The sequence below is a fragment of the Elephas maximus genome, chromosome 17, assembly GCF_024166365.1.
Source record: "Elephas maximus indicus isolate mEleMax1 chromosome 17, mEleMax1 primary haplotype, whole genome shotgun sequence".
Classification (NCBI taxonomy): domain Eukaryota; kingdom Metazoa; phylum Chordata; class Mammalia; order Proboscidea; family Elephantidae; genus Elephas; species Elephas maximus.
The window spans coordinates 33316216-33460394 of record NC_064835.1 but is presented as its reverse complement, the minus strand read 5'-3'; the positions used below and the strand labels follow the sequence as shown (position 1 = coordinate 33460394).

Here is a 144179-nt window from a genome sequence, read left to right as displayed (position 1 = left end):
AGAAAACGATGAGCTCAGGAAAAAACCGGCCTGTCAGCAAAGATGAGATTAAGAGTGGTGGCCTTCTGACTCAAGCCTATTATCTCAGTTAGCTTCAAGAGATCACACAAGCTTGACGAGGAAGCAAAGAAACAGATCAAGGTTGAGAATTGTGCTTGAGAAAGAAATTTAGATAGTTATTGGCACGTGGAACTGACTGAAAGCAAATAGAGCAGAATCCAGTGAATTTTCAAATCTACTGTACTACTCTACTGGACTGCCATGTGAGCATGGTGACACCTGAAAACGCCAAGCAGTATAGCCTGGTTGTGGGCAGACGTGAGCCTTCATAAGTGTGAAAAAGAAGCTAGGAGAGCAGTAGTGGCAATGGGATGGCAGCTGCTCTGGGCCATTTGGCTGGCCACCGAATCCCAGCTAGCTGCTGAAGTACACATAAGAGCTGTACAGAAAGTTACAGGCGGAAAAAGATGTGTGGCAGATGTATGTGGCCATAAATGACTCATTGAGCAGCTGCATTCACAAATAGGATGAGCAACTAGAAACACTCACCTGCTTGGTAAAGATGGAGGATTCAAGGGCTAAGGGAACAATCCCCTGGCCTTTGCTCAAAGCCCTCCAACAATGGGACCTGGGATAGTTTGAGGGGCTAAGCAGATCCTTGGCACTAAGAACACCCTGTAACACCCAGTGCAAAGCAAGAGGTAAAACAGCAAAAAAAAAGGAGGAAAAAGGATAGCTTCAGGATAACTTACGTTGAGCAGGCTTGAAAAGAATTTAGAGGACTTCTCTGGAATCCTCTGATAACTGCCCCCACCAAGACAACCGAGCACAATATAGTCGCAGCTGCAATAGTAAACAGAAAGCTAAAATAGGATGGGCCATCTCACTGGCCAACCCAGGATTTTCCCCACAGATGCCTCACTCCCATTCACCATTTCCTCCTCTTCTGGCTAGCTCCTCAATTGTCCAAGCATGGACCAGTACCTTGAAATTTACCCACCCCCCCCCCAAAAATGGAGGGTGCCTAGAGACTGAAGAAAGAGGTAGGTAACTCCAGGGTGTCAGCAAAGGAGTTTATTAGGGATACTTCCAGATGAGGCGAGTCCTGGGCTGCCGCAGGATCATCCCACAGTGGGAGGGCAGAGGTTTTATAAAGACGGTGGATAATAGTGGCTATATGCCAGGCACTGGGCAGAACTTATGCTTGCACTTGGTATGGTGGAGGCATGGGTTGACAAATGACTGAGGGCTCTGCCAACTTTGCCCAGATCCTCTTTCAGAAATAATTAAGACTGAAGATTAAGCCTAGGTCCCTCTATCACCAGGGAGGACCAAAGACTTTATGGTACAACTAAAGTTAATTCAGTGATACTCTAGGATGTGGACAAGGAATAACCCTGTAGTTGTGTGCCGTTGAGTCTATTCTGATTCATAGCCACCCTGTATAATAGAGTAGAACTGCTCCATAGGGTTTCCTAGGCTATAATCTTTATGGTAACTGTCTTCCAGAATTTCTTGACATAGACAAATGAGCATTTCCAGCACTGATTCTGTTTTTGAAGCATCTCAGTTGGTATTTGGTCAATTCCTGGAGGCTTGTTTTTCGCTTGTGCACAGGTCTTATGTGTGTGGTCCTAGTCTGGTAATTATTCTATGTGGCTTTCCTCCAGGCTGAGATTCAGGGACCTACTTCTAGGGGCTCTGCCATCTCTTGGTATCTCTCTGAACCCTCTACATCTAGTTGACAGATGAGGGATGGAGGACGCAGTAGAGGAGACATGTGGGAGGTCTCAGTAGGCCAGGCTGAGAAGTGGGATACCTCATTTCAGCCTAGAGTGGCTAGAACTTAGTTGGATTCCATATCTAATTGCAAGGAAACCAGGGAGAATGTAGTCTTCCCAGGAAGAAGAGGAAATGGGTTTGTAGAGCATCTAGCCAGTGCCTATCATTGGTTCTTGATCTCATATGTAACCTCCTGAAATGAAGGTAACAACCAATTCTTTTTTGGTAGTGACTCTGTGTAGTCCTTCCATGTTCTTTTGATGCTTCCTGCTTTGTTCAATTTTGGATCCATAGAATCCTTCAATATTGCAATTCAAGGCTTGAATTTTTTCTTCAGTTCTTTCAGCTTAATAAATGCCAAGTGTGTTTGTCCCTTTCGATTTTTTAACTCCAGGTTTTCATACTTTATACTATAATACTTTACTTTGTCTCCTCTAGCAGCCTTGTGAAATCTATTGGAACACAGCTAACTGGCCAACCAGTTGGAAGAGATATGTATACTTGTTCATTCCAAAGAAAGGTGATCTAATGAAGTGTGAAAATTATCTAACAGTATCATTAATATCACATGAAGTAAAATAATTCAAAAATTATTGCAACAGTATGTCGACAAGAAATTCAACTTGAATTCAGAACAGGACACAGAAAGAGGGATATCATGGCTGTCATATTGATCTTGGCTTAAAACATAGAATACCAGAAGGATGATTACCTGTGTTTTGTTGACTACCCAAAGACATTTGACTGTGTGGATCATAACAAATTATGGATAATATTCTAAGAATGGGAATTCCAGAACACTTAATTGTGTTCATGTGGAATCTTTATAGACCAAGAGGCAGTTGTTTGAACAGAACAAGGAGTTTAAATTCAGAAAAGATGTGTGTCAAGTCTATATCCTTTCACCATACTTATTCAATCTGTACGCTGAGCAAATAATCCGAGAAGCTGGACTATATGGAGAAGAAAGTGGCATCAAGACTGGAGGAAGACTCATTAACAACCTGCGGTATGCAGATGACACAATCTTGCTTGCGGAAAGTGAAGAGGACTTGAAGCACTTACTGATGAAGGCTGAAGATCAAGAACTACAGCCTTCAGTATGGATTACACCTCAACATAAAAAAATTCTAAAAACCGGACCAATAAATATCATGATAAATGGAGACTAGATTGAAGTTGTCAAGAATTTCATTTTACTTTGGTCCACAATGAATGCCCATGGAAGCAGCAGTCAAGAAATCAAACAACTCATTGCACTGGGTAAATCTGCTGCAAAAGACTTCTTTAATGTGTTAAAAAACAAAGATGTCACTTTGAGGGCTAACGTGCACCTGACCCAAGCCACGGTGTTTTCAACCACTTCATATGTTTGCGAAAGCTGGACAATGAATAAGGAGGACTGAAGAAGAATTGATGCCTTTGAATTACGGTGTTGATGAAGAATATTGAATATACTAAAGACTGCCAGAAGAATGAGCAAATCTGTCTTAGAAGTACAGCCAGAATGTTCCTTGGAAGCAAGGATGACAAGACTCTGTCTCACCTACTTTGAGCATGTTATAAGAGACCAGACTCTGGAGAAGAACATCATGCTTTGTAGAGGGTCAGCAAAGCAGAGGAAGATCTTCAGTGACATGGATTGACACAGTGGCTGTAAGAATGGGCTCAAACATAGCAAGTACTGTGAGGATGCTGCAGTACGGAGCAATGTTTCATTCTGTTATACATAAAGTCGCTATGAGTTGGAATCAACTCGATGGCACCTAACGACAACAACAATCTTTACACACCTCCGGGTCTTTTCTCCCTCCGAGCTGCTAGTAAGTGAGTTCAGGAGCCACAGAGAACAATGGAGAAGGGGGTTCCTCTCAAAGCAGATTAAGATCTAATTAATAATCTTCCCCCCCCACCACCTTTCAGCATGATTTTACAATTCTCATAGACCAGTGATTGCTGTGTCTCCTACTCTTCCCTTTGTAAATAGGATAATCTACTGAATCTTCCCATTCACTACTCCATCATAGACTATTAGGTATATGTGGATGTTGGCGGGATAAAGACAGGCATATAAGGTGTATTTTTAGTTAATTTCCAGCCCACAAGAACCTCTACTGGATCTTACACAGAGGTCTGTGCAATGCTCAGAAACCCTGAATTTTGAGCTGGATGCAATGAATGAGTCAGACTTTACTGTTTTCCTTGAGGAGGGGAGAGTCTATTCTATGTGTGGGAAGAATTAAACAATGTTTGGTGATTATAAGGGCAGTCCATGAGAGAGACTGGCTAGATACTGAAAGAACAGATTTCCACTAAATCCTGGGCACACAGCTAGACCACATTTCACAGCCTTCCTTGTAACTAGGTTTGGCCTTATGAATGAGTTCTAGCCAATAGAATACAGTTAGAATTGATGTATACCACTTCCACACCTGATTCATTAAGCATGAGATCCTCCTCTGCTTCCCCTCTACTTGTGTCTGCTGCTGAACCAGAGGATAGAGGAGAAACTCTGCAGGTGTAGGGAATGTGGAAGCAGTGTACCAGAAGGAAGGGTCCCTGAGCCTTCAGTCCAAGGAGAGTTGTAACAATGGCACAGCCAAGGACCCTCCCTTTGAACTGTCGTGTTAAGCAAGAAATAAACTTTTATTTATAATACCCATTGCTGTTGAGTCAATTCCAACTCATGGTAACTCCACGTGTTACAGAGTAGAACTACTCCATAGGGTTTTCTTGGCTGTTATCTTTATGGGAGCAGATCTCCAGGCCTTTCTTCTGTGGTGCCACTGGATGGATTTAAACTGCCAACTTTTAGGTTAGTATCAAGCACAAACCATTTGTGCCACCCAGGAACAATTTATTTATAATAAAGCTACTGAAATTTAGGGGTGGGTTGTACAAGTTGACCTACCCCACCTAATATACTTCGGTTGTACCAGCATCCATTTCCCTTCCACCCACAAAGCCGAGTTCTGCTCTCTAGAGTCACACAGACACATCCAAATCCTCTTTCATATGGTAGCTCTCAGACATTTGTCGTCATGCCCTCCCACCCACTGCCTTTCCTTTTACAAACTGAATACCCAAAATATATTTATTGCTTTTTAAATTCCTCATGCTTTATGTCTGCCTTCCCACTATGAATATGGGGAAAATAGATTCCTCAGAGCTAGCTAGAATTTTTCAAAATGAGTCCATGAAAATTTTGGTTAAATACAACCTCTCCTTGAAAGATCACTTTCTGATTTTACCCTTTCTATTTCCATTTGGGAAAAGATCCATCGGTTGATTGATAGCCTCACAGCAAAACTGAAGCAAAACAATTCATTGTCTGAGCACAACAGCATACTACTTTGGACAAGCAGAATTATGCTAACCCTCCAATATGAGTGTAGAAGCTTGAGCTGAGTCTTTTGTAAATACATCAGATCAACCAACCAATACATATAGTTCTTAGGTTACTCAGTGCTCTAAATCATGAAAATATGGTATATAAAGGTAAAGAGCAAAGCCTTTGGTGTCAGGAAGATCAGAGTGCTAGATATCTTTCAAAATCTCTTCTCCACTTCCTCCATTTTGCATTAATAATAACCAACATAAGGCTGATGCCCACTTCTCCATCTCTGACACGAGTTGTGCATATGACATTTTCCCTATCTTTGACCCTAGCCACCCAGATTTAGGTCTTTACAAAAGCTGGGTTTTTGCAAGTTAGGACTCTGTCTGTCTAATACCTGCCAAATCAGCAAACATCAGACCTGCTGGCTCTCACTGCCCCAGTGGGGTTGATATTTGCTAGAATAACTCACAGGACACACAGAAAAGGCTATACTCACAATAACCTTTTAAATATAACCACAGAAGTATTTATACAAAGAAATGGACAGGCAAGATCTGCAAGGAGTTTTCAGCACGGAGCTTCATGTCCCTTGAGACATGCTGGTCCTCCCAGGGGCATCATCAGTGTGGAAGCTCCAAGGTCTGAGGTCCTTCATAATAGTCACTGGGGCCTCAATGTATATGTATGACTGGGGTCTTAATGCATAGTCATGGCCAATGTAATCAATGAATATGCATGATTGATTCCATCATTTCCCCCTACCCTCTTGAGGTTATTTGTTGTATGTAATCTTTGGGCTTCTACCTCATCTGAGCATGTTTAAATGTTGCGTAGCTGTTTTAGAAAAACAAAGACACCTCGACTACTGGCAAATTCTAAGGGTTATTTTCAGGAACCATAGAAAAAAGACCAAATCAAGTTCTTTGTCCCCCACACATAGGAATAGAGTATTACTTGGACATATAGCCTCTCAAACAATGACAAATAGTGACAATCATTGACCACAGTTCCAAGATTCCTTTGCAGCTAGATATGGTCATATGACTACATTTCTACAAATCAAATCTAAGTGGAAATAATGTGCACTACTTCTTTGTTGTTTGCATAAAAGGAGTTGTTTGCCTTCTACTTCTTTCCCTCCCCTGCCCCGGGGCCATATACAATTTGAACCCTGGATTTGTGCACTGTGGTGAGTCTGGTCACACTTTTTGCCATCCCCCAGGGAATAACAAAGCAACAACATCGAAAGAGCTAATTCCCAAAAAGACTTCTTGGATCTCAAATGCCATATTAATCTTATTCACTTACTTACCTCTGGACTATTATGTGTGAGAGAAACATTTGTTTATTTTAAAGTTTTAAAATTAAAACAATCGAAAAACTTTGACTCCAGGATATAGGTTAGACAAGAGAGACACTAGAAGCAGAAAAACACTAGAAAGCTATTGAAATGAGAGCTCATGAGTGCCTAAAACAGAGCAGAGGCCCTGAGAATGAGAAGCAGACTAAGACTGAAAACAACTGAAATATTCATTAAAAAGAAAATGGATAAAAAGATATTAGTATATTAACACACACTGCAGTGAAAATAATAGAATTAATTTATGATAGAATTAAGCACTATAACATGTTTAAATCTTGAAAAGATTGAGTGAAAAGGTAAGTCCCAGGAGATTACATAAGCATGATAACATTTTAGTGAAGCTCAAATAAAGAAAAATCAAATAATATATTACTTAGGTATGTATACTCACGCATTTTTTGAAGAAAGAGAGAGATAATAAACATAAGGCTCAGGATAGTTATCTATGGAAGGGGCCTAGGGAGGAGTAAGAGAATTTGGGGTGGGCAGGAATAAAGAGTAGATGCAATTCACTGATAATGCTTGACTTCTTAGGCTAGGGGGTGATTTCATGGGTGTTTATTATGCTTTATAATCTATATAAATGTTACATTATATTTTATTTTTTGGACCTCAAACACACAGTTTGCTTAGAAATAATACTTAGTAAAGAACTATCATCATTGGTCTATGCAATTAATTTCTTAAATAGGAAAATGAAGTCTGGTGCCAGGGTATAGGTGGAGTTTTAAAGAGAGATACTGGAGGTAAGTCAACCATTAAGAAGGACATTAATAATCCAAGTAAGAGACTATGAGTGCCTAAAACAGAAGAAAGGCCCTGGGAGTGAAAAAATGGATGGGTCTGTGAGACATACAAGAGGCAGGACTGGAAAGACTTGTAGAAAGTGTTCATACTTGGTAATCAGAGTCACAATAGTAAATGCTGAGATATATGATGTGGTTGTTGAATGATTAACATACTGCTGCATTTAAATTAATAACACAACTAAAATATATTTTAATATTTAAGCATACTTCTAAATAGTCGATACGTAAAAGAAAAATCAAAACTGAAAACATAAAATATTTAAAACTAAATGATAAAGAAAGCAGCATATTTCATAACTTATAAGATGCTGGTAAAGCAGTACTTAGAGGGAAATTCATAACCTAACATGCATATATTTAAGTAAAAGATATGCTAAATGCTAATTATTCAAAATATGCCAGTAAAAAGCTGGAAGTAGTACAAAGGAATGAACACACACATAAGACCGGAAAGGGAAAATAAGAGAAGAAAGAGTATAATATAGACAAGAGCAGAAATCAATGAAATAGAAATGAAAAGAAAAAGTAAACAATATCAGGACTTGAAGAGTAAAAATATAGATAAAATATGTACATTTTTTAAATTTTAGGACAATACTGTAGAAACTTTAAACCATCAAATTAAAAATCTGAGCTACAAAGGATAATTTCCCAGAAAAAAATATAATTTTTAAAAGCAGATTCAAAAAAAGACAGACAAAATCAATCAACACATAATCATTAAAAAATTTTATTCAATAGATAAAATTTATGAACAAAAATATTCCACCATGTTCACAAGACTTTACAGTTATTTTCTTATAAATACCTGTAAAACAAATTATCTTACATAAAAAATTCTAAAGAGGAGAACAAGTAGAAAAAAGACAACTTATTTACAAGGCTAATATAACCTTGATTCCAAACAATAATAATAATTCAAAAAGATATAGAGGCTCATTTCACTTATGAAGTAGATGCAAAATCCTAAATAAAATACTCTCAAATTGAATCCATCATTGTATATGTAAAAAAATACATCATGTACAAGTGGTTTAACTCTCTAGGATTCAAGTAGGGTTTAATATTTTAAAATCTACTAATACAGTTCATCACATTAACAAATGTAAAAAAGGATATGATCATCTCTATGAAAGAATCATCCGATAAAACCCAACATCTATACATGATTACAAAGAAAAATAAACTCTTAGCATATAGAGATAGAACCAAAACTTTTTAAACTGTTAAAGGGTATGTCTTAGTCATCTAGTGCTGCTACAACAGAAATACCACAAGTGGATGGCTTTAACAAAGACAAATTTATTTTCTTACAGTCTAGTAGGCTAGAAGTCCAAATTCAGGTCGTCAGCTCCAGGGGAAGGCTTCCTCTTACTTTCAGCTCTTGAGGAAGGTCTTTCTCGTCAATCTTCCCCTGGACTAGGAGTTTCTCCACACAGGAACCCTGGGTCTAAAGGACTTGCTCTGCTCCTGGTGCTTCTTTCTTGGTGGTGCGAGGTCCCCCTATCTCTCTGCTCACTTCTTTCTTTAGATCTCCAGAGATTGCCTCAAGACACAATCCTTATAGATTGAGACCTGCCTCACTAATACAACTGCTGCCCATCCTCCCTCATTAACATCACAGAAGCAGGATTTACAACATATAGGAAAATCACACAATATCAGGAACCATGGCCCAGCCAAATTGATACACACATTTTGGGGGGTACATAATTCAATCCATGACATTCCACCCTTTGGCCCCCCAAAAATGACATCCTTGCAACATGCAAAACTTATTCACCCCATCATATCATAGCAAAAGCCTTAACTCCAAGTCCAAAATCCAAAAATTCTTCATCTATGAAATCTAGAATACAAGTTATCTGCTTCCAAAGGTACAATGGCAGAACAGGCACAAACTAGACATTTCCATTACTAATGGGAGAAGCTGGAGGAAAAGAAAGGATAACAGGCAACAAGAAAGTTAGCAGAACATATTACATTAGCCCTCAAGGCTTTGAAAATAATCCTCTGTTCTCTGAGGCAATTTACACAATGGCCCTGCCCTCTAGACTCTGGGTATTGGCCACACTCTCCAGATTCTGAGTGGAGGCCCCTTGGCCCGGGGCTTCAGCTCTGCCATCTAAGCCCACTGGGACAGCAACTCTGCTCCCTTGGCTTTAGGCACACCATTCTCCTAGTCTGAGTGGTAACTCCACCCTTAGAAACACCAGAGGCCATGGCTCTACACTTTGAAACCCCAGACGTCATGGCCATACCTTTTGAGACTGAGGCAGCTCAGTTTCTTGTGTTCCTTGTCTCTTCAGCTTCTGCTTCCTGGTTTCTTGGCCTCTCGGCTCTTCAGGCCTGATCCTTGCATTTGCCCTGCTGGGGAAAGTGTTCTGAAGCTCTGTAGCTCCACTGATAAGTGGCTGGAGACACCTTCCTCTGCCAGGAAGCCTCCTGCACACAGGCACTCAGCTCTCTCGTTCCGTGGGTTGGCTCTGCTCTCCTGGTTCTGCTGCTGCTGGTTCTCTGTCACTGCTGCCTCTCCAGATTCTCTGCTGCTGCTGGCCTTCTGCTGCTGGTTCTCACCATCTGCCCCTTCTCCGGTGTTAACAGTTTTCCTAACTTCTTTCTGAGTCTTCTATCCATTCACAGTTTCAAAGCTGCTTCCACATTTTAGGCATCTGTTAGAGCAGCACCCCACTCCTGATACCAAATTCTGTCTTAGTTATCTAGTGATGCTACAACAGAAATACCACAAATGGATGGCTTTAACAAAGAGAAATTTATTGTCTCACAGTTTTTTTAGTAGGCTAGTAGGAGTCCAAATTCAGGGCATCAGCTCAGGGGAATTCTTCCTCTCTCTGTTCACTCTGGAGAAAGGTCTTTCTCGTCAATCTTCCCGTGGACTAGGAGCTTCTCCACGCAGTTACCCCAGATCCAAAGGATGCACTTGGTCCCAGTGCTTCTTTCTTGGTGGTATGAAGTCCCCCTGTATCTCTGTTTGCTTCTGTCTTTTATATCTCAAGAGATTGCCTCAAGACACAATCCAATCTTGCAGATTGAGTCCTGCCTCACTAACACAACTGCTGCCTCTCCCCCTCATTAACATCACAGAGGCAGGATTTACAACATATAGGAAATCACATCACACCTGGAATCATGGCCCAGACAAATTGATACACACATTTTTGGGGGGACACAATTCAATTCATGACAGGGTATGTACCAAAAACCTACATCGAACATCATCCTTAAATGTGAAAAGTTAAAAATATTCCCTTTAAATTCAGGGATAAGGCAAGAATTCCTGCTATCACTATTTTAATACTGTATTGCTCTGAGATCCTGTCCTGTTCGATACTACAAAGTAAAAGAAAAAATGTACAAAGATTGGAAAGAGTAAGACAAATTGCCCTTGCCCATACAGGATAAAATTGTCTACCTAGAATATCTGAGAGTGGCCACAATACCCATAGCAGAACTAATGAGAGGCTTTAACAAAGTTGTTGTCTATAAAATCAACATACAAAAAATCATCAATATTCTTGCAGACCAACTATAAAATACTGGAAAATATAATTAAAAAAAAGATACTACTTGCAATATCAATAAAAATATACAAGGTACCTAGAAATAATTCGGACATTATGCACAGGACTTTTGTGGAGAAAATTATAAACATTTTTTAAAAAGAACTTAGAGAAATAGAGTAAAATGTCACATAATGAGAAGCTTCAATAACAAGACTATATTCCCCAAATTAATGTAAAAATTTAATGCAATTTCATTCAATATACCAACAGTTTTTTTACATAATTTGATTAGCTAATTCATATCTTAAAATATCCAAAACAGTTGTGTAGATGAAGAGACTGTAAAGAATTCATCTTACCAGATAGCTAGACTCACTAGAAAGTCAAATAAATAAGGAGCATGGTATCATTACCAGGATAGACAAATGATGAAGAATGGAGCCCAGGCATAGATCTAAATACATATAGAAGGTGCCATTACAAACCAGTGAGGACACATGGGTTGTTTAGTGAATCTTGCCTCTGCATGTGGTAAGGAAATAGTATCCTTACCTTATATAAGAAACAAAAGGATACTGATATTTTAAAGAAGCATTAAAACTTATAGAAGAAAATACAAAGAACTGGTAAAATACAGAATGAAAAGAGAAACCACACGCTGTAGGATTTTCAGGCATGAACCTGGCCTTTTTATTGGGGGAACCCATGTTTGTAAGTTGTTTGTTGTGAAGAAATTTATCCAAGGAATAATACGAGAACACAGCTTACTTTGTGTCAGGCACATTCATAACCACTTTATGAATCCTCATAAGAAATTATTGACTTATTTATCATTATCCCACTTTTCAGATAAAAAAAAGCTGTGTTAAGGTAATACAGCCAAAGCAAAAAACCAACCCATTGCCGTCGAGTCGATTCTGACTCATAGCGACCCTGTAGGACAGAGTAGAACTGCCCCATAGAGTTTCCAAGGAGTGCCTGATGGATTCAAACTGCTGACCTTTTGGTTAGCAGCTGTAGCTCTTAACCACTATACCACCAGAGTTTTCAAAGGTTATACAGCCAGGTGTACCAAAAATCCAGAGTCCATATTCTTAATCTCCAGACCACGCTTTTTCTATGAAGCAAATTTTTCTGTAAAGAGCAAAAGCCAGTTGTTTTTAGTCAACTCATGGTGACCCCATGTGTTTCATAGTAGAACTGCTCCATAGTGTTTTCATGGCTTTGACCTTTTGGAAGCAGATCACCAGGCCTTTCTTCTGAGGGGCCTCTGGGTAGCTTCCAATGGCCAACCTTTCTGTTAATAGCCCAGAGCTTAACAATTAGTGCCATCCAGGGACTCTGTAAATGGGCAAGATAGCATATATTTCAGACTTTGTGGGTCATGGAGTCTCTGTTGCTACTGCTGGTTCTCCTCCTCTTTCTCCTCCTCCTCTCCCCCTCCATCTCCCCTCCCCACTCCCCCTTCCCCTCCCCCTTATGCCCCCCCTTCCCTTTCTCCTTCCTCTTTTCCCTTTCTTCCCCTTCTTCTCCCAACTCCTTAAAAATATAAAACCATTCTTAGCTCATGAGCTACACAAAAACAAATTCCCAGACCTCGCCCTCCAAAGACGTTCCACCTCCCAGCTCTCTTCATGTGGACCCTTCCCACTGGGCAAATTTTTTTGCTAGCCTCCCATCGGCTTTATACGGTGACCTGGGTCGATTATTTTAACACATAGGGTCCTCTCTCTTGTTTTCCCCTCTTTCAGAATTGTTGCTCAATTTGATCTACATTTCAAATCTGCATTAAGCCTAGAAATCCCAAACCAAGCCTAGAAATATCACGCTGTAATTTAAAAAAAAAATTCACTAGGGAGGAAAATATGAAATGGCTGTCTCGCTAAATTAACAGAAAATGTAGAATTTACGATTGGAAGTGCCTCCTTTCTCCTCCTGCAGCTATGCTTTCATTTCTGTGCCTCTTTAAAAGGCTTATCCTTACCACTTTTCTCCTGGTCTGCACAAACCAGGGGAAACAACACACCAGGAAGCTTTACGAGGGCCTCAGGAAGGTGGTATCTGTAAAGCAGTTTGGCCTTTCCAGTATCTGGTTATAAGTTTCAAAAGTTCTTGTTTTACCCAATCGACTCTGAGGCTTGAGTCTCTATAGGCAAAGCTAACTGGAAGGTTGGAGATTTGCATCCACCCCGAGGTGCCTCAGAAGAAAGGTCTGGCAATCTACTTCTGAAAAATCAGCCATTGAAAACTTTATGGATCGCATTTCTACTCTGACACACATGGGGTTGCCATGTGTCAGAACTGGCTCAACGGCAACTGAGAAAACTGAAACATCCATTACAATGAACCTCTTAGTACCACCTAACATTAAAATGGAAAGAAACTACACGAGCAGAGGCGTGTAGTTTCTTTCCATTTTAATGTTAGGTGACTGGCTTCTTCACCTTAACAGATTTGAAAACTGAGGCCCAGAGAGATAAACAGTTACCTTATTGAATATGTTTCCTTAAGAGCTGTGTACAAATCAAATTTTCCCAACTCAGTAATGTTTTTCCCTTGACTTTAATTTAGAATGTTGGAGTTACCTTATGCTTTTATCTTAGTGGAAAACCCACACATGTAATGACACTTGCAGAGGCCCCACTGAATCATGGCACCCTGGTTCTATTTGGGTGTCTTTATTCCCCCTCTCTTTATTATTTCATTTGCAGTATTCTTATGGACATTAATTAGAAACAGCCGACTCTAGGAGTACAGCCACAGAGAATGCACAACACCCACCTTTGTGGCTTGTTAGTCACTTAGTATGCATGCTCTCTTCTGTATTTCCTTCCCTTCTTCAAGCCTTGCTGTTTCCAAAACAATAACTATCAGGAAATTCTGGATTTTTTCTAGCTCTCTCTCATCAGTTGGACCTCTAAGAACTACTGTCTTTTCTTCCATTCGATCTTGTTTTAACCTTTCCCTATCTTTTACCCTAGCTACTATTGCCTCCTTGCTTCTCTTCTCAAGAAACTTTACAAGTCTACTCTTTAAGCCACCGTTTCTCTTCTTGATTCAAACCCTGTGTTTCCTTTGCCTTGGCATTACTTCGTCTTCTTCAGAAAAAATAAACTTTTATCAGTGCATGCATGCCTCATTTCCTTTCTTTCCCTTCTAATTTCTCTTCCTTTCTACACAGTTCTTATATGAGCCCCATCCATTTCTTCCATGAAATTCCAATTCCTAGCTAGAGAAAAACAGACAGATGTGGGAAATGGAAGGCAGCTAAGAGATTAACTCATCCAACCCCCTCATTTCATAATGAGGAACCTGAGGCTCCAAAATAGCTCATGACATAATTTTAGGCAGGTAATTGGTGGAAGAATCAGGACCAAAATTCTGGTATGTGTCCTGACCACTGCCCTGCCCCAGAATTCTTTCTGCCCTGTCAGTGGCTAGACTTCGAAGCACAGGAGATAACCTGGGTAAGTGGTGATACTCTCCTCAGATGCTCTTCACACGCCTCTGCTCAAAATAATTTACCATCTTTCATCTTGCATTCTACCACATGTCTGTCAGTTCATCACACTGTGGTGGCTTTGTGTTGCTGTGATGCTGGAAGCTATGCCACCAGTGTTTCAAATACCAGCAGGTTCACCCATGGTGGACAGGCTTCAGCAGAACTTCCAGACTAAGACAGACTAGAAAGAAAGGCATGGCCAATGGCATCACTAGGGAGACCTGAGGGTTGTGGACCACACCAGGTGACACTGTCTGAGGGGTGACACAAAAATGGCTGTCTATGAAATTTTTGTGTAACGCTTCAGCAGAAATTTATTATTTTCTATTAAAATATTCCTACAGTTAGTTATAACAACAACAAAAAATTTTCCTAAACCCAGCTTACCTGTATCAATAGCTGTACAAGGTTATGCTATGCTAATTTACTTTTTGAACCTTGTAATGAGCTTTTTTTAATGAGCTTAGTTCAGAGCTGTCATTATTATCCAATTAGGATGATGCTTCGAATCATGTGGCTTTGTCTGTATGGATTACAAGCATGTGCTGTTGTTTTTGTTGCTGCCAGTGTTTTTATAGTGGCTGATTTTGTCAAATTTTCTGGTGTTTTAGCTACAATAATGTCATAATTATCATGGGGGAGGTGACACTATGAGTTACTGCAACCGGTAACACCAACTGTAGTGACATCACTGGGCCTGGTGATCTATTTCTGAAAATTAGTCAGTGGAAACCCTATGGGTCATAATAGAACATGGTCTGAATTGCTTGTCTTGGATATGTCATCAGAAGGGATCACTCGAGAAGGACAACATGTTTTATGAAGTGGACGGCCAACGAAGGTCATGGAGATACTTGGTGAGATGGATTGGCACAATAGCCACAATAATGGAATCAAACATACCAGCAATCATGAGGATGACCCAGGACCAGGCAGTATTTTATTCTGTTGTATGCAAGGTCACCATGAGTCAGAGCTGACTCGACAGTGGCTATCTGTGTCTATCTCATCTTACCTTACCACTGCTTTTCTCTTTAGTAAAGGGCATCATGGTCACCCTTCTTCTTTCATTTGACAAACATTTTCAGGCACCCGAATAGGTTCTTGGAAAACAAAGATGAATATGAAAAATGGATCCTGCTCTTAAAGAGTTTATAGTCTTCCAAAGCCGGCTTCAGTGGCTGTTGATTTCCTTGGGCCAGAGATAGGTCCTGCTGCACATCCTGAGCCATTCTTCTGGCCTTGGAGAAGGAATAAATTCACAACTGCGGGAAGCAGCTCCTGTCCAGACACAAACAGTCTGCAGATTTTGAATACCTTTCATCTGTGTATGGGCCTGTGTGGGCCCATTTCAGGAGAATAGGACCTTGTTGGCAGACTCCAACTGTTTCAGCTGTGCAGTGGAGAGGTGGGTTTTTGATGTCTGACACCACTTTGCCTATTAAACATGGTCCTCACCTACCCACATCAAGGGCCTAAGGACTGGTGGCTCCACCTGCGTCACCTAGCCATCCTCAACAGGGGTCTAAGGATAAGTGGTACCTCCTAGTTCTTACAACCAAAAGCACTGGGTGCCTATAGTCCAGCTGCAGAACTGACCCACCTGTGTGATCTAGGCAACAGGGATGCATTTTTCTCACAGACAGTCAAGGACACTTGTCAGCCCCCTAGCTTACTCAGAGCATGATCCCTTGCTGCAACCAGATACATATAACTATACCAATCATCCCTACCCCTCTAAGACTGTAGGACAGAGCCTGTACCACACACTTCATGACCAACTACCTGGACACCCAAGCTAAACCCATGCAAGAAAAGTGAATGGACTCCTAGGCTCAAATACCTGGTAAAAGCTCTAGCCATCTGGTGACAAGATGTTAGAGCTTCAAGGCAAAAATAATCAACCTAGCTTACTCGAGTAGCCTATTTCAGCATATCAAACCAAAACAAAGCAAGAAGCTAGGATACAGTAAGCAAACATGAAATAAACTAGTACAATAACTTATAGATGGCTCAGAAACAACAGTCAGTATCAAAGCACGTAAACTAGAAGACCATGATCGCTTAAACAAGCTCTCAAAACAAAGACTCAAGGAATCTTCCAGATGAAGATGTCCTCCTGGAAATACCAGATGGAGAACACAAAAGATTAACACACAGAACTCTTGAAGAGATCAAGAATGAGATCAGGCAAAATGCAGAACGAGCCAAGGAACACACATATAAAGCGGTTGAAGACATTAAAAAGGTTATTGAAGAACATAATGAAAAATTTAATTAGGTACAAGAATCCACAGAGAGACAGCAATCAGATATCCAGAAGACTAATAATAAAATTACAGAATTAGACAACTTGATAGAAAGTCAGAGGGGCAGAATTGAGGAAACAGAAGGCACAATTAGTGAGATTGAACATAAAACACTTGGCACCAATATATTTGAAGAAAAATCAGATAAATGAATTTTAAAAAATGAAGAACCTTAAGAATCAAGTGGGACTCTATCAAGAGAAATAACCTACAAGTCATTGGAAACCAGAACACAGAGGGATAACAGAAAACACAGAGAAAATTGTAGAAGATTTGTTGGCAGAAAATTTCCCTGATACTGTGAAAGATGAGAAGATGCCTATCCAAGATACTCATCAAACTCCACAAAAGGTAGATGTCAAAAGAAAGTCACCAAGACATATTATAACCAAGCTTCCCAAACCAAAGACAATGAAAGAATTTTAAGAGTGGCTAGGGATAAACAAGAAGTCACCTAAAAAGAAAGTCAGTAAGATTAATCTCGGACTACTCGGCAGAAACCATGCAGGCAAGAAGGGAATGGGATGACTTATGTAAAGCATTGAAGGAAAAAAATTGCCAGCCAAGAATCATATATCCAACAAAACTGTCTCTCAAATATGAAGGTGAAATTAGGACATTTCCAGATAAACAGAAATTCAGAGAACTTGTAAAAACCAAACCAAAACAACAAGAAATACTAAAAAGAGTTCTCTGATTAAAAAACCAATAATATCAGATATCAGCCCAAAACTAGAACACAGGACAGATGCCAACTCAGAGAAATCACAAAAATAAATCAAGGTAAAAAAGCGCTCAAACTGGGAAACAGCAATGTCATGAAGTAAAACATGACATTAAAACAATAAAGAGGGACTAAAAATGTAGTTTACTTGTTTTGTTTTTTAATGTAGTAATAGATCTTTCATATGGAGAGGAAGTCAAGATTATATAAAGAAATAACAGGTTTAAACTTAGAAAAACAGGGGTAAATATTAAGGTAACCACAAAGGAGACTAACAATCCTACTCATCAAAATAAAATAAGAGAAAGAAAGAAATGCTCAGCAAAAACAAAATCAACAACAACAAATAAGAGGAAAATACACTATATAAAGATAAACTACTCAGCACAAAAAATTAAGTGGGAAAAAGAAACTGTCAACAACACACATACAAAAAAAACATCAAAATGACAGCACTAAGCTCATACCTATCGATAATTACATGAATGTAAATGGACTAAATGCACCAGTAAAGAGACAGAGAGTGGCAAAATGGATTAAAAAAACATGATCCGTCTATATACTGCCTATAAGAGACACACCTTACACTTAAAGACACAAACTAAAACTCAAAGGACAGAAAAAATATATATCAAGCAAACAATCAAAAAAAGCAGGAGTGGCAATATTAATTTCTGGCAAAATAGGCTTTAAAGTTAGTCCACCATGAAGGATAAGAAAGGACACTATATAATGACTAGAGGGACAATATACAAGGAGGATATACCCATATTCAATATTTATGCACCCAATGACAGGGCTTCAAGATACATAAAACAAACTCTAACACCATTGAAAAGTGAAATAGACAGTTCCACAATGAGAGTAGGAGACTTCAACACACCGCTTTTGGTGAAAGACAGAGCATCTAGAAAGAAGCTGAATAAAGACACAGAAGATCTAAATGCCACAATCAAGCATCTTGACCTCATAGACATATACAGAACATTCCACCCAACAGCAGCCAAGTATACTTTCTTTTCTAGTACACATGGAACATTCTCTAGAATAGACCACATAGTAGGTCATAAAGCAAGCCTTAGCAGAATCCAAACATCAAAATATTACAAAGCATCTTCTCTGACCATGAGGCCATAGAAGTAGAAATCAATAACCAAAAAAGCAGGGAAAAGAAATCAAACACTTGGAAACTGAACAATATTCTGCTCAAAAACTACTTGGTTATAGATGACATTAAGGATGGAAAAAAGAAATTCATAGACTCCAATGCAAATGAAAATACTTCCTATCAGAATCTTTGCAACACAGCTAAAGCAGTGCTCAGAGGTCAATTTATATCAATAAATGCTCACATACAAAAACAAGAAAGGGCCAAAATCAAAGAATTATCCCTACAACTTGAACAAAAAGAAAGACAGCAACAAAAGAAACCCTCAGGCACCAGAAGAAAGCAAATAATAAAAATGAGAGCAGAATTAAATGAAATAGAGAAAAGAAAAACAATTGAAAGAGTTAACAAGACCAAAAGCTGGTTCTTCGAAAAAATTAACAAAATTGATAAACCATTGGCCAAACTGACAAAGGAAAAACAGGAGAGAAAGTAAATAACCCGAATAAGAAATGCGATAGGCAGTATTACAACAGACCCAACTGAAAATAAAAGAATCATATAGAACTGCTACCAAAAATTGTTCTCTAACAAATTTGAAAACCTAGAAGAAATGGACGAATTCCTAGAAACACACTACCTACCTAAACTAACACAAAGAGAGGTAGAACAACTAAATAAACCCATAACAAAAGAAGAGATTGAAAAGGTAATTTAAGAACTCCCAATTTAAAAAAAAACCCTGGCCCAGACAGCTTCACTGGAGAGTTCTACCAAACGTTAAGAGTTAACACCACTACTAATAAAGGTATTTCAGAGCATAGAAAAGGATGGAATATTCCCAAATGCATTCTGTGTAGCCAGCATATCTCTGATACCCAAATCAGGTGAAGACCCCCCCCCCAAAAAAATTACAGACCTATATCCTTCATGAACTCAGACGCAAAAATCCTCAATAAAATACTAGCCAATAGAATTCAACAACATATCAAAACAATAATTCACCATGACCAAGTGGGATTTATACCAGGTATGCAGGGATGGTTCAACATTAGAATACAATTAGTGTAATCCATCATAAAAAAAAAATTTTTTTTTCCACATATCATATAAATAAAACAAAAGACAAGAACCACATGATCTTATCAATGGATCCAGAGAAGGCATTTGACAAAGTTCAACACCAATTCATGGTAAAAACTCTCAGCAAAATAAGAATAGAAGGAAAATTCCTGAACATAATCAGGGGCATTTATATAAAGCCAACAGCGAATATCATCCTAAATGGAGAGAGCCTGAAAGCATTCCCCTTGAGAACAGGAACCAGACAAGGGTGTCCTTTATCACCACTCTTATTCAACATTGTGCTGGAGGTCCTAGCCACAGCAATTAGGCTAGATAAAGAAATAAAGGGCAACAAGATTGGTAAGGAAGAAGTAAAAGTATCTCTATTTGCAGACGACATGATCTTATGCACAGAAAACCCTGAAGAATCCTCAAGAAAACTACCAAAACTAATAGATGAGTTCAGCAGAGTAACAGGATACAAGATAAACATAAGAAGTCAGTTGGACTCCTCTACACCAACAAAAAAAAATCAAAGAGGAAATTACCAAATCAATACCATTTACAGTAGCCCCCAAGAAGATGAAATACTTAGGAATAAATCTTACCAGAGATGTAAAAGACCTATACAAAGAAAACTGCAAGACAGTACTGCAAGAAACCAAAATAAACCTACGTAAGTGGAAAAACATACCTTATCCATGGATAGGAAGACTTAACATTGCAAAAATGTCTGTTCTACCAAAAGCCATCTGTAGGTACAACGCGATTCCCATCCAAATTTCAATGACATTTTTTAATGAGATGGAGAAAAAATTCACTAACTTCATATGGAAGGGAAAGAGGTCCCAGATAAGTAAAATATTACTGAAAAAGAAGAACAAAGTGGGAGGCCTCAGTCAGTACTCAAAACAGCCTGGTACCAGTACAACAACAGATACATAGACCAATGGAACAGAAGAGAATCCAGACATAAATCCATCCACATATGAGCAGCTGATACTTGACAAAGGCCCAAAGTCAGTTAAATGGGGGAAAAGACAGTCTCTTTAACAAATGGTGCTGGCATAACTGGATATCCACCTGCAAAAAAATGAAACAAGACCCATACCTCACACCATGCACAAAAATGAACTCAAAATGGATCAAAGAAAAGACCTAAATATAAAATCTAAAATGATAAAGATAATGGAAGAAATAATAGGGACAATGCTAGAAGCACTAATACATGGCATAAACAGTATACAAAACATTACCAACAATGCAGAAGAGAAACAACTGGGAGCTCCTAAAAATCAAACACCTATGCTCACCCAGAGACTTCACCAGAAGAGTAAAAAGATTAGCTCCAGACTGTGAAAAAGTTTCTAGCTAAGACATTTCCTATCAGTGTCTGATCTCTAAAATCTATGTGACACTGCAAAAACTCAAAAACAAAAAGACAAGTAACCCAATTTAAAAAAGGGCAAAGGATATGAACACTTCACTAAAGATGACATTCAAGTAGCTAACATGATACATGAGGAAATGCTCAAGATCATTAGCCGTTAGAGAAATGCAAATCAAAACTACAGTGAGAGTCCATCTCACTGCAACAAGGCTGGCATTAATCCAAAAAACACAAAATAATAAATTTGGAGAGGTTGTGGAGACACTGGAACACTTACACACTGCTGGTGGGAATATAAATTGGTACAACCACTTTGGAAGTCAATTTGGCACTTCCTTAAAAAGCTAGAAATAGAACTACATACAATCTAGCAACCCCACTGCTTGGAATATACCCTAGAGAAATGAGTCTTTACATGAACAGATATATGCACACCCATGTTTATTGCAGCACTGTTTACAGTAGCAAAAAGATGGAAGCAACCAAGGTGCCCATCAACGGATGAATGGATAAATAAATATATTCACACAGTGGAATACTATGCATCGATAAAGAACAATGATGAATCGTGAAACATTTCATAACATGGAGGAACCTGGAAGGCATTATGCTGAGTGAAATTAGCTGCAAAAGGACAAATATTGTATGAGACCACTGTTATAAGAACCCAAGAAATAGTTTAAACAGAGAAGAAAATATTCTTTGACGGTTAAGAGTGGGGAGTGAGGGAGGGACAGGAATATTAGATAGTAGACAAGAATTATTTTAGGTAAAGTGAAAGACAACACATAATACAGGAGAGGTCAGCACAACTGGACTAAACTAGAAGCAAAGAAGTTTCGTGAATAAACTGAATGCTCGGAAGACCAGTGTAGCAGGGATGGGGGTTTGGGGACCATGGTTTCAGGGGACATCTAGGTCAATAGGCATAATAAAATCTATTAAGAAAACATTCTGCATCCCACTTTGGAGAGTAGCAACTGGGGTCTTAAATGCTAGCAAGTGGCCATCTAAGATGTATCAGTTGGTCTCAACCCACATGGAGCAAAGCGAAAGAAGAACACAAGGTAATTATGTGCCCAGGAAACAGAAAGGGCCACATAAACCAGAGACTACATCAGCCTGAGAACAGAAGAACTAGATGGTGCCTGGCTACGACGGAGGACTGCCCTGACAGGGAGCACAACAGAGAATCCCTGATGAAGCAAGAGAGCAGTGGGATGCAGATCTCAAATTATCTTAAAAAGACCAGACTTAATGGTCTGACTGAGACTAGGAGGACCCCGGAGGTCATGGTCTCCAGACCTTTCTGTTAGCCCAAGGCTGGAACTGTAAGGGGGAAGGGGAGAGCTTGCACAAAGGAAGAGACAGGGGGTAATGACATTCCTCAGTAAGATGGTCCCTACATAGTTAAACTTTAAGCCAAGGAAATGATCTTTACAGGGATCTTTGATTTGATAAAGCCTTATTTTTTTTTTTAACTTGATAAAGTCCCTAACTTGGTAATTAAACCTTAAGCCAAGGAAATAGTCTTCGTAAGGGGGTCTTGTCCTGGCTTTTAAATGTTAATAGAGACAGATCAAGAGACAAAAAGAGTATAAAACCCTAAGAAAACTACTGTGGGGGCGCTCAGATTCTTTCTCTACCTGAGTAGCCTGCTTGATGCTTCCTAGTCAAGTGTACTTTTACTACTAACCCTCTGCTTGCTAATAAACCTCTGCTCGCTTGGTACTATTTGTCTCAGTGTTTGAATTCTTTCCTACACCGAAGACAAGAACTGAGGCCATTCTCCGGTAACTCTTCAGACAGGGTTTAGAATGGAGTATAAGACAGAAAATGATACTGGTGAGGAGTGAACTTCTTGGATCAAGTAGGCACATGAGACTATGTGGGCAGTTCCTGTCTGGAGGGGAGATGAGAAGGCAGAAGGGGACAGCAGCTGGCTGAATGGACATGGGAATGCAGGGTGGAGAGGAGTATGCTGTCTCATTAGGGGAGAACAACTAGGAATATCTAAACCCAAAAACCCATTGTCGTCGAGTCGATTCCGACTCACAGCGACCCTATAGGACAGAGTAGAACTGCCCCACAGAGTTTCCAAGGAGCACCTGGTGGATTCCAACTGCCAACCTTTTGGTTAGCAGCAACAGCACTTAACCAATATGCCACCAGGAGTATATAGCAACATGTATATAAAATTTTCTATGAAAGACTGACTTGATTTGTAAACTTTCACTTAAAGCACAATAAAAATTAAAAAAAGAACAACAACAACAAAATAAAAGTTTACAGTCTTGCTGGAAGTGGGTGGAGACATGGACATGTAAACAAATAATTACAAAACCGAGTGGAGCCCAGGAAGTAGGCAAGGCAAGCCAGATATTTTAAGAACAGGAAATTGAGAAGCATCTTCTGTCTGAAATTCCATGGGGCGTTCAGGGAAATGCAAGTAGTTTAGTGTGGCTGGCTGGAGCATGGGGTTCTTGAGGCAGGAGAGATAAAAGTGTGTAAGCCTGGAAGCAGGAAGGGGAGGTCATGAAGGCCTTGTGTACCATGCATAGGAGGCTAGACATTATCTTGCAGGACATTGGGAGCCTTAAAAGGATTTAAGCTCTGGAGTTCCATGTCCAGAAATGTATATTAGAAGGATTACCATGGGTTTAGAATAAAGAATGAACTGGAAGCAAGTGAGACAGGAGACCAGGAGACAGATTAGCAGGTTACTGCAACAGTGAAAAATGATGAGGGCCTGAATCAAGGTTGATGTGAAAAACAGCAGTGGAAGATACGACAGCGCTTGGCGATTTGAATGTGGAAGCTTAATATGGCGGCAGGAGTTGAAGATAGCTACCAGGATTTGAGTGGACTGTGGTTCCCTTTACCAGAAAGCACAGAGGAGAACAGGCTCAAGGGTAAGAATGGGGAAGTTAAAAAAAAAAAAAGTCTGAAGTTTGAGATAACTATGAGTCATCAAGGTGAAGATACCCTGTTAGCAGGTTGACATAGAGTCTCTCGAGAGAATAATCTGGACTGAAGATGCTGATTTGAGAGTCTTCATGATATAGATGAGAAAACAAAAATCCTCACAACTGGACCAATGAGCAACATCATGATAAACAGAGAAAAAACTGAAGTTGTCAAGGATTTCATTTTACTTGGATCTACAATCAACACCCATGGAAGCGGGAGTCAAGAGATCAAGAGATGCATTGCACTGGGTAAATCTGCTGCAAAGGACCTCTTTAAAGTGTTGAAGAGCATAGACGTCACCTTGAAGACTAAGGTGCACCTGACTCAAGCCATATTATTTTCAATCGCATCATATGCATGTGAAAGCTGGACAATGAATAAGAAAGACAGAAGAATAATTGACGTCTTCGAACTGTGGTGTTGGCGAAGAATATTGAATATACCATGGACTGCCAAAAGAACGAACAAATCTGTCTTAGAAGTGCAACCAGAATGCTCCTTAAAGGCAAGGATGGCGAGACTGGGTCTTACATACCTTGGACATGTTGTTAGGAGGGATCAGTCCCTGGAGAAAGACATCATGCTTGGCAGAGTACAGGGTCAGCGGAAAAGAGGAAGATCCTCAGTGAGGTGGATTGACACAGTGGCTGCAACAATGAGCTCAAGCATAACAACGATTGCAAGGATGGCGCAGGACCGGGTGCAGTGTTTCGTTCTGTTGTGCATAGGGTTGCTGTGAGTCGGAACTGACTCGACGGCACCTAACAACAACATAATATAGCTGATATTCTCTATACTGTGGACAACGGGTTTATCCAGAAGACAGAGGAACGTCGATATTTAAAGTGTTGATGGAGGGAGAGGACTTAAGTAAAAGTAGCTGCTAGAGAGTTAAGAGGAGAACTAGAGAGTGTGGGGCCAGGGAGGCCACAAAGGGAGAGTTGCCACGGGTGTCACCCACTGCAGAGAGGCCAAATAAGATAAAGAATGGATTTGAGCATTTGAAAGTCACTAGGAGCAGGACTCTGACTGAGGTGTTGAGAACAGAAAACTAAATGTAGTGGGTCTTGGAGTGGATAAAAGCAGCCCTGGTGGCACAAAGGTTAAAGCTTTATGCTGCTAACCTAAAGGTCAGCACTCAAACCCACCAGCCACTCTGTGGGAGAAAGATACGGGGGTCTGTTTCCATAAAGATTCCATAAAGTGTCCCTTGGCAACACTATGGGACAGGTCTGATTTGTCCTATAAGGTTGCTATGAGTCGGAATCGACGTGAAACACAGAGTTTGGTGGAGTGGATAAGAAGTGAAGATGAAGAGACAGTGAGTCTAGACAACTCAAGAAACTCAGCCAGGGGAGAAAAAAGGACAACAGGAGGAGCATACAGGCTCCATCAACAAATACTTCTGGAAGTAAGACCAGGCTCAGGGTCCTGGAGCAATTGCCCTGAGGTCTACATTCCCCCAAATCACAGACAGGTTAACTACTGATAAAGACAGCTCTGGTCTCCTATTACCAAATCGAATGGAACATCACAAGCCTCTAAAAGGCCACTCAAACCAGGCCACTCAGTCAATCCTGACCCCACTGTACCCCCTAAAAACTTCCCAACCAATCTATGCTTAAAATTTCCATTAAAAATTTGATCTTTGCCTTCTTTTTAAAAAGCAATCACCCAGGGAACAGACAAAATGGTAGTGGTATCTTGTCTTAAGTGGTTGAATCAACGTTGATTTTCCAACTTCTCTACTTTGCTAAATGTAGTTGTATTATTTTTAAACCACATGAAAGCAAATATCCTCTAGGAGAGTTAGCAGAAGAAGCCTCTCCCATTATTACGCTTCAGTGAAAATTCATTTATCTGACCACTCTTGGGGAACCAGGTTTGGTTAAGGATAGAAGATCAGGGGATCTCGGATGTTTCTGCAGTAGAGTGACCTGGGTAAGAGATTACATTTTTTCATTTGTTTTTTTCCTCTTTGGGCAGAAAAGCTTACAAAAAAAAAAAAAACACCTTGGACACTGTGATGCTGGCTTTGAACACCCTGAAATAAATGACACTCATTACATATAGAGGATTGGATATATAATGAGCGGCCCCATTTCTCTTGAGGAAAGGGCCTCCCTGCTTCCCTTAAAAGGGTAAGAGCAACACTGGATGACTAAAACCAAAAGAAAAAAACCTATCGCCATTGAGTCACTCTGACTCATAGCGACTCTATAGAACAGAGTAGAACTGCCCCATAGGGTTTCCAAGGTGGATTCTAACTGCTGATCTTTTGTTTAGCTGCCGAATGCTTAACCACTGCTCCACCGGGGCTCCAGAATGGCTAAAGGGGCCTTATGTAGATAGGTGAGTAAAAGAAGATTGAGCAAAGGGTAGGGATTCACTTTGTCCTGAAGAGAAAAACCATCTGTGCTCCGTGGAAAAGGGAAGAGCAAAGTTTTGAGCCTCTGACGTAAGTGCCTGACTGAACATGGCCTGATGCTCCAGGACACCATTTCAGAACCCAGAGCAATAGCTGGAATATAGGACTCAGACCCATCACATGGCTCCAGGACAACTCCCAGGATGTCACTACCTGGCTACTGGTGTACTCCACTAGGTTACTGCTGGCAACAAAACATATTAACACCTCTCTTCTCCATGTAAGTCTGGTATATGACCCACCTTCTGTGCAGTGGAAATAACTAATTCTGGTTAGCTTTTGCTGCAGGAAATCACTTGTTCTGAAAAACTCTGAATACTGGTAATCTCTAGGCAATTGTACGCAAACTAATTTAGATTCAATGTAATCCCAATCAAAACTTCCAGACTGTTTTCCAAAGTGGCTGCACCATTTTACATTCCAACTAGCAGTGTTGAGGGTATGAGGTTCCAATTCTCTGCATCCTTACCAACACTTGTCATCACCTGCCATTTTGATCTTAGCCATTCCAGTGGGTATGGGGAGCCCTGGTGGCACAGTGGTTAAGAGCTCGGCTGCTAACTAAAAAGGTTGGCAGTTTGAATCCACCAGCCACTCCTTGGAAACCTTAAGGGGGGGTTCTACTCTGTCCTACAGGGTCGCTATGAGTTAGAATTGACTCGACGGCAAAAGGTTTAGTGGGTGTGAAGTTGTATCTCATTATGGTTTTGATTTACATTTCCCTGATGCATAATGATGTTTAACATCTTCTCATGGGCTTATTGACCATTAGTATATATTCTTTGGAGAAATGTCTATTAAATCCTTTTTCCATTATTAAATTGCATTGTTTGCCTTTTTATTACTGAGTTGAAAGTGTTCTTTATATATTTTAGATATATGATTTGAAAATGTTTTCTCTAATTTTGTGGGCCATCTTCTCACTTTCATTATGGTTTCCTTTGTAGCACAAGAGTTTTTAATTTTGATGAAGTCCTAATTCATGTCTTTTGTTACTTGTGTTTTAAGGTCATATCTAAGAAATTATTGCCTAATTCAAAATCATAAAGATTTATGCCTAGGGGTTTTAGAGTTTTAGCTTTTATATTAGATCTATAATCCATTTTGAGTTAACTTCTGTGTGTGGTGTGAGGTAGGTACCCAACTTCATATTTTGCATGTGGACATCCAGTTGTTCCAAGCCCATTTTTTAAACTGAGTCACTTTCTTATTACTGATATTTGAGAGTTCTTTATGTATTGTGCATACAAGTCCTTTATTAGATATATGCTTTGCAAATGTTTTTCCCAGTCTGTGCCTTTTGAACAGTGTCTTTTAAAAAGCCGAAACTTTTAATTTTGATGAAGCCCAATTTATCTAAAACTATAACTTCCAGAAGAACTTAGGTGAAAATCTTTGTGAAGATGGGTTAAAAAAAAAATCCCATTTATATAAAATTTTAGACAATACAATCTTATCTCTAGTGACAGAAGGCATATTAGTGGGTGCCTTGAGTGAGAGGACAGGGCTGAAGGGAAGTTACAAAGGAGCACGAGGAAACCTTTTGGGGTGATGTATATGCTCACTAACTTAATTATAGTAACACTGTTACAAGCATATACATATGTTAAAACTTGTCAAATTGTACTTTAAATATGCATGTTACGTATGTCAATTATAACCCAATAAAGCCGTTTAAATAATATTCATGAGATACATGCAGAGGTTGAAGGGTCAGGAGTGAGAAGGAATCATCTATATGGTAAGGTGCCAAGAGGCAGGAACAAGGTGGTTGCATTCAAAACACAGGTCAAGGAAGTTTTGCATAGGGGTAGGGACAGTTCTTCAATAACTGGGGAGGAAAAAAAGGGGAGGGAGACAGATATATGTTTGTAGGTTTGTTGTAGGAAGTTCAGGGAGTCCCATCTAATAGCTTCTATTTTTATGGAAAGTTGGAGTCAGATCATCTGCTGAGGGTGAGGTGGAGAAGGTTTGAAATAGTCAATGCAGAGGGAGTGTGGTGTATCTAGAGAAAGGAAGAAATTTCCAGGAAGTGTTGAGGTTGTGCAATATGAATTGATAGCAATACTTCCGCCCTTCCATGTGGCTTCTGCTAGCAGCAGTCAGACGCCCTTGTGCAGACTCCAGGGAAGTAGATTGTCCGGTTCACACAGGATTGGGGATTTTGCTAAGCAGTATGACAAAGCAATAAATAGGAAGGACGTTCAGGGTATGAATGGACCAGGAAATCTAAGAGTGACTAGGACTTAAATGAAGAAAGGACAAAGCTAATATTCTGTGAAAAAATAAATCAACGGAATGAAAGTTCTGATGGCATCTGAGAATAGTTGGAGGGGGAATCACTGAATTAAGAAAGGGAAGAATTAAAATTTGTGGTCATGGAGTAAAATGCTTCAACTTGTACTTTCCAAGGTCAATAAGTTTTGGATGTTAGCAAGGTTCAGGTTGTGACTGTTGAAGTAGGCTACCACATGGAAGGTGAGTTGAGGGGTGAAGTTAAGAATGTCCATAGAGATGGGTTATTGGCAGGATTGTTTCAATTTTGCAGATTGTAAACCTGGAATATCACTTAACATGATCCCTGTTCCTTTGTTTCCTAGAAATTGATATTTTGATCTAGAGGCATGTCAGGTTTAGGTTTTCTTTCTTTCTTTCTGCAAGAAACCTTCAAAGTTGGTGGTGTGTAGTTTTATTAGGAGGTATATAATGTCTCATTTCTTTTTTTGTGATGCTATTGTTAGACATTGGTGATCATGGCCCAGATCATTAATTCAGTGAAGTTCCAAATGTTGACATTTTTAATCGATCATTCCTTCTTCACTGATCATCTTCTATAAAGAGACAGAAGATATAAACTTTCCCTTATCAATTAGTTACCTAGAGGCACAGTTCATACATGAAAAATGTGTGGTGCTTTTCCCTTATTTATTAGTTTTCACAATGAGTGGTTTTCTAGCAATCTTCCAATAGTAATGAATTATTTTTTAAATTTTAAACACGCAGATTTATATGTATTTGCTGTGCTTCAACCCATTGCAATTATTATTCTTACCTACACATTCTCCCACTTCTGGTCAATGGAAGTTTCTTGAAGTTAGTTCCCATACCCCCTATGTCCTTCTACATGATCCAGCGGTGTGTAATAGCTTCACTGCTTTCTGATATGACAAGACATTCCAGGCTAATCTTATACAATCCCTGCCCAGACCGAGAATAAGCCTTTCCTCCAAGGAGCCCTGGTTTCATCTAGTGGGAAACAGAATTTAGAGACCATAATCTAGGTGCTAGGAGTTTTCATTGCTACTAGGTTAACACTGCTTCTAGGAGTTTTCAGAAGGCAGAGCTAAGCAACACTTTTTTTTTTTTTTTTAAGATAAAATACATCAGGAGTTCATACTGATCTCATTGACCTTAACTTTCATGGAAACAATATAGCCAATCTACAAATAAATTGCAAGGAGGGGGAAGAGATAGAGGCAGAATCTATAGGTAAAAAGAGATTTAGGGGACATATCAGCTCAGGCTAAGCCTTTGTCTTGGACTAAGAAACAGCTGCATGTCACTACCCCGTCTGCCAAAACCCAGTTAAGATGGCTGCTTCCTCAAGTCTAGAATGGCAATAAAAAAAAAACAAGAATCAAACTGTCTTTACCAAATCCCATCCCTTAACTTTACTGATACAAATACAATTCAGAAAGTATTGAAGATTCCAAATGCAACTGGTTTGAGGAAAATGTGAGAGATCTAACTGGATGATGGATTACAATCCTAAAACTGGCAAATGGAATTTCTCATAGAAGCAAACTTACTAAATATGGCTTAGGGAATACACTGTGAGCGTTGTGAGTTGCTGTACCGTCCACTCTGCCTCATGGTGACCTTGTGCATAGCAAAACGAAACATAGCTCGGTCCTGCACCATCTTCTCTTACCTTTGATATGTCTGAGCCCATTTTTGCAGCCAGCCACTGTGTCAATCCATCTCATGGAGGGTTTCTCTTGTTTTCACTGACCCTCTACCAAAAAGGAGGTCCTTTTCTAGCAACTGGTCCCTGCTGATGACATGACCAAAGTAAGCAAGTCAAAGTCTTGTCATCCTTACTTCTAAGAAGCATCCTGGCTGTACTTCCTCCAAGACTGATTTGTTCTTTTTTTCTGGAAGTCCAGAAAACATTCTTTGCCAATGCCACACACACAATTCAAATGCTTCAATTCTCTTTCAATCTAGGAAATAAGGACACGTAAAGCTCTACTGGGGCCCTGGTGGTGCAGTGGTTAAGAGCTCAGTTGCTAACCAAAAGGCCAGCAGTTCGAATCCACCAGCCGTTCCTTGGAAACCCTGTAGGGCACTTCTACTCTGTCTTATAGGGTCACTATGAGCCAGAATTGACTCAACAGCAACGGGTTTCATTTTTTTTTTTTTTTCATAAAATTCTACTCTAGAAATAAAGAGATTACACCTTGATCTAGAATAAAAGGACGTAGAGTGGAGACTCAGTTTTCACTTTGGCTCATTAACTCTGTAAAAAAACAAACTCGGTGCTGAGTCGATTCTGATTCATAGTGACCCTATGGGACAGAGTAGAACCGACACGTACGGTTTTCAAGGACCGGCTGGGGGGTTCGAACTGCCAACCTTTTGGTTAGCAGTCTAATGCCTAGCCACAGTGCCATCAGGGCTCCCATTAACTCCACACAGCTATAAAGTTTCCGGATAATATGAAAAGCTTCTACATTCGTATTTATATTTTCAATGGAAGGAATCTCCAGGTTCTACCGTAATTCCTATGCACATTGCTTCAGCAGCACCAATTTAATGCTGATGTGCTCCAGATAAATTTTTTCATTGTTAAACCCTGGCTGTTCTCTTGGGAGCTAAATTGTTTTCTCCAGGGTTTTGCATTTGACTTGCTATAATTGACATGTGTCAGAGGCATGATGGGTTGGAAACTACCCAAAATCCAAGCATAATTATGAAATCTTCCTTATTTGTTTCAAAGGTCAAAAGCTAGGCATTTCCCTTTACACTCTTCCATCTACCAAAAGAGTGTCAGATTGTTTTGTTGTTGTCGTTAGTTGCAGTCGAGTCCATTCCGACTCATGGAGACCCCGTGTGTACAGAGTAAAACTGCTCCACAGGGTTTTCAAGGCCGTGATCTTTTGGAAGCAGATCATCAGGATTGTCTTTGGAACTGCCTCTAGGTGAATTCAAGCTGCCAACTTTTCAGCTAGTCTAACAAGTAACAATTTGCATATGTTAAACAATATGTAAAATTTTTCAAGGTCCACATTGAGCACATATTTATAAATCTTAAAATGAATTAGGAAACATATATGAAGAAGCCAAAAATAAGGCAAATTGAACATTAGAAACTCACCTGAATTGAGCTTACAAAAACTTTCTTACTTCATTTCTGTAAATACTTTTTTTTTTTTCTTCTTTGTGCATAAAACTACTTGCCTTTGGAGTACTCTGTATTAGCTGATATTTTAAGTAGAATCTGATACTGAGTCTAAAGCTGGCTGCATTCTGGCAAGTAGGGATCTTACAGGAATCTCTATGTGCAGAAACCTTTTTTTAGAAATACATACTCAGTGAAGTCTTTGATTCCTGCGAGCACACTCTGAGGTTCAGCGTCCGTATGGGCAGAGTCGTCTCAACCGCAGAAGTAAATGTTTGCTATCCTTAGAAAGCAATACAAAAAGAACCAGGTCCGGCAGCGCTCAGGGCATTGTACAGTGAGTGATCGCTCCTTGCTGCCGGCTTAACTGCCAAACATCTGCTTTGATTGTACACCATCTGTAATTATGCTTTGATTCGTAATAACTTTTTTGTATTAAGGAATATATTTGTATTGAACATTAAATGTAGACAATAGTAAATAAAAATAAGTGGCTAAGAGACAGACAGAAGAGGAAGATGAGCTAGGGGGCCTCTGAAGAAAGGAGCTGGTGATTCTGGGTGAGCCAATGCACCCGCCTGACTTAGGCCTCAGCGGTGGTTTGTTCAGTCACCCAAAGACGGCTGAGAAAGAGCAGTATCTGCGTCCACAGCTAAACAGAGGACTTAGCACTGCAGGCAGAGTCCACCGGCACCTCTCCTGCCCCTCCCACGCCGGCATGGAAGACAAAGTGCCCCTACAACACTTACCCGCTCCACGGGGGTACGCTGTCCTGAGACTGGACTTCAGACGTGACTCCTCCCTCCTAGCTTTCTCCAGACACTAGCACCCCTTTTCAAGGTCACTAGATGATGACCACACATGCCAACACCCCCCACTTCCCCATATTCCCAGTCTCTGCAGATACAGCAGAGGCAGTGGGAGGAGGTCCTGGACTTGTTCCCAGTTCTGGTGAGTAGGAGGCTGGGCTGGAGCGTACACACTAGAGGGGCCACTGAGGTCTATTGTATGCACCGCAAACTGTGAGGGCGTGCCAGAGGGACACCCCAGTCGCACCGCTGCGTGAGCAGGAGGAAGGTGCGCTGCAGGGGCAGCTGAGGGGAGTGGGGCCTGCCTGCTCGATACTTGGCCCTGAGATCAGGCTCAGTCGACTCGGCCTCTTACAAGTGAGCACAGGTCTGAGTGGGTCCCCACGCACCAATTGTGCGATTGTGCCAGTTAACTGTTTTCAGTCTTAGGTTCCTCCCCTCTGAGAGGGAGAATGTCAGAATCGACCTCACAGGGCTGCTGAGACGATGTAAAGTCCTCAGGATGGTACCTGGCATACAGAAAGCCCTGCTGCTGTGGAGTCAGTTTCAACCCACGGCAACCCCATGCGTGTAGAGTAGAACTGTGTGCTCCACAGAAGTTTTCAAGGCTGTGACCTTTTAGAAGCAGATCACCAGGCTTTACTGCTGAGGCATCTCTGGGTGGGTTTGAACTGCCAACGATTTGTGCCAACCAGCGACACCTCCCACCCTACATAGTCTCTACCAAACAAACAAGTTGTCACTGAGTTGATTCTGACTCATGGTAACCCCATGTGTGTCAAAGTATAACAGTGCTTCAAAGGGTTTCCAGTGGTTGATTTTTATGGGAAGTAGATTGCCAGGCCTTTCTCCGGGGGCGCCTCCGGGTGGATTTGAGCCTTCAATCTTTCGGTTAGCAGTGAGTGCTTAGGCACATAATTAGAGTGCTTAAAAAGACACTGAACCAGGATTTTGAGACTTTAGGCAAAGCCATTTGTGTTTTGGGAGCCAGGTGCTTGGAAGAAGCATACCTGAAGGAGAGAAGCACACCTGAAGGAGAGAAACACAGGCAGAGCTGGGAGGGTTCAGATCAAGGAAGCTGCATGAGGACCACAAAGGGGCCAGGGATGGGCCTGACACGCCTGCAGGTCCCTGGCAGCCATTATGAGCAGGTGCACTGCCCCCCGCCCCCAGCCTGCCTAGATGGCCTGCTCTCAGGCAGCCGAGACAAAGAACTGAACTCTAGACCCCGGAATCCCACAGGAGGGGTGACATGTGTTTTGACGAACAGGGTGAATCAAAGGCCCCTCTGAGCGCCTTGTCACATTCTTCAGCTGCAGAAGAGGCAGCTCTTGGGTTTCGGTTTTTCTTGGCCTCCTTGCTGACCTGGGGCACTATTCCCTCCTCTTCTCAGCTCCCCACCTTCTTCTTAAAAAATGTTTAAAAGATTTTGTCAATGAATGACCTTATTCATAAAATGGGTGTGATGACAGTTTGCAGAGCTAAATGGGCACTTAACAGTGTGTTTAATCTGCAACAAAAATAAACAGAAGGGAAGAGGGAGTGGGAAAGAAAGGGGGGATAGCTTGCAGGTAGGAAGGGCATCTGTCACAGTGATCCACCCTCACCTGGTCCCCTCCTGGCCCCTGCAGACCTGCAGGTAGGAGCCTGAAGGGTTAGGACACAGAGCAGCCAGAGCACAGCTGGATGGCCCCAGTAGTGGGCAGGGAAGGAAGCAGGGGCAGCCACTCCATCCACTGCCCCTGGTGAGGCGAGGGGAGAACTCAAGGAAGCAAAGCAGCTGGTGCTGAGCGCCCTCCCTTCAGCATCCACACCCAGATTACAAAAGGAATTGTGGGGACCTTCCTGCCTACCCCAAACCACCCTCCACCCAGGATTTGGGTGACAATTTGGGATTAGAGGCACATTAAGGTAAATTTAGCAAATACCTGTTATTCCAGCATTAATCAACTTTCCAGGTACACAGGGGCCTCCCTCAGACATCAACCCTCTCTTAGTCGCCCAGCCTGGTGAGGACACACTTAGGGCTGTATCCTCCATGAGTAACCTCCCTTGCCCAGAGAGAATGCCACCTTACAAGCAAGTGTAACCACCACCAAACCTAGCTACAATCCCTGCTCCCAGAAACTCACATTTACTGTTTCTCCAACCAGATTTTGGTTTATCTGGGGACTATTCATTTCACTCCCCCTGCTCCCACCCCCCCACCCCCCATAGCACTAGCATGGTGCTGGGTACAGTTGACCTTGAGGAAATACGTGTTGACTCGAATTGCGGCTAACCTGCTCGTGATGGTAGCCAACCCCAAGCCCTCTGCTTTCTAAGGGCACAGGACTGCACGGGCTTCCAACCATTACTGCCCCTGGGACCTCCTCTCAGGTCACTGCCATCTTTCCCAGGTTCTCCCTCTGGCTACTGCCCATCCCTGAGTTTTAGAACCTCCCACCATTGCCCATTCTACAACACCCTAGGGTGAGTTCCTCGCCCTTCAGCACCTCCAGCACCACAGGTTAAACCAGCCGCATGAACCCACCACCAACTACCAAAGAGAATTTTGGTCGATAGTTTTTTAATTTTCTGTTTTATACAAAGGCTAACTGCATTAACAGCTCTGGGTGGTGCCAATGGTTTTTGCTGGACTACTAACCGAAAAGTTGGCAGTTCTAATCTACCCAGCAGTGCCGCAGAACGGCCTGCCGATCCACTTCTGTAAGATTACAGCCACTGAAAACCCCATGGAGCAGTTCTACTCTGAAACACATATGGCCACCAGAAGTCAAATCGACTTGACAGCAACAGTTTTTTTTGGTTAAGTAGACATTGTGTCCCTCCCAGGCTGCTGCCGCCACACTGCCTGTGATCTACTCAAGGGGAAATCTTCTTGCTGGTTTATCTTATTCAGAGCCTTGCCAATACCTTGTCCCAAAAGGAATTAGCAAAAAGTACGGCAAGCTGACCCTCAGGCACGACGGGCTTCACATATGCGCTCCCCAGTCGCCTCGTGTCCTCTTGTGGCTTCCCCTGAATGAACACAGCCAGCATGGTTTCCCTGGCTGACACGAATGTTTCAGCAGATGACAGATAGTTTGCTCTGCTTCCCTTGTTTCTGAAAAGTGCCAGCAACCCCAAGTCCTGCAACCCAGGAATGCTTCTCCATGATGGTCAAAGGCCAGGAGAGTTGCTTTATGATGTGGGGCCTTGAGGCTTGGTGACAGTGAGCTGTGCCCACTATCCCGCTGAGACCCCAAACCTGCAGACTCGCAGGAAAGGTATCCCAGGAGACCAGGAGAATCCAGATCCTCTAATCTGCTATTTACAGGCCTTCAAGTTTTTTTTTTAAGACCTCAGCTCACACAGAGGAACTAGAAACTGAAAAACAGCCTCAAGGAATTTACCTTCTAAGAGGAAACAAAAGTAATCCCTGTCCTCTTTGGAACTGTGTCAGGACCACAATGGTGGCTACAAAAGGTGCATTAAGAAGAGGGAAGAGAGATTAACATGTTCCACTGGAGAAGAGGGAGGCTAATTATACCTGCGGGAAGAGGCACCTTCAGGTTATTATGCTAAGCAAGGGTAAGGAAGGAGAGTCCAGGCAAGCAGGATAAAGGGATATTGTCTCAAGGGCATGGAGCAGCTCGGCAAAACCCTCAGGGTGAGAGTGAAAAGTTCAAAAGAGAAGAAGGCTGGTGTGCCTGGGAGAGATGAGGCATTCAGCAAGAGCAACCAAGACACTGCAGGGGGTGGTTTGAAGGAGGGACTTGAAGGGGGTGGGGGTGGGGGCGGGGGAAGGATGTTTACAGGGACAAGGAGCAGCAGGGAGCCACCCAGGGGCTTTGTGGGGCACTGGTGTGTGGTGTGCACAGAAACCCTGAGAGATAAGTTTTTGTCAAAGCACCTTTCAGCTTTAACCCCAACACCTCAATGACTCCTTTCAAATATGATGGGAGATAAGATTCAGGTAAGGAACCCTGGTGGCACAGCACTTAAGTGCTCGGCTGCTAACCAAAGGTTTGACGGTTCAAACGCACCCAGTGGCTCTGTGAGAGAAAGACCTGGTGATCTGTTCCCGTAAAGATTACAGCCAAGAAAACCCTACGAGGCAGCTCTATTCTGTCACATGAAGTCACTATGAGTCAGAATCAACTTGACGGCGCCCAACAGTAACAACAGGATTCAGCCAGAAAATTGTCAGCAACTGACTCAAGCAAGAGAGATGCTGGGGAGAAAGCCTCTTGAGGCCCAATGCAGACCAAAGAGGCCACGTGAGTGTGAAGTCCCACCTGGTTTTCTGCTGACTGGACAATCCTGGACAGGCTGAGGAGGCACTAGGCCTGCTGAGGAATGAGCTCCATGTCCTGCCACCTGTTTCCAGCCAGGCCCAGCCCAGGGGTGTGGGCAAGGCTGGGTGGAATGAAGCTGAAAGGTCTTGAGAAGGGCAGGTGAGCTCTGGAGCACCTTGGAGGGAAGAAAGAGGCACGAGGTCCCCAGGCCCCCTCTTGAAGACAGTTCAAGAATGGATCAGGCCCCAGGGAGAACTTAAGACTGACCCTATTTAATGCTGCTAGTGGTTTTTTTTTTTTTTTTTTTTAAATAAGGAACCCTCGTGACACAGTGGTTAAAGTGCTGGGCTGCTATTCTAAAGGTCAGAGGTTCGAACCCACCAGCCGCTCCATGGGAGAAAGATGTGGCAATCTGCTTCTGTAAAGATTTACAGTCTTGAAAACGCTATGTATGGGGCAGTTCTACTCTGTCCTACAGGGTCGCTATGAGTCAGAATCGACTTGACAGAAATGGGTTTGGTTTTAAGGCTTCTGTCTGATGGATCTGTTCAGACCAGTTTGAGGGCTAATGGCTCAGAGCATCAGACCTGTTTGGTAGTTGTTTGATTCAAGCTAGGTTCGAGCCTTGAGCAAACTTTTGCAGGCTGTGTATAAGCAAAGCAGAGGGCACAGTGACCCAGCACGCTAACTCGTTGTTAACAACTGGATTTGGACATTTGCTGGGAGTCTAGGACCTATTCCAGGAGCCCTCTGCTTTCTAACACACATGACATAAACTGGGAGCACCCCTGAGGGGGAGAGGCATCTGAGGGGCCTGCCAGCCTGCCTGGACCAGTCCTGGTGGCCTTGCCTCCTGCTACCCATGAAGCCTGCCTCCAAATCCCTGCATCAGCCCCACACACACCCTCCCACTTTCCCCCCACCCCACCTGAAAGGCTAAGGCTCTGTGCCCATGGGAGGTGGGAGGGACGCCAATGATGATAGCAATCTGCAGGCAATCTGGACCCTGACTCAGTTCCCAGCGTGGTTCCTGGCCTGCTGTGACCCAGGGAATGACACTTAGCCTCTGATTAATGGGCTTTGCCTGTTTCACAACCCGAGGAGCAGCATCAGGTAAGGACTTGTGGAAGTGCTCTTGGGTCCTGAAAGAGTGGAGGCACTCATAAGGAGACGAGGACTGTGGTCTCTGCAGCTGATCTTCTGCATGGAGATTCCAGAGGATTTGCCTCTGTTCTCTCCCTTTCTGTGGGAGGAAAACCAGCGGTGACTGGACCCTAAAATAAGAGCCTGAGTCCTTGGAGGCCACCATCCTGGATGACAGGAGGGAGAGAATTTGTTTAGCAAGGCCTGCAGTGGCAGATGTCTGGGGAGAGCGAAAGCTGAGAAGACCCTGAGGAGGAAGCTCAGAAAGTGAGGTGATCACGGGTGACAGGGGTCAACCCCCTGCTCACAGTCACCACCTATTCACCACACTTTGTATAAAACTTGTGAAGTTAGCTTCTGAATGCCAATCACAGGACTTGGGAACAGGCCTAGGAGAGTCACCAGGCACAACACAGCTCACATTCAAAGGCCTGGCCCTTGGCCAGCCTTGGTCTCACAGGGCTTCTGCCGAGGACAGGCCCAGGGCTTGTCAGTGGGCTTCCAACACGCAAAGACAGACAACCCAAGGTCTTAAGCTCTTTAGGGAGTTTTTGTATACCTTCAATCCCAGGGACAAGAAACAATACCAAAGATGAAGGCCAAGGGCTAAGGGCTGGAAGTCAGAAATGGCCTAGAACCAGTCATACAGGAACACATGTGGGTCACCTCAGATGTATGTGTAGGGTGACAGTCATCATGAGACACCTCAGGAAAGCACAATGGGAGAGCTTAGGCAAGACACGGAAAACCACCATAGGAAAATACCATCCAGATAAAGGGCCTTTGGGGAGGTGGGTGGTAAACAGAACAGAGCAGCCCCTTAAGGGCGAGATTAAAACTGGCACAACCCCACTTGTTCACTGTGGTCACCGTGTCTGCTCTCTAGATCGCTGTGACACCACCTGGTAGGCAGATTGTAAAGCGGTGCCCTGTGGCGGGCCGGAGGTGAGGGAGACGGCTGTCTGCAGACAGAGAGCAAGCACCCTCGCACATACGACGAGGTGTGGGCTGCACGAACTGGTTCTCTGAGGCCAAATCCTTACCTCCTTTGTCTAGTCACAAGGGGTAAGAGAAAGGCGGCTTTCTCTCTGCTGATCCCAGCAGAAAGGATATGAAGGCACCACCTCAGCCCAGGCAAAACCACAGTCACGTTCTGATTGTTCACGTGAACGGGGGAAACAGGCAGCCGGATTATTGACAGCGAGCAGATCATTCCTGTTCGCCTTGGGAATGAATTACACAATTTGTTCTGCAGAACTAGTAACAGGTTTTTACCTCCTGCACAAGACCACTACTTATGTCAGTTTGTGCTCTCCAAGCCCACAACTGGGCAAAGAGTTACAGTGCAATTAATAATGACGACCCATAAAAGGGGCAGTCAGCCCTGCAGGACCTCAGAAGGGAGCATGCCAGGGAATCTGCTGTAAAGATGCACCCCGTGGGGTCACACTTACGGGTCAGTCTGTGTCAGACAAAACTGGAGCCAGAGTCCTCCTTTTGAGTCCACAGTCTACCCTTTTCCTGGTCTTCTTAAAAGTGGGGCTTTATTTTTTCATTTGTAATCACAGAGGACATCTAGCCTTGCTGTTGTTACGTGCTGTCGAGTCAATTCTGACTCTAGGCGCCCCCATGTTTCAGAGTAGAACTGCTCCATAAGGTTGTCTGAGCTGTACTCTTTACGGAAGCAGATTGCCAGGTCTATGTTCTGTGGCACTGCTGGGTATGTTCGAATTGCCAACGTTTAGGTTGGCAACTGAGTGCAAACTGTTTGCACCACCAGGGTACATCTAGCTAGGAGTTCTCAAATCCTCTTCTTTTGTTAAAAGTTGCAGAGCCCATCATCCAAATGACTGCTTAATAAAGAAATACTAGAAAGCCCTAGGAAACCCTGGTGGCGTAGTGGTTAAGTGCTATAGCTGCTAACCAAAGGGTCGGTGGTTCAAATCCACCAGATGCTCCTTGGAAACTCTACAGGGCAGTTCTACTCTGTCCTATAGGGTTGCAATGAGTCAGAATTGACTTGACGGCACTGGCTTTGGTTTTGGGTTTTTGGTAGAGAGCCCTAAGAATGTTAATTTCTATGGACCAGAATATTCCATTCTTAGAATCTATCCTGAGGAAATAAAAATCAATTATTTGGTTCTGTATTTGCATACAAGGATATTTATCCTAGCATTTTTCACATAGTGAAGAATTGGAAACAGCTGGCTCTTAAATAATAACCCGTTAACCTGTTGCCACCCAGCTGATTCTGATACATGACAGCCCCACGTGTTACAGAGTAGAACACCTCTACAGGTTTTTCTTGACTGTAATCTTTGCAGAAGCAGATCTGTAGGCTTTTCTTCCATGGTGGTGCTGGGTGGATTCAAGCTGCCAACCTTTAGGTTAGTAAAAAACCTGAAACCCACTGCCAACAAGTTGATTCTGGCTCACAGGAACCCTACAGGACAGAGCAGAACTGCCCCACATGGTTTCCAAGGAGCAGCTGGTGGATTTGAACTGCTGACCTTTCCGTTGGCAGCCAAATGCTTAACCACCGTGCCACCAGAGCTCCTTTAGGCTAACAGTCAAGCGCAAGCCATCTGTAGCACCCAGTGGTCCTTTATCTGACACAGCAGGGGAGAAACGTAAATGTATCACAGTACATCTTCATACGACAGACTCTAATAGACCCTTAAAACCACTGCCAAAAATATTAATGACAGTGGAAAATGTTTCTGTGGTAACAGTAAAGTGAAGGGGTATGATAAAATGCAAAGCACTGTGTTTCTATCATTTTAAATTTTGAAGAAAAAGAAGAAACATACTGGAAGGAAAAAAAGAAATAAAAATGGTTACGCATGGGGTGGAGCAAAGTAGGGTGGCAGAGTCAGAGATGGAAGAAAGACTTCTTTTTAAGTAGTTTTGACTTTTGAATATAATTGTATTACGTCTTCAAAAAAGTAAAACACTTCTTAAAATTAGGTGTCCAATATATACTGCAGCTGACAGTGAAGCTGCTCTGAGGGAGATGGGTGGGAAGGAGGTGGGCAACGCCCAGCTACTCCATCTTTCTTCATGCCTGGTGTCTCGGAGCCGCTTCCACGGCTCTGCAGAGCAGTTTGGAAGCCAACAGCCTGGCCCCATCTTTTAGGCTCTCTGGCTAACTCTCCGGGTCTCCCTCTCCACAAGACACACTCAGGAAGGGCTAGATATGCTCCCCAGAAGAAACAAAACACCCAAACCTTTTAAAAGATTTATTTTTAATTAAAAAATAAAAGTTATCTTAACATATTGCATTGCAACTTCAAGGATGGCAATTTAGTGAAGCAAGAAAAACAAGGCTTATCTGATCTTGGGTCACCTGACCATCTTGTAATGGCTACAAAGGCACACGTGTCTTTAAACAAACACAAACTTCATTCAGAAACAACTCCGATAACTCAGGACCCCCTTCCCCCAACTCTTGTTTTGCCCACCCTCACCAACCCCCGCCCCCCTGCAAAAAAACAACCAAAACATTAAATTCTCTTGTAAAACTACAGAAATTAAGTGCTGAGTCAGCAAGGATCCTGGGCCTGCTGCTCACGTCCCTCCACATCTCTCTGCTGCCCAGAGCTGGCAGAGGAACAAGCTAGCACAGTCTCCCTGTGGGCCAGGTGTGTGCACCCAGCCCCGCAGCTGGCTCCCCTGTCTGGGACAGGCAGTTCCAAGAGCTGTCTCCCTTAATCAAGGGCATCCCGTGGCTAAAGCAGCCTCTCTGTACAAGAAAAGCCTAAGACAAGCAAGTCTCCACCAAATGCTTGCCATGAAAACACCACTGAGAACGGTGTGAGGGAGGGAGACGAGGGGTCTCTTCTCCCCAAGTTGACCAGGCTTTGTCTTTTGGAAGTTTTTCTCTCCCTATTTTCCTTGCCTTCTCTTTTTTTTCCCCTTCTTCCCAATCTCCCCTGTCCCCCCAAAAGAGTTTTATTTTTAGCTTGATGGTGGGGGTTCCAAAGAAGTTATTGGCAACTCCTGGGGCTGGCCGGTGGGCTCTGTCACCTGTAAGGGGACATCGCATGCCTTTGGTTCCTCTGGGTCATGGGGTCCCTCAGGCTCCTGAGAGGGTTCCGGGTGTTGCTGGCTCTGGGCCTGGCTGTTCATCTTCTCTTCAGCTTCAATCTCTTCTGATGTGGGGATGGAGTTCTTCTTGGGACGACCTTTGGGTTTGGTGGGCGCTTCCTGTCCACCTTTAAGAACCTGTGTGGGAGAAAAACAGTTAATAAATCTGGGAAACCACCTCCCTCCACTGTCCAGCTCCCCAATAAAACCTCACACACCACACAAACAATTTCTTCCCATCAGTGAAGTCATAATCAAACCTGCTGCCAGCGAGTTGACTCTGACTCACAGTGATCCCGTAAGACAGAGTAGAACTGCCCTATAGTGAAGTCAAAGGGTTTGGAAAAAGTATTATCAGATTCATCACTGCCAGCCTACAAAGACCTCTTCACTGTCTAAATGCTCAATGCACTTTTGGTCAATATCAGAGATTTTGGGCATTTATTAAAATGATCATAAACGTTAAAATTCGACTTCAGCAATAAGCAAAGAAATTAAAATTAGAATATTGATGTGATAACTATCCAGGTGACCAAGTTAAAAGAAAAAGACAACACTCTTCGTAGCAAGTAGGGAGATGGAAACTCAGACTCTAATGTAGAAGTGTCGTTGGTAGAGTCTCTTCAAAAGAATCTGAGAACTCAAATCAAAAGCCTTAAAACGTGCATACCCTTTTGACACAGAAATTCCACTTCTAAAAATTTAGTCCTAGGACATCCTGAAGACTTAGATGAAGACTAATATGTAAAACTTTTCATCACCATATTGGCTATCATAGCAAAAATTGGAGGAAAAACAACCTAAAGGACCAGTCACAAAATGGATAGGTAATTGTGGTATATACAATACAGAGGATATAACTATCACAATTATTATATAGGAGAATATTTAACAACATGAGGAATATTATCAGTATTTTTTTTTTTTTTTTGGAAAACAAATTGTAAAACAGCATAAGACCATATAGCACCTTGTTTACGATGTCAAGATCACGGATAGTTTTTAATTTTTGTCTTTATGTTTTGTCTGTACTTTCTAAATTTTCAGCAATGTATAAGGATTTATGTAATCAAAAAAGGAGGTTATAAAACATATCGTTCTGTATTGTTCAAACTAACAGAGCATATAGTAGAAAGAGTTCTAGCATTGAAGGCATAAAAGCTAGATTAAATTCCATCTCTTCCATCGATGAGCCTTGTCTTTGGGGAAGTCCTTTAAAGGCTCTGACCCTCAGTTTCCTGATCTGTAAAACAAGAGATAACATCTTATCTCAGGATGTTTTTAGGGTGACCAAGAGAGACAACGTATCTAAAAATACCAGACCAGTTCCTGACACAGAGACAGCACTCAGTAAGAGGTAGCTGCTGTCATTTTTGTTTACTATTTTGCAGAAGTACGCCATTTTCTCCCCACCGAGACTATAAACTCCGAGCACAGAGCTTGATCTTATAAACCCTCTGCATTAGCCAGATTTCAAAGGTTTTACTGTAGAACGTGGTCTTTTGAGACTTTTTTACTTTCATTTCTCATGTTTTCAGGGCTTATTCATGTTGTACAGCATGTATCAGTACTTCATTCTTTTTTAAAGCCAAGTAATATTCCATTATATGGAAATACCACATTTTGTTCATTCATCATCAGTTTACATTTAGGTTGTTTCTAGATTTAGCTATTGTGGATAATACTGCTGATCATTCATGTCCAAGTGTTTTTTTTTTTTTTTTAATTTTTTTGTGCTTTAACAGAGAGTTTACAAACCAAGTCAGTCTCTCATACAAAACTTACATACACCTTGCTATATACTCCTAGCTGCCCTCCCTCTGAGACTGCACACTCCTTCTTTCCACTCTCTATTTTCGAGTCCATTCAGCTAGCTTCTGCCCTTCTCTGCCCTCTCATCTCTTATTCAGACAGGGGCTGCTCACATAGTCTCATGTGTCTACTTCATCGAAGGAGCTCACTCCTCACCACTATCATTTCCTATCCCATAGACCAGTCCAATCCCTGTCTAAAGAGTTGGCTTTGTGAATGGTTCCTGTCTTGGGCTAAGAGAAGGTCTGGGGACCATGGCCTCTGGGGTCCTTCTAGTCTCAATTGGACCATTAAGTCTGGTCTTTTTATAAGAATTTGGGGTCTGCATCCCACTGCTCTCCTGCTCCCTCAGGGGTTCTCTGTTGTGTTCCCTGTCAGGGCAGTCATTGGTTGTAGCTGTGCAGCATCTAGTTCTGGTCTCAGGCTGATGCAGTCTCTGGTTTATGTGGCCCTTTCTGTCTCTTGGGCTCATAATTACCTTGTGTTTTTGGTGTTCTTCATTCTGCTTTGCTCCAGGTGGGTTGAGACAAATTGATGCATCTTAGATGGCCACTTGCTAGTGTTTTAAGACCCCAGATGCTACTCTCCAAAGTGGGATGCAGAATGTCGTCTTAATAAATTTTATTATGCCAATTGACCTAGATGTCCCCTGAAACCATGGTCCCCAAACCCCCATCCCTGCTACGCTGGTCTTCCAAGCTTTCAGTTTATTCATGAAACTTCTTTGCTTCTGGTTTAGTCCAGTTGTGCTGACCTCTCCTGTATTATGTGTTGTCTTTCCCTTTACCTAAAATAGTTCTTACCTACTATCTAATTAGTGAAAACCCCTCTCCCTCCTTTCCTCCCTGCTCTTATAACCACCAAAGAATATTTTCTTCTCTGTTTAAACTATTTCTTGAGTTCTTATAATAGTGGTCTCATACAATATTTGTCCTTTTGCAACTGACTAAGTTCACCAAGCATAATGCCTCCCAGGTTCCTCTATGTTATGAAATGTTTCACGGATTCCTCACTGTTCTTTAATGATGTGTAGTATTCCATTGTGTGAATATACCATAATTTATTTATCCATTCATCCGTTGATAGGCACATTGGTTGCTTCCATGTTTTTGCTATTGTAAACAGTGCTGCAGTGAACATGCGTGTGCATATATCTGTTCATGTAAAGGCTCTTATTTCTCTTATATTTCAAGGAGCTGGATTGCTGGATCGTATGGTAGTTCCATTTCAAGCTTTTTAAGGAAGCGCCAAATCGATTTCCAAAGTGGCTGTACCATTTTACATTCCCACCAGCAGTGTATAAGTGTTTCAGTCTCTCCACAACTTCTCAAACATTTATTATTTTGTGTTTTTTGGATTAATGCCAGCCTTGTTGGAGTGAGATGGTATCTCATTGTAATTTTGATTTTCATTTTCCTAACGACGGCAATGGGTTTTGGGTAATGGCTAATAATTGAGAGCATTTCTTCATGTATCTGTTAGCTACCTGAGTGTCTTCTTTAACGAAGTGTCTGTTCATATCCTTTGCCCACTTTTTAATTGGGTTATTTGTCTTTTTGTAGTTGAGTTTTTGCAGTAGATTTTAGAGATCAGATGCTGATCGGAAACGTCATAGATAAAAACTTTTTCCCAGTCTGTAGGTAATTTTTTTATTCTTTTGGGGAAGTCTTTAGATGAACATAGGTGTTTGATTTTTAGGAGCTCCCAGTTATCTAGTTTCTCTTCTGCATTGTCGATAATGTTTTGTATAGTGTTTATGCCATGTATTAGGGCTCCTAGCATTGTCCCTATTTCTTCTTCCGCGATCTTTATAGTTTTAAATTTTATATCTAGGTCTTAAATCCATTTTGAGTTAGTTTTTGTGCATGGTGTGAGGTATGGATCTTCTTTTATTTATTTTTTGCAGATGGATATCAGGTTATGCCAACACCATTTGCTAAAGAGGCTGTCTTTTCCCCATTTAACTGACTTTGGGCCTTTGTCAATATCAGCTGCTCGTATGTGGATGGATTTATATCTGGATTCTCAATTCTGTTCCATTGGTCTATGTATCTGTTGTTGTAGCAGTACCAGGCTGTTTTGACTACTGTGGCAGTATAATGGGTTCTAAAACCAGGTAGAGTGAGACCTCCCACTTTGTTTTTCTTTTTCAGTAATGCTTTACTTATCCAGGGTCTCTTTCCCTTCCATATGAAGTTGGTGATTTGTTTCTCCATCTCATCAAAAAATGTCATTGGAAATTGTATTGGAATTGCATTGTTATCTATAGATGGCTTTTGGTTAAATACACATTTTTACAATGTTACGTCTTCCTATCCATGAGCAACATATGGTTTTCCACTTATGTAGGTCTCTTTTGGTTTCTTGCAGTACTGTCTTGTGGTTTTCTTTGTATAGGTCTTTTATGTCTCTGGTAAGATTTATTTCTAAGTATTTTATCTTCTTGGGGGCTACTGTAAATGGTATTGATTTGGTGATTTCCTCCTCGATATTTTTTTTGTTGATGTAGAGGAATCCAACTGATTTTTGTATGTTTATCTTGTATCCTGATACTTTGCTGAACTCTTCTATTAGTTTCAGTAGTTTTCTTGAGGATTTTTTAGGGTTTTCTGTGTATAAGATCATGTCATCGGCAAATAGAGATACTTTTACTTCTTCCTTGCCAATCTGGATGCCCTTTATTTCTTTATCTAGCCTAATTGCTGTGGCTAGGACCTCCAGAACAATGTTGAATAAGAGTGGTGATAAAGGGCATCCTTGTCTGGGTCCCATTCTCAAGGCAAATGCTTTTAGACTTGCTCCATTTAGGATGATGTTGACTGTTGGATTTGTATAAATGCCCTTTACTATGTTGAGGAATTTTCCTTCTATTTCTATTCTGCTGAGAGTTTTTATCATGAATGGGTGTTGAACTTTGTCAAATGCCTTCTTATGCATCAATTGATAAGATCATGTGGTTCTTTTCTTTTGTTTTATTTATATGATGGGTTACATTCATTGTTTTTCTATTGTTGAACCATCCCAGCATAGCTGGTATGAATCCCACTTGGTCATGGTGAATTATTTTTTTCATATGTTGTTGAATTCTATTGGCTAGAATTTTGTTGAGGATTTTTGCATCTAAGTTGGTGAGGGATATAGGTCTGTAATTTTCTTTTTTTGTGGTGTCTTTACCTGGTTTTGGTATCAGAGATATGCTGGCTTCATAGAATGAGTTTCAGAGTATTCCATTCTTTTCTCTGCAATGAAATACCTTTAGTAGTAGTGGTGTTAACTCTTCTCTGAAAGTTTGGTAGAACTCTGCAGTGAAGTCATCTGGGCCAGGGCTTTTTTTGTTGTTGTTGGGAGTTTTTAAATTATCTTTTCAATCTCTTCTTTTGTTATGGGTTTATTTATTTGTTCTACCTCACTTTGTGTTAGTTTAGGTGGGTAGTGTGTTTCTAGAAATTCATCCATTTCTTCTAGGTTTTCAAATTTGTTAGAGTACAATTTTCCGTAGTAATCTGATATGACTCTCTTAATTTCAGTTGGGTCTGTTGTGATATTGCCCATCTCGTTTCTTATTAGGGTTATTTACTTCCTTTCCTGTTTTTCTTTTGTCATTTTGGCCAGTGATGTGTCAATTTTGTTGTTTTTTCAAAGGACCAGCTTTTGGTCTTGTTAATTCTTTCAATTGTTTTTCTGTTCTCTATTTCATTTAATTCTACTCTACCTTTTATTATTTGCTTTCTTCTGGTACCCGAGAGCTTCTTTTGTTGCTCTCTATTTGTTCAAGTTGTAAGGATACTTCTTTAATTTTGGCCCTTTCTTCTTTTCGTATGTGTGCATTTTTTTGATATAAATTGACCTCTGAGCACTGCTTTCGCTGTATCGCAGGGGTTCTGATAGAAAGTGTTTTCATTCTCATTGGTTTCTATGAATTTCTTTATTCCATCCTTAATGTCTTCTATAACCCAGTCTTTTTTGAGCAGGGTACTGTTCAGTTTCCAAGTGTTTGATTTCTTCACCTTGCTTTTTCTGTTATTGATTTCTACTTTAATGACCTTATGGTCAGAGAAGATGCTTTCTAATATTTCGATGTTTTCAATTCATCTAAGGCTTGCTTTATGACCTAGTATGTGGTCCATTCTAGAGAATGTTCCACGTGCGCTAGAAAAGAAAGTATACTTGGCTGCTATTGGGTGGAGTGTTCTGTATATGTCTATGAGGTCAAGTTGGTTGATTGTGGAATTTAGATCTTCCGTGTCTTTACTGAGCTTCTTTTTGGATGTTCTGTCCTTTACCATAAGTGGTATGTTGAAGTTTATTACTATAATTGTGGAGCTGTCTATCTCACTTTTCAATGCTGTCAGAGTTTGTTTTATGTATCTTGCAGCCCTGTCACTGGGTACATAAATATTTAATATGGTAATATCTTCCTAGTACATGGTCCCTTGAATCATTATATAGTGTCCTTCCTATCTTTTGTGGTGGATTTAACTTTAAAGTCTATTTTGTCAGAAATTAATATTGCTACTCCTGCTCTTTTTGAAATGTTCTTTGCTTGATATATATATATATTTTCTATCCTTTGAGTTTTAGTTTGTTTGTGTCTCTGAGACTAAGGTGTGTCTCTTCAAGGCAGCATATAGCCGGATGATGTTTTTATTATCCACTCTGCCAGTCTCTGTCTCTGTATTGGTGCATTTAGTCCATTTCCATTCAGTGTAATTATGAATAGGTATGAGTTTAGTGCTGTCATTTTGATGTCTTTTTTTGTGTGTTGTTGACAGTTTCTCTGTCCCACTTAATTTTTTGTGCTGAGTAGCTTATGTTTATATATTGTCTTTTCCTCTTATTTGTTGTAGTTGATTTTGTTTCTGCTGAAGTCTCTATTTTTTTCTTTTATTTTATTTTGATGAGTAGGATTGTTAGTCTCCTTTGTGGTTACCTTAATATTTACCCCTATTTTTCTAAGTTTAAACCTAACTTATATTTCTTTATATCGCCTTGATCTCCTCTCCATATGACAGACCTATGACTACATTTCTTAGTCCCTCTTTATTGTTTTAATGTTGTCTTCTTTTACATAAGGACATCACTGTTTCCCTGTTTTGAGCGTTATTTTAATGTTGATTTATTTTTGTGATTTCCCTATCTGGGTTGACATCTGATTGCTCTGTCCAGTGTTCTGGTCTTGGGTTGATATCTGATATTATTGATTTTCTAACCAAAGAATTCCCTTTAGTATTTCTTGTAGTTTTGGTTTGGTTTTTAAGAATTCTCTAAAATTCCCTCTATCTGGAAATGTCCTAATTTCGCCTTCTTATTTGAGAGACAGTTTTGCTGGATAAATGATTCTTGGCTGGCATTTTTTTTCCTTCAATGGTTTATTTAAGTCATCCCACTGCCTTCTTGCCTGCATGGTTTCTGCTGAGTAGTCTGAGCTTATTTGTATTGACAGTCCTTTGTAGGTGACTCTTTGTTTATCCCTAGCTGCTTTTAAAATTTTCTCTTTATCTTTGGTTTTGGCAAGTTTGATTATAATATGTCTTGGTAAATTTCTTTTAAGATCTACCTTATGTGGAGTTCAATGAGCATCTTGGATAGATATCTTCTCACCTTTCACGATATCAGGAAAGTTTTCTGCCAACAAATCTTCAACAATTCTCTCTGTATTTCCTGTTATCCCTTCCTGTTCTGGTACTCCAATCACTCACAGGTTATTTCTCTTGATAGAGTCCCACATGGTTTTTAGGGTTTCTTCATTTTTTGAAATTATTTTATCTGATTTTTCTTCAAGTATATTGTGGCAAGTGCTTTACCTTCAATCGCACTAGTTCTGCCTTCCAATTCCTCAATTCTGCTCCTCTGGCTTTCTATTCAGTTGTCTAATTCTGTAATTTTATTGTTAATCTTCTGAATGTCTGATTGCTGTCTCTCTACAGATTCTTGCAGCTTATTAAATTTTCTATTATGTTCTTGAATAACCTTTTTAGTTTCTTCAAATACTTTATCTATGTGTTCCTTGGCTTGTTCTGTGTATTCCCTGATCTCCTTCCTAATCTTGTTCTTGATGTCTTGAAGAGTTCTGTATATTCATCTTTTGTATTCTGCATCCCGTAATTCCAGAAAGGCACCTTCTCCAGAAGATCCTTTGATTCCCTGTTTTGAGAGCTTGTTGAAGCAATCATGGTCTGCTTCTTTATGTAACTTGAGATTGACTGTTGTCTCCAAGCCATCTATAAGTTATTGTATTAGTTTATTTTATGTTTGCTTACTGTATCCTAGCTTCTTGCTTTGTTTTGTTTTGATATGTCCAAATAGGTTGCTTGAGTGAGCTACCTTGATTATTTTTACCTTTGAAGCTCTTACATCCTGTCACCAGATGGCAAGAGCTGTTATCAGGTATAGAAGCCTAGGAGTCCATTCACTTTTCTTGTATGGATTTAGCTCAAGTGTCCAGGTAGTTGGTCATCAAGTGTGTGGTATAGGCTCTGTCCTACAGTCTTAGGGGGACAGGGGTGATTGGTGTAGGTACCAGTATCTGGTTGCAGCAGTGGGTCATGCTCTGAACAAGGCAGGGGATGACAACCATCCCCCGAGTATCTGAGAGGAAAGCACATCCCTGTTCCCTAGAGCACACAGGTGGGTGGGTTCTGCAGATGGACTTTGGGCACACAGTGCTTTTGGTTGTAAGGACTGGGAGATACCAGTTATCCTTGGATCCAAGTCACGGGTGGCCGGGTGACCTGAATGGAGCCACCAGTCTTCAGGCCCCTGATATGGGTAGGTGAGGACTCTGTTTAAAATAGGCAAAGCGGTGTCAAACGTCAAACACCCACCTCTCCACTGCACAGCTGAAACAGTTGCAGTCTGCCAACAAGTGCCTATACTCCTGAAATAGGCCCACACAGGTCCACGCAGTGGGGGAAAGGTATTCAAAGTCCACCAACCGTTTATGCCTGGACAGGAGCTTTTGCTGAGAGTGCCGTTCTTCTCTGGTACCAGAGGTGTGAGTAGGCTGTGCAGCTGGATGTTTCTCCCTAAGGAAACTGCAGTTGAATGCTATCACCAGCCTGCTGCAGCTGCTTCCGAGAATGGTGCCTGAGGGTTCCTGGAGATTCAGGTCCAACTCCTCTCTGCTTCTGAACGGTCTCTCCCTCCCGCTGCCACTCAGTCCATTTTCTAACTTTGCCTTTGATGTTCAGGGCTTCTAGCTTGTCATAAATGTAATCTTTTCACTTGTTTTTTGGGTCTTTGTTGTAAGAGGGTTCACCAGAAGTGTCTGACTGTTCCCCCATCTCAGCCCCGCCCCCATGTCCAAGTTTTTGTGTAAATATATTTTTTCTCTTAGGTGTATACCTAGGAGTGGAATTGCTGCATCATATGATAACTCCATGTTTAACCTTGTGAAGAACTTCCAGACTTTTCCAAAGCAGTTGTACCATTTTACATTCCAACCAGCAGTGTCAATGGTAGGAAGGTTCCAATTCTCCACATCCTCACCAACACTTGTTATTATCTTTTGTATTTTAGTCACCCTAGTGGATGTGAAGTAGTATCTCATTATGGTTTTTATTTGCATTTCTCTGATGCACAGTCATGATATTTAGCATCTTTTCATGTGTTTATTGGTCATCCGTTTCTTTTCTTTGGAAAAATGTCTATTCAGATCCTTTGTCCATTTTTTAACTGTGTTATCTTTCTACTGAGTTGTATAAGATGTGAAAATATTTATTCCTATTTTATGGGTTATATTTTCACTTTCTTGATGTTGTCCTTTGCAGCACACAAGTTTTTAATTTTGATGGAGTCCAATTTATCTATTTTTTTTTTGTCACTTGTGATTTCGGTGTCATATCTAAAAAGGTTTTGCCTAAGCCAAGGTCATGAAGATTCACTTATATTTTCTTCTAAGAGCTTTACAGTTTTAGGTCTATGATCCATTTTTAGTTATTTTTGTGTATGGTCTGAGGAAAATCATAAGTTCTTGCCTCAACTAATGCCTCATTTTAGCTGGAAACCTGCTTAGCCACTGTACTTCTCGCCTGTCATGGATTGGAATTATGTCCCCCCAAAAATATGTGTACCAGTTTGGCTGGGCCGTGATTCCTGGTATTGTGTGATTGTCCACCATTTTGTCATCTGATGTGATTGTCCTATGTGTTGTAAATCCTACCTCTGTGATGTTAATGGGGGAGGATGGACGCCAGTTGTTAGTGTGGCAGGACTCAATCTACAAGATTGGATTGTGTCTTGAGGCAATCTCTTGAGATATAAAAAAAGGGAAGAGCAGAGAGACAGGGGGACCTCATGCCACCAAGAAAGCAGTGCCGGGGCAGAGCATGTCCTTTGGACCCAGGGTCCCTGCACGGAGAAGCTACTCAATCAGGGGAAGATTGAGGACAAAGACCTTCCTCCAGAGCTGATGGAGAGAAAAAGCCTTCTCCTAGAGCTGGCACCCTGAATTTGAACTTTTAGCCTCCTTTACCGTGAGGAAATAAATTTCTCTTTGTTAAAGCCATCCACTGTGGTATTTCTGTTACAGCAGCTCTAGATAACTAAGACATCACCCAAACAGCAAATAGCAAACACACAGACGTGAGGAGGCCCTTTAACAGGTGCAGACACTGTTACTGTTACTGACAGAATCCACTTCTGGGGAGAAGATGTCCCTGTTCCTTGTCACATAAGTCAGTACTTGATTTTGATTTCAGTCTGTACACAGGCTTTCAAAAGCACCCAAATGTGCCAAGACGGAATTTGCATGTTGAAAGCAGCTCTACTCAGAATGAAAGAGATTATACAAATGAAGTCACCCCATGCAGCAATCAAGTCCTACACGGGCAGGTCTGAAGAAGCCACCTAATAGCAAACGTACACCCAGCCCCAGCAATTAGAAAACACCACCCACACAGCCTGGATGGCCCCACCTGGCTGCCTGCCTACAACACCAAAAACCAAAACAACCAAACCATTTTCTGAGTGGAATAAAACATTCCAGCGCAAGCAATAATTAGGAGATAGCTACCCTCCTGGCTGCACTCTGCACTTGATCTCTGGCCCTCTGCCTTTCAGCACATCTGAAACATGCAATTACCTCACCCCACCCCACTCATGGGCACGCAGTCTCATGCACCCTGTGGCCCTTTGGCCAGGACCCCACCCCACTGCCCCAATTATTCCTAGAGCCAATTTAGTGTAGTCCCCTTGTCCAGAGAGGCCACACGACCCATGGCCACACGCCTATCTCTGCTTCTCAGAAAGGCACCTAATATGCCATTGACTTGTTACCCCTCCTGCTGACAGCCCTCCCAGAGCTGTGAAATAAGATGTTCAATGGTCTGTTCCTAAAAACGTAAAGACAAGGCCTTTTGCTCCCTTTCGAGGGGCTTAGATGAGTCTGCCCCAGAGGCAGGGGTTGCGGGTAGGCGACTGGGGAGGGCAATGTGAATGTCAGCACAGGGAGGAACTTCCATGCCCTCATTTTTCAGACGAGAAACAGCCACTGAAAAGCTCAGAGCTCCAGGGACTTGCGGAATTCACTTTCGGCTCTATCCTGGCCTCCAAAAATCTGGATTATTTGGAGACACGGACTTTGTAGACAGATGAAGAAGAATAATAGTAACAGCAGTGAACATTTCTTGTCTGCATGCTATGTGGCAGGCAGTGTTCTAAAGTGCTTCACAGAGATAATCTCAGTTAATACCACAACACTGTAAGATAAATATTTTGCATTTTACTGATGAGGAAACAAGCACACAGAGGTTAAGCAACCTGCTCAAGGCTGCAGCTAGCAACTGGTAGCAATTTCATGGACCTGTTGGCTATTTGGAGATTTTTGGTGTGAATGATAATTATAGCATGGTGTGAGGCCCACCCAGTTGTGTGACTGGAAGAGAAAGATGGTTTATGTCCATTTGGATCCTCTCACAGAACAAAAGTTTATTCTAGAGCTGAAGACCACTGAGTAATGGAGTAACCTTGGCCAGCTGCAACACAGTGTGGGTCCTACTGGAAGCAAAGCCAAGAAAAATGGAATAGAGGGTGAATGCCCTATCTAATGTGCAAGGTTAAATTTACCCAACCCGCTATAGGTTATAAATGCTGACTGGTAAAAACTAGTCAAGAGATGCTATCTTGGTTCTGGCAGTAATGTTCCTGGCAGCCATCTGAATAACTGAGAATCAAGTGCTAATCTTTTTCCAGTTCCAATTAGGTTACTAGCCTTGAGACATCTTTATTACACAATTATCTCTTTCTTTTCCTCCAGAGTACCTGAAGAGATAGAGCCTTGAAAGAGTTTCAGCAGGAAAACATATGAAGCAATCAGAATCCTAACAATGCCTCCCTGTTCTGAGGGAGTCAGAACTCAGACCCACAGCTGAACACATCCTTCACATGTTAGCTTCTGCCATGTTAAAGGACTTCCAATCCCCCAGGGACTTCTGCCTGGAACACCCTCCCACTTCACTTGGCACATTTCTATTGATCCACAAACCCCACCCCCCTTTCTCTATACCGATTCTGTGTCCTGTAAATCCTTCAGCTGTGCCCAAATCACACTGGATACTATCAGAGTACAGCTCTGTCTCCCACTTTTGACTGAGTACCTTTTTTTTTTAATGGATGTGTTCACCTCTTATCTTTGCATTACCATTGCTTGGTGAAAGTAAGTACTCAATAAATTATTGCTAAAATGAGCTTGGTACTCTGGTTTCCTACAGGGTCCCGAGTTTGGCTGGCCTGTTGGATTTGCTCTGAGGTAAATCTGCTGAGTTACCTTCATTTTGTCTTATACAGTGGGGATAACCATTAAAACCTGGCCCACAGCACTGCCGGCAGCACAGTGGCTGGTGAAAAACAAGTGACGTCAGAGACGGAGGCAAAGGCACATGCAGTGTCCTACCACACTGGATGGCTCTGGCCGGAGCGGTGGGCTGTCAGTGCCTTAATCACCTGACTTACGAAAAGACTGCCGACAAGCAATTTCAACAATGCCTCTGCCACTCCAGAGACATTGATTTTGATGATGATGATGACTGACGAGGAAGGAGGTGGGCTGTGGAACCTGCACAGGAAGCAGTGAGAGAACTTCCCGAAAATCAGCCAGGCAAGCCTGGGAACACAGCCAGTACTTTTAAGTCCCAAACCTGGCTCTTCTGGAGCTCAGTCTCCTCAAAGGTTCCCACTGTAAGTTTCATGTGTGTCTTAAGTTTCTAGAGTTTCTGGAATGGCTGTGTACTGCACTGAATCCCACCCTTCCTTCCACTTCACCTTCTCCTTGCAACCTTCCCATCAGCTCTCCTCTGAACTTTTATGGGTGTGTAGGTCTAATTTTTTTTTTTTTAGGTCTATAATCAACTACCCAGCACATAATTATAATGTGCCTCCTAGCTGCTTCCTGTGCCGTTTCCCCAAACAGATCATCAACTCCATGAAAGCAGGGATGATATTTTGTCTTTACTTCCTGTAGTACCGAGGACAGAGCTTGGTTCAAAAGAGACACTTCAATATGTATGTGTTGATTCACGCAATAGCGTGTGCTTGTACAGGCCACTGGCATCCCTGCCTCCCTCCCTGAGCACATCAGGAGCCCAGTCTGCCTCCACTGGAAAATCCTTCCATCTCAGGGTCAGGTCCTGCCAGAGGAAGTGAGATTTTCCCAGGACTCTTCCCTGGGATATATATTAAATGCTGCTCATTGACTTTTTCCTAGTACTTTCCATTAGTATTCATTTGTAATTTCTTTCATTTATTTTTTTCTCTCCTTATTGCTAGCAGACAATAGCAAAGAATAGAGCAAGAACCAAAAGGTTTTTTTTTTTTAATTATTGGACATAAACACAAAACTGAGAAAATGTCTATTCATTATCTTTTTTTCCCTAAAAAGTGGGGAGAGAAGGGGCTCTGTTATTGCATTACACTAAAAAGAATGGTATTTCAGTCCTTGAAACACCAGGAAATGTGGCTCATGGCAGATCGTTTAGCAAATCAGAGTGTCCTCCAGGCAGGTATGGAACGCCTGGTCCGTATGAGAGAAGGACCAGTAAGGTTCAGTGAGGTTGTCAAAAGGCTCCGTCTGAGCCCCTGGTCTCTGAAGAACACAGCAGGTTTCCTCACCCTTACTCACCTTCATCTTTTCTCTGGGCTTTGACCTTGTCCCTTGCGGTTTACAAAACTGAGAAATGAAACAATCAACTACCTTGGATTTAAAAGTGCTTAAAAAAAAAAAGTCCTGATGGTGCCAGTGGTCAAGCATTCAGCTGCTAACCAAAAGGTGGGCAGTTCTACTTTGTCTTATAGAGTTGCTATGAGTCGGAATTGACTCCACAGCAACGGGTTTGGTCTCTTCTGATTTTAAAAAAAAAAAAGATAAACTTCTATGTGGTTCTGAGTCCCTAAAATGTAGAGATGTTTATTCTAACAAGTAGATGGAAATACCAAAGATGGAAATATTCATTAGCTAGGCACCAGAGCCATATTACGGAAACCATAGTCATTATACATCAAGAAGAACCTGGGTGCTTGTTAGCATGCATAATCCCAGGCCTGTCACAGACTTCGGGAATCAGAATCCCGGGATGGGACCTACTATCGATTACTATTACCATATCAGGTTACTATTCCTGTTGTTCTGATGCCCATACTAAATTAGAGAATCACTGCATTAGCAGACACACAGCTAAAAAAACAGATGCGCCCTGTATGTCATTACAAACAGAGCACTTGAGTCTATTCTTAGCTATTGGTGGGAGGGGGAGGAAGTTCTTTGAAAAAGTTTGCAGGTGGGGTTAAAATAAGCAACTGGGAAGCTTGTGGGTTTTGTCTCGTAATTTTAAGGAAACTGTGAAAACATTATCCTTTTGGTTACAAAATCCAGGTCAGGAGATGGCTTATCTTACAGTTCAAACAGCCTCACTCCCAGCCAGCATCTCAAAGGCCTTCCCGTCTCTGGAGCCCAAACCACCCACTGGTCTTTCCTGTCTTCCTGCCAGCCCCTGTGGTAAGAATTTGCCTCACCATGCTGGGCAGGGGTTAGATTCACTCTTCTCTTTCTTACCATTTTCTTCCATTTCATCCTGCGATTCTGATACCACGTCTTCACCTGCAGTTGAGTGAGTCCAAGAGACTGGGCCAAGTCCAACCTGGAAGGCAAGAGATACAAAGGATCCTCCAATGGTGAGGGTGATGAGGATGAGGAAGGGAGAGAAAGGGCAGTTAGAGACAGGGTCTAGTGGCTAGCTCCAGGCACTCGTTACCAGAGTGAGGACTTCCTCCAAGAAACCAACTCTTCCTGAAAGGGCCTTCCTCTCCCCAGGGTTCTGTGGATGAAACCCTGGGACAGTAAGAAACAGATGCCTACGACCCAGGGCATCTGGGGCGATCCTCATCCTGGGAACACTATCCAAACTGGATCTGAACGGGCTTCTGCTCCTTCGTTACAAAGTCTGTTCCTGACATAGTTTTCACTCTGACCCGGTGCAAAATGAGGACTCTAACCCAAAGTCCAGACTGGAAATAAAAGGCAAAGCCATATTCCCTTATTGAAATCCCTCCAGATCCAGTTCAAGTTCGCCCTCCCACAGGTCAGCCTCCCAGGTCCCCGCGGCTCACCCACAACTGGCTCCCTTGCTCCCTCCTCCCAGGGGCCAGCAGCCACCCAGACAGGCTGGCGTTCTAACTGTTTCCTAACAGCTTCACATGTTGTTCCTGCCTCCCTAACTAGCCTGTCAGAGGATGTCTTCCACTTCTTTTATACCCACTAACGAGCTATCACATTGTGAAATCCAGAGCAAAGGCCTCAAAAATACTTATTGATTGACTGATCAATTCACTGTGGCTGCCCTAAACTGCTATAACGCCAGACTCCAAAAGGAACATTAACCTGTAGCCCACCCCCTGCTTTTCATTCTGCTGCCAGTCATGGTTCTGCATCTCTCTGAAAAGACCTTAACGTCAGTCCAGAAAGTCCTGAGAAGCGCAGGTGGAGCTACTGCCAAGTTAAAACATCTATTTCATGAGCACCACGTGCACACCAGGCTCTATGCTGAGCCCCTGATATGTGCTGTCTTGTTTATTCTTTCACAACACTGTGAGGTGGGTATAATGATTCCCATTTTACAGACGAGGGATCTCAGCAAACTATGACCCATGGGCCTAAGCCTGCCTACTGTCTGCTTTTTAAATAAAGCTTTATTGAAACACAGACACGCCCATCTGTCTACGTATTTGTCTACTGCTGCTTTTGCACTTCAAAGGCAGAACTGAGTTGTGACAGAACATACGGTCTATAAAGCCTCAAGTATTTACTATCTATGGGCCCTTTACAGATAAAGTCTGCTGACCCCTGGAAGACAAACCTAGCAAGGGTGGAACCAAAAAACCAAACCCAGTGCTGTCAAGTCAATTCCAACTCATAGTGACCCTACAGGACAGAGTAGAACTGCCCCATAGGGTTTCGAAGTCCATAAATCTTCATGGAAGCAGCCTGCCACCTCTTTCTCCCTCAGAGCAGTTGGTGGATTTGAACTGCTGACCTTTCAATTAGCAGCCAAGTGCTTTAGCCACTGTGAAGAGTAAGGGCAGAGCTGGGATTCAAATCCCCCATGTCTGATTCTACGCTACCTCCTGCACAGGGACTTGCCCCATGTCATGGATTGAATTGTGTCCCCCCAAAATATGTCACCTTGACTAGGTTATGATTCCCAGTATTGTATGACTGTCTACCATTTTGTCATCTGATGTGATTTCCCTACGTGTTATAAATCCTATCACTATGACGTTTAAGCAGATGAATAAGCAGCAGTTATATTGATGAGATCTACAAGATTAGACAGTGTCTTAAGCCAATCTCTTTTGAGATATACAAGAGAGAAGCAAACAGACAGACATGGGGACCTTATACCACCAACAAAGCAGCAGCACTGAGAAGCTCCTCAACCAGGGGAAAATTGGTGACAAGGACCTTCCTCCAGAGCCGACGGAGAGAGAAAGCCTTCCCCTGGAGCTGGCACCCTGAATTTGGACCTGTAGCCTACTAGAATGTGACAGAATAAATTTCTCTTGGTTAAAGTCATTCACTAGTAGTATTTCTGTTACAGAAGCACTAGATGACTAAGACACCCCACCTACAACATTTTTGTACAAACTGGATTTCTCAAAGGAAAGCTCTTGCTTAGCCTTTGGTGGAAACAATGCAGGTATGCTGCACCACAGGGAGCAGCAAACAAGGTGAGAGGAGCCTGTGGAATGAGAAAGGGAAGTGTGCAGCCAGCCTCCCAACCTCAGTCCTGGACTGAGACCATTACAGACAGTCGACTGATGCCCAGTGTTGATACAAACCCCAGGACTACCTTAGCACCAGCTGGAAGGACCACCTCCATGAGTGGCTCCAGCCCTGGTCACTGAAGCAGTGTGGACCTCTAATGCAGAACTTGGGGTGACCACCCTTGCCTGATACAGCTTGGGCAGTGGACAACACGTTTTGAAGGTTCCCAGTGATCTGAGGACTGTGATTTGTGGATCTCAGGCCCGTTATCTCACACAGGCCTGCACAGCCACGAGCCTGAGTTATAAGGAGTCTCAGGTGGGAGTCTGCAGCTGCAGGAGTAAAGAGGAGCATCTAACCATAAGGAAGACCAGTGGGTACAAGCACCTAAAGTTCCAGATGCAAACCCCTGGTACTCCCAGTGCAGCTGTCCAGCCCTCCTGCTCTGACCAAAGCACACAATTCAAATCTCCAACCATAAAAACAGAGTCTCCCTTCAAGGCATGCTGAACCTGTCTTAAATCTGCATTCACGTAAGACAGCTGCTGAAAGATGACAGTTTAACTGAAAGTCAATAACACACTGAAGCTAATAAATTCCCGGTGCCAATAACACTTAGCTCTTCCATGAACAGAGCACTGCAGAAACTCACTGAAAGACCAGGAACCCAGGAGGCCAATCCCCAGACGTCTGGGCTCCCAGGTCTCCCTGGAGATGGTCTCCTGCTAGCTAGCGTTGTGCCTGCCTAGCCCGGTCACCTGAGGTCAGCAGGTGCATTAATCAATGGAAGGCTCAGTGCACAACTCTGCAGAGGCCTTAGCAAACCGTGTGAGCTCACTTGGGAAAAATGCATCCTTGACTCACTCTGGCTATAGAAACACACTTCACTGTCATCAGCCTTCTCTCATTACCTGCCACCGTTACAAATTCTCACTTCCCTGCATATTCGATCAAACAGGGTCACCTAGGAAACGGAAGAAACAAACAATGAGGAGGAGGGAACAGGTGGAGGGAGGAGGGAGTGCTCATGGCCCTGGTCACGTACAGAGGTGAGGAACATGTGAGAGGGTGGATTAAGGCAGCAGCTTTGGTGCCAGCTAGATGGTGTCCTCCTCCCCAGGCAAGTGAATCAGTGCTGTGCAGGTCACCTGAGCGATGCCTGGGCAGGTACCAGGAAGCCCCAGGAGGCTTTTTGGAAACTAACATTTCTATAAAAAATTTCTCTGACTTTTCAAAATTAAGCCTGACATTTCACCCACACATGCTGAAGCCCTCTGGACATAGCACCACACAGTTCATAAACTATGATGCTCATGCCACCTGCTAAGGAAAAGTACATTAGGCTCTCAATTACATACTGGGGGGCAGGAGGGCATAAAAAATAGCTATTTAAAAACAAGGGAATCCCACTGAGTTAACCCCCTGTTCACAGGCCTGCCTCTTCTGTCTGCCTGGGGGCACCCCAAATGCAACTTGTCCAGAACAGACTTACTCTTCCCCTACCAAACCCACTCTGTCCTCTGCACTCTGACTTCAGCGAATGCTACTGTAATCTACCTGTTGTCCGACTCAGGGACCACGGAATTCTCAATTCTCTTCTCACTTCCTCACAACGACATCGATTCTGCCCACTCCATCTTCAACATGGCTTTCTAATCTCTTCTTTCTTCTCTGTCCCTGCTGTCACCACCTTGATTCAGGTCCTCAATAGCTATTCTCAGGCACTCTCCAACTTCGTTTCCCTATTCTAACTCTCCCCTCTCTAGTCAATCATGGCCACCAACGTGACCACTCTAAAATGTAAACGCGGTCATGCCACTTCTAGCCCTTCATGGCTGCTGACTGCATAAACGACAAGGGCCATATTCCTTAGCCCAGCACACAGCGTCCTTACCAAACTGACCCTTCCCAGCTTTTCAGCCTCATCTCCCTCACCTTTCCGCTCCCACCTTAAGCTGGAGCTGTCTCGACCACGTGCAGCACCTGGACATGCCCGGTGAGATATGCTCTGTGCCTCTGTGGGTGGCATTACCTCTGTGTGGAGTGCTCTTTCCCTCTAGGGATCAACAGTCTGCTCAAATGACCCCTTCTCTGAGAAGCCTTCCCTAGCCCTTCTGGTACATTTAGCTGTATCTCTGTGGCCCCACGGCCCTCGGGACCATACCATCTTCAGCACCTAGCTTGCTGTATGTTGCTGTTGGCTGCCATCAAGTCGGCCTGACTCATGACCACCGCATGCACAATGGGATTAGACTGCTGTGATCCACAGGGCTTTCATTTGTGGATCACCTGGCCTTTCTTCCTAGTCTGTCTTAGTCTAGAAGCTCTGCTGAAACCTGTTCAGCATCTGAGCAACATGCACTGACAGACAGGTGAGGCCTGCGCATGAGGTACACTGGCCAGGAATCGAAACTGGGTCTCCTGCCTGGAAGGCAAGAAATCTACCAGTGAACCACCTCAGCCCTCACACTATAGTTACTGGTAGTGACTTCCTCCCCTGTGATCTCCTTTAGAGCAGGACTTTCTCTCTATACCCATATTCCTCACACAGTGCCTGCCTCAAAGAAGACACGGCTTGGTGCGTGCTTGATTAACCGAATCAGTAGACAAATTCCTTTGAGTTGGTAAATTTCAGACTTGTCTCTCACTGAGTTTGTATCAGAACAGATACTAAATAGCTGAAGGGATATATCTGAGTTTCATTTCTGACTTTTTTTTCTGCCTACTCATTGACAAAAGTGCATAAAGAAGAAAGAGAAACAAGGAATAGAAAATCCCCTCAGTAAGTAGGATCACACATTACCTCAGTCATCCTCTGGAGTGTGAATAAACAAAACACACTCATTCATATTTTGCAGTTAAGATGGTAAATTAAAGTGGTTAAGAGATTGGCTGCTAACCAAAAGGTCAGCAGTTCGAATCCACCAGCCACTCCTTGGAAACCTTAGGGGGCAGTTCTACTCTACTCGCTATAAGTTGGAATTGACTCCATGGTAATGGGTTTGGTGTTTTTGGTTTGATATTAAAGCCTCAGAGAAACACAAAGGTCAAAGCCTCCCTGATCTGAGTCTCAAAAGGGTTTTACGAAGGAACTCTCATTTCAGGTCCTTCTCAGTCTCAGCCAAGTGGTTCTGACTTGAGAGCCACCAAATTCATTAAGACATCTGACACCTCCTCAACTGAGACCAATTCAGCCCTTTCCAAGCAAGAGTCAGCCCAGTGAGTCTTGGCACAGTTGGGAGCTGGAAGGGTGGGGAGAAGATTAAGGAGATCATGGATCCCAATTCCAGACCTAGTCACACTGTATCTGATGCTAAGAGTGAGTGGCTTTAAAAACCAAACCTGTTACCCAGATGAGACCCTGGGCAACCACTTCTTCAACTTTACCTTGCCTGTTAGTTAGGCTACAACACGGAGATAGGTAGGGTACAGATTCAGCAACAGGTGGGACTCTTGGAGGCTATGTGTGATGTATTATTGTGGGGCTGGGCTGAGGCTACTTGAGCCAAGGAATACTGCCATAGTATCCTGACTCTGAAACAGTGCTCTTCAGCCAATATCCCACACTGAGAGTGAAGGGAGTCTCCCCTTCTCATGGGCCTAACTGGGGACCCCCCTCCCTTCCCCATGTTCTCACCTGTCTGGGGTGGACAAGTACTTCTGCTTCTGGAATTTCTTCTCCAAGCCCATGAGCTGCAGCTCAGTGAAGATGGTGCGGCTGCGGCGGGGCTTCTTCTGCCGGGGTGTCGGCTGCTCAGTCTCTGACTCACTGCTGGCCAGAGCCTCGCCACCTGGGGCTTCCACAGGAGCGGCCTCGGTGGCCGGGTGGTGGGACAACACTTGGGCGATTCCTGGGGTGGCAGGGACCAGGTGGGAGATGACTGTGGGCTGCCGGGTGATGACTGAGAGGAGGGGATAAGCCCGAAGGGATGGGGAACCTGAAAGATAAATAGGAAGGCAAGGTCAGTGCGGGGGCAGGGGTGGGAGGAGATGAGGGGCTCTCAGAGGACCACCTGCTGACTCATGTCTGCTGGGCACTGACAGAGAAGGGGAAGAAGAAGCAACTGAAGACTCTAACTCAGCTGGGTGGGCAGGAAACACACAGATTTGCTCACCTGGTGTGTGAGAACATACAAGCCTCACATGGCCAAGAAGAGGCTCATGCAACTCCTCTGGTTTTAGGTGAATCTTTCTCCTTTCTCCCCCTTCTGAACTCCTAAATTCTACTTTGAAGGATATGGGTCAAAGGAACTCAGCAGATAAAAAGAAGTTCTCAGGAAAAGCTAGAAGCTGATATTTGACAAAGGCCCGAATCCATTAAATGGGGAAGACAGTCTCTTTAACAAATGGTGCTGACATAACTGGATACCCTTCTGCAAAAAAATGAAACAAGACCCACACCTCACAACATGCACAAAAATGAACTCAAAATGGATCAAAGACCTAAATATAAAATCTGAAACGATAAAGATCATGGAAGAAAAAATAGGGACAATGCTAGGAGCTCTAATACATGGCATAAACACTATACGAAACATTACTAACAATGCACAAACACCAGAAGAGAAACTAGATAACCGGGAGCTCCTAAAAATCAAACATCTATGCTCATACAAAGACTTCACCAAAAGAGTAAAAAGATTACCTACAGACTGGGGAAAAAGTTTCTGCTGTGACAAATCTGATCAGCGTCTCATCTCTAAAATCTATATGATACTGCAAAAACTCAACAACAAAAGAACAAATAACCCAATTTAAAAATGGGCAGAGGATATGAACAGGCACCTCACCAAAGAAGGCATTGAGGCAGCTAACAGATACATGAGGAACCGCTCATGATTATTAGCCATTAGAAAAATGCAAGTCAAAACTACAATGAGATTCCATCTCACTCCAACAAGGCTGGCATTAATCCAAAAAACACAAAATAATAAATGTTGGAGAGGTTGTGGAGAGACTGGAAAACATACACTGCTGGTGGGAATGTAAAATGGTACAACCACTTCGGAAATTGATTTGGCACTTCCTTAAAAAGCCAGAAATAGAACTACCATAGGATCCAGCAATCCCACTCCTTGGAATATATCCTAGAGAAATAAGAGCCTTTACACCAACAAATACATGCATACCTATGTTCACTGCAGCACTGTTTTCAATAGCAAAAAGATAGAAACAACCAAGGTGTCCATCAACAGATGAATGGATAAACAAATTATGGTATATCCCCACAATGGAATACCACACAATGATAAAGAATGAAGAATCCATGAAACATCTCATAACATGGAGGAATCCGGAAGGCATTGTGTTGACTGAAATTAGTCACAAAAGAACAAATATTGTATGAGACCATTATTATGAACTCAAGAAAAAGTTTAAACACAGAAGAAAATATTCTTTAATGGTTACAGGGTGGGGAGGGAGAGCGGTATCACTAATTATATAGTAGACAAGAGCTATTTTAAGTGAAGAGAAAGAAACACACAATACAGGGGAGGTCAGCACAACTGGACTAAACCAAAAGCAGTTTCCTGAATACAACCAAACACTTCGAAGACTAGAGTAGCAGGAACAGGGGTCTGAGGACCATGGTTTCAGGGGTCACCTACGTCAACTGGCATAACAAAATGTATTAAGAAAACATTCTGCCTCCCACTTTGGTGAGTGGTGTATGGGGTCTTAAATGCTAGCAAGCAGCCATCTAAGATGCATCAATTGATCTCAACCCACTTGGAGGAAAGGAGAATGAGGAACACCAAAGATACAAGGTAAATATAAGCCCAAGAGACAAGAGAGGGCTACATAAACCAGAGACTACACATCAGCCTGAGACCGGAAGAACTAGACAGTGCCCAACTATCACTGATGATTACCCTGACAGGGAACACAACAGAGAATCCCTAATGGAGCAGAACAATGGGATACAAACCTCAAATCCTCATAAAAAGACCAGACTTAATGGTCTGACTGAGATTGGGAGGACCCCAGAGGTCATGGCCCCCAGACCCTCTGTTAGCCCAAGGAATGGAACCATTCCCGAATCCAACTCTTCAGACAGGGAATGGACTGGACTACAAGACAGAAAATGATACTAATAAGGAGTGACTTTCTTGGCTCAAGTAGACACATGAAACTAAGTGGGCAGCTCCTGTTTGGGGGTGAGATGAGAAGGCAGAGGGATACAGGAGCTGACTGAATGGACACAGGGAATACAGGGTGAAGAGGAGGAGTGTGCTGTCACATTAGGGGGAGAGCAGCTAGGGTTACATAGCAAGGTGTGTATGTTTGTGTATGAGAGACTGACTTGATTTGTAAACTTTCACTTGGCATTGCCATCAAGTTGATTCCGACTCATAGCAACCCTATAGGACAAAGTAGAACTGCCCCATAAGGTTTCCATGGAGTGCCTGGTGGATTCGAACTGGTAACCTTTTGGTTAGCAGCCATAGCTCTTAACCACTACTTCATCAGGGTTTCCAAACTTTCACTTAAAACACAATAAATAAAAACAATAATAAAAAAGAAAAAGCTAGAAACAGATTTTTAATATGAAAACTTCCAAGAACTACCTAAAAAAAAAAAAAAAAACCCAAACCCGTTGCCCTCAAGTCAATTCTGACTCATAGAGTTCTTAAAGGACAGAATAGAACTTTTTTTTTATAGGGTTTCCAAAGAGTGCCTGGTGGTTATGAACCACCAACCTTTTGGTTAGCAGCCGTAGCTCTCAGCCACTATACCACAAGGGTTTCCAGGACCGTCTATGGTCTCTATAAAAATATATGCTTGTACCCATGAGTTCCTCCTAGGAGGTCACCATACCTTAAATCAAAATTTTTTTTTTCAGAGCTGGGAGGATGCTTAAAGATGACTTAATTCAACTCCCTTATTTCAGAGACGAGGAAATAGGCCCAGAAAGGGTAAGGGACCTGCCCAAGATGGCATAACCAGCAAAGAGCAGACTCAGGGTCCGGTGCTTTTATTGTATCATGAGCCACATGGATGCATAATATAGGAGAAGGGGCAAACAGTTTATTTCATGTGCGAACTCAGATCTTCTATTACTGGGTACCTACAGCACCATGTGGAGGAGGACTCTCAGGCTGGGCCTGAGCTTGGCTGAGGAATGATGCTGAGGTTGATTAACAATGTCTGCCACGGCAGGCAAGGGGTGGGGAGTAGTGGTAGCATATGTGCCAGTTATGAGCCATTCCTGCCTTAGGAATTTCAAGGCAAGGGTACTTTTCTGTCCAACATTCTGCTGCGTCTTTAAAGTTCAAGTGAAAAAGCTCTTTCCTTTCGTTACTTGATGGCATCAGTGTAAAATGTCATGATCATTACTTACGTAATACTTGTCTCTTTATATTAAGAGTGGATATCTCGAAGAACTGCTCAAACTCTCATATACTGAGGCCACAAAAGTACCTTTCATTCCAAGATCCTCCTTTGAAATCGGTTGAAAACCAAGGAGACTCAGGGCTGCCCTCTGGGACTCAGCCCATCCCTGAGAGCCCACTACATAGAGGAGGCAAGCATCTGTACCAACCAATACTCAGGTCTGGGCTAAAACCAGCTAACGTCCCAGAAACACCCAAGGACTAGCAGCGTCCTACCTCCTCTCTGGTCCAGCCTTTCTCTTCTTACTAATTCCGTGCACCTGTTTTGGACCCCAGTCACAGTCATTTAACAGACAATGTCTCTTGTTCTGTGAGTATACTTGCAGCGAGGCCCAGAGCCACATGCTGTTATGTAACAATAAATCACCAAGTGCTACTATTTCCGTTACCCTGCAGCCAACTCTAGCACTTCAGGTCTTGTGTTGTGAATTCTTCTGAATAATTAAAAAAAATAAAGATCACCTGGGAAAGATATTTTATCGCAAGAAAATTAGGATACCTGAGTCTGTGGTTTTGGATTGCCCAGAACATGTCATGAAATGACACTTCTTGGAAAAATATCTGAAAGCTTCTTACTCAGAGAAAAGTTGTTTCTCATGCCCGTCACTTTGCTCCGTTAATTCTGTCATTTCTAACCAGAGGGACTATCTTCCTTTATTGAGCAGGTTACCTAATAATCTAGAAATGCAGGAGCTTATCAATCTACAAAGTGGCTAGTTACCTGCCTGTAGGGAAGGATTTGAACCACCAGGGTTTGTTGCCTCTTTTTTAAAACAGTTAAACTCTTTTTTTTTTTTTTTTGGCCTAATACTGAAAAATATTTTGAAAATGTGGTAATATCTAGTATTGGGAAAGGCATGGGGAAACAGGCAGCCACATACTGTTGGCAGGAGTGTAAAACAGTATAATCTTTTAGAATAACAAACTGAACAGTAGCTATCAAATGAATGGCCAGGCAACAATTCCATAATTGGAGATCTATTTGCCCATGTGCACAAAGACTGAGGTATAAGCATATTCACTGAAGCCTTATTTACAACAGTGCAAAAATGGAAATAACCTACGTATCTACCAATAAGAAAGTGGTTACATCAACTATGGTGCATCCATAGTACGGAATACTACGTCTATCTATTTACACACATATATAAACTATACACACAGCTAAGGCTGTGAGAAGTAGTCAGATTCAGGGTATATTTTACAGTTTGAGCTGGAAGAACTTGTTGAATGTCAGGTCTGAGAAAAAGAGAGCTTACGTGGGATGCCTGGGTTTTAGACCTTAGCATCCATGGCTTCTGCAGTCAGATTCTGCTGTCTCTGAATGTAATGCTATACATGCACTGGGCCACATGGGGCCCTGGAAATAGCTGGGTTATATTACATATATATGTGTCTGTTTCTGGACTCTCTTCTACAGGACTAGCGTACGATCCTGTTCCAGTACCACTCCACCATAATCACTGTAGCTTTTAGAGTTTTGTTAGTTAGTAGAACAAGTCCCCTCTCTCTTTACTCTTTTTCAAAATTTTCTTGGCTATTGTCATTAATTTGTTTCTCCAGTTGCACTTCAGAATCAACTTGTTAGGCTCTAAAATAACAAATCCTACTAGAAATTTGATTAGAATTACACTAACCTTATAGATTAATCGGGGGCAGGGAACTCAATTCTTTTGATAATTATATCTGTGGTTATTAAGAAGGCAGGTAATGTATAACACTAGGTAAGTCTCTGTCTTGTCCAGAGGATCATTGCTACGTGAAGATGCGGACTGATGACAGCTGTCCTGAGACCTGAGACCATTTACATACACTTGTGACATTCAAGCACATTATCACTACTGTGAGGGAGCGATGATTGTGATAAACCAAGGACACTGTTTACACACATTCCACCCATCCCCTGAACCGTTTCCTTGTAGGATGGATAGCTCATAACTGTGTGTACCATATACCTACAACTCTTTCCTGTCAGGTATCTGGAATTTCCGAGGCTCCATTTTTGGGCCAGAAATCCTGAGTCCATGAGTGGGCAGGCTGATGCCACCACACACCACAGGAAGTCTGGGGAGATGTGGACCATTTCAGCCTAAGGACATCTGCAGTCTTGGTGATTCTGAAACCGTCTGTGAGTCCACACAGGTGAACACGCACAGTCCAGGTTGGAGGCAAGAGCCGATCGCCTCCAACTATGGCTGTACTGGAACCTCAGAGCAGTCTCCAAAGAATAGTTTCTGCTTCTACATACCTCCTGTTGGCTCTCCTCAGCTCCTCCCACAGGCCAACCCCCGAACTGACTCTCCACACCCACATTTCTGGTTGACACAAGTAAGGGTCAAAGGTCTGAGTGGATAAGAGTCTCTAAGCCGCCTGCCTGATGGATTGATGTTTCAGGAATGTGTGACCTACATATCTGCGGGAAGCTGCAGAAGGACACAAGCCACCCACACACAGCCATGGGTACAGACGCATTCAGACAACCCAGAAGACAGACGCGATGAAACCACTGGTCTCCACAGCTGAGTTTCCTTGGCAAAAATAATGAATTCATACACGTACCAATTATTTCCAGAGGCTCCTATTTCTACAAATTGACTGGTAGTCCTGGGTAAAGAAAAGAAGAGGGCTTCCCCACTGACTTAGGGAGGGATCTTGGGCAGGTCACCCGAATTTTCTTAGTTTCAATTTCTTCCTCTATAAATAACAGTTCCCCTGCCAAGACTGTGAGGATTAAATGCACAAATATATTTGAAGTGCCCAGTGGACACCTGATTGCTGTTAGTGCCTTTTCCTTTCCTCCCTTCATTTTAGTGGCTGAATGCTCTGTACACTGATCAAAATTAAAGTGGATTAATTTTCTTGACAGGAAAACAGTCCTACTTGTGAGCTATGCCTGTGTATCTACTTATCATTGTGCATTCATATGCAAAGCCAAGACTCAGCAACATCAGACTCTGCTAGTTTCCCTTTATCAAATGGTCATCACAGGCTGGCCTGGGGCTGACAACAGGAGAGCTAAGGGGGACCAGAGGAAGGGCTTATCTGGCCAGACATCCTCATAAAACCACATACACACACACGCACACACAAAAAACCCAAGCTAGTTGCCATTGCATCGATTTCCGATCCACAGCGACCCCATGTGTGTCTGAGTAGAAGTTCATTCCAGAGAGTTTTGAGGGCCGTGACCTTTCGGAAGCAGATTGCCAGGCCTTTCTTCCAAGGTACCTCTGCCTGAGTTCAAACCACTAACCTTTCAATTAGTGGGCCCGCACTTAACCGTTTGCACCGCCCAAGGACAAGACTGAGAAATAATGCCTTGGGTTTTGCAGACCTGTATCAAAGATTTCACAGCCCAGTCCGAGAGCCCTGATGCACACTCCTTCTCTAGAGGTTAGTCACAGGAAAGGGACAATGGAACTGGTGGGACACAAGGCAGAGTGGAAGGGAATTTCTAAAAACTGACAGAGGGTGATTAAAATTCATTTGCCCTGCCTTATGCTGAAAGTTAGCTGGGAAATGCTGAGGGTAACTGGGCATTAAAGTTCAATGACTATGTGTTTCCATGATAATCTGTATGCTTGGGAAAGAGGGGACCCAGGGAGGAACAAAAATACAAAAAGGCTCTTCGTGTCCTTTGACTCTGTGATACACTAAGCTGCTAGCCTAGCAAGGATTAATGGAATAGATGTTTCTTTACAGGTTATGGCTTTATGTGACTAAGTAAAAGGAAAAATGTTTCAAGAGGCCAATTCAAGGACTGACAAAATGTCTTAGTCATTAACTACCTCATTAAAAAAAGAACATTCTCATGGGTTACGTGTAAATGAATCAGAAACATATGACCAAAGTTAATGCAAAATCCACCCAAGGCTGCCATGGTGTAGACTCTGGAATACCCATCTAGTTAAATAAAAACTGAAGAAGGCTCACAAAGGTATATAAAAATAAAGGGTAAAGGGATACAGTGGGGAGAAACTACTTGGGGATTTGGAAAAAGGAAGTAAGTTCGGAAAACAAGCATACAGTATCATGGCAACCCCAGTAGGCTGACTACATGCTGCCATCTTTTCAGATTTTTGTTTTTTTAATTTTTATTGAGCTTTAAGTGAAAGTTAACAAATCAAGTCACTCTCTCATACAAAACCTTATATACACCTTGCTATGTACTCCTAATTGCTCTCCCCCTAATGAGACAGCACACTCCTTCTCTCCACCCTCTATTATCCTGTCCATTCAGCTTCTGACCCCCTGCCTTCTCATCTCCCTTCAGACAGGAGATGCCAACATAGTCTCATGTCTCTACTTGATCCAAGAAGCTCATTCTTTGCCAGTATCATTGTCTATCCCATAGTCCAGTCTAATCCCTGTCTGAAGAGTTGGCTTTGGGAAGGGTTCCTGTCTTGGGCTAACAGAAGGTCTGGGACCATGACCTCCGGGGTCCTTCTAGTCTCAGTCAGACCATTAAGTCTGGTCTTTTTACAACAATTTGAGGTCTGTATCCCACTGCTCTCCTGCTCCTTCAGGGGTTCTCTGTTGCATTCCCTGTCAGAAAAGTTATAGGTTGTAGCCAGGCACCATTTAATTCTTCTGGTCTCAGGCTGATGTAGTCTCTGGTTTATATGGCCCTTTCTGTCTCTTGGGCTTATAATAACCTTGTGTCTTTGGTGTTCTTCATTCTCCTTTGAGCCAGGTGGGTTGAGACCAACTGACACATCTAGATGGCCGCTTGCTAGCATTTAACACCCCAGACACCACACTCCAAAGTGGGATAGAATATTTTCTTAATAGATTTTATTATGTCAATTGATCTAGATGTCCCCTGAAACCATGGTCCCCAAACCCCTGGCCCTGCTACGCTGGCCTTCGAAGTGTTCAGTTTATTCAGGAAACTTCTTTGCTTTTGGTTTAGTCCAGTTGTGCTGACCTCTCCTGTATTGTGTGTTGTCTTTCACTTCACCTGAAATAGTTCTTAGCTACTATCTAATTAGGGAATACGCCTCTCCCTCCCTCCCCACTCTCGCAACCATCAAAGAATAGTTTCTTCTCTGTTCAAATTATTTCTCGAGTTTTTATAATAGTGCTCTTATGCAATATTTGTCCTTTTGCAACTGACTAATTTCACTCAGCATAATGCCTTCCAGATCCCTCCACATGATGAAATGTTTCATGGATTCATCATTGTTCTTTATCAATATGTAGTATAACATTGTGTGAATATACCATAATTTATTTATCCATCCATCTGTTGATGGGCACGTTGGTTGCTTCCATTTCTTTGCTATTGTAAACAGTGCTGCAACGAACATAGGTGTGCATATATCTGTTCATGTAAAGGCTCTTATTTCTCTAAGATATTTCCCAAGGAGTGGGATTGCTGGATCCTATGGTAGTTGTATTTCTAGCTTTTTAAGGAAGTGCCAAATTGATTTCTAAAGCGGTTGTACAATTTTACATTCCCACCAGCAGTGTATAAGTGTTCCAGTCTCTCCACAACCTCTCCAACATTTATTACTTTGTGTTGTTTGGATTAATGCCAGCCTTGCTGGAGTAAGATGGAATCTCATTGTAGTTTTGACTTGTGTTTCTCTAATGGCTGATGATTGTATTTCCTCATGTATCCGTTAGCCGCCTGAATGTCTTCTTTGGCAAAGTGCCTGTTCATATCCTTTGCCCATTTTTAAATTCGGTTATTTGTCTTCTTGTTGTTGAGTTTTTGCAGTATCATGTAGATTGTAGAGATCAGACGCTGATTAAGAAATGTCATAGCTAAAAACTTTTTCCCAGTCTGTAGGTAATCTTTTTACTCTTTTGGTGAAGTCTTTGGGTAAGCATAGGTGTTTGATTGTTAGGAGATCCCAGTTATCTAGTTTCTTTTCTGCATTGTTGGTAATGTTTTGTATACTGTTTATGCCATGTATTAGGGCTCCTATCGTTGTTGCTATGATCTTTATAGTTTTAGATTTTATATGTAGGTCTTCGATCCATTTTGAGTTAGTTTTTGTGCATGGTGTGAGGTATGGGTCTTGTTTCATTTTTTTGCAGATGGATATCCAGTTATGTCAGCATGATTTGCTAAAAAGATTGTCTTTTCCCCACTTAACTGACTTTGGGCCTTTGTCAAATATCAGCTGCTCATACGTGGATGGATTTATGTCCAGATTCTCAATTCTGTATCATTGGTCTATGTATCTGTTGTTGTACCAGTACAGGCTGTTTTGACTACTGTGGCAGTATAAAAGGTTCTAAAATCAGGTAGAGCAAAGCCTCCCATTTTGTTCTTCTTTTTCAGTAATGCTTTACTTATCTTGGGTCTCTTTCCCTTCCAGGTGAAGTTGGTGATTTGTTTCTCCATCTCATTAAAAAATGTTGGAATTTGGATGGGAATTGCATTGTATCTACAGATCACTTTTGGTAGAACAGACATTTTCACAACATTAAGTCTTCCTATCCATGAGCAAGGTATGTTTCTCCACTTATGTAGGTCTCTTTTGGTTTCTTGCAGTAGTGTCTTGTAGTTTTCTTTGTATAGGTCTTTTACGTCTCTGGTAAGATTTATTCCTAAGTATTTTTCCTTCTTGGGGGCTACTGTGAATGGTATTGATTTGGTGATTTCCTCTTCGATGTTGCTTTTGTTGGTGTAGAGGAATCCAACTGATTTTTGTATGTTTATCTTTTATCCTGATACTCTGCTGAACTCATTTATCAGTTTCAGTAGTTTTCTTGAGGATTCCTTAGGGTTTTCTGTGTATAAGATCATGTCATCTGCAAACAGAGATACTTTTACTTCTTCCTTACCAATCTGGATGCCCTTTATTTCTTTATCTAGCCTAATTGCTCTGGCTAGGACCTCCAGCACAACATTGAGTAAAAGTGGTGATAGAGAGCATCCTTGTCTGGTTCTCAATCCCAAGGGGAATGCTTTCAGACTCTCTCCATTTAGGATGATGTTGGCTGTTGGCTTTGTATAAATGCCCTTTATGATGTTGAGGAATTTTTCTTCTATTCCTATTTTGCTGACATTTTTTCTCATGAATGAATGTTGAACTTTGTCATATGCCTTCTCTCCGTCAATTTATAAGATCATGTGATTCTTGTCTTTTGTTTTATTTATATGATGGATTACATTGATTGTTTTTCTAATGTTAAACCATCCCTGCATACCTGGTACGAATCCAACTTGGTCATGGCGAATTATTTTTTTCATATGCTGTTAAATTCTATTGGCTAGAATTTTGTTGAGGATTTTTGCATCTAAGTTGGTGAGGGATATAGGTCTGTAATTTTCTTTTTTTGTGGCGCTTTACCTGGTTTTGGTATCAGGGATATGCTGGCTTCATAGAATGAGTCTGCTAGTATTACATTCTTTCCTATGCTCTGAAATACTTTTAGTAGTAGTGGTGTTAAATTTGGTAGAATTCTGCAGTGAAACCGTCTGGGCCAGGGCTTTTTTTTGCTGGGAGTTTTTTAATTACCTTTTCAATCTCTTCTTTTGTTATGGGTATATTTAGTTGTTCTAGCTCTCTTTGTATTAGTTTAGGTAGGTAGCATGTTTCTAGAAATTCACCCATTTCTTCTAGGTTTTCAAATTTGTTAGCATACAGATTTTCATAGTAATCTGATATGATTCTTTTAATTTCAGTTGAGTCTGTTGTGATATCGCCCATGTCATTTCTTATTAGGGTTATCGGCTTCTTCTCCTGTTTTTGTTTTGTCAGTTTGGGCAATGGTTTATCAATTTTGTTAATTTTTTCAAAGAACCAGCTTCAGGTCTTAACTCTTTCAATTGTTTTTCTGTTCTCTATCTCATTTAATTCTGCTCTAACTTTTATTATTTGCTTTCTTCTGGTGCCTGAAGTTTTCTTCTGTTGTTCTCTATTTGTTCAAATTATAGGGATAATTAGTTGATTTTGGCCCTTTTTTCTTTTTGTATGTATGCATTTTTTTTTTAATATAAATTGACCTCTGAGCACTGCTTTCGCTGTGTCTCAAAGGTTCTGATAGGAAGTGTTTCATTCTCATTGGATTCTATGGATTTCTTTATTCCACCCTTAATGTCCTATAACCAACTTGTTTTTGAGCAGGGTATTGTTCGGTTTTCAAGTGTTTGATTTCTTTTCCTTGCTTTTTCTATTATTGATTTCTACTTTTATGGACTTATGGTCAGAGAAGGTGCTTTGTAATATTCCAATGTTTTGGATTCTGCTAAGGCTTGCTTTATGACCTGATATGTGGTCTATTCTAAAGAATGTTCCCTGTGTGTTAGAAAAGAAAGTATACTTGGCTGCTGTTGGATGGAGTGTTCTGTATATATCTATGAGGTCAAGTCGGTTGATGGTGGCATTTAGATCTTCTGTGTCTTTATTGAGCTTCTTTCTGGATGTCCTGTCCTTCAACTAAAGTGGTGTGTTGAAGTCTCCTGCTTTAATCGTGGAGCTGTGTATCTCACTTTTCAGTGCTTTTAAAAGTTTGTGTTATGTATCTTGCAGCCCTGTCACTGGGTAGATAAATATTTAATATGGTTCCATCTCTTTGGTATATTGTCTCTAGAGTCATCATATAGTGTCCTTCCTTATCCTCTGTGGTGGATTTAACTTTAAAGTCTATTTTGTCAGAAATTAATATTGCCACTCCTTCTCTTTTTTGATTGTTGTTTACTTGATATATTTTTTCCATCCTTTGCATTTTAGTTTGTTTGTGTCTCTAAGTCTAAGGTGTGTCTCTTGTAGGCAGCATATAGATGGATTGTGTTTTTTTAATCCATTCTGCCATTCTCTGTCCCTTTATTGGTGCATTTAGTCCATTCACATTCGGCCCAATTATGGATAGGTATGAATTTAGTGCCGTCATCTTGATGTCTTTTTTTGTGTGTTGTTGACAGTTTCTTTTTCCCACTTAATTTTCTGTGCTGAGTAGCTTATGTTTATAAAATTTCTTTTCCTCTTATTTGTTGTTGTTGATTTTATTTTTCCTGAGTCTTTATTTTTTTCTTGTATTTTATTTTGATGAGTAGGATTGTTAGTCTCCTTTGTGGTTACCTTAATATTTACCCCTATTTTTCTAAGTTTAAACCACTCTTTGATTTCTTTATATGGCCTTGACTTCCTCACCATATGAAAGATCTATGACTACACATTTCTTAGTCCCTCTTTATTGTTTTAATGTTGTCTTCTTTTACATAAGACATCCCTGTTTCCCTGTTTTGAGTGTTTTTTTATCTGGATTTATTTTTGCAATTTCCCTATCTGGGTTGACTTCTGGTTGCTCTATCCTGTGTTCTAGTCTTGGGCTGATATCTAATATTATTGATTTTCTAACCAAAGAACTCCTTTTAGTATTTCTTGTAGTTTTGGTTTGGTTTTCATGAATTCCCTAAATTTCTGTTTATCTGGAAATGTCCTAATTTTGCCTTTATGTTTGAGAGACAGTTTTGCTGGATATATGATTCTTGGCTGGCAATTTTTTTTCTTCAATGCTTTATATAAGTCATCCCATTGCCTTTTTCCCTGCATGGTTTCTGCCGAGTACTCCGAGCTTATTCTTATTGACTCTCCTTTGTAGGTGAGTTTTCATTTATCCCTAGCCACTCTTAAAATTCTCTGTCTTTGGTTTTGGCAAGTTTGATTATGTCTTGCTGACTTTCTTTTGGGATCTACCTTGTGTGGGGTTTGATGAGCATCTTGGATAGATATCTTCTCATCTTTCACAATATCAGGGGAGTTTTTTGCCAACAAATCTTCAACAATTCTCTCCCTACTTTCTGTTATCCCTCCCTGTTCTGGTACTCCAATCACTCATAGGTTATTTCTCTTGATAGAGTCCCACTTGATTCCTAGGGTTTCTTCATTTTTTTTTAATTCTTTTACTTGATTTTTCTTCAAATATATTGGTGCCATGTGTTTTATCTTCAGTCTCACTAATTCTGCCTTTCACTTCCTCAGCTCTGCTCCTCTGACTTTCTATTGAGTTATCTAATTGTGTAATTTTATTGTTAGTCTTCCAGATTTCTGATTGCTGTCTCTCTATGGATTCTTGCACCCAATTAAATTTTTCATTATGTTCTTGAATAACCTTTTCAATTTCTTCAGCTGCTTTATCGGTATGTTCCTTGTCTTGTTCTGCATATTGCCTGATCTCCTTCCTAATCTTGTTCCTGATATCTTGAAGAGTTCTGTATAGTCATCCTTTGTATTCTGCATCTGGTAATTCCAGGAAGCCACCTTCATCCAAAAAATCCCTTGATTCCCTGTTTTGAGAGCTTGTTGATGCGATTATGGTCTGCTTCTGTATGTAACTTGATACTGACTGTTGTCTCCAAGCCATTCATAAGTTAGTGTATTAGTTTATTTTATGTTTGCTTACTGTATCCTACCAGATGGCTAGAGCTGTTACCCGGTATATGAGCCAAGGAGTCTATTCACTTTTCTTTTATGGATTCAGCTCATGTGTCCAGGTAGTTGGTCATCAAGTGCATGATACAGGCTCTGTCCTACAGTCTTAGGGGGGCAGGGGTGATTGGTGTAGGTACTGGTATCTGGTTGCAGCAGGGGGTCACGCTCTGAACAAGGCAGGGGAATGACAACCATCCCCCAAGTGTCTGTGAGGAAAGCACGTCCCTGTTCCCTAGAGCGCACAGGTGGGTGGGTTCTGCAGACAGATCACGGGCACCCAGTGCTTTTGGTTGTAAGGACTGGGAGGTACCACTTATCCTTGGACCCCTATCAGGGGTGGCTAGGTTACATGGATGGAGCCACCAGTCCTTAGGCCCTTGATGTGGGTAGGTAAGGACCCTGTTTAGTAGGCAAAGCGGTGTCAAACATCAAACACCCACCTCTCTACCGCACAGCTGAAACTGTTGCAGTCTGCCAATGATGGCGTATTCTCCTGCAATAAGCCCACATAGGTCCATGCAGGCAGGAAAGGTATTCAAAGTCCACGGATCTTTTATGCCTGGACAGAAGTCGCTTCTGTCTGGAGCTACGCAGCTTGGTGGAGCTGGCAGATTATCTCTTCCCCAATTGTGAATTTATTCCTTCTCCAGGGCCAGGAGAATGGCTCAGAATGCTCCACAGGACCTATCACAGGCCCAGGGAAATTGACAGCCACTGAAGCCGGCTTAGGGGCTGGGGGCACGGTAAAATATTCGCAAGTACTTAGCTTTTGCCAGGAGTGCCGCTCTTCTCTGGTTCCAGAGGTGTGAGTATGTTGTGCAGCTTGCTGTCTCTCCCTGGGGAAACTGGGTCTGGAATGCTACCACCAGCCCCACCACAGTCATTCCCGGGAATGGTGCCTGAGGGTTCCCAGTAATTCAGGTCTGGCAACTCCTCCCTGCTTCTGAACTGTCTCTTCCTCCCCCTGCCACTCAGTCCATTTTCTAACTTTGCCTTTGATGTTCAGGGCTCCTAGCTTGTCATAAATATAATCGTTTCACTTGTTTTTTCAGGTCTTTGTTGTAAGAGGGATCACCGGAATCGTATGACTACTCCGCCATCTTGGCCCCACCTGTCAGATTCTTTATTTTGCAAAGAGACAAGCTCAATCTTACCACATTCAACCTGCAATGTCATGAAAATTGTAGACACCCACAAAAACACTGGGCTGGGTTGGGAGCTAAGTAAGGTCAATTGAACTGCCCCTGCATATCGGTTTATGGACCACGCCATCCTGTCTAAAATTTTGTGCCACCCTAGTGTGCTCATCATCTACCCTCTAGCCTTCACTACTTCTCAAGGGTCCCTACTTGCCCTTATTTAATTCAAACCTTGCATTAAAAGTTCATTTGTTTTACCCATCTATCTTCCTCCCTATGTTGGAAACTTCTTTGAGACAAAATCCATGTGTATCTTTCTGGTGCCTTAGTTAACTGATTTTACCTGGAACTAGATGACTAGGGCTTAGGGGTTGGTTCTGACACCTTTTGTTTCTATGACCTTGGCCAAGTCATCTAATACTTCCAAGCTTTTGTTTTCTCTTCCACAAAATGGCAATAATAATACTTTTCCACACAACTGATTGGAGGGTAACATTAGATAAGAAGCACAGAAAAATATTTTTCAGCAATAAAGAACTATATATAAAAAAGGGCACTATTTTTTTCAAACACCCAATTTAGCAGACCCTAAAAAAAAAAAAAACAGATTTTTCGTACTTTACAGATGTCTCTATTCACTAAGAAGCTACAACAGTGCTTTCATGTGCTCATCTAACCAAACCCTCCCCTTTCCCAATATATTGTACTTTATAATTTCAAGCATTCACAGGGACTGAGTCCACACAAATCTTACTAGAAGGCATCCTTGTTCACTCACGATCATCAGTGAACTCTTACTGAATGCTACTCAGCCCTGTGCTAACAACTGCTAAAGACAGGAAGAGAAACCATTTCTGATCTCTCCCTTTAGGAATCTAATTATCTAATTGGGGAAATGAGACATTAAAATAAAAAGCAAATCAGATGAAACAGGATCCATGCCTCAAACCATACATGAAAACAACATGCAAACTAAAACCATAAAATCTTAGAAGAAAAAGCAAGGGCAATGCTGTCAAGGCCTAGCTTTTAACACAATGGATTACCTAATATAATAACAAAAGCATAAACAGCCAAGAACAAAATAAATAAGTGGGGCCTCATAAAAATTTAGAACTTTTGTTCATGAAAAGACTTTACCAAAAACAGTGAAAAGACAAGCTCCTGACTGGAATAATGTCTTTGGAAATCATGTATCTGACGAGAATCTAATAACCAAAACATATACAAAACTTTGACAAATTAACAAAAGGCAAATAATCCAATCATAAAATGAGCAAAGGACTTGAACAGGCATTTCACCAAAGAGGACATTCAAATGGCCACCAAACACGTGAAAAGATACTCAGCATCATTAGCCATCAGAGATGCAAATCAAAACCACAATGAGATGCCATTTCACTCCCACTAGGATGTGCTCTGGTGGTGCAGTGGTTAAGTGCTCAGCTGTTAACTGAAAGGTCAGCAGTTCGACTCCACCAGCCTTTCCACGGGAGAAAGATGTGGCAGTCTGATTCCATAGATTACAGCCTTGGAAATCCTATGGGGCAGTTCTACTCTGTTCTATGGGGTTGCTATAAGTTGCAATTGACTCAGCAACCCAACACAACAAAAACAGAATGGCTAAGATAAAAAAAAAATAATGAATATTGGCGAGGATGTGGGGAAATTGGAACCCATACCCATTGCTGGTGTGGAAAACAGTGTGGTGGTTGCTCAGTAAACTAGAAACAGAACTACCATATGACCCAGCAATTCCACTTCTAGGTGTACACCCAAAAGACTTGAAAGTAGAGACTCAAAAACCAATGTTCATTGCAGCCCTATTGATAACAGCTAAAAGGTGGAAAACAACCTAAATGCCCATCAACAGACAAATGGATAAATGAAATGTGGTACATACATACAATGGAATACTGCTCAGCCAGTAAGAGAAACGAAGTCTTGACACATGCTACAAAATGGATGGAGCTGGAAGATATTATGCTGAGTGAAATAAATCAATCATAAAAGGACAAATACTGTATGACCTCACTTATATAAAAAGACAAGAAAAAGCAAATGTATAGGGAACAAAGTTTATTAGTGGTTACCAGGGGCGGGGGGGGGGGAAGGGAGGAATCTTGTTGATTAAGGGTAGGGTTGCACAGCCAACTATTGTAATTGCTGTCAATAAGTTATACACCTGTAAAAAGTTGAATCGGCAAAAGTTGTGTGAGAGGTGTGTTTACAACAAGGACAAAAAAAAAAGTAGCTGCTGAGGATGCTTACGTACAACAAAAAACCTCATGGGATTTGGTTTCTTGGTTTGGAGGTTTAGAGTCCTGATTTTATAAGGCATCCCAGTTAATTGGCCTAATAACATGTTTAGTGCTTCTGTTCTACCTCCTAGCTTGATGGGGTGCCTAGGGTCTTAAAACATTACAAGCAGCTATCCAAGGTACAACACTTGGTTTCTATTCGCCTGGAATAACAGAGGAAGAAGCAGTGTCAGGAATAGGAGGAGGATATGGAATGTGTGGCTAACTGCCTCCATGAACAATTGCCTCCTTTGCCATAAGATGAGAAGAAACGGATGGTGTCTGGCTACCATTACTGAACATTTTAATCAAAGGTTCCATAGACGAATCCTGACCACAAGGGAGGAAATGCAGAACAGAATTTTAAATTTTCATGGTCTCCAGACTTTCTGGAGCCAAGGGGGCTGGATGAGTCCCTGAAACTACTGCCCTGACATAATCTTTAAACCTTAAACCAAAAATATCCCCTAAAGTCTTCTTAAAACCAAACAATGATTTAGCTTAACTAGTAAAATATGTCTGCCTTGAGGGTTGTGCCCTTTTAAGAACTATCTACATGGGGTCAAACTGACAAGAGCAACTCGAAAGATGAGGTAAGAAACTTACAGGGCAGTGAATTTATGTTAATGGGAGAGGAGCAACTCAGAAAAGGAGGGTGAGAATGATTGCAGAACTCACAGAATGTAATCAATGTCACTGAATTGCACATGTAGAAACAGTTGAATTGGTGTAGAAAAATTAAAATTTTTCGTGAACAAAATTTTTTAAAAAAGGTAAATAAGAATACAAAGAGGCATGTGGTAGGTGCTGAGTGGCATAGGGACTGAGATTCGGGAGAGACTGGTGTGTTCTACAGAGTAAAGAGCCCAGTGATGCAGTGAGTAGTAAACGGAGGAGAAGCTGGATTATGAGGGAAAAGTGAGGTAACGGACTCCAGAGGATTATCAAGGAAGAGCCCACAGGATCTGATGGGGGAAGAGAAGCAGATACATAAGGAACAGTAAGAAGAGACTCGAGTGGTAACTGCTGGAATTGGGGCACTGCTGACAGAAATAGGAAGTCTGAGGTATGGGGGTGAGAGGAGAGACGAGTCTTAGAGGGACTTCTTCAGTTTGTGGTAACAATCAGACACCCAAGTGACAATATGCAGAGGTGGGAAAAATCACACCCTGGTGCTTCCCAGAAGGACTCTGAGCTGTGTAAGAGACAAAGTTAAAGGTTGCAAGTGGAATTCATCTCCAAAGAAGAAAGACTTAAGAAGAGAGGGCGAAGAACCGGACCTTCGGGTCCATCTTCATCAAAGGGGCTAGAAAAGGAAGTAGAACCAGTAAAGGAAACAGAAGTTGTAGTCTAAAAAGCAGTAGGACAAGTAAGAAAGAACAGGGTCAAGGAAAATGGCAAAAGAGAATTTCAAGAATGAAAAACTTTCAAAAAGCTTCCCGTTGCCGTTGAATCAATTCCACATAGCGACACTATAGGACAGAGCAGAACAGCCCCATAGAGTTTCCAAGAAGCCCCTGGTGGATTCGAGCTGCCGACCTTGTTTAGTTAGCAGACGTAGCTCTCAACCACTATGCCACCAGGGTTTCCTCACTAGCAAATCTTTTGACATAGTTTTGAAACTTTCCCCTTCTCTGATACTCCCCGACTTATATTCACGGTACAGTAATTTCCACCAGGCGGGCTGGGAAAGTGTGCACAACATCAGAGCACTGGACAGTTTCCAGAAAAAGCCATGGGAGGCTCCCTTTCTGCAAATGGTCCCACGGGCCCACAGGCAAGCTCCTTATTACTCAGAAGGAGATAAAAAAAAAGATACACCCTGCCAAATTCAGAATACAGGATGCCAAGTGTAATTTTAAAAAATTCAGTCTAATTCCATTTTTCTCCCTACACATTCTAATCCTGGTTTAAATATATTCCCTGTGGCTTAGCTTTTGTTGTGAAGAATTAGAAACAAAGTGAAGACAAAATAGAATAAAACTCAATTAAACTCAACAAATTATGGAATACTTGTTTAGACACCCTGCCAAGACCTGGAATAAAACAGTGCACAAGACACACCTGGTCCTTGCCCTCATGGAGTTTATGGTCTAGCCTAGATGACAGACTGTTAAAAAAGTAGTTCAGGGGGCTATAAAGAGCATTCAGAAAGAGGATTTAACTAAGTACAGGCAGTCAGGATTCCCTCAAAGGGTGTCATTTAAACTAAGATTTGAAGGAGGAGGTTATCCGAGCCTCCCCTTGGAGACAAAAAGAAGCACATTGAAAAAGAACAAGTGAAAGTTTAAGATATGTCAGGGTCCAAAAAACCCATTGCCACTGAGTCCAACTCATAGCAACCCTTTGGGACAGAGCAGAACTGCCCGATAGGGTTTTCCAAGAACCTTTTGCTTAGCAACCACAGCACTTAACCAGTGTGCCACCAGGGCTCCTATTCCAGGGTGAAAGTATATAAATTCACCAAATGCTATCAAAAAATAATAATAATAAAATAACAAGAGTAGAGGAAAAGGCATTTGACCTTACTGAAGAATACTTAAAGAAGAACTTCTGATATTGAAATTGGTTTTGCTGTGTGGTAAGTATTCTCCGCTGGAACATCATGACAAGTCAATAAATTGGAGCACTCTCAAACTTTTAATACAAGGTTTGAATTAAAACTTTGGAGGAATCCACCCACCCAAAGAGAGGAGGAAAGAGAAGATCTGCTTTTGGTGGAATGTTTTTGTTTCATAGAATGAAAGAGTTCCTCTCCTTTTCTCTTTTACTCAAGCCACTATGATCAAATGACAGTTAGTGTATCCCCAGCTAGTAGTGGGGACATTACATAGCAGACATCGATATTTACTCATGTTTGAGTCTCACTCTTGAATGGACTACAGTATTAAGGGATAACAATGGGGATAACTGAAATAAGATTTTGCAACACAATGAACATCAACCGTGTGGACCATGGTACCCGACTGGCCAATCAGAACCAACAACGGTAGCTCCTTATAGCAAGAAGGCCTTCCCCTTTTTCTTCTGCACTGAGCAAATCCTGTATACTGCTTAAGATCTAACTTTACTGTCAACTCCTCCATCAAGCTTGCTCAGTCTTCAGTCCACAATGACAGCTCTCTTCCTCTGATTTTTCTCTTCCTGCATGATTCTTAAGGCCCCTTTTTGGTATCAAGATGCAATGATTTTATGAGTACATGTAGTTCCTAACTTACAATGGGGTTCTGTTTTGACAACCCCCTTGTAAGTAGCTTCTGATGTAAGTCAAATACCTCTTTTTTTTTTTTCAGTTTGCATTATTACTGCTTTTTATTACCAGAATCTTTATAAATCCAATCTTTGAACATCTGAGAATGATGACATCAGCAAGTTACGCACTGCAACACTGTGTAGAGTACATATTACTAACAATAAGATGTACCAAAAAACAACAGTCATAAGTGCAGTTCATAGTAACTCAAATACATCTTAAGTCAAGTCTGGGACTATCTGTAATATCACCCTCAGATCCAGCATGTCTTTCTTACATTTCTCACCTAGACTGTGACGTCTCTGCCTTACACTTTTATTTCCCACAGTGTACTTCCCATGCTTTGCCCAGAATATCGACTGAATATTAGCAAAATTAAACAGGTGTGCTAAGAACATGAGTCTTTGTACATGCATATAAACTTCTCTAGCTCTATTAAATCTTTTTTGTTAACAAGGAATAAAAAACCAAACCTGCCGCCATCAAGTTGATTCTGGCTCACAGCGACCCCACGCACAGGGTAGAACTGCCCCCATAAGGTTTCCAAGGAGCGGCTGGTGGATTTGAACTGCCAACCTTTGGTTAGCAGCCCTAACACTTAACCACTGTGCCAATGGGCAATAAACTGCTTACTTATCTGATATCCCCACAGGTTATACAAACTTTAACTACTAAAGGCAAAAGGCTGTATTTGCATAATTCTCATCATGCACAATGAAAGCTGAGACTATGTGATTTACAGCTAGCTACACAATGAATACCGGAACACAGAGATTATTTGTTCTAACCCAGCCTTTAATTGATGAGACAGAGGACATTGCACAAAGTCACACATGTCTGAACTAGGACCGGAGTTCAGACCTCAGAGGTAAGGACAAATGTTCTGTTCACTTTATTGCCTTTCTAGGCAAGAGCTAGCAAAAATGCTGAGTCCTGTCTGGCCTCAGGCACTTAAACTATTTTCCTCCTTCGCTTGGTCTTTATTTTAGAGAGCATAAGTGTCAGAGATTAAAAGCTAATAATTTGACATATTACCAGCCAATCTCACAGACTTCCACCTTAACACTTGTCCTACATACAACCAACCCAACCCTGTTGTCAAGTCAATTCTGACTCATAGCAACCCTATAGGACAGAGCAGAACTGCCCCATAGGGTTTCCAAGAAGCGGCTGGTGGATTCAGACTGCTGACCTTTTGGTTAGCAGCCAAATATTTAACCACTGCACCACGGGGGCTCTGTCCTACATAGAACAGACACAAATTTAGGAAGAGTGGAGGAAAGTAAGGGTGAACTTTGTATTACATTAAACCTGATGGTCCACAACACTGGTACTGTGTTAAACTACTTACTTACCTGATATCTGATTCTTGCCTTCCATGCAGGTGACCGGGTTTGATTTTTGGCCAATGGACCTCATGTACAGCCACCACCCATCAGCTAGTGGAGGCTTGCTTGTTGCAGTGATGCCAAACAGGTGTCGGTGGAGCCTCCAGACTAAGACAGGCTAGGAAGAAAGGTCTGGCAATCTACATCCAAAAATAAGCCAGTGAAAACCCTAAGGATCAGAACGGTAAGATCTGCAACCAATCATGGGGATGCTGCAGGACTGGGAAGCATGTTGTTCTGCTGTGTATGGTGTCACCACAAGTCAGGCACTGACTCGACAGAAGCTAACAACATTTCTGCCTACTTAATAAGATGGATATCAGAACAAGTTTTTGAAATTGTGAGAAAATGGTAAATTAAGAGAACACTTCTGACATATTGCACTTTACAGGCATTACTGTAAACTGTGAAGGGCAACACAAATGTAGGTTATTATTACCATCTGACAGACGTGTGGACCAGCAACAGACTGGCACAATTGCTCCCACAGCACCCACCATCTTGCCAGCAGCATTAGAGAACAAGAGTAACTGTCAGCAGAGACGCAATAAGATTATGCAGCCAGCCCACATCCCCAAAACGTGCAGTCACCCTGCTAGTCACACTCAGCAGAGAGAAGAGGATTTTTGACAAAATGAACATTTAGGACCCAAAACAGCAGGGCTCACATGTGCAGCTGGCACTGCAGGCACAGGTGCCTCTGACGGGGCCATGGTTCTCTTCCAGTGGCCCCAGTCCTCAGCCTGTCCATCCATCAGCCCACTCAGGTTCTTCCAGGCCGGATGCTGCCTTCCCTCGCTCCTCAAACATCTCAGAGCGTGAGGTCAGAGGCAGTCCTGGGGAAGTGTGCCCTGTCCTGGGAGGCAGAGCAGAGAGTGAGCTGGGGCAGAGCAGGGTCCCTGTCTGATCTGGCTGTGTTCAGGGTATTATCCCTCAACTCAGCCAAGCTTGGCAGAAGGCAGGAGTGCTGCAATGACTCTTTAAGTAAAAATAAAGACACTCCGAAAGCCTCCCAAAATAGTCTCAAGCAGCAGCCAAATTGTACTGTGCCAGAATCTCAGCAGAAACCATCCATTCACAGAGGAAAGGAAGAACCCCAGTTGCTCTTCACGGGTTTGAGATTTTCGGGCCTATGATGAGGTTATTTTTTTTTTTTTTATGATGAGGTTATTAGAGCCAGGTTCAAGTTTGTCACCTTTCTAAGGTAGCAACTAAACACCAACTTGTGTTGACAACTCATTAACTCACTCACTCACTAATTACAGCTCTGGCTGTCAGAGTTCAAGGGGGCAACAATCAGCCTAAGCACATCTGCTCTAGATATGGCTGGTGGACTCCACCAGTTCTTATTATTAAGTACCAATTACCTCAACGAGAGCCCTCGTGGCGTAGTGGTTAAGAGCTATGACGCTAACCAAAAGGTCGGCAGTTTGAATCCCCCAGGCGCTCCTGGGAAACTCTATGGGGCAGTTCTACTCTATCCTAAAGGGTCGCTGTAAGTCAGAATCGACTCGATGGCAACAAGCTGGTTTTTGTTGGTTAATTATCTTGACAATCCTCAGGTTCAAAATTCTTTGGCCATCCTAGCCAAGATAACTGATGGGAAACAGTGAGCCAACTCGTTTCTCCTGGGTAATTTCTCAGAAAGTTCATATACAAAGAGGCCTTCCTGCCTCACTTTTCCACGCCCAAGCACTGTCCCTCCTACTTCTCAACACGCTCATGTTTGCCTGTCTTTCTGATTCAAAGTTCCCACCTCCGTCCCTAACTACACCCTGCTTTGTTCACAACAATCACTAAGCATCACCTGGCTTTTAAGGCTAGGTAAACAACCCAGGACCCGGACACGAGCATGATTCCCAAACACCGTGAACAGAGTGGCAGAACTTCGTAGTCAGAGTGTGAAGACTTAGAAAGGACACGCAGCCCCATCCTACATACCAGAACCTGGCCCTGCACCACCTGCAGACCAAATGCAAAGGCACTGCATGCCAAGTGCCCACATGGGAACAGCCAGCCCACTTAATCCAATCCTATAAAAGACAAAGACAGAAGGGGGCAGCGGGGTGATTTCTAATAAAATCCACATCTCTGAAATTTTAAGTCTTTCTGGTTATGGACTCAGAGGAACCTAAGAAGGAAGCTACAAACTCAGGTCATGTCTGACTCAAGCAGCCTCAAGAAACACAGGGAAATTACTGGAACTCAAGTCACAAATTTATTTCAAAAACATCTCGTGTTATCTGTGGCTTCAGCTAAAACTTAAAATACTATGTCAGCATCTTTTCCCCAGGAGGAGGGATAGAAAGGGAGGTTGGGGGTAGAAAGGAGTTTATTAAACCAAGTCTTGATAAATGTCTGGTCTAAACGTATCCTGTACAATGAAGGATTCATCCACTCCTTAGCTTACAACACGTTGAGAATCTAATTTACTCATAAGAAGGAGCCAACAGGTTCCAGAACCCAATGCTCTGTGGTCTGGCAAATGGTCTGCAATGGCTGGGCCTTCCTTGCAGAGAAGGAAGAGATGTTGAGACTACTGGGAGCTGGATTTAATATACAAGTTAAAACAAATGGGCTCACAAAGCAGCCACCATTACTCATCCAGAATCACTAGACAGTGTAGGAAGGAAAGCTTGCTGCCTGGCATAGTTCTGTAAGAGTACTTCCCATGACATCTTGTGGGCTTTGCTGAAAGAGAAAGGGCTTTTCCTGACACTTCTCTGTTTAAAAGGGGGAAAGGACCATGAGGAGAACCACTGGCCAGCCAGGGTGCACACAATGAAGTCACTGAAAACACCAAAGAGTCTGTCTTATTAGACAACACTAGCAACACTTAAAACTCACCATTGCCATCATTAACACTATCAAAACATTTATTAATAGCCTAATCATAGGGTTTATCATAGGGAGTGAGCCCAGAGGGTGACAAAAGGCCTAAACCACCCTTGCTCACGCAGTTTATAATGGGCAGAGGGAAAACCATCTAATTTTTTTAATTAAAATACTTAAGATTGAATGAAAATAAAAGTACTAAATAAAGACATAAATGAGCAATAATGTACTACTTATCATGACTTGGAGCCCTGATGGTTAGGTGATTAAGAGTTCAGCTGCTAACCAAAAGGTTGGCAGTTTGAATCCACCAGCCGCTCCTTGGAAACTTTATGGAGCAGTTCTACTCTGTCCTACAGGGTCACTATGAGTCGGAATCCACTCAGTCGCAACGGGTTTGGTTTTTTGTTTGGTATCATGACTTAATAAGTTTAATAACTAGAGCTAAAAAGAACAATGAGCCCATTTATTAATTGCTATCTCACTATTGGAAACCCTGGTGGCGTAGTGGTTAAGAGCTATGGCTGCTAACCAAAAGGTTGGCAGTTCAAACTCACCAGGTACTCCTTGGGAACTCCGTGGGGGCAGTTCTACTCTGTCCTTTAGGGTTGTTATGAGTTGGAATCGACTCAATGGCAATGGGTTTTGGGTTTTTTTGTTTTTTTTTTTTTTAATCTCACTATTTGGGGGTTCTGTTGATATCTCCGTTGGTAACTCTACTTTTTGGCCTAAAAAGTGTTAGTAATAATGTATTTGAATTTCTCACACCTAGCTCAGAATTTTCACATTAAAAAAAAAAAATTTTTTTTTTTTTTTTTTTAAATCAAAGCACAGGGTCTTCCATAAGTGAACACATGGCTACAACCACAAAAGAACTGTCAAGAGAATTCTGACTCGTTCACTGCTTCTCCCTATTGGTCATTCCCGTGTAGTGTTAACATATAATCTGAAGACCTGGATCAGGCATAAATACAGTATTATGGAAGCCTAGGGAAAAAAATCTTTAGAAGTTTCTCATTCAAGACTTGGAGAAGATCTCATTCAGTCAAGAAAGATCTCGAATTGTTAAAGAAATCTCTGCCTCCAATTTAGTAGCTGTAATTAACACTAAAGAAAGAATGAGAAATAAGGTTTAGTGGCATGCTGAGAAATATTCCTAGAGTCCTACCTTAGAAGAAAAGATTGTACTTATGTAAGTCCTTTATCGGTGCTAGACAAGCCATGTAAAACAGCTTACTCTCAGGGCCTAAATTAAATTATATCCAGAAATGAATTTAATCAGAGGTCATGGAATCCTTACAAGCCTAGAACAGATGTAGAGAGAAACTTAAACAATTTCAGAAAAGCAGCCATTTGTCTTTTTCCTTAAAGTCTCTGAAGAACATATATTCTCAACTCCCAGACCTTCCGCCTTCCTGTAACGTAAGGAAGTTGAAACTAATATCAAATGTAAGTCATCAGTGAGAGAGTGTCCACTGCCACACGCCCTGCCATCTCTGGACATAAGAACATTTGTTCTGCTACAGCGTGCCTTACACCTTTCCCACCCTTTCCTGTTCCACCATTGTTGACCTCGTTCAGGCCCTGCATCCTTCGTATGCTGACCACGTCGTTTAACTGATCTTCAGGCCTTATGATCTTCCTGAAAAGTACTGTTCAACATTTCATTCTCTGGCTCTAAAACCTTAAGGGATTCTCCAGTGTCCAGAAAATAAAGTCAAATTCTACGGAATGGCACTCAAAACCCCTGACAAACTTTAAGGGCTCCAGCTCACCTTTCCAATAAAATACCTGTTCAATCTAACCTGCTACTTTCTCAATGTAAAAGGCATACCCTGTGCCCACCTGGGCCTCTCCACCTCTGTCCACACTGCTCCTACAGATGGTAGTTGCAAGGCCAGCTCAAGAGCCAAACAGCCCTAGATCTGGGTGTAACCAAACCACTTGATAACTGTGTGACCTTTAACAAATTTCTTTAACCTCCATAAGCCTTGGTTTTTCCACCTGCAAAAGAGAGAAAATAATAATGCGTAGCTCATAAGGGTGCTGTGAGATTAAATGAAATAATCCATTACAATGCTTGGTGCCTGGGAAGTAGTGGGTACTCGTTGTTCACTTTTTAAATTGTTAAATTAATTCCTAGCAACTCTGTAAAGCAAAATTTAAATTCCTCCTGCAACTAGAAACTTTTTCCAAACATACCTAAGGATATTTTTTCAAGTTCCCACTGCACTTAAATTACCTAACATAATTTAGGAGTCAATAGCTCTATGTTTTTCGAGCTACTTAATTTCATTTTCCTCCAGCTAAAATAGAAGTTTCTCGAGAACATGACTACGTGTTATTCTCTTCTATATCCCCTTTAGAACTTATTTCACAGCTGGGCACATAATTGGTGCTCAATTAATAGTCTCTAACTATTTCAACCACTACGCATCTGACAGTTTGTCGTACTGTGGTGGCTTGCGTGTTGCTCTGATGCTAGAAGCTATGCCACCGGTATTTCAAATACCAGCAGGGTCACCATGGTGGACAGGTTTCAGTGGAGCTTCCAGACTAAGACAGACTAGAAAGAAGGACCTGGCAATCTACTTCTAAAAAAAAAAAAATGGCCAGTGAAAACCTTATGAATAGCAGTGGGACATTTTCTGATATAGTGCTGGAAAATGAGCCCCTCAGATTGGAAGCATCTCTCTAGCTGAAAGAACTGAAAAAAATTCAGGCCTTGAGTTACAATATTGAAGGATTCTATGGGCAAAGCACTGAACGGCTCAAGAAGCATCAAGGGAAGGAATACATAGCATCACTGTACCAAAAATGCTTGGTCAACATTCAAGCATTTCAGGAGGTAGCATATTGTTATAGATTGAATTGTGTCCCCCAAAAACATCTGTCAACTTGACTAGGCCATTATTCCCAGTATTGTGTGGTTGTCCACCATTTGTGATCTGATGTGATTATCCTGCATGTTGTGTATTCTAACTTCTACGATGTTCATGAAAGGAAAGAAGCCCTAGTGGTACAGCGGTCAAGAGCTTGGCTGCTAACCAAAAGGTCAGCAGTTCGAATTCACCAGTTGCTCCTTGGAAACACTATGGGGCAGTTGTACTCTGTCCTACAGGGTTGCTATGAGTCTGAATCGACTCAGCAGCAACAGGTTTGGTTTGGTTTTGGTTATGATGTTAATGAGACAGGATTAGAAACAGTTACGTTAATGAGCCAAGATTCAGTCTATAGGATTAGGTTTTATCTTGAACCAATCTCTTTTGAGATACAAAACAGAGTCGAGCAGAGGAGAGGGACCTCCTGCCAACAATAAAGAAGTACCAGGAGCCGGACACGTCCTTTAGACCTGGAGTCCCTGTGCTGAGAAGCTCCTAGACCAGGGAAAGATTGATGACAAGGACCTTCCCCAAGGGCTGACAGAGAGAAAGCCTTCCCCTGGAGCCCTGAATTCAGACTTCTAGCTTCCTAATGGAAACCCTGGTGGCATAGTGGTGAAAGAATAAATTTCTGTTTGCTAAAGCCACCCAATTGTGGTATTTCCATTATAGTAGCACTAAATAACTAAGATACATATGATCAAGAACTAATGGTATTGAAGAAGTCCAAGCTGCACTGAAGGCACTGGCGAAAAACAAGGCTCCAGGAATTGAAAGAATACCAAGATGTTTCAACAAATGTACACAAAGCCGGAAGCACTCACTTATCTGTGCCAAGAAATTTGGAAGACAGCCACCTGGCCAACTAACTGGAAGAGATCCATATTTGTGCCCATTCCAAAGAAAGGTGATCCACTAGAATGCAGAAATTAGCAAACAACATCATTAACATCACACACAAGTAAAGTTTTGATAAAGATAATTCAAAAACAGCTGTAGCAGTATATCACCAACAGGGAACTGCCAGAAATTCAAGCCAGGTTCAGAAGAGCACATGGAACAAGGGATATCACTGCTCATATCCGATGGATTTTGGCTAAAAGCAGAGAATACCAGGAAGATGTTTACCTGCGTTTTATTAATTATGCGAAGGCATTCAACTGTGTGGATCATAACAAATTACAGGTAACATTGAGAAGAATGGGAATTCTAGAACACTTAACCACACTCATGAGGAATCTATCTGTATATAATAGACCAAGAGGCAGTTGTTCAAAAGAACAAGGGGAAACCGCATGATTTAAAATCAGGAAAGGTGTGTGTCAGGGTTGAATCTTTTCACCATACTTATTCAATCTGTATGCTGAGCAAATAAACAGAGAAGCTGGACTCTATGAAGAAGAATGTGGCAACAGGATTGGAGGAACACTCATTAGCAACCTGTGGTATGCACATGAGACAACCTTGCTTGCTGAAAGTGAAGAGGACTTGAAGCACTTAGCGATGTAAGTCAAAGATTACAGCCTTCAGTATGGATTACACCTCAACGTAAAGGAGACAAAAATCCTCACAACTGGACCAATAAGCCACATCATGATAACGGGAGAAAAGACTGAAGTTGTCAAGAATTTCATTTTACTTGGACCCACAACCAATGTCCATATCAGCAGTCAAGAAATCAAATGACGTGTTACACTGGACAAATCCGCTGCAAAAGACATCTGTAAAGTGTTAAGAAGCAAAGATGTCACTTTGAAGACTAAGGTGCATCCAACTGAAGCCATGGTATTTTCAATTGCCTCATATATACATATGCATGTGAAAGCTGGACAATGAATAAGGAAGATGGAAGAAAAATTAATGCCTCTGGATTATGGTGTTGGTGAAGAATACTGAATATATCATGGACTGCTAGAAGAACGGACAAATCTGTCTTGGAAGAAGCACAGCCAGAATGCTCATTAAAAGCAAGGATTGTGAGACTTTGTCTCATGTGCTTTGGATGCGTTGTAAGAGGGGACCAGTCCCTTGACGAGGAAAGCATGCTTGGTGTCTTAGTCATCTAGTGTTGCCATAACAGAAATACCACAAGTGGATGGCTTTAACAAAGAGAAATTTATTTTCTCAGTCTAGTAGGTTACAAGTCCAAATTCAGGGCGTCGGCTCCAGGAGAAGGCTTTCTCTCTTTGCAGGCTCTGGAGGAAGGTCCTTGTCCTCAATCTTCCCCTGGTCAAGGAGCTTCTCATGCGCAGGGACCTTGTGTCCAAAGGACAGACTCTGCTCCTGGCACTGCTTCCTGGGTGGTATGAGGTCCTCAACTCTCTGCTTGCTTCCCTATCCTTTTCTCTTGAGAGATAAAAGGTGGTGCAGGGCACACTCCAGGGAAACTCCTTTTACACTGGATCAGGGATGTGACCTGAGTAAGGGTGGTGTTACAACCCCACCCTAATCATCTTAACATAAATTTACAATCACAAAATGGAGGACAACCACATAATACTTGGAATCATGGCCTAACCAAGTTGACACATATCTTTGGGGGGACACAATTCAATCCATGACACTTGGTAAAGTACGGAGTCAGTGAAAAAGAGGAAGATTCTCAAGAAGATGGACCGGCACAGTGGATGCCGACAGTGGTTCAAACACTGCAACTATGGTGAGGATGGCACATGACTGGGCAGTGTTTCCTTCTGTTGTACATAGGGTCGCGGTATGAGTAGGAACCAACTTGACAGCACCTAACAATAACAAGTATCAAGTGCCTCTACATATATATTATAAACTACTTCTCTGGCACTTGTTCCTATTGTTAGTTGCCATCCCGTTGGCTCCGACTCATGGAGACCTTATGTATAAAAGAATGAAACATTGTTCAGTCTCACACCATCTTCATGATTTTTGGTACATATGGGTCCATTCTTGCGGCTATTGTGTCAATCCATCTCATTGAGGGTTCCTTCCTTTTCATTGACCCTCTACCTTACCAAACATGATGTCCTTTTCTAGCGATTTGTCTTTCCTGATGACATGTCCAAAATAAGTAAGCTGAAGTCTCACCATCCTTACTTCCAAGACAATTCTGTTTGTATTTCTTGGCACTTACGAACACCTTATATTATTATTTAAACTTCGAGCATTAAATTTCAAGCTCCAACCAAGCACCTTAAAAGCAGAGATTCTATTTTACATCTGATTATCTTCCATAGAGACTCTGTACCTGAATCTCAACCCCAGATCAGGAGAGCTTTTAAAAATATATTCATTGCCAGGCCTTCAGCCCCAGAGATTCTGATGTAATTTGTCTATCGTGGGGCCTGGTAACTCTACTGCGCAGCAAAAGTTGAGAAGTACTCATTACCAAGCATGAATTTTGAGGCAATAAGTTCTTGTTGATTTACTGACTAGCATGCTTGTAGACTGATGAAGCCTCCCAGTCTTCCTATCTCTGGGTTAATAAATCCATTTCCTCTGAACTTCCCCTTAGATCGGCCCTATCTCAATTCTCACTATTCTTTCCTTGATCCCATCTAGCTCCCCATTGCCACAGGGCTGGCTCTGACTCACAAAGACCCCATCTGTTAGTAGAACTGCTCCACAGGGTTTTCTTGGCTGTAATCATGATGTAAGCAGATTGTCAGGTCTTTCTTCTGTGGCACCACTTTGGGTTAGCAGCCCAGTGCAAGCCACTTCACTACCCAGGAATCTCCCACCTAGCCCAAAAACCAAAACCAAACCCAGTGCCGTCAAGTCGATCCCGACTCATAGCGACACTTTAGGACAGAGGAGAACTGCCCCATAGAGTTTCCAAGGAGTGCTTGGTGGATTCAAACTGCCAGCTCTTTGGTTAGCAGCCGTAGCATTTAACCACTACGCCACCAGGGTTTCCATTAGCCCACAATTCAGTTACAGATTTTCCATCTAAGCCCAGGTCTCCAGAGATTGAAAGTGCAATTTCTGAACATAAATTTTTCATGTCCATACATATAGCCACTCTCTGCTCTTCTTTAGACTCTCAGCTCACCATGGAAAATCATCAGAGCAGCATCAAAAAGATTGTCCAGTCTGTACTACAGACCTATTTCAAGAGCTATTTTACTGGAAAGAATCTTGTTACCGTTCAGGCTTGCCTACCATGTCACCGCACACACACACTCTGAAGTGGATACTACTTCAATGGTCCAGGTTTTAAAGACACTCTCGACGAGAGAGGCCAAGACACAGCAAGGTATTACTGGGAAGTCTAAGCACAGTGCAGCTCCCAGCTCAGCTCTCTCAATCCCAGAAGCCAGACACGTACATCCACCCCACCTGAGAGTAGAAAAACTGGAGGATTCTTCCCCAGAGACAACAAAAGGCCTACCAACACTGACATTTATGAGTCCCCCTGCCTGAACACCCTGCTAGGCAACAGATGTGCACAGTCACACAGGCACCCTCCACTTCCACACCCTCCCCATCAGCTCTTTAGAGCTTCATTCTTGTACATGAAGAGACAGCCCAAGTCACTGAACATCTGAGGAAAACCTCTAACATGAAAGAAAGAAACTAAACTGAAAAACAAGGGCAATTGGAGTAATCAGAGACAATTCAGGGAGTAGAAGAAAACTTTTAAATGAAACTATCAGAGAGGAGATAAGGAAAAAAAATATTTTATTCATAATGGCAATGGTGGTTTGGTGGTTGAATTTTTGCCTTCCATGCCAGAACCCAGGTTCAGTTCCCAACCAGTGCACCTCAAGCACAGCCACTACCCATCTATCAGTGGAAGTTTGCATGTTGCTATGATGCTGGATAGGTTTTAGCAGAGCTTGTAGACTAAGGCGGCATAGGAAGAAAAGCCTGGCAATCTGCTTCTGAAAAATCAGCCAGTGAAAACCCTACAGATCACAACAGTCCGATCCCACTGTCTATGAGGTCACCACGTATCAGGGACTGACTCAATGGCAGCTAACAACATTCATAAAATAGGGCACTATTAAAAGGAACAATCCAAGAATAAGAAATAAATTTTAGAAAATAAAAATATGATAGAAGAAAACAGTCGGAAGGTAAAGTTAAGGAAAAACACAAAAAGTAGATCAAAAGCACAGGATATAGAATATCAGTACTAAAAATATCACAGCAAAAATACAAATATATAGTATATAGTAATATATATATTACAACAGCGTCAGGTACTATTCTAAACACTTCGTATTTCTCATTTCATTTGATCCTCACAGCAAGGTACTATCAGTATCTCCAATTTATAGTTGAGAATATTAAGGCCCAGAATAAGTTAAATACTTCCCTAAGGTTCTAAAGACACAGTAGAGTCAGAATACAAACACAGGTGATGTGAAGAAAAAGACAAGAAAATTAGTGGATCAACCCACAATGTGTAATAGCCAATTAACGGGAGTTCCAAAAAGAAAAAAACAACAAAAAGGAATGGAGGAAATCATAAAACAGAGTGTAACAAAATATTTCTAAACTGCAGATGGATTAAAAGGATCTACCAAACGCCCTGAATGATGAAAGAAAAAAGACTTAACAAAGCACATGATTGTTCTAAAATTTAAGGACATTGAGGACAGATTAAATGTTTCCCAAGAGGGGGAGAAAGACCAGACCACATGCACTTTTGATAACACAATAAGATAATAAAATAATGAGATCATCGGTAACTAAACTTTATTAGCTCTTTCAACGTAATCAATCCTACAAAGTGGTGAACGGCCAGCAATTACCACATCAAATATATCCACCCATCTTTGCAGCAACTAAAACATGTTGCTGTTTTCAGAAAAAGTAAAACAGGTTCATGGTTTAGTCATCTCGACTATCAGGCCCCCGGAGTGTGTGTGTGTGTGTGTGTGTGTGTGGATTCCAGAACAGACAACTAAACACACTGCGCTTGAGCCAGACGACCATCTGTCAGCTGAGGTGCTCAGTCCCTACACTTCTCAGCAGCAAGCCTAGATGAGCAGATAGAACAGAACCGACAAAGCAATGTTCACATCCTTTAGCACGAGATGAAGGTCTCTCCCTTACGGGTAGTCTTAAATTCTAGAGTTTGCTGTCCTTAGAGAGGTAAAGAAGTCACTCTGCTATACCTCAATTTTAGAAAGTTTATTAAAGGGGGAGAGACTGCTCAAAACCTCCCGTTTTCTCCACAAGCTATTGTGTTACTACAGCTGACACCTCATGGCACCTGTCTCGGTCACTCCAGACCCAGGACGGTGAATCTGACCCCCCTACGATGAGTTTAAAGACAACAAAGGACACCGCCATCCCCTGACCAGGGTAGGTACCTACCTCTCAGGATCGGGTTCACCACATTGCTGAGTGTGGACACAAACCTCATTCGATAAACAACAGTCCAAAATACCTCCTGAGAACCCATAACAGACAAAATAGGCGTGGTCTCTCCTCTCAGGTAGCTTACCGTCTTGAAGAGAGAGACCAAAGACAAACAAGTCAATAAACAGACACAGGCGCACAATTTGTGATAGGTACTAAGAAAGAAAGAAATAGGGCAGTGACGGAAAACGTCTGGGTGAGGGGTGGTAGGTGGGGAGCTGGGGTAGAATCTCCCAAGAGGAGACATTTTGGAAGGAATCCGAAGGTTAAGAAGAACCATCTTTCCCTTTAAAAAAAAAATTTCTTTGCGTGTGTATGTGTGTATGTGTGTGTGTGTGTGTGCGCTTTAGATGAAGGTTTACAGAGCAAATTAGTTTCTCATTAATTAGTACATGTATTGTTTTGTGACATTGGCTGCCAACCCTGTGATGTGTCAACACTCTCCCCTTCTTGACCCTGGGTTCCCCATTTCCATTCATCCAGCTTTCCTGTCCCCTCCTGCCTTCTCGTCCTTGCCCCTGGGCTGGTGCCCCCATTTAGTCTTGCGTACATAGTTGAGCTCCGTGCATTATTGCTTGTTTATGGGCCTGTCTAGTCTTTGGCTGAAGGGAAAACCTCAGGAGTGACTTCCATGCTGAATTAAAAGGGTGTCCTTAAATATAGAAAAATTAAAAATATTTTTTAATGAAAGGAATGAACAAACAAATGACAAAGAGTCAGCCATAGGAGAACGTTCCAGACAGAGGAGCAGCATAGACAAAGGACCAGAAACGGGGAAAAGCTCAGCAGGTCCCAAGAAGGGCAAGGAGCACTGGACGAAGCACAGCATGAGCTTAGAAACAGGCAGGGCCAGGCCACTCTGGGTCCTGTGGGCCCTGAAAACTGTCACACTGCTCTTGGGCCTTCCACACATCTCAGTGTGCTGATTAATGGCTCTCTTACAGGGCACTTCAGGGGCCTCGTCCTTGGTTTATGATTCCTTTTTCAATATTTTTTATCTAAAATTTGCCTAAAAACAGAAAAGGTATTCTGATCAAATCTCATGTCACCAAAAATAACATGTTGGATGACATAATGAGGGCTTTCAAAGCTTGGAAGGTACTAAACTCAAAAGACACAACGTATTCTTCAGAGGCTTTCAGAATCAAGGCGGTCTCTTCAGCATGGCCAGAAAAGCTCTGGCCACCTCTGCAACCTCCCCATCCCTTACTGAACCTATTGTCCTATGTCCTGTAATGACTTCCAGTCCTCTCAAGGCTCCCACGCCCCGCATGCATCTCCTCATAAACACTGTTCTGCCTGCCTGGAACGGCCTTCTCCTTCTGCACCTGGTTCACTTTCATTTGTGCTCCAAGCCTCAAGTCAGGTAACAGATTCTCCAGCAATCCTTCGCTGACCCTCGTTCCTCCCCTGCCATTCCACGTCAGGCTGAGTGCCGCTCCTCTACGACTGTACACCATCTTGCATGCATTTCTACTACCACGTCTACCGCACTATATTTGTAATTTCTGCAAATTTATCTGTCTTTCCTACTAGACTGAGCTTGAATCCAGAAACTGTACCTTAGTCCAGAACTCTGTCTTACAAACAGAACCCAGTAGGGTGGACACTTAGTAGATATTCAGTGTTTGTGCGGTGAGGTTAAAAGTGGGATCTGGATTGACCACAGTGCAAAAAGAGCCAACCCAAGGTAAGGCTTCATTAATTGCACTGAGTGTTGTGTCCAGTTGTTGATGCCATACTTCAAAAGAGACTTGACTCTCCGGAAGCAGCTTCTGAGAATGGGGAGAAGCTTAAAAAAATGTCATCTCAGGAACTGCTGACCTGCCAGGCTATGCACTCCTTCTTCTTGCTGTTAGGGGCCGCAGAGTCAATTGTGACTCATGGCAACCCCATGTGTGCAGAGTAGAACCGCTCCACTGGGTTTTCAAGGCTGTGACCTTTTAGAAGCAGATCACCAGGCCTTACTTCCGAGACACCTTTAGGTGGGTTTGAACCACCAACCTTTTGGTTAGTAGCCCAGCACTTAAACATCTGCACCACCCAACACCCCTAGGAAAAAAAAAAAACCAAACCTACTACCATCAAGTCAATTCTGAGTCATAGCAACTCTAGAGGACAGTGTAGAACTGCCCCATAGGGTTTCCAAGGAGCAGCTGGTGGATTCAAACTGCTGACCTTTTGGTTAGCAGCCATGCTCTTAACCACTGTGCCACCAGGGCTCCTAGAGGGGGAAAAAAACATTGCCACTGAGTCGATTCCGACTCATGGCAACCTCACGTGTGTCACGATGGAACTGTACTCCATAAGGTTTTCATCAGCTGATTTTTCAGAAGTAGATCTCCAGGGCTTTCTTCCAAGGTGCCTCTGGGTGGATTCAAACCTCCAACCTTTTGGTTAGCAGCAAAGTGTGTTACCATTTGCACCACCTGCGACTCCTAGAAGGTAAAAAGCTGTCTTATTCATATTTGTTTCTCTAGCAAATAGTACATGCACAAAATAGGTGCTCAATTTAGTCTTATCAAATGAGTTAAATGTAGGGGTTTAGGCCTAATATGACTTAGCAGGGGTATAAGAAGCCATCCTCAAATATCTAAATGGCCTTCACCTGGAGAACCAGATTTAGAATACCTGGCTCCAAAGTGTCAGATGAGGACACTGAGCGGGGGGCTCTAAGCGAACGCCTTCCTGCCCCACTGATGTGTTCGGGCAGAAGCTGACGACCACCCTCGGGGATTCTGTGGAGAAGGCCCTAAGGCCTGTGGGAGCGGGGAGGTCAAGCCAAGTGACCTCTCAGGTCCCAGCCAGCAAGCCCTAGGACTCAGAGATTCTACACTTGAGAGGAAGAGAGAGCAGAGCAGAGTGCCCAGCAAACCCTAGAATATCCTTTTTGTCAGTTTTTCTCGTTAGATGCCTACTCGGTGCTTACTTGTTTTTTCTCCGAGGCTTGGAGACTTAAAAACAACAGAACTCACAGCTGCATTGTTTTACCCACATACGGCAGGATTTTTTTTTTTTTAATTCCTGTAGATACCCGCTCCTTTAATCTCTCCAATGGCGCCTCTGCCTCTCACTCTCTCATCATCATGCATTTTACAGACATAATAATCCATACACTGGGGGGCGAACATCACGGTTTGTCAGGATCTACAGGATCACTTGAACCGGTCTTAAAAGGAAACAGTTACAGACTCCATCCTTGTTGAGGCTGGTGAGCCCAGCACAGAGGAAACTGTGTCTCCACCCTCTGCAGGCGGTCAGGTCTCAGACATTTCACTGATCCTTGTGAAGGGCCCTGGCCACAGCCCACCACTCTGTATTCCCACAGTACCTCTCCAAGTGTACCTCCACAGCAATCGTTGTTTACACGTCTCCCCACTAGCCTGAAAGCTCCTTGCAGGATAGGCCACCTCAGGGACAATACCACCTAGAAATAATACCCTCGGCTTTGGAATCAGACCTGAATGGAGTTCAGATTCTGCCACTCACAAGTTGGGGAGCCTTGGAGGAATTCTGGAATCTCCTTGAGCCCTGTTTTCTTAAATGAGGACAGAAGTACTAACTATGCCATAGAATTACTGTGGTGATTAAATAAGATTTATATACTTCTTATGAATGAAGAGCTCAATAAATATTTGTTTAAAATAACAGCACAAGGGGTATTAGCTGAAAATGTGGTTATCGTGGTTTCCCATAGTCCATTTATTTTTTCAAGTATTTATTTAAGAGTTACCATGTGCAAGGCAGTAGGCTCTTTAGGTAATAAACATGTTTAAGACAAATATCCTTGGGTCCGGGAATTCATAAGCCAGCCAAGAGACAGAAAAGTAGTAGACAGAGTTATCTATAAAACAAGGTAGTAAATTAACTATGAAATAATAAATATAAGTCTTCTGGAAATTCAGCAGAGAAAGCACAAATTTTCGCCTGGTATGCTCAGAGAAGGAGAGGGCAAATGGGCCAGACTCTGAACAAAAGGATTTTGATCGGTGCAATGAATGAACGCCGGCATCCTAGACAAAGGGAACACCACGATAGAGGCAGGAACACAGAAACACGCAGGAGCAGTTTGGGAGGAAAAGCCACGGGGAATAACTAGAGAGCAGCATTAGCAGGTCAAACAGAGTTTCTAAACCTTTTAACGTCCATTGTCTCTTGAAAGTCATGGTTTCTTCAATGTATCCCTGACAGCCTAACAGACATGTTTGAGCTTTCCAGTCTATCCTATGTATTATAAAAACAATCTATTTTTAAGTATAAAATTACATTGTCGATTAGGAAACTGTTACACTGTTTTGTTGTTGTCAGGTGCCATCGTGTAGGTTCTGACTCATAGCGACCTCATGTACAACAGAACAAAACACTACCCAATCCTAAGCCATCCTCACGGTCATTGCTATGTCTGAGCCCATCATTGCAGCCACTGTGTCAATCCATATCATTGAGGGTCCTCCTCTTTTTTGCTGACCCTCTACTTTACCAAGCATGATATCTTTCTCCAGGGACTGATCCCTCCTGATAACATGGCTAAAGAATGTGAGATGAAGTCTCACCACCCTCACTTCTAAGAAGCATTCTGGTTGTACTTCTTCCAAGACAGGTTTGTTTGTTCTTCTGGCAGTCCATGGTATATTCAATATTCTTCACCAACACCATAATTCAAAGGCACCAATTCTTCTTCCATCTTCCTTATTCATTGTCCAGCTTTCACATGCATATGAGACAACTGAAAATACCATGGCTTGGGTCTGGCTCACCTTAGTCTTCAAGGTGACATCTTTGCTTTTTAACATGTTAAAGAGGTCTTTTGCAGCAGATTTGCCCAATGCAATGGGTCGTTTGATTTCTTGACTGCTGTATCCATGGGCGTTGACTGTGGATCCAAGTAAAATGAAATCCTTGACAACTCTAATTTTTTCTCCACTTATCATGATGTGGCTTATTGGTCCAGCTCTGAGGATTTCTGTTTTCTTTACGTTGAGGTGTAATCCATAATGAAGGCTGTGGTCTTGCTCTTCATCAGTAAATGCTTTAAGTCCTCTTCATTTTCAGCAAGCAAGATTGTGTCATCTGCATAGCTCAGGTTGTTAATGAGTCTTCCTCCAATCCTGATACCATGTTCTTCATATACTCCAGCTTCCCGGATTATTTGCTCAGCATAAAGATTAAGTATGGTGAAAAGATACAATGCACATGTTTCCTGATTTTAAATCACACAGTATCCCCTTGTTCTGTTCAAACGAATGCCTCTTCGTTTATGTACAGGTTCTTCATGTGCACAATTAATTGTTCTGGAATTCCCATTCTTCTCAATGTTCTCAGTAATTTGTTATGAGCCACACAGTCAAACGCCTTAGCACAGTCAATAAAACACAGGTAAATATCTTCCTGGTGTTCTCTGTTCTCAGCCAAGATCCACCTGACATCAGTAGTTAGATCTCTCGTTCCAAGTCCTCTTCTGAATCTGACTTGAATTTCTGGCAGTTCCCTGTCGATGTACTGCTGCAGCTGTTTTTGAATGATCTTTATCAAAACTTTACTTGCGTGTGATGTTAATGGTATTGTCTGCTGATTTCTGCATTCTGTTGGATCACCTTTCTTCAGAATGGACACAGATTTGGATCCCTTCCAGTCAGATGGCCAGGTAGGTGTCTTCCAAACTTCTTGGCATGGATGAATGTTTCCAGTGTTGCATCCATTTTTGGGAACATCTCAATTGGTATTCCGTCAATTCTTGGAGCCTTGTTTTTCACCAGTGTTGCCTTCGGTGCAACTGGGACTTCTTCCTTCACAGCACCAGTTCCTGATCATATGCTACCTCCTGAAATGGTTCAACACTGACCAATTCTTTTTGGTACAGCGACTCTGTGTATTCCTTCCCTTAACGCTTCTTGCATTGCTCAATATTTTGTCCACAGAATCCTTCAATACTGCAACTTGAGGCTCGAATTTTTTCTTCAGTTCTTTCAGCTCGACAAATGCCATCTCAATTGATATTCCGTCAATTCCTAGTTACACCATTCCTGGTAATAATGGCCCGCACGTCGAACAGTGTCAATGAGAAGATGGACAAAAAGGCAATGAGAAGAAGAATACAGTTTATGGAGACTGGTAAGAGGTGGGAAGTAAAGGAAATGAATGAAGGATACCCCAGAGCTTCAAGCCTATGTGAGCAGACAAATGGTGATCCCACTAAACAGGTGATGGATGTTGGGAGAGACGGGCAAAGGAAAGAAGATGAGATTGGTTTCCAACTTGCAGATTCTATCATCCAAATTTAACGGCCAGAAAATTAACTCAAGTTACCTACCCTCCGGAGTGTGAGTAGCCCACTCAAAACCAAAATCCAGCTGCTGTTGGGTCTATTCTGACTCTTGGAGGCCCCATGTGTATCAGAGTAGAATTGTGCTCCATAGGGTTTTCAAGGCTGTGATCTTTGAAAAGCAGATCACCAGGCCTTTCTTCCAAGGTGCCTCTGGGTGAGTTCAAATCACCAACCTTTCGGTTAGTAGTCAAGTCCATAACTATTTGTGCTACCTAGGGACTCCATGAATAAATTACTTGCTGCATATCAAGTAAGGGCTATTTTATTATACTGTGGATGGACTGTCTCTGAATTGGTCCATGTCCAGGCAAAAGAAATGCTTTTGCCCAAATGCTCCGAGGTCTTAAACCCCTGGGAGCATTAAGGGACTGGATTTCACTGCATCTGATGGAAATTTCTCTCATATCAAATGATAGTCACAAAGGATGCAAAAGGCAGGATCAAGAGGATATATGTATGAACATATATATAACCCACATATTTTTTGCATACATCCAAATTGCATTGTTTATGCAGCTGTTCGCAAACTCAGCTTCTCTGTTTATTTTTGTCCTTAGAGGAAACAGAGAAGAGAGTTCTGCCTATTAGGCAAAGTGAGATCAAAGAGTCCCCAGGCCAGCCTGAGAGAGGACTCCACTAAAGCCTCCCATCTGAACAAAGATCAAAACAAGACGGATGCCCTCTGAATGGCTCCTCTACCAGAAAGCTTACAACGGCACCTGTTGGAACCCTCCTTTCACTGCTCACACCAAATGGACAGACTCTGCATTTTCCTGGGCATGAAACATCAAGTAACAGCTAACCAAACCCCCAAGTAACAGCCAGGCTCTCAAAAGATAGAAGCATTTCCCACCAGGTCTACTGGTGCAGTACTTAAGAGCTCAGCTGCTAACCAAAAGGTTGGTAGTTTGAATCCACCAGCCGCTCCCTGGAAACCCCATGGGGCAGCTTGACTCTGTTCTATAGGATCTCTGAGACAGAATCCGCTCGACAGCAATGGGTTTGGTTTTTTTTCTGTTGTTTTTTTTTTTTTCTCTTTAGACAACATTACTCTCACAGAGCCGGTAGCATAATGTTGTTTTATGAACCAAGGGAAAGAAAGCCCAGAAAGATCAACTGACAAACTAAAGGTTATCCAGCAACATATAGGTGGACTTGGGAAGTAGACAGATGGCAAACACCTGTTCTCTCTTAGGCCAAGAGGAAAAATGCACGTCCACTGTGCTTTCTTTCTCTGTCTCTGCTATGTGTCACCCTCCTCACTGGTTCTAATCACCTGGAGCAAGACTGCAGAGTGACATTTATTCCAGCACCATTTGGGTTGGCACATAAGACAACCATGTCCTTGTAACCTGTGAATGGGGGCATTGTGCACCACATCAGCCTGTGGCCTCCCTAACTCCCCTCTCCAGGCTGAGGGGGTTTACATCAGGATGTGGCAATAGTAACCAGAACTATAACAAAAATGGCTGTGTGACGGCACGTGTGGTCATGGGTCTCGACTGTTCTCCTTTCTGGAAATTTCACAGGGTGAAATAGATACTAGAGGATCTCTCATGGAAGCTGTTACGGTTTGAATTGTGTCCCCACCACCACCACTAAGTATGCGTGAAATCCGAACCCCCTATTTCTGCGGATGTGACCCCATTTGGGAATAGAGTTTTCTTTGTAATGTTAACAAGGCCCTGTCGGGTGTAGGGCGTGTCCTTAACCTAACCATTTCTGAGCAATGTAAAGAGAGCAGCATAAACACAGAGACAAGAAAGCACAAACTGTGGAGAGAGAGACAGTGTATGAAGACCAGCAAGGAACTAAGGAACGACAGGGCTAGAGAAGCTGAGACAAGAATTTTTTTTCCCCAAAGCCAACAGAGAACACCTTCCCCTAGAGCTGGTGCCCTGAATTCAGACTTCTAGCCTCTTAAATTGTAAGCAAATAATTTCTTTTTAAAGCCACTCACTTGTAGTATGTATATGTTACAGCTGTACTAGCTAAGACAGAAGCTTTGAGCAAATAATGTGGGTTTCCGGCTCGGCACCCTAGCCCTTGCGATGGTGCTGTCCTTACCCCTATTGACCAAGCTGCGCCTTCAGGAAACTTCCCATGTGGACCAAAATCTACCTGCAGCGGAAGCCTCCAAAGATGATCTCAGGAAGGACAGGGCGAGGGCTAAGTTACTGCCTTCATGTCTAAAACAAGACTAAAAAAACCAAACCCGTTGCCATCAAGTCGATTCCAACTCATGGAGACCCCATATGTGTCAGAGTTGAATTGCTCCATAGGGCTTTCTCAGCTGTAATTTTTATGGAAGCAGATCGCCAGGCCTTACTCCTGCAGTGCCATTGGGTGGGTTCGAACTGTCAACTTTTAGGTTAGCAGCCAAGAGCAAACCATTTGCACCATCCACGGACTCATCCAGGCATATGCAATTACACACCAAATCTGCAGCAGGAAATACCAATTAGCTATGTGGTAAACACAAAATAGACTAGCATGTGTGGTAGCAGGGATATGCCTTATGCACAATTATTGCTGGTCTGGAAAATGGCTGCTGAGTGAGTGCTGTAGGGAAGACAGTAGGGAATGTTGGAAGTGGTAGCCCAAGTGCATATACTGAAGGCTGAGAAACCAGCAGCAGCCTCGTGGGTGAACAGGGAAGAGCATAGAGAGATAGATCTGGATTTCACACAGAGTTCAAATATGGTACCCTCCAAGAAGATAATACGGGATCAATCAACTCCCATGATAAATAGATAAGCTTGCAACACTACCCTGCTGTATTCACGTCTATTTCTTCTGCCATCCACTTTATAGGCAAGGAGTAGTGTAAAGGAAGGAACAATTTCTAAGTAAATGATTGATAGTGACTACTGTTCCAAACAGCTAACTCCTGACTAAGAAGCCTAAAGAGGCAGAAAAACCACCTTGAGCTTGGAGCTCTGTGAAGCAGCAGAGATGCGGGGGAGGCCATCTCAACTCAAGAACTGTGTAAGGGCAACACCTTACTCCAAGGACACCAGTGACGTTCTAGCATCCCCCTCCCCCCATTTTACTATGCCGATTTCTCCGAACATTGTATAGTTGCACAAATAAAAGACAGCAAATGCTGCCAACCCTTCTGAACAAGTTCTTTACTGTGTAGTGTCTGGACTCCTCACCTAGCCGGAATCACCTCCTTCCTGGAAGATCTTATCTTTTCGTAGACTGTAAGCTCCTTAAGGACAAGAATCTATCTCGTGGTTTTGTTGTTGTTATTGTTTGTATTTGTTTTGGTTCTCTCTCAGAGTCAAGACTAGCATCTTACATACATTAAGTATTGAATTAATAGTTGAGGACTGATCAATTGATTGATTGATTTCTCCTTTAGAGGATCTAGTAGAAACCTGAGACAAAAAGGGTTAACCAACCAATTAAACCTCTGACCACTGACGTCTCCTCAGTGCTTAAAACATAGTGAAATGATTCCTTTAACTTAGGAAATATTACATTGCGTAAGTGTTTTCATAAATAGCTCATTTTTCTCTTGACTAAATGCTATAAATGAGAGGCCACTATTATAAGCCTTTTTTTTTTAAGGACAGGGAATTGTGCCATTCAGATATTCAATGGCCTGCCCAGTCATGCACTGATTTTTACATTCACTCACTCATTCCTTCGTTCAAACAGCTGTTGAGTACTTATCACATCTATATTAGCATGGCGCAACTGACAGCTTACATACGCATGTTCTCACGTAATCGCTACAGCGTGGGTACGATCATGCCTATTTCAGAGATGAGAACATCCACGTTCAGCGTCTAAGTGATTTGCCCACATTCACACAAGAGGTGACAGACTAAGAATTCAAACCAGGTCTGTGCCTCCAAAGCTATTGTTAATTCACAATGACACCTTCCAAAGAAACCTTGAAAACCAGTGCCAGACAGAAGTGGAAGTCCAGTGTCACAACTCTTGGGCAGCATTCACTCCATTCATTGATACACACCTATGTAAAGATATCTGTCTTCTACATAGCTGTTTTTCTCATTTAAAAAAGAAAACAATAAATTGTCAACCCTGTGTGCTAGATGTTGGCTTTTATTTCTGTTACATGTTGATTCCACACCACCATGAGCCTTTACCTGCAAGGAACCCTGAATAGCTTTGGTCAAATGGACCAACTCTCCATTCACCACTACACATAAACTACAGGAAATAGTTGCTTTCTTGTCTCTACATTTCTTATATATCAGTTTATAATCAATACAACCTCTTTCTAACCTCAAAACTACATGAGCAAATTACTGAAGCCTGAAACATTTTAGAAATTGATTTAACAAAATCAAATCACTGTCTTTTCTTCCAAGTCCTCAGTCTCCTCCAGCACCCAGCATCCTGCCTTAGCCATCTTCCGTAGCATAAACTTCAATCTCTCTACCTTCCTCTAAGCTAAAAATCAGGTGCTAAAAGTCTCTGCTGAGGTCAAAAGTGTTTTGTTTTTTTTTTTACTTAATAACTACTGTATTTCTCTTTCCTATCTTAGCCAAGTTTCCTGCAAGGTTGTACCATCTCTACTTTCTCATTTCCTACTAACTCCTAAATTCGCTGCAGTGTTGACTCTGTCCCAATCATTCCCATGAAAATAATGCACAAAGGTCTTCAAGAACTATTTTTACATTCAGACTCTGCCTCTCAAACCACCTGGAGACTGTTAAAACACCTGGGCTGGGCCCCACCCTCAAAGATTCAGATTCAATAGTCCTGAGGTGTGGATCATAAACTTGCATTTCTAAGAAGCTCCGAGATGTTGCTGAAATTGCTGGTCCACGGACCTCACCATGAGTAGCACTGCTCTCGACACTTTTCAGTCTTTATCTAATTGGATGCCTCAGCTGCATGTAGCACCTTGATCACGCATTCCTTTTCGAAATTCTCTTGTTCTTGTCACTCTTTTTTGATTTTTCTTCTACCTGTCTGACTGGGGTTTTGCTTAGGCTCCTAATCTGTCCGTTAAATGCTGGATTCTCCGAGGCTCTGACCCTGGGCTCTTACCACAGCCCTAGTTGAGGCCTCTTTATCCCTGGCCCAGATGACCGCAGGAGCCTCCCAACTGACTCTCCTGCCTCCGGTCTCGTCCCCGTCAAAGGCGATTCTTCCCAAGCCCAAATCTGATTCTGTTACACCTTTGTCTAAAGCTTCTCCATGACTCTCCAGAGTCTACAGAATAAAACCTCCATGCCACGGACCTGCCTCCTGTCCGTCCTCACCTCTCAGCAGTTCCTCTTTACGCTTTCCATTCTGTAAGTACTGACCTACCTGAAGCTCCCAGACACATACCAGGATGTTCCAAGCCACTGTATCTTTGGTCATATTTCTTCCTCTTCCCAGAAGACCCAGCCTCACCCCCAAGAGACTCATTCCTCTGACCAACTGTTACTCATCCTTTAAGATTCATCTCACATTTCCTCATCCAGGACATCTTTGCTGGCCTCTTCTTGCCGTCTTCTCCAGAGCTGACCAGGTCCTCTCCTTGGTGTTCCCACAGCACCTCAATGCACCCCTTTCACAGCCCTCCACAGTCCGCACCTTTTACTATTCCAGGGTACGCTGCTGGCACAACAGTTAAGTGTTTGGCTGCTAATGAAAAGTCAGCAGTTTGAGCCCACCAGCTGCTCCCTGGGAGAAAAGACCTGGCGATCTGCTCCTACAAAGATCCCAGCCTAGGAAACACTATGGGGCAGTTCTACCCTGTCCTACAAGGTCACAATGAGTCAGAATCAACTTAACGGCACACAACAACAAGCTCTTTAAGGTGATAATTTATCTTCGCAGCTGTTCCCTCAACCTGGCAAACAGCGGACACTCAATGAATATTTCCCGAGCTGACCTACACCTCTATTTTTTCCTCCCCCGAGTGAAGGGGCTACCTAGGTGAGCAGCCATAAGCACCCTTCAGCTCTAAAGGCGTGGGGTTCCAGAGTCTAGAGAAGTGGCAGTTGGCTTAAGGTCAAACTTGTTCTCTTAGCTCTACGGAACCATCTGTCACCCCACTTTGCCACTCTGGTCAACCTCAAACTCTTCCCAAGAGAACAGTTACCCATCTAAAATGTTGTCTAGTTAACTCCAGTAGAGCCTAGCAGGTAAGGCACTATATGTTACGAACAAATAACCAACCACCTGCTGTTCAGTCACCTTCAACTCACAGTGACCTCATGTGTCTCTGAGGAGAAATGGGCTCCACCGAGCTTTTGATGGCTGACTTTTCTTATCTCTAGTTCTAGTAGAGTCGACCTTAATGATGTGGATGGAGTAAAGCTTTCAGGACCTTCATTTGCTGATGTGGCATAACTCAAAATGAGAAGAAACAGCTGCAAACATCCATTAATAGTTGGAACCTGGAATGTATGAAGTATGAATCTAGGAAAATTGGAAATCATCAAAAATGAAATGGAACGCATAAACATCAATATCCTAGGCATTAGTGAGCTGAAATGGACTGGTATTGGCCATTTTGAATAGGACAATCACATAGTCTACTATGCTGGGAATGACAACTTGAAGAGGAATGATGTTGCATTCATCGTCAAAAAGAACATTTCAAGATCTATCTTGAAGTACAACGCTGTCAGTGATAGGATAATATCCATAGGCCTAGAAGGAAGACCAGTCAATATGACTATTATTCAAATTTACTCACCAACCACTAGAGCCAAAGATAAAGAAATAGAAGATTTTTATCAGCTGCTGCAGTCGGAAATTGATCAAACATGCAATCAAGATGCATTGATAATTACTGGCGATTGGAATGTGAAAGTTGGAAACAAAGAAGAAGGATCAGTAGTTGGAAAATATGGCCTTGGTGACAGAAAAAATGCCGGAGATGGAATGGCAGAATTTTGCAAAACCAACGACTTCTTCATTGCAAATACCTTCTTTCACCAACATAAGTGGTGACTATACACGTGGACCTCGCCAGACGGAACACACAGAAATCAAATTGACCACATCTGTGGAAAGAGACAATGGAAAAGCTCAATATCATCGGTCAGAACAAGGCCAGGGGCCAACTATGGAACAGATCACCAATTGCTCATATGCAAGTTCAGGCTGAAACTGCAGAAAATCAGAGCAAGTCCATGAGAGCCAAAATATGACCTTGAGTATATCCCACCTGAATTTAGAGACCATCTGAAGAATAAATTTGACGCATTGAACACTAGTGACCGAAGACCAGGCGAGTTGTTGAATGACATCAAGGACATCATACATGAAGAAAGCAAGAGGTCATTGAAAAGACAGGAAAGAAAGAAAAGACCAAGATGGATGTCAGAGGAGACTCTGAAACTTACTCTTGAGCGTTGAGCAGCTAAAGCAAAAGGAAGAATTGATGAAGTAAAAGAACTGAACAGAAGATTTCAAAGGGCCTCTCGAGAAGACAAAGTATTATAATGACACATGCAAAGAACTGGAGATGGAAAACCAAAAGGGAAGAACGTGCTCGGCGTTTCTCAAGCTGAAAGAACTGAAGAAAAAAATCAAGCCTCGAGTTGCAATAGTGAAGGATTCCATGGGGAAAATATTAAATGACGCAGGAAGCATCAAAAGAAGATGGAAGGAATACACAGAGTCATTATACCAAAAAGAATTAGTCAATGTTCAACCATTTCAAGAGGTGGCATATGATCAGGAACCGATGGTATTGAAGGAAGAAGTCCAAGCTGCTCTGAAGGCATTGGCGAAAAACAAGGCTCCAGGAATTGATGGAATATCAGTTGAGATGTTTCAACAAACAAATGCAGCGCTGGAGGTGCTCGCTCGTCTATGCCAAGAAATATGGAAGACAGTTTCTTGGCCAACTGACTGGAAAAGATCCATATTTATGCCTATTCCCAAGAAAGGTGATCCAACCAAATGTGGGAATTATAAAACAATATCATTAATACCACACACAAGCAAAATTCTGCAGAAGATCACTCAAAAATGGCTGCAGCATTATATAGACAGGGAACTGCCAGAAATTCAGGCTGGTTTCAGAAGAGGACGTGGAACCAGGGATATCATTACTGATGTCAGATGGATCCTGGCTGAAAGCAGAGAACATCAGAAGGATGTTTACCTGTGTTTTATTGACTGTGCAAAGGCATTTGACTGTGTGGATCATAACAAACTATGGATAACATTGCGAAGAATGGGAATTCCAGAACATTTAATTGTACTCATGAGGAACCTTTACATAGATCAAGAGGCAGTTGTTCGGACAGAACAAGGGGATACTGATTGGTTTAAAGTCAGGAAAGGTATGCATAAGGGTTGTATTCTTTCACCATACCTATTTAATCTGTATGCTGAACAAATAATACGAGAAGCTGGACTATATGAAGAACGGGGCATCAGGTTTGGAGGAAGACAATCTGCGTTATGCAGATGACGCGACCTTGCTTGGTGAAAGTGAAGAGGACTTGAAACACTTACTAATGAAGATCAAAGACCACAGCCTTCAGTATGGATTGCACCTCAACATAAAAAAAAAAAAAAAATTTTACATAAAGAAAGCAAAAATCCTCACAACTGGACCAATGAGCAATATTATGATAAACGGAGAAAAGATTGAAGTTGTTAAGGATTTCCTTTTACTTGGATCCACAAGCAACAGCCATGGAAGCAGCAGTCAAGAAATCAAAAGACGTGTTACACTGGGTAAATCTACTGCAAAGGACCTCTTTAAGGCATTGAAGAGCAAAGATGTCACCCTGAAAACTGAGGTGCGCCTGACCCAAGCCATGGTATTTTCAACTGCTTCATATGCATGTGAAAGGTGGACAATGAATAAGGAAGACTGAAGAAGAACTGACAACTTTGAGTTGTGGTGCTGGCGAAGAATATTGAATATACCACGGACTGCCAAAACAACGAACAAATTTGTCTTAGAAGAACTACAGCCAGAATGCTCCTTAGAGGCAAGGATGGCAAGACTGCGTCTTACATACTTTGGACATGTTGTCAGGAGGGACCAGTCCCTGGAGAAGGACATCATGCTTGGCAGAGTACAGGGTCAGCAGAAAAGGGGAAGACCCTCAACGAGGTGACTGACACAGTGGCTGCAACAATGAGCTCAAGCATTTAACAACGATTGTTAAGGATGGCTCGGGACAGGGCAGTGTTTCGTTCTGTTGTGCATTGGGTCGCTATGAGTTGGAACCAACTCGACGGCACCTGACAACAATAACAACAACAGTTCTAGCACAGCTCCTGGAGGATAAGTGTTCAATAATTGTTGATTTTAATAAATTAACTCTAGGTAAAACAATAATAAGGGCATTTCTTTGTTTTAATCAGAAGATTTAGTGTGGATCACTCCATCATTTGGGGATTAAATTTAATTCGCCAGTGTTTTTAATGTAAATGGTGTACATTTTGATAAACTCTCTTTAGAATCTGATTTTATATAAAATCCAAAGAATCACATCCACCTATACAATTTCCTGTGCTCAAAAAGGGGCAAGTGACTTGAAGCCATTCCCAAAGTTCACCTTTTAACCAAAGATCACGCAGGCCTCTAAGACATAATAAATAGCACACGTGAGGAATGTGCTTCTTAGATCAATCACGTATATGAAATCAAATGGGCAACACTTGTCCAGGAACAAAGACAAGGTGGGAAGGGACAGAAAAACTGAACGAATGGACACGGTGAACCCAGGGTGGAAAGGGAAAGGAGGAGAGTGCTGACACATTGCGAGATTGCAGCCAACACCAAGAAACAATTCGTGTAGAAAGTTTTGAATGAGAAACTAATTTACTCTGTAAACTTTCACTTAAATCGCAATAAAAAAAGGGGAGCGGGCAAGTGGGCTTATTCATAATTTTATTTCTGAACCGATCAATGTTCTTCTGAATGATGCCACCACCCATCCGTCAGTGGAGGCTTGTGTGTTGCCATCCTGTTGAACAGGTTTCAGGGGAGCTTCCAGACTAAGATGCACTAGGAAGAAAGGCTTGGTGATCTACTTCTGAAAATCAACCAGTAAAAACCCTATGGATCACAAGAGTCCAATCCACCACGCATCATGGTGACGATGCAGTACAGGGCAGCGTTTGTTCTGCTGTGCACAGGACCACCATGAGTTGGGGGTCAACTCAGCATTAAAAACCATCAAGATTTTTAGGATATTTTCCTATAAGTGCTGGTACAGGCCAGGTTCTTTCATGAAAAGATGTTTTATATCAGATATGCACATTAGGCGACTTAGTTCTTTCAGTCTCTTAGCACTTCTAATCTCTCAAAGTTTTTAACGGTTTCGCCATTTTTCTTACCCACTTTACAGAACACTAAGACGGTAAAAGCTACGTCTGTATTTTATGAACATCTAACTTAAGAAAAAAGGAACGCTGTGTGTCAACAACAGGGTGTAAAGCTCTGGAACCTGCACGGAAACACGCTGGTAATTCCACCATCTTCTTCTGGGACATCGTGGGGCTAAAGGTTCAGGGGCCCGGGTGTTAGGAGACACAGCCACTGTCTACAATTCCAAGTTCAAATCTCACGTCCTGTGGCTCTGAGTGTCCTCATCAAATTCCAGCATATTCTGTTACTCACATTTCTTTTTCATGTTTAAGCTGTTGCGAGGAGTTGCTATGCACTGTTTAACAGCTGCCACTTAGCCACTACCCCCCACTCAAATAGGTTACACTTTAGCCTTGTGGATTAACTCACAATTAAGTACAGTCAATATGAGCTTAGAGAACTAAGGGGGAAAAAAAAACCAGGGGACACTTTACTATAAATACATAAAGCCTTAAATTTAAAGAATTCTCAACTAGAGCAGACCACTGCAGATAATACAGTCTATTAGCTTAGTGTCACAGGCTGAATATTATGAATATAAAACAAGAAAAAAAGTGTGTGGACAGAGAGCAGCCACATTCTGGAAGCTTCAAGTGGAATCAGGGGACGCCCAGACAGGAGAGTCCACGAGTATGGAGAAAGCAGGGAGAGATAAGGCAGGAGAAAAATCTAAGGGCTGCAGTAAGAAACACACCGTAAACAAACACCAGGCAGACAATTTTCAACAGTTTAGTATGGTTCAAAGCCACACTGTTTTTAGCACCCACTAAAGGAAACCCTGGTGGCATAGTGGTTAAGTGCTACAGCTGCTAACCAAAAGGTCAGCAGTTTGAATCTGCCAGGCGCTCCTTAGAAACTCCATGGGGCAGTCCTACTCTGTCCTAAGTTCGTTATGAGTCGGAATCAACTCAACGGCAGTGGGTTTGGTTTTTGGTTTTTTGGTATATACCAAAAAGAGGCCCGAGTGGCGTAAACTTTTGCACTCCTCAGGCAAGGCTTTTGCTCTATTCATCTTTTTACCCTTAGCACCTGGCACATCTCTGGCATATAAACCAAACCAGTTGCCACTGAGTTGATTCTAGTTCATGGCAAATCCATGTGTGTCAGACTAGAACTCTGCTCCAAAGGGTTTTCAATGGCTGTGATCTTTTGGAAGTAGATCACCAGGCCTTTCTTCCAAGGCACCTATGGGTGGTTGTTAACCACTAATCTTTCAGTTAGTAGCCAAACACTTAACCATGTGAACCACTCAAAGACTCCATATACATAAACAGATATGTGTATTTATACCTACATATATACACACATACATATTTCAGAGGTGAAATCTTTATGTATTTTGTCTATACATAAGATTCAACATACTTTCGCTCAGTCAACCCCCACAGCAAGCCTGGACCATAGATGTTATCATACCTACTTTACAGCCGAGGAAAGAGAGGCCATGAAAAGCCCACCGTCTTTGCCCAAAGTCACAAAGTAAGTAGCAGAGGTGGAAAATGAATCTCTGTAAGCCGATTCCAAGTCCTGTTGCTTTCCTATTACATTCTCAAAACAGAGTTTTCTCTCTGCTTTGTAAGCTTTCAGAGATTCTCCTTAAGAAGAAAGACAAAACCCACCCTTGGCAAACAGAGTTCACCAGCTCATGAGGGATTAGGGGAGTGAATTTCTTCGATGCTGAACCCCGGCTATTTCAGGATGGGGGCAACCGAGAGGGGTGGCTGTGGCAGCACAGGAGTGTGATGGGGAGGGTCAGGGCAGATACCAGGAACATTAAAGCCTCACACCCAACCCTAAATGCACGAACTCACTGCCCACGAACCCAGTCAATCCGCATGACCTCATTAAGGTTTCTTTCAAAGCTGCCGTTTTCTTAGGCAGCCAAGCCCCAAGCCAGTTTGTGGACTGCTATTGAAGAGAGACCAGTGCCACTGTTTGTTGACACTACAGCAGGATCCTTCCAGCCCTGTGCTTGTCTTTGAACACCACTGGCGGCAGCTGAGTTGTAAAACAATGGGAATATTGTCGATGCCAGAAACCAGCCTGTGGGAACTAAAGAAAATCTCTCTAGGCTCAACACCATCAACAGGGTGGAGAAAAGCAATTTTAAAAATCAAACCTCAAACTGTCATTACTGAGTTTATTAAAATGTGTTATTTCTAGAAAGGTTTGAAAATTTATCCTGAGCCAAAAGTGATTTCAATTTAAGAGGGTCCTTACGAAATCCCCATTAAATACCCACTTGCGGGGCTTTCACCTATGTCACAGGATGACAACAGAACCTGGTTTGTGATGGCGCAAAGGAGGCGTTTTTTTTTTTTTTTTTTTGGCTACGGTGACATTACTGGCTGTAGGTCAGTAATAGCCTATTTCACAAGTGAGAAGCCTTGCTTCCAAGAGTCTAGTTCCAGGGCCGGCAAACTTTTCCTCTAAGTGGCCGGATAGTAAGTATTTTAGGATCTGTGGGCTATATGATTTCTGTCACAACCACTCAGTTCTGCTGTGGCAGCATGAAAGCAACCACAGACAGTATGGTAATGAACAGGCATGACTGTGTGCCAATAAAACTTTACTCACGAACACAAATATCTGAATCTCATGTAATTTCATGTGTCACAAAATATTCTTCTCCTTTTGATTGCTTTCCAACCATTTAAAAATGTAAAAACCATTCTTAGCTACGGGAAGTAGAAAAACAGGCTTTAAGCCAGAGGTGGGCCTTGGGCTGTAATGTGCAGACCCCTGGTCTAGCTGTTGTCTACAAGCCCACAGTGATATGCTGAAGTTCTCTGAGACTGCATACTTGCCCTCACATTACGTCTTTCCATGTTCTCCGTACTTTTAAAAGTTAAATTAATATTCCTTAATCAGTCCCTCCTCCCGAAAACACTGGGGAGGCAGGACTCTTGTATCAATAGCAGAAACTGAGGTATCAAGAGGTCACAGAATGAGTCAGTGGGGGCGCCGAGTAGACAGCGTTTCTGGCACCTTCTCCACACGACCTCCCTGCATCAAGCAGACCAGTATTCTGTGTGGTACTGCATGAATGCCATTACTGTATGGTAATACAATAATAATGATCTTTTGTGGCAGAGGATGATGCAATGCTTTAATGCATCATTAATATATATGATAATTGGGCTACATGTGTGGCTGAACAGGCCATTGCACAACCAAAAGTCATTGGCTGCTGTCAGTTATGAGGAACGCCCCTGATAATGAGCATATACTCCCAGGGCAATTTTCAAAATGAAATATTCCATTCTCGTTTTTAAATTTGTTTTTCTACTAGAGGGCAAATGCTGAGCAAGCATCTAAAGATCCATGCTTCAGGAGAGTGACTTGTTTTTTTATCCCTGACTCTTCATTCCCCACCTGCCAACATTCACTGTCCAACCCCCACCTCCACTCTATTCCCTTCAGACTGAAACACAAACACACATGCTTTGTTTTTCTGAATCCATAGGTTTAACATAACATACACAACAAGTGGCCAAAGATCCATATCTCCAACTGAGTCCTTATTGCAACAATCCAAAAATTCAGTCTCCATGCTTCTCAGGACCTTAGGTGACCGACCCATCAGTCCTTTTACTCCACAGTAATTAACACGACTCCACGAAGGCCACAAAGACACAGCCCCATGTCTTATTCCATTTGCTTTGCCAGTCCCCAACCACCACTGCACCTGGATGGCGTCACTGAAGAGTGCTGTCAGAATCATCATTATAAATGGTTGGACAGAGGCACCACCCTATTCACTGGGGTGCCCTTCATAGCACAGAAGGTGAGAACCTTTCATCAAGAGAATTTTTCTCACATCATAGTCGGAATTCACCTGTTAAAGTATTTAACTAACAGAGATATGATTTCATAAGATACCAGTGACTAGCTGAGAAACACAATTCCAAGAAAATCCCACGCAGATCCCTTGTTGGTGCAGCCCTTTGTACACAAATGGTCATCCACCATTACCACTTCAGTGAAGTCCTAAACTCGCACTGCCAGAAATTTAAAAACTATAAATAGCTCAGCTTGGAACTCCCTCCAAATCACAGATCCAATAATACACTAGGAAAATGATCAGCCCTCAAATTCCTACCTTTTCCCACACCACCTACTTAGAAAAGAACATCTCAATGGAATTATTTCTCTCTCTCGGTGCTCTGAAATAAGAGACTAAGAAAACTCTTAATCTCTTCTAAAGTAAAGGTTATCCCTAACTCCACTCCTCAAAGAAGAAATCAGACTTCCTGCCACTTTTTAAAAACCATTTTTGAGTTTTTGAGATACTCAGAGCTGCATGATGAAACATTTCCTAAAATGTAAAAAAATAAATAAATAACACATTTTGTGATATTGTGTGACCTGTGTGTGCTGCTCACATGAGAATTTACAAAATTCTGAATTCACATTGCAGAACAGAAAGGTGGGGGAACTGAAACATACCTATTCATGAAGACTTGAACTCAAACAACTCACAGACCACCTAGGTTGAAAGAAGCCTTAAAAGGCAGCTAGTCCTTGCATATCCCAGCAGAATGTCCTAGAGCAAAGTGGGTTTTTAAAGGGTAATTCATTTTTCTTGAGTTTAATTCACTAATTCTAGTGATCTTTCACTAAAGGGCTTGTGTTTCAGTCAACCAAGATGAGATTATTATAAGAAGATAATTATTTTCAGAAGCTATCAATTACTGAGCACTTTCATGCCAGGACTTATGCTAAGAGCTTTATATATATTATTTCATTTAACCTTCATGGCTAACCCTATTAGTTATTAACTTCGTCTTACAGATCAAGAAATTGAGAGTCAGAGAGGTTAAGTGACTACACAAGGTCACACAGACAATAAAATACAGACAAACCCAGGGCCCTCTAACTCCATATCCATAGACCAGGATCATGCCACTAAATGAATTCATATATCTGAATCATGGGGTGCAAATTACATCTTCAACTTGCTGTCTACACTAGTGGTCTCCCAACTTGACTTTTCATTATAATCACAGAGAAAAGCTTTATTTATTCTCATTGTGATGCAAATACACGCGGCAAAACATTTGCCATTTTAACAGTTTAAACACCCACCATCAACGGCATTGATTACACTCCTCACATTGCACAACCCTTATCCCTGTCTTTTCTGTGATTACTCTACCACCATGAAAGTAAACTCAGTACCCCCCAAGCAAAAACTCAGAGCTTCCTCCTCCTTCCCCCCAACCACTGTCAAGCTTCAGTTTCTATATATCTGCTTATTTCATGTAAGGTCGTACACTATTTGTCCTTTTGTGACTGATTACAGAGAAAGCTTTTTTAAAAAAGACTCCTAGAGCCCACCCCAGCCCAACTAGTTGATTCTCATTTTTCGGTTAAGTGACGCTACACGAATGGCCTTTTTTTCCACTGGACATAGTAATGAGTATCTCATGAAAAATATTCCAAGTATTAACTCTCGAAGTGTTTGGTTGGCATTTAGTTGTTAAGCATTTTCTCTCCAGTTCATAACAAAAAAAATGAATGAATGACTACATAAAAGCATAGGAAGTCCACCCTTGACTCCCCTAGAAAACCTTCATTGAGAGAACTACAGCTCATGGAAGCACAGTGCCAACGGGGCCTCAGCGGATGTTACACAGATGGACACTGACGTCACACGGGGTATCTGTCACACAGCAGGCTGCAGCAGAGCTACAGCTGGAACCCAGGTCTACACTTTCCCACTACACCTCACTTCCTCCAAAAGCCACACTGCCTCTTGGAATCCTTCTGGAATCCATCAGAAGCCAAATCACCACAGGGAATGAAAGACACCTGTGGCTAGCACACATCAGATGCTGATAAGTATGTGTGATGTTAACAGGTTCACATTAATTCCTACAAAGCTGGCACATTAACTGGTTTATATACAGTATGGAGCCTATATGCAAAGGGACCGACTTGAGTTCTAATTTATATAATTTCATGTAATTCCATAAGCAAGGAACTTCATATTTAAGGAAACAGACTTGAGTTCCACTGAACTCTGCCACTTACTGTGACCTTATTGCCATTATCTAACCTCCCTGGGTGTCATTTTTCTCACCCAAAAAAAAACAGTGGTAATAACAACTATTTCACATAGGGTCTCTATCTACTTTACATCTGTTTATGTACACAAGCATCTAGTGCAGTATCTGACACAGTCTCACCATTTATTATGATTTCTATTTTGTAACTGCCTAAAAAATGAAATACAATCTGTTTACACAGCTAGTTGTTCTACTGCCAAAGGTTAGAAAAACAAAAGCGTAGCACTCTAACAGGACATCCTTTATGCTGTGCTCTAAGCTGAGAATTGAAAGCACGCTTCCAAGACACACAACTGTCTAATGTGCTAAAAGCAAGAATGAGTTACCATGACATGCAAGGATAACAAAATTAATGACACCCTCCAAAAAAATCTCCTCTGTGGTGATTACCAAGTATTTCAATAAAGTTTTTAATCCTTTTAAAAGGGCTTAGATTGGAGCCTTATCAGAATATCTTTTCCTCTCTCCCTCTTGTTGAAATCTGCTACAAGTTTTCCTAAATACACTAAATCCTCACTTGTCTTTTCCCAAGTAGCTCCAAACAGAGCCACAACATCCTTCTTGATGATGTTTCCTCCGTTCACCGCCATTTTATAAACAGGATCCAAGAGGTTGACAGAGCAAGGCACAAGTGAAACTTTCAGTCCATCTGATTTACCCCATCATGTGATAACTCTGTAGATAACATAAAACACAGAAGGGCTGGCTCCTGCAACCCATGAAGTCTATTCACCAGCAACAAATCTGCGAGTCCACCATCTATCCAGTCACATCCAATTTGGCACAGTCCTACAGACGTAGTCATGAGTTCCTGCTGACTGTAGCTGCACAGCCAAGCACCAAGGAAAGTATGGTAACACTGGCCATATACCATCTGGTGGGTGTGATGGTTAAGGTTGTGTGTCAACTTGGCTGGGTCATGATTCTCAGTGGTTTGGCAGTTATGATGCACTTTGGCAGCTATGTAATGATGTAATCATCTCCATAATGAGGTCTGATATAATGTAATCACCTCCACGATGAGATCTGCTATAAGCAGTCAATCAACTGAAAGGGTGTTTCCTTGGGGGTGTGGCCTATATCCAACATATGTAGATTTTTTGTCATAGCTCACTGGATTTTGCTCACTCTGAATCCTGCATCTCACCTCCTGTTCTTGGGGCCTGAGTAGCAGCTTACCTGCCAATCTTGGGATTCGTCAGCCTCACAGCTTGTGAGCCAGCACCCTGCTATCCAACCTGTTGTATTTGGGTTTATCAGCCCTGCAGTTACATAAGTCAGGAGAAGCCTTCAACCTGAATCACAGAGTTGGGACTTAATCAGCCTCTACAACAGCACGAGCTATTTCCTTGATAGAGATCTCTCTTTCTCTCTCGCTTTCTCCATTATATATATATACTTCACTGGTTTCTCTAGAGAACCCAGCCTGAGACATTTGGTACTGAGAGTGGTTCTAGAGAAACAAAATTGTAAGGATGAGTTTTCTAAATTGGTTCTCAAGTTTGGTTGGTCTTGAAGATGTTGATGACTGCTTCCAGTAGTAAAGAGGGCACTGCTAATCCTTGCTGTGAGGTGGCAATAGAAATACGCAAAATATCACCACCAATACATCAGGCATTAGTAAGATGCGAGGCTCTAGGTGCTCACATGTTTGATACATTTCTACAATTTTGTCAGAATAAGAAGTATAAGGAGGCTGGTTGGTTTGTCCCACTTTTGCTAGACAAAGTGGTAAAAAAAAGAGATGAGCTCAGGACTTCAGAGTCACAGCTCAAGCACCACATAAATGACCTCAAAGTTGTCACTTGTGCCTTGAAAGAAAGATTTATTTCTTGTAGTAACAGAGCTGATATTGTTGAAAACCAAATCTGGAGTTTTATCGTTAAGAGTGGCTGAATTACACTGCCAACTGAATTCCCAACTTCAAATGTGTCTGAAGTTAAAGTGAAGGTATTGATTGGGAAGAAATGGGATCCTGAAACTTGGGGTGGGGACACATGGGCAGATAATCAGGAATCTCAGGAGACACCGAGCCCCTAAATTTTGTTGAATCACTCCTGCCAACAGAACCAGCCTTCTCACTCCCATCTGAAGACATTACTCCATCTTTGTCTGCTAAGCCACTCTCTGCAGTAAAACCACTAGCCCCTTTACTCACATCTCATGAGATTAACACAGCTGTTTCTGAAGAGCCTTTGTGTGAGTCATCCTCTGGGGGGGTGGCTGAATCATTGCCTGGGGTATCGCCGAGGCACCTGCCTTACAAGACATTGCTGAGTGTTCTCAGGACACATCCCCACCAGCCATTTTTGCTTCTAGATCTGTAACTAGACTTAACTTCCAACAAGCCCCAAAAGGTGAAGTACAAAGCATGACCCAGGAGGAGGTATGCTACATTCCAAAAGAACTGCTTTAGTTTTCTAAAACGTACGAACAGAAACCGGGGAAATATGTGTGGGAATGGCTATTAAGTATGTGGGATAACAGTGCAAGGAACATAAAGTTGGATCAGCCTGAGTTCATTGATACGGGCCCACTAAGCACAGATTTTTCAATGTTTCGGCTCGAGAGATTAGGAAACAATCTAATAGTTTATTTGGTTGGTTCACTGAAGCATGGATTACACGGTAGCCTACACTAAATCAAGCTGAACTACCTTGGTATACTGTAGAAGAAGGAATCCAAAGGCTTAGGGAAATTGGCATATTAGAGTGGATTTATCAGGTTAGACTCACAGACTCACACATGGAGTGCCTAGAGGGCACACCTTTTAACACAAGGGTGAGGAACAAATTTGTGAAGGGAGCCCCAGCATCTTTGAAGACTGCTGTGATTGCTATTTTATGTAAGTCTGATGTGACAGTGTGAATTGTCCTAACTGAATTAAGACACCTAACTACAATGGGGCTGATTGGACCCCATAGTAGTAGGGATCAAGTGGTGGCACTCAATCAACAAAGACAAGGTTGGCATGGTTACCAAAATGGATGGCACAGTCAAAGCAGTAATCAGAATAATCTGACTCACATGGACTTACGGCATTGCTACTTAGTTATGGTGGCATTAGGAGTGAAATAGATGGGAAATCTACTGAATATTTACTTGATCTGTACAAGCAGAATAATTCTAGATCAAGTGAATGGCAGTCTAACAGGAATCACCAGAATAGAAAGTCACAGCCCCTCAGTCACTCCCAGACTTCAGTAAGTTTACAGACCCACAAACCCTTGAATGAAGGGAGAGCTGGGTCCCCTTGAGGGAGGACTCCAATACACTGCCAAAAATTTATATTGTTGATCTTTCTCCCAGCCTTCCCCAAAGGGATCTACAGCCTTTTACAAGAGTGAGTGTTCACTGGGGAAAAGGAAATAATCAAGACTTTTCAGGGATTACCAGAAACTGGCTCTGAACTGACAATAATTCTAGGAGACCCAAGACATCACTGTGACTTACAGTCAGAGTGGGGACATATGGAGGTCAGGTTATTAATGGAGTCTTAGCTCGTGTCTGTCTCACAGTAGGTCCAGTGGGTCCCCGAACACATCCTGTAGTGATTTCCCCAGTTCCAGAATGTGTAATTGGGACAGATATACTCAGCAACTGGCAGAGCCCCACACTGGATTCCTGACAAGTGGAGTAAGGGCTATTAGGGCAAGAAAAGGCAAGTGGAAGCCATCAGAACCGCTCCTACCTAAGAAAGTAGTAAACCAAAAGCAATACTGCATTCCTGGAGGGATTGCCGAGATTACTGCCACCATCAAGTACTTGAAGGATGCAGAGGTGGTGATTCCCACCACATTCCCATTCAACTCGCTTATCTGGCCTGTGCAAAAAACAGATGGATCTTTGAGAATGACACTGAATTATCGAAAACTTAACCAGGTGGTGACTCCAATTGCAACTGCTATTCCAGATGTGGTTTCATTGCTTGAGCAAATTAATACATCTCCTGGTACCTGATATACAGCTATCGATCTGGCTAATGCCTTTTTCTCCAAACCAGTTTCAAAGGACCACCAGAAGTGGTTTGCCTTCAGCTGCCAAGGCCCACGATACACCTCTAGTGCTCTACCTCAAGAGTTAAATCAACTCTCCAGCCCTATGTTATAATTTAGTCCACAGGGATCTTGATCGCTTTTCCCTTCCACAAGATATCACACTGGTCCATTACACTGATGACATTATGCTGATTGGACTTAGTAAGGAAGAACTATCAATGACTCTGGACTTACTGGTAAAACATTTGCACGCTAAATCAACACACCCACAGTGACCCTACTGTACAGAGCAGAACTGCTCCCACAGGGTTTCCAAGAAACAGCTGGTAGATTCAAACCGCTGACCTTTTAGTTAGTAGACAGTTAACTGCTGTACCACAAGGGCTCCACTTGCATGTTAGAAGGTGGGAAATTAACCCGACAGAAATTCAGGTGCCTTCCATCTCAGTAAAATTTCTGGGGGTCCAGTGGTGTGGAACATGTTGGGATATTCCTTTTATGTGAAGGATAAGTTATTGCGTCTGGCTGCTCCCACAACTAAAAAGGAGACACAGCGCATGGTGTTGGATTTTGGAGGCAACATATCCCTCATCTGGTACTCCAGCCAATTTATCAAGTGACTCGAAAAGCTGCTAGTTTTGAGTGGGGCCCAGAAGAGAAGGCTCTGCAATGGGTTCAGCTGCCACGCAAGTAGGTCTGCCATTGGGCCATATGATCCAGCTGATCCGATAGTGCTTGAAGTGTCAGTGACAGATAGAGATGCTGTTTGGAGTCTTTGGCAGGCCCCTATTGGTGAATTACAGTGAAGACTCTTAGGATTTGGGAGCAAAGCCCAGTCACCCTCTGCAGAGAACTACTCTCCTTTTGGGAAACAGCTTTTGGCTTGTTACTGGGCCTTAGTAGAGACTGAATGCTTAACCATGGGCTACCAATTCACCATGTGCCTGAGCTGCCCATCATGAACCGGGTGTTGTCTGACCCACAGAATCACAGCAACACTCTGTCGTTAAATGGAAGTGGTATATACAAGATTGGGCCTGAGCCAGATCTGAAAGCACAAGTAACTTACATGAGGAAGCAGCCCAAATGCCCATGGTCTCCACCCTGTCACATTATCTGTCTTCTTCCAGTCTGCATCTATGTCATGGGGAGTTCCTTATGATCAGTTGATTGAGGAAGAGAAACTCATGCCTAGTTTACATTTGGTTCTGTGCAATACGCAGGCACAACTCAACGGTGGACAGTGGCAGCACTACAGTCCCTTGCTGGGACCTCTTGAAATCACAGTGGTAAAGGGAAATCCTCTCAATGGGCAGAACTTCAAGCAATATACCTGGCTGTTCACTTTGCTTGGGAGGAGAAATCACCAGACGTGTGACTGTATGGTGATTCACAGACTGTGGTCAATGGTTTGGCTGTTTGTTCGGGGACTTGGAAGGAACATGATTGGAAATTTGGTGCCAAAGAGGTATGGGGAAGAAGTATGTGGATAGACCTCTCTGAATGGGCCAAAGAAGAAGATATTTGTGTCTCATGTGAATGCGCACTAAAGGGTGTATTTGACAGGGAAAGATTATAACAATCTAATGGACAGGAAGATGCACTCTGTGGAAATCAGTCATCCTCTCTCCTCAGCTACTCCTGTCATTGCTCGATGGGCCCACGAACAAAGTGGCCATGGTGGCACGGATGGAGGTTATGCATGAGCTCAACAAACGGACTTCCACTCACCAAGGCTGACTTGGCTACAGCCACTGCTGAGTGCCCAATCTGCCAGCAGCAAAGACTAACACTGAGTCCCTGACATGGCACCATTCCTTGAGGTGATCAACCAGCAACCTGGTGGCAGGTTGATTACACTGGACCACTTTTATCACAGAAAGGGCTGTGTTTTGTTCTAACTAGGATAGACACTTACTGTGGATATGGATTTGCCTTCCCTACATGCAATGCTTCTGCCAAAACTATAGCCCCTGGACTTACAGAATGCCTTATCCACCATCATGGTATCCCACACAGCACCACCTCAGATCGAGGGACTCACTTCACAGGAAATGACGTGCAGCAATGGGATCATGCTTATGAAATTCATTGTTCTTACCATGTTCCCCATCATCCTGAAGCAGATGGCTGGACAGAACAATGGAATGGTCTTGTAAAAACATAATTACCACACCAGTTAGGTGGAAATAACCTTGCACGGTTGGGGCAATGTTCTCCAGGAGATTGTATGTGCTCTAAACTAGTATCTATACTTTGGTGCTGTTTTTCCCATAGCCAGGATTCATGGGTCCTGGAATCAAGGGGTAGAAATGGAGTGGCACAACTCACTATTACCCCAGTGACTCACTCACAAAATTTTTGTTTCCTGTCTCCAGTACCCTATGCTCTGCAGATCTAAAGGTCTTTGTTCCAAAGGGAGGAATGCTCCCACCATGAGTCACAACAATGATTCCACTGAACTGTAATTTAAGAATGCAACCGAGCCACCAAGACTCCTCACACCTCTGGATCCACAGGCAAAGAAGGGAATTACTGTATTTGGCTGCTGTGATTGATCCTGACTACCAAGAGGAAATCGGACTTATATTACATAATGGAGGTAAAGGAGAGTATGTCTGGAATACAGGAGATCCCTTAGGACGTCTCTTAGTACTACCATCCCCTGTGATCAAAGTCAATGGAAAACTACAGCAATCCAACTCTGACATGACTACTAATGGCCCAGACCCTTCAGGAATGAAGGTTTGGGTCACCCCACCAGGCAAAGAACCATGACCAGCTGAGGTTCTTGCTGAGGGCAAAGGGAATAAGGAATGGGTGGTAGAAGAAGGTAGTTCTAAATACCAGCTACAACGACGTGACCCATTGCAGAAACGAGGATTGTAATTGTTATGAGAGTTCTTCCTTGTATGTGCACAACAAATACTTTTGTTTTCTTCACTTATAAAATATAAGACGTAAGCAGGTTTAGTGCATTTTTGCTTGTATGCATGTTCATTGTATCACGTTAGGCACAAGTATGACGTTACAATTATCTTTATTTAGAGGCTGTGTACGGTTTAGGGAGATGTGTACAAGTGCCAAGTTGACAAGGGGTGGACTATGATGGTTAAGGTTGTGTGTCAACTTGGCTGGGCAATGATTCTCAGCATTATGATGTAGTTTGGCTGCTATGTAATGATGTACTCGCCTCCATAATGAGGTGCGATATAATGTAATCACCTCCATAACAAGATCTTTTATGACCAGCCAGTAAGTTGAACCGGAGTTCCCTCGGTGGTGTGGCCTGAACCCAACATATGTGGGTCTTTTGGCATAGCTTGCTGGCTTTTGCTGGCTCTGGATCTTGCATCCAACCTCTGGTTCTTGGGACTTGAGCTAGCAGCTTACTTGCCAATCTTGGGATTCATCAGCCTCTGTAGCCGGTGAGTCAGAGGCCAGCCGTCTGACCTGCCAATCTTGGGTTCATCAGCCCTGCGGCTATATGAGTCGGGAAAAACCTCCAACCTGACCCACGGACTTGAGACTTTCCAGCCTCTACAACTGTGAGCCATTTCCTTGACATAAATCTCTCTCCATCTATCTATCTATATCTGTCTACATTTATCTATCTACAGAGATATATGCATATACACTTCCCTGATATTGCTTCTCTAGAGAACCCAGCCTAACAAAGTGTGTGAGGGCTCTAGACTGCTTTTAGTTGTTTCTTTGCTTATGTACTTAGTTAAGCAGATATGAGGATCTAGGGAGAGGAACTGCTTTTCCAAACTCTTGATTGTTTAAGATGTTTACTCCATCTAAGGAGTACCTTCCTTCTGAAGAAACACAGTGGGACAGAGTCCCCAGAGTGGCACATTTTTGCCAAAATGTTTTAAAGCTGTATTTCTAGGTTGCAACCATTTTGCAGGGAAAAGAAAGCGGTCTTGGCTGTTAAGACAGGCTGAATAAAGCACCTGCTGCCACAGCGGTCACTGAGGAATAATGCGCTTTATGTTCTTAACCTCTCCAAACAACAAGACCAGCATGTATTACAGGTAACAGACATCTCTCTCTGTGAGATGACCACTGTAACGTTCTCATTTCTTCCTAACAATCCTTGATACTACACATTAAACAAAGGTTTAAAATCAAATCATGGTTACAGAATATAAAAATAACTCAGCCATCTTATATGCTAATATCAACATTACTCATCCCTACTATGAAGTGAAATTTTAACACTTTACAATTTTTTGGAATTCAATCACAGCTGTCCCTAAACAACTGTTTTACATTAAATTGTCAATACCCACAGAGCACTGGTCAAAAGATAAGGGTAGTATATTGCCATAGCAGCAAATACTTTAAAAAAGCAAGATGCAGTCAAAGGCAGTTTATTGTGATTTTAAACATTATTAAGAAGGGGTGGGAGGGGAGAAAGCTAACAACTCTTGATTGCATGACAATGTAGATTTTAAAAAAAGAAAGAAAAACACTTCATCACTAACGCCTTATAGCCCTAGTGCCCAGCATAGGATTTTTAGTCATATGCCCAAGGATTACTGGGGGAAGAGTAGCTATCTTGGTGACAAAGATAACCAACCAGCTAGGAGAGGTAAGTGAGAGTGAAGCACCACCTTCAGAACCCATGGAGGATGTCAGTGTGAGCTGTACACGTGTCTAATTATAAAGTGTTCTCATGGCTCCACCGTGAGAATGTGTACAAGCTCTATATTTAAAAGCCTCTGTTTCAGGAAAGAAAAGCTATTAAGAAAGCCATCAAAAGATCCACAAGATTAGGAGTTCCATAGACATGTGGTATCTCTTGCACTGACATTTTTCAATATTTATGTTATGAAAAACTTCAGGCATACAGAAAAGTACAGGAGATAATATAATGAACATCTGTGTACCCATGTCTAAGCTTTGTTATGTCTTAACATTGAGCCATATTTGCTTTAAACCTTATTTTTCTTTAAAAAATACATTATTACACAGGAAAATAAAATCCTGTGAGTGACCTTCCCCAATCCCATGCCTCTCCCACCCCCAGAGGTAACCACTATCCTGTATTTGGTATTTATCATTACCATGCATTTTAAAAATGTTTACATGTTGATGAATCCATAAATAATACACAGTATTAGTTGGCATGTTTTCGACCATTATATGAATGGTATCAGACTGTACGCATCAATCCATAAATTTTTTTCTCAGCATTGTGTCCCTAATATGTATCCATATTAATGCAAGTAGATCTAGTCCTTTCATTTTCATCACTGCATAGGATTTCATTACATGAATATGTTGTTGTTTCTAGGTGCTGTCGAGTCGGTTCCAACCCACAGCGGCCCTACGTACAACAGAACGTAACAGTGCCCAGTCCTGCGCCATCCTCACAATCACTGCTATGTTTGAGCCCATTGCTGCAGCCACTGTGTCAATCCATCTCATGGAGGGTCTTCCTCTTCTTCGTTGACCCTCTACTTTCCCAAGCATGATGTCCTTCTCCAGGGACTGATCCCTCCTATTACTTTATCCTTTTTCCTAATGAAGCGTAGTTAGATTGCTTTCATTGTTTCACTACCATAAACAATATAGAAATCAGCATCCTCAGACATGAGTCCTTTGGCACACATACCATGATTTCTCAAGGCATATACACAGAGCTCGAACTACTGAGTTGTAAGGTATATGTGTACCTGCAGCTTTTCCAGGTATTGCCAAACTGATCTCCAAAGTAACTGTAGCAAATAATATACCCACCGTCAGTGTCTGAGCATGTCTGCTGCTCCATACCCATGTTATCCACTGATACTGTCAGATTCTTTCATTTCTGCCTACCTGATGGGTATGAATGTATCTCATTGCATTTGTATGCATCTTTTCATGTTTACTGGCCGTTTGGATTTCCATTGCTACGAGGTGCCTGTGTAAAGACAGCCTTGGATCACTTTTCTACTTGCTTTTTTCTCGTTGCTTTGTCTGAGATGTTTATATATCCTGTGATGCAGCAACTAAGGACGCAATAAAAAAGAAGAATCACTTACGCTTCCTGCTCGGACTCTCAAGATATTTAACTTGGTGCTGACATACGCCCAGATTGGCTTCCATTCTTTCACATCTTGACCTTTCCTTGGAGGAAGTCTGGTTCATTCTTACGAACCCTGCCAGTGGAGTCAGAACACATATATAGCCGTCCTCCAGACTTATCAAGTAGTCCTGACATCAGCTTCAGTTGGTGATTGGCAGAGTCCCTTTCAGATGTACTGGTACACCATCTGATGTTCAGAATTACCTTCCTTCATATCCAATTTCAGTTGGCACTAAAGAAACCAGAGACTTGCCTTAGTGACTCCAGAGAAAGGCCTTCTCTCCTATCTTCTGCAGAGCCATCATACGTAAGACTCAATTCTAGCCCAAATATAATTAGACCATCTTCTGATACCTATCTAAGTGCACAGCTTTCTTCCTCAACTGTGTGCCAAGTTTCCACTTTCAAGAAGTTAAATTGCCATATAAAAACGCCCTGGTGATGATGAGTAATTAGACACTGTAATGGGAAATTAACTGTGTTTTTATTTAGAGCATTTTAACAAGACGTTTCTTTTTCTAACTGTTATTAAGCCGCAATAAAAATAAATTAAGTCCTGAGGGTTTGCAAAGGTTTTCTGATTAATTAAAAAAAAAAAAAAAATTCCTTCCTGGAAGCCAAGTATTCATTTTGTTAATACAGAACAGCACGTGATAGATACCACCACAACTGTAAAAGGTCCTGACCTGAACCACGTTAAGAATAAACTCTAACGTGTTTCCTGCAACACTCCAATCTCATAAGCAGCTAAAACTGAGGCAGGACTGGAGGCCTGCCCACACGTGGAAACGCTTTATGTGAACCAAAATCCATCCTTTTTCTCTGTCTTGCTGCTTCCAAGAGACGTGTGTCACCTGCAGCTGAGTGGTTCATGACAGTTCTGTGCGTACCTGTGGGCTGCAGCAGGTTTTAGGTGGAAGGCTGCTACTCCAGCTGCCAGTGTGGGATCCAACTTTGGAAACAAGCCACGTCTAGTGCTGCACTAAAAACACCAACTCCACCACACTGTTCCCCAAACAGATTCTATACATTATCCAAATTCTTGGAACTCTCTCACCGTAGTCACGTAAGAGTTCATCAACAGGCTTAGCCATAGGAACTGAAAGAGCTTTATGGCCGTTAACCTCAACGCAGCCGGGGTCGTCCCCAGAGCAGAAGGAACGGCAAGGACACCAGGGTGGGCTCCACAGCACCCACAAAGTTCACAAACTCAACACCAATGACGGAGCCTCGGGCCACCTGAACTAGCTACTTGACACCTCTGTGCCTCTTCTCTCTGCCTCAAAACCAATTGGAAACAGGACCTAAAAATGCTTCCAATTTAACGTTCATCAGTAGTCCACAGAGAACTGTAACTGCTGGGCAGGGCCTGAGGGTCTGGGTCTCTCCTTTTACAGGCCTGCAATGGTTCTAAGCGCAATCAACCTTCGCCATTTACTATCCATGGACTGACGAAGAATTTCCGAAGCACCTTCTGTAAAATTACACCTGTTCAGCCACGCTGAGACACTGTGGTACATAGTGAGGCTGAATCCCAGAGGCCTCTAGAGTTTCAAAGAGAAAACCATTCTTTCTCTTTTTCCCTGCTCTCTTCTTTTCTTTCCTTTGAATCTTCCTTTACAACTGAAACAGCTTTTGCAATCTTTACTGCTTTTCATATAGATTGCTGGGGTATGTTACACTTAAAAACTTTTTCACTTAAGATTCCTGAGGCATGTTAAAACTAACACTTTTATACCGTCCATACTTTTATCACAAATTCAGTCTTCAATCCAGACGTACCACCAGCAAGAACACCAGCGTTATCTGTAGAATTTCAGCCTCAATTTCATATGAGATGTATTTAACTAGGTTAATATGGCAGCTCTGCTGATGATAACATCCTTTAGGTGGAGTCCAGAGAGAAAATTCCACATGGTAACCAAGACTATTAAATCATCGCAATGTTGCTCTGAGGAGCCCTAGTGGCACAACAGTTAAGTGCCTGGCTGCTAACCAAAAGGTAGGCGGTCCAAACCCACCCAGGGACTCTGAGGGAGAAAGACCTGGCAATCTGCTCCCATAAAGATTAAAACCTAGAAAACCCTATGGGGCAGTTCTACTCTATCATATGGAGTCATGACGAATCAAAAATCAATTTGTTGACACCTAACGACAACAAATGTTCCCCTAGCCCAATTCAAAACCGTCCATCATGCACTCTCGAACAACAGAGAAGGGCTTGGCAGTGGCACTGCAAATAAAACACGTCAGTTGTTAGTCAAGATGTAGAATAAACTTAAAAATAATGGGCTCAGTGACTGTGCTGTCACCAAACATATGTAAATATAAATATTTGCTTAATTCAATTGCTGAATTACATGAGAGTGAAGATGACAGACATTTGGAGTGGCATTTCAATTTGTGAGCTAAATTTCTAATCGTTTTCCCATTTGCTATTAGAAGAATCAGGGCCAGAGAAAAAGCTGCTAATGAACTATTCACTAGTTAAAACTGACTCCTAAGTCTATTTATCAAAGGGCTAATTAAATTTAGGGAATAATGAGGTTTTATCAACTGAGGATCCTGAAAGAGCTCAGATTAAAATACATTCTGAATTGGCTGAGTCCCACATCCCTTGGTTTACTTACCCTTAGAAGGCGAACTGGGAAGCAGTTACCAGTAGTTCCTAATGAAAGCCTATTTGCCCCTGGCAGAAACACAAATGCTTGTTGATAATGATCATCCCCCCAGACCTCGGTTTACATTTCTCTATTAACATTCCAGGGCCCAGATCCCTGGTTCCCAAAATCCTACAGGTTTTGGTCTCCAACTGAAAGACTGAATTGAAATTTGGGGAATCACTGGAGCCAACCCCACGAGACAGTAGCCGGCCCCCCAACTTCCAAAGAAGTCGTCAGACCCTTCTGCACCTCATTTCATTTTTTACCGGGATGACACCCAATCTGTGTGATAAAAATGCACCCAAGGCCACCACCCCTAAGAACTTGCTTCTCTTGGGCCCATGAAAGGATAAAAGGTTCTCAATGCCACCTCCTAAGATAAACACCCTTCCCCAAGCCCTCTCTTCCCTGCGAATTTAATTGGCTAGTTGGCTGTCCCCTGGGTGTGACTGCCGACATTTGTCGTGGGTACGTAACTAAGTCAGAAGTGTCTTCCTGATTTCTGAGCACCTAACAAGAAGGACGGCCGCATACACAGTGGGCTGAAACTATTGTTTAGGCAGTGATGGGACCCAGGCACCTTGTGAAAAAAACATCCCCTACTTGGGGAGATTGCTCTATAATCTCTGTGACCCCTTCCAGCTCTATAGCTCAACATCTGCTCCACAAGACTGGCTGAACTGCTGGAGGTCACTGAGACTCAACAGAACCACTCTGCCGGAGAAAAACCAAAAAACCAAACCCACAGCTGGCGAGTCCATTCCAACTCATAGCCAGGTTTCTTCAAGCCACTGTCCACCAAGAACATTAATCACAACCAGAAAGAATCAAACAATGCATCTTAAGTATATTTATGATCTCATAAATTACACCTCATATTTGGCTTTCAATAACTAACTTTCTAATGTCCATGAGAGAGAGTTTCTGACTTCCAAATGGCAAAATCTATTTCCATTCTAACGAGGATAACTGTTATCAGATTTAAAAATAAAGACCAGCATGTTAAATACTAAATTAATTTTAAACATATTCCACACTTCACCAATGGTCTGAAGAACAAACCTTTTTCCAAATGGCTTTCCTCAAGCTTAGATTTTTTTAAATTCTATATTGAATTTAATGATAACTTTTCCTTTAGTTTGGCTTAGAAGGAAAGGATTCCTTTTCTCAAGGTCTATTACGTGATTTAGGAGATTTACTGAAAAACTTACAGAAACTTACAAATAGCTTTCTAGGCCTAAAGACACCACATTTATAAAAAGAAAGGGCCCGTTAAAATAATTTTTTAAGGTGAGTATTCCATCAGGGTTAGAGTGTCTACTAAATAATAAATTACTGTCAAGATTTGCCTGATGAAAAACGTTTCCATTTTTCAGTTGACTTGAATGCACACTCTTCTGCCTGAGGAGAGTCGTATCATAAATTGACATTTAGATTACTAAATCTAAACAACATGGGCTACTCGATACGCTGAGGATCTGTTAATGCTTAGTTTTCTTCCGTGCCAGCTTTACGTACATACTGTGCACAGTGGTAACTTCTTTTCGTTCTGAGGAAACCCTTTTTAATCTTAGTTTTCATTATTTTACCTGACAAAGTTCACTTCTGTTACAGTTATTTAAATCTTAAATCAGCAAACCAAAGGATGAGAAAGTTCAGGAACATAATTTCAATTTATGCCTTTTGCTGGATTTGAACTTTCTGTACACTGGTTCCACCAAAAGTGTTTCACCAAAATATTGATCTCTAGCCAGTAAATAAAATTAGAGTTGCAAGCAACTTATTGCTGTTTTTTTAATGAATTTTTAAAAAGATCAAAGTCATCCAATCTAAGATTTTTTTATTCTAAACCTAACTCTTAAAAACAACAAAAATGCTTTGAAAGTGTAGTGTTTGCAAAGCCCTTGAGAAGTCACTAATGGGATTCCCATGATCTAATACATGTAAGGCTTTAACTGTAACTGTAAACCCACTGAAGGCTTATGATCTGAAAGTATGGACTATTGTAGCCAGTTTTTATGGGTTTAATTCCACTGGCAAATCCCAGTCTCTATATTTTAACTCTCAACTAGAGCAAAATCACAGCACATTTTCAAAAGTGCAATCTAGAGAAAACAAAGCACTGGAATGGGAGGGCAAGAAAACCAGTGCCAACAACCACCTCTTCCACAAACCGCCAAGGAGCTTCTGAAAGCACAAGGCTGAGCAAAACGACAGCTCATGATCCATGTGCGATTCATTTTAAACATTCACAAAACTACATATGAATCACTTTATTTTCCTCGGATTTACTTCCCACACAAGGTCCAATAAAACACAGCACTTACTCAGCCTCAACTGATGACTGGATCACTGTTTTCTAAGGCTATTTATTACTCTTTTTCTGGCATGTTTTCGTCTATGATCCAATTCTGTGACTGCTATAAGCCAGGAAAAGCTGCCTTCAAGTCAATGCGTGGCACAAAGTCGCTAAAGTTCTGCCAAGGCTAAGCTGCACCTAGGTGCTTAGTAGAAGTTTTCTGTTTCGTCCTAGGAATCTCACCGAATGCAATCTCTTACAAGAGTGCACTGAGATTTGGGAGTGAAAGGGACCCTCTTTTTTTCCAAAGGGATCTGAGCTATTGCAGCAAATTGTACGAAATACTGGCTTTGAATACTGCCAACTTTCTAACACTTATGAGAGATTGTTACTGACTTCTAAATGGCTGTTTTCATTCTAATGAGGGTTACTGTTATCAGACTTAAAAATAAGACGAACATGTTATATACTAAGTGAATTATAAACATATTCTATATTCGTACTCAAAACAAGACTCATCATACCTCCCGTATTCAATAAGCACAGACTATTTTTCAAGTGTCCACATGTAACAGACACAGACAACCCGTTGCCTTTGAGTCGACTCCAACTCATAGTGACCATACAGGACAGAGCAGAACTGTCCCATAGGGTTTCCAAGGCTGTAATCTTTATCAAAGCAGACTGTCACATCTTTCTCTCACAGAGCAGATGATGGGTTCCAACAGCCCACCTTTCGGTTAGCAGCTCAGCACTTAACCACTGCACCACCAGGGCTCCTTATAACAGACACACAAACGTAAAAATATCAATATCAAGGATATCTACCTTGTTTCATATGTTTTTTTTGTTTCTGGTTTTATATATTCCTTGTTTTTTTTTTTAATTCGATATTATAAGTCTTGCTGTAAGATATCAGGCCTAATTTAAACTTAGGGGGAAATTTTATTTTGAAAAGATGTAATTAAATACAATATTCATTTCTTATCCAAATACATTTAGGAACAGCTTGTTTAAAAAAAAAAAACCCTCACTGTATATAATTATTACCTACTTACTAATTGCCCTATAGGGACTATTAATGGAACCAACAGAAAACATAGGAATCCAATCATAGTGTGCTCACAGCATTTGGCCTGAATGTTCCAAAAAATGTCTTTTAAAAACACTGCTGGCTCTTCACCTTATTTTTTCATAATTAAGAATTCATATCATGCCACCCACGCAACAAACATTCTCAAAGGCTCTTTTGGTTTGGAATAGTATTGCATTTTTACCCTCAGTGGAATACAGTAAATAACTTTACCTGATAAAAATAACTTCGATTTCTTTTTATCCTCTATGCCAATGCTTCTACAAGCTAAATCCTTGTAACGCCGAGGCACTTAGAAACGTGGAGTTTCTCTTGATACGCTCAAAGTTTCTTAAATACCTTTGGGTTTATTTTCTACACTTTTTCAATATTTTTATTAAAGTTCTTTTTATTTTTCCCATTGGTCTTAGCTCTTGTGAAGAGAGGAAAGCAGATTTAAGGGATGCTTTTTTTTTTTTTTTATGGTCAGCACTGCTGTTTTTAATGGCTGAAAACAAATAAACGGAGGTTGACCTCCTGGGCTTGCGGCCACAAGGCAGCATACTCCTAAAACTGCTTCCCCAAAGTAGGATCATTTTCGGGCAAATTCAGTGAATCCTGGATTTTGCTGAGAGCCTCCGGACACTGATTTACTTGTAACGTTCCCAAGGGAGATGGCAGGCTGTTTGGGCAAGTTAAACAAGGTGAGAAACAGGCCACCAATCTCAAGTTGAAACCAACAATACCACTTCCTGAAACAATGATTTAGGCGCTGAACCAATTCAAGCCTTGAACCTTCTGACTGAAAAGCCACAGCGGTGAAGGAAAGGAGAAAACGTTCCTCTCCGAGCAGGGCACTCGGGCGTCGCGCGAGCAGCTCCTGCCTAGGGACGTGCTGCGTGCACTTCCTTTCTAAGTGCGGTGACTTCCCCGGTCCTTCCCCGGTGCCAGGCAGCTTCGCGGTGCCGACGGCAGGCGAGACTCGCCCCCTTGCAGGGGCTCTGGGGAAGAATCCCCGAAGCCCGTTCCTCTCGCCCAGCTATCGGAGGACTAGGGCAGTAAAGCGACCGGCACCGGCAGGAAAGCTCCCGCCTCCCACTCACCCCGCGGCGGCCGTCTTACCGGTGCAGGAGTGCAGGGGCTTGGGTCGCACGACCAGCGACGGGCACACCGAGTAGAGGGAAAGTTTCTCAAAGTAGTCGCAGGTCTCCTTAGAGAGGATCTCATCGATCATAAAAGTCTTGTAGCGCCGCCTGGCTGCTTTGAGCTGGCCGGGCGAGCTCAGCCGCAGCTCCGCGTGGCAGTGCATGGTGAGCGGCCCGCAGGAAGCTGGCGCGCCGACCCGGGTTCGGCCGATCCTGGGCGGCCGCGGGAAGCGGCGCGGGCTCGGGAGGCGCGCGGAGGGGACCGTGTACGGGGCGCGCCCTCCGCCGTCTATACCCACCCGCAGATAAGCATCTTCGCCGAGCCTTTTTGGGCCAGCACAGCTGTCAATCAGCGCGCGCTTCCTGCAGGGCCTGGCGGGGCCGCGCGACCGGGCGCGGAGTGCGCGGGGAGGGCCGGCCGGTCGGCCGCTCGGGGTTCGCCCCCGCCCAGTCCTCGCCGCCCGCCCGCCCGCTCGCCTGCCGGCCGGTAACCCGGTCCTGCGCGCGTCGGGCCCGTGGTGCCGCTCGCCTCCTCCCGCCTCTCTCCGTCTAGTGCGTCTTTGACTGTCTCCCTATTTTAAGACACTCGCCTTGGCTCTCCTCCCCACCCCCTCCTGGGACCAGCTCCAGGTGTGTGTTCGGAGTGTGCGCGCGCGGGGGTGCGCGCGGGCCGAGAGGAGCGCGCACCGCCCCCGCCCGCCGGAGAGTCCCCGGGGCCGCTCCCCCCAGCCGCGCTCTCGGCACGACCCTTCGCGCCTTTTCTTGTCCGCGTCGGCCCGGCTCCGCTGCCTTCGACCCCTGAAGCCAGGCAGGTCCTGGGTTAGGAAGAAGTCAAGGCCTCACGAAGGCTCCCCAAGCTGCTGGCCGCCCAGCCGGCGCCTCCTGAGGCCCAAGCGTGCTTTTCTCCCAACTTACTCGGACCCCGCGCCCCGCGTGGGCGGTCTCTCCGGGACCCCGCGCCGCAGACGCCGTGAGCCGCGACGCCACCGCCCGCTCCGAGGTTGAGCATTTTCGCCGAAGTGGCAAATTTGTCTCATGCAGAGACCCCCCAAAACTTAAGTGACCATTGCCCCGACCGTTACCCCAATAATAAACTGTAAGAAAAAAAAACAATACAGCTTGAGCTTCTTTTTATTTTTTAGCTCTTTTAAAACATTTTTCCTCACGGGAAAGTGTCGGAGCAGCGTTGTTCCAGGGTCCCGCGCGGGCGCTCGAGGCCGTCAGCCCGCGTAAGTGGCTTCTCCGAGCGCCGGATAGTGCGTTCAAAGCAGCTTTCGTTTCCCGGGTGCCGCGCGCCTGGCGGCGGAGGTTCGGGAGCCGGCAACACACGTGTTCAGTGCTTTTTGCTTTTTTCCTCCTGGGCGCTTTTCCTCCGTGTCTGTCCCAGTGATTGGGTACAAACTTTTTTTTCCCCCAGCAGGAATTGTCCGGGTGAACGCACAGGAGTGACTGGAGGCTGGGTGCCCCACTTCAGCCTCCAGCACTCGGGAAGCCTCCCGCCGCTGCGCCCGGAGTCCCCGCATGTGCCTTCTCCGCCCGGATTAGGCGTGTGCGGGGCCAGAAGGAAAACGCACAGTAGGAAAACCTATGTTATAGACGCGAGTTTCTCTCCGGGGTGAGTGAGGGCCGGTTACGTTCCCTTGCGGCTCGCAAGCTGCTGCGGCCCCGCGCCGGCGGCCACCCGGAGCAAGACGACGCGCGCGCCTGGGCCCAATGTCAAACTAATAGGAAAGGGGTACACCTGGAGAGCTAATAGTTAGACAGAGAAAAAAAAATAGATCTAAATAGACCAAATAACAGTCTAGCGTTAGACATTGACCCACACTGCGTCCTTTAGGAACCTCACTCCTGAAGTGTTTCTGTGCCCTAGCTCCCATCCTCGCCGCTTCATTTATCATTGTTTTCGTTTATTTCCCTTCTTCAGGAAGAGGCAGCTCCCAGGCCAGCGAGCAAAGCGGCCAGGTGTCCTAGCCGGGTGGCCGCTCGGGGCTGGGGCGCCCACCTCGCCTTGGCGCAGGTCCCCGCAGCCTCTCTGCCTCAGCGCGCCGGGCCAGAGCAGCTCCCCAGTTTGAGCCCTGTCTGCCGCCGCTAAGCCTCACAACCGAGGGCTTTACCCTGGTGCGGGTGGGAAAGGGGACTGCTGCAAAACGAGCCGCAGCTGGCGAGGGGTTCTAGGGACGCGGTGTCCTCTCCGAAGAACAATCCTGGGAATTTGCCCCCAGAAAAATGAAGAGCTATGGGGAGCCGCCAAGAAACTGAGGGGCCGAAGCGACAGCGCGCAATTAGGCAACATCCCCAAGGGCAGCCCCAACTGACTGCGAGCCGGACTTGAAGCGCTGCGGACCTGGAACCTGAGCCACACGCCCTTACCATTAAACCAGGGCCACCAGGAGCCGGGCAAGGGCCGAGTGTTGCGCGTTTGGACATTTTTGTCAGGCCCTTCAATGAGCTCCCTGTAATCCGCGCATTCTGAGTTGTTCGTCTGGGCCCTGCCTTTGCACAGCGCCCCTTTTCCTCAACCCTCTTTCTCCTCCTCTTGACTTATTCCGTTTATCTGGCTTTTCCCAGTCTTTTCCACCGCCACCAACTCCTTCCCTTTTTCCTTTCGGTTTCTCGCTTTCCCCTATTGTACCCTGCACTTCTGGCCTCCTCGCTGTCGAACTTACCCCTTTTCTTTTCCCTCTTCACCCCTCTTTCTCTTACTGTCTCCATCTTCCATTCTTACTCTTTCTCTTTCTCTCCTCTTTTTACTCTCTTCCCTCTGTCCAAATCTGGGTCTGGAACGCGTCCCTGTGCCCCTGCGGTGCGGCGTTGCCGCACGAAATAAACATGCGAAGAACTAGAATACAGCAAAAGAAAGGCTAAGCTAGAGGCAGGAACAGCAGTCGACTGGCAGCTCAGGCAGCTCACAACGCCAAGGACCCGAAGTTCCAGCCGCCGCTTGGCGGTGAGGACATCTCTCTCCCACCACCGGACTCGCCTCTGTGGGCCAAGTCCCCCGTAGCCCTCTGATTCCAGCCCTCTTCCGCTCAGTAACAGGCGCAGAATTCTCCCAGACTCTCCCCAGACCTTTTACTAATTTGAAATCCAAGTGTGTTAAATCGCTAAAGAAAATAAAACATTTCGATTTAGCGCCTCGGATTTTTCATCTTTTATTTTTCTACTCCAAAGGCAAGAAATCACAGAAAAGAGGGGTCTGAGGGCACAAGTTCCCACGTGGAGTTGAGAGAGAGATTGCAGTCCTGGCGACTGAGTCTGGGGCTTTTCACCCTTATAAATTTGGAAAAGCTTCTTAACATAAGATGAGCCTCAGTTTTTGTTTTCTCATTTGAAAATGGTAATCATAAAACCTGCTTCACAAAGTTGACCTTTCATAACCCATAACTTTACACAAGCTGTTTCCTTTAATTGAAATGCCCTCCGCACCCGACACCCTCTGGTCTCTCTGCCTGAAAAACTAGTTCAAGACCCAACTCAAATGTCACCTACTCAGTGAAGTCCTTCCCCACTCCTGGAGGCAGTCTGTTGAGGTTCCTGCCCCTAGCTTAGCCTTTCCTTTAGTGTATTCTTGTCTTTTGCATGTTTATTTTGCCCACTGGACCATGGCCTCCTGGTGGGCTAACCCTATGTGTTATTATTCACCTTGTATCACCAATAGTAGCAAGGCACGTAGATTTGCAGAAAACATGTGATGAATAAAGGAAGAAGTCCAGCCAGAATGCACCTTAGAAGGAAGGATGGCAAGACTTCGTCTCAAGAGGGACCAGTCTCTGGAGAAAGACATCATGTCTGGTAAAGCAAAGGGTCAGCAAAAAAGAGGACGACCTTCGATGAGATGGATTGACAGTGGCTGCAACAGTGGGCTCAAACATAGCAACGATTGTCAGCATGGCACAGGATCAAGCCGTTTCGTTCTGTGCTCATAGGGTAGCTATGAGTCGGAACTGACTCAATGGCACCTAACAACAACAACAAATAAAGGCATAAAAGTGGGGATAATTACATTACATAATGTGTGTCAAAGATCTAAGCACATAATGGGACCTCAAATAGTTGTACTGAGTTTGTCCTCTTTAAATGAGCCTCCCCCTATCTCCTTCCTTATTATCTTTATGTTTTTGGAGAAATCACACCTAGCCTGATTCCCTTTTTCCTCTTATCTCCCTTTTTTTCATTTCTGTCTCTCTGTCAGACTGTAAACGGCTTCTGTGGTAGGAAGCACACCCCACCTGTCAATCACAAAGTGGGGCTTCAGTCAAGAATGATCAGGAGTTTTGTTTCCAGCATTAATGAAGTGACTGGAACATCAAACATCTGCCAAGGGGACTCAAACCTTTTCCAGCTGCCGGAGACCCACAGATACTTCCCTGCCTGTGACTGTACCTAAGCAGTGTCTGCCCCAGGCACCCGGGCGGAAAGACACATAGAAAGACAGACCTGTCCGCACTGAGCCATCTGCACTGAGCCACACTTAGGACGGCAGGGAAGGGGATAAAAATCCACATCTTCCAGGGGGCTCCAGATTCCCTGGAGATACAGCCCAGCCAGAGAGTAGGGGAGAAGGGCACCTTGCAGAAGAAGGGATAGAGGCTCTAACCTAGAAACTAAAACCTAAACTAGAAACCAAAGAACCCTTCTTGTCCACTTCAGCTCCCACTTAATTAGAACTCCTGAAAATCAATTAAACAAAATTGTTTGTAAAAATCCTAAAGTGACAGTTAAATTGCATTTAGGATCTAACCCTAGATGAACTCAGCTTGATTTCAGTTTAAATACCCTTTTATAATCTTGGGCTACATGTCGATATAGGTATTAAGAAGCAGCCAGGACGTAAGACTTATAAATACACTTTCCCAACCACCGTCTTCTCTCCAAAGTGTGTGGGGGGCGGGGAGTGGGGACAAAAGCCCTTCTTGCATTCTAGTAAAGTGTATTTAATAACTTGCATTTCAGTCAGTAAGTTTTGAAATAGTTTCAGACATGTGAAAGCAAAATAGGGAAAGCCTTGTAAGTTAATATCCCCCTGGGCCCCAGGGCCCTGCCAGAACTGCAGTGTGTGGAGCCCAGCACGCCAGTCCTGCATCACAGGAAGCTAAGGGAGATGGATAAGAAGGCCGGCTTATTTTTAATGATGATATTAATTTACAAAAAAACTGTAAAGCATCACTTTAAGAGGGGGCACAAATGCAATCCACTTGACAAATGGACTTGGAAAGGTCTGAATAAGTCCTTCTATCCTTTCCCAAAACATCTTTCTAGGGGAAAAGTTTAAACTGAGAAAAAAATAAGACAATGTCTGCATCTACAGAACACCCAACATTTACATGACCAGCAAAAATGGAGTCGATCATCCAGACAGTTTAGAAGCTTAGTATGCAGATTAAACCCATTTGTTTTGCTGATTATTTTCCTTTTTTTAATTGGGCTGACCTGACATCAAACAACTTCCTACCACCAGTCATCCGTGTGCTTCAATTCTCCCAATTGATAAAGCCAGGGAAATAAAAGATAATCTCTCCTATCTTTGTCATAATGTGAAAATAGACATGGAAGTTTGGAGCATCAGTGGTTTTGACTTTTTTTTTTTTGCCCACATGATACCCTTTCACTAATGAGAAACCTGCAACAAGAGAGAGGAAGCACTTTTAAGCCTGTGGTGTAGCAGTGCCCTGCTGTCTGGAGTCAGTGGAAGAATTCTGAGTCAGGCAGACCTGGGCTCTATTACCAGCTCAGTCACTTACTCATCCTCCCGACCTCTGGTCCTCAACCAGAGCATGTGGGTAATGATACTCAACTCGAGGGTTTGCTGGAGGGTTCCGTGGGAGACTAAGTACAAGACACTCATTCATGGAATGCCAGTCTTCCCGACCACCTTTACTCTCAGGTTCAATAAAATATGCAATTCACTATCGAAAACCATCATTTTTAAAAACTGTATTGTCAAAACCAGCAGCATCCCTGCTGTTCCATATGTATTTGGGGTTGGTTTTTGCATGATGTTCAAAACCCAAGATCAACCCAGAAATAAAAAGTGAGAGGAACAGGAGTACGCATGTGGGACTATCATTAACTGAAGGAAATGCCCCTGGTCACCAAGAGTCCCTAAGTGCTGCTTAACATCTGGCACCTACAGCCACAGACTCAGCACATCTGCAGGCGTCAATCATCCTAACCAGTACTTCACAGGTTCATTTATAGTTTTTTCTCTTTTTATTTGCAAAAAAAAAAAAAAAAAAAACCTGCCATTATCCTGCACCCACGGGTGACATCTCATTCCAGTCACCTCACAAAACATTTTTATTCTGTCCTTTGCCTCAAGCAGACCTCTATTAAGTGCAGTCCAAGTTCCGTGCAGTCTTCCCTAACAGAAGACAAGCCGGCAACCCAGTAAGGCAGGATTTCAAAGGGAACAAGCTGCCGGCCGGTCATTAGCATCACCTGTTATCAATGACAAGCAGACTCCTATGTCAGACAGGGAAGGGAAAGACTTGTGGAGCCAGTCCACCTTCTGAATGCAAGAAGAAAAGCAAAACTCACAGAGAGCTTTTGATGATTAAAGAAATTTGCTGGCATGATCGTCATGATGCTAACACGTAACAATATTTACCAAGAACACTGGATGCAATATGCCAGTCAGAGTATGTAATAGTCTCTCCTTTCCAGGCCTTTAACAAAGAGGAAGCTTATACAAACTCTTGAACACAGGTGCTAATTACCTACTTAGGTATAAAGTATAGAGGGTGTGTGTGTGTGTGTGTGTGTGTGTGTGTGTGTCTGAGTGTCTGTGCCATCTATGCCCAAACTCTGTAAATTATTAATTTTTTTTTGGAGGGATGAAGAGAGGGTCAGGAAAAGGAAATAAAAAAGGGAAAGGAGAGAAATTTGAAAACCTTGTTTATTAAACAAATTCAAAAGAAGCCCTCAGTCTTACAAGTGGGAAAAGAAAATAGAGCTGAGTGAGTTGTCCAGTGCCTGGTTTCACACTTTTAGTAGCTTTCTTTCCTCTGCTCAGCCCACACTACCAGGTTTTCATGCATGAGAAGAAATGCAGGCTGTTTCCTCAGAAATAAAACATAATTCGAAATATTTTTTTACAGTGATAGTCTTTCAGAGAAAGTTGACCTCTGTGAGATATTTACAATGAATATTTTTACCATCAGTAGAGATTACAACACAGC

The 144179-nt window shown here is 42.6% G+C and overlaps 1 protein-coding gene across 1 annotated transcript; it reads right to left on the bottom strand.

The window, feature by feature from the left end:
* Positions 1 to 41431: 41431 nt before the first annotated feature.
* Positions 41432 to 137608, bottom strand: BARX2 (BARX homeobox 2). The gene is made up of 4 exons (XM_049856749.1): positions 136979 to 137608; positions 62736 to 63036; positions 56891 to 56975; positions 41432 to 42171 (listed from the first exon to the last, which is right to left on the bottom strand). Exons 1-4 carry the CDS (start codon positions 137163 to 137165, stop codon positions 41905 to 41907), a joined length of 840 nt encoding a protein of 279 aa, XP_049712706.1. The 5' UTR covers positions 137166 to 137608; the 3' UTR covers positions 41432 to 41904.
* Between the last annotated feature and the right edge of the window lie 6571 nt (positions 137609 to 144179).

Bases quoted from the DNA above. Each gene is read 5' to 3' on its own strand.
- BARX2 (XM_049856749.1), bottom strand. From the start codon at position 137,165: ATGCACTGCCACGCGGAGCTGCGGCTGAGCTCGCCCGGCCAGCTCAAA. The intron at 63,037-136,978 runs GTAAGACGGCCG...TTTATCTTTCAG, and splicing joins GCCCCTGCACTCCTGCACCG to GTTCCCCATCCCTTCGGGCT. The intron at 42,172-56,890 runs GTAAGAAAGAGA...TCTCCCACACAG, and splicing joins GGATGAAATGGAAGAAAATG to GTTCTTAAAGGTGGACAGGA.